Source organism: Macrosteles quadrilineatus, unplaced genomic scaffold, assembly GCF_028750875.1.
Source record: "Macrosteles quadrilineatus isolate MER2022 unplaced genomic scaffold, UCM_ALF_1.0 Scaffold_2__2_contigs__length_208266976, whole genome shotgun sequence".
NCBI classification, from domain to species: Eukaryota; Metazoa; Arthropoda; class Insecta; order Hemiptera; family Cicadellidae; genus Macrosteles; species Macrosteles quadrilineatus.
The window spans coordinates 198,302,777-198,424,672 of record NW_026542595.1 but is presented as its reverse complement, the minus strand read 5'-3'; the positions used below and the strand labels follow the sequence as shown (position 1 = coordinate 198,424,672).

General features: G+C 33.4%; 1 protein-coding gene across 3 annotated transcripts; it reads left to right on the top strand.

Annotated features, from left to right (window-relative positions):
* Positions 1 to 1,932: 1,932 nt before the first annotated feature.
* On the top strand, positions 1,933 to 65,449 carry LOC128985876 (leucine-rich PPR motif-containing protein, mitochondrial). 3 transcript variants are annotated; one of them, XM_054405830.1, is made up of 25 exons: positions 1,933 to 2,175; positions 12,668 to 12,810; positions 13,311 to 13,433; positions 13,943 to 14,089; positions 17,814 to 17,934; positions 18,902 to 19,133; positions 19,614 to 19,811; positions 32,451 to 32,664; positions 36,232 to 36,344; positions 37,052 to 37,157; positions 38,400 to 38,548; positions 42,142 to 42,246; positions 46,157 to 46,327; positions 47,645 to 47,785; positions 49,604 to 49,802; positions 52,825 to 53,044; positions 54,678 to 54,909; positions 56,249 to 56,408; positions 57,446 to 57,616; positions 58,578 to 58,695; positions 59,255 to 59,471; positions 60,525 to 60,726; positions 61,232 to 61,516; positions 63,201 to 63,358; positions 64,945 to 65,449. In XM_054405830.1, exons 1-25 carry the CDS (start codon positions 2,039 to 2,041, stop codon positions 65,014 to 65,016), a joined length of 4,134 nt encoding a protein of 1,377 aa, XP_054261805.1. In that variant the 5' UTR covers positions 1,933 to 2,038; the 3' UTR covers positions 65,017 to 65,449. The 3 variants fall into 3 exon arrangements, with proteins under 3 accessions (XP_054261805.1, XP_054261804.1, XP_054261806.1); XM_054405829.1 differs by having other exon boundaries at positions 58,575 to 58,695; XM_054405831.1 differs by lacking the exon at positions 64,945 to 65,449 and adding an exon at positions 64,015 to 64,101 and having other exon boundaries at positions 58,575 to 58,695.
* The last annotated feature ends 56,447 nt before the right edge of the window (positions 65,450 to 121,896 follow it).

Genomic DNA, 121,896 nt, shown 5'->3' with positions numbered 1-121,896 from the left:
CATTTTAATACAACACCAGACATTCCATCCCCATGTTATAAAAAGTTTGTCACTTCCCATATAGGGAATAAGCTATTACCACAGGTCTCATGGTAAGACACCGATCTAACTCTCGGTCTCAGGTCTCATGGCGGGACCGATTTACTTTTTCGTTTTAAGGTCCCAAGGGTCGCTGTCCAATGCGCCACCACGTCAAAAACACCATCCGTTCAAATTCATATAGGCCTATATACATATAAAATCCGATTTTAATGAAATTTGGTACAAATGTGTAAACTGCTCACCTTCTTACATTTATTTGAACGAGTTCGCAAACCAGCATAATCGGACTATGGGAACGGGGTTTTATGGGGTAAACATTGACCCCATTTTTGACCCATTTCCCATTTTCGCCCCAGTTTTGATCCTAAAAACAAAATTTTATAATTTAGAGAACTATTTTGTAGAGCTTAAAAAGGAAATAATTTTGTATATTGAAGCGTTGTTGTATGCCCAACGGTTACGGAGATAATTAAGAAAAAAAGTAAATTTAAAATTCCCACGTTATTCTTATGGAGAATATAGTTATTTGTGCAACTAGTGAGCAAAGGGAGCAATTGACTCACTCGAGAGGCGAGTGAGGAATAGTTTCTCGAGTGAAGCAATTGCACTTTGCACTCGAGTTGCACATTATATTTCTCCTACAGTTACCATAAAACAAATAAATTGGTAAACAAACGTGACATATTTTTACACAGAAGTGAACTTTTAATATTACATTTAATGATACAACAGTACAACAGCTGACCAGCTAATTTACAGCCAGTGCTGCCAACGTATTTCGCTCGCATACGACCTTTTCTGCATGTTACGCGCTCACTATTTCGTGCCTTCCCGTTGCAAATCTGGAGTGAGACAAAGTAATTAGAGTGAGACAATGTTAACATAGTCTCACCTAGCGAATTGGCCACTTTGCTTTCTCAAATCAGTGAGAGAACATGTACATTGTTAGATAACTGTAGGAAATAGATATTTGTGCAATTAGTGAGAAAAGTGAGGCAATTGCACTTTGCACTCGAGTTGCACATTATATTTTTCCTACAGTTACCATAAAACAAATAAATTAATAAAGAAACGTAACATATTTTTACACGGAAGTGAACTTTTAATATGACTTTTAATGTGAAGTGACAAATACAACAGTACAACAGCTGACCAGCTAATTTACAGCCAGTGCTGCCAACATATTTCGCGCGCATACGACCTTGTCTGCATGATACGCGCTTACTATTTCGTGCCTTCACATTGCAAATCTGGAGTGAGACAAAGTAATTAGAGTGAGATGTTAACATTGTCTCACTGATGAGCAAATTGGCCATTTTGCTTTCTCAAATCAGTGAGAGAACATGTACATTGTTAGGTAACTGTAAGAAAAATAAATTGTTCTACATTTCTATGAGATGGATTATAGGAGTTTGTTTGATTGTTAATATTAAAAGCTGTTTCTTAATATTACCAACAGCAGGAATTGCAGCTGATAACTTTATATTGGTGACCAATAGAGCTTTCTATATACCGTATTTCTATATCGTGCCAACATTAAGTTAACCTGTCAGGAATTATTCATCCCGCAAATTGTCAATCTTTAATACTTCGCCCCTTTTTTTAATTCCAGCATTTTCATGAATGCTCTTCCGCATTTGATAAATATTGTTGCGGATTTCTTAAAATCAAGAATTGTCACCCAATAGCCAATACAGTATCTATCTTTTAGTTTGAATCTATTTGTTCCGTAATTATTTAATCGATGCTCCACTTACATATAGACTCATTGCTCCAGCCTCGCTCCGCTGTCGTCTGCATTTCCTTATAACCTGTGGGTCTTAAAATCTGGAACATTTCGTTTCCGAACATTCCAGATTCGATCCCTAGAAAATAAAAGTTAACCTTATCCTTCAAGAACAAGAATCCGGCAGGGAAGTGCTCCGAGAATCAACCAACTCCAATTGTTTGCAAATATTTAATATCTGTTGAATGTTATAGAGCCAAATCATTGAAAATGTCCTATATTTTACGGTCCACAAAGTTTGTTCGGTATTTTTTTGGACTTGCAAGAAGTATTGTTACATCTAACCGGCAAGAAATTGATGGGGGCCTTCTGCAAAAGAACCACAATTTGGCAGCCCTATTTTCAAAGTAAGTTATTCTTTGCACTCTAAAACGAATATATTGTTCTCGCCCTGCTCATGGGTTATACTTATATTGACTTAGCTCTAGGCTAGTCTGAAGGGAGATGATAAGACATTCTTTAGAGAAAAGAACGACTCTGTCTTATGTAGGCCTAACTTAACAGTGAACTTACCACCCCTTACTAGGGATTTGCGATACTATCGATACCAGTAGGTATCGATACTTTTATTGCGATACTGCTGGTATCGCATCGATATCGGTTGTTCCGATATATACTTGGTATCGATACCAAGAGGCCAGTATAGTATCGTAAGTATTGGAAGGAAATATCTGACTCAAACGGTCCAGCTCATGCCTTCTGAGCGGTTATTTTTCAAGGCTGGAGCAATAGTGACAAAAAAAAACAGACTTTCACCCAAATATTTAGTAACTTTGTCTAGGCCTAGCTTAAGTTTATTTAGGCCTAAGTGTTATTTTCATTGCAACCCAACGTCAGCAATGTTGTGTTAAGCAAATAAAATGAAACCATGGACCAGGCCTATTCAACATCAAATCAAACTAATAAAGATGACGGTAGTTTTTTTATGTAAGCTAAGTTAGAGGACGCGTCTGGTAACCGTAGCCTACGTCGATTAGGCATCCGGCAGTTACTGTTATAAACTAACCAACTATCCAAACTTACCGATAATAAAAAAAAAATCGAATGAAGTATTAAATTCTGTTCATAGAGTAAAATTATAGGCCTAAATGCCCCAAATTTCAATAAAAGATGTACAGTTAAGAAGAATTGGCATTCTAAGCAAAATCTTTGACAAAAAGTTAATGTCACCGATGGGTTTTAATCTAAGTTAGATAACTTAAGTTACCTCTTGTACATCAGCCGATTGCTCTATATCCAATACACCACGAGCAACGATGGCTATACATCTATCGTTGTGGTAATGGTGTTCCGGGCCCCCACAACCCGGTGACCTCACTGCCGGATGCCTAATCCATGTTCGGTTACCGGACCCGTATCCTCTGCATTTTTTTAACTAAAATCTCTTTTTTTCAATTTTGGTTGATGGTAAACACAAATGATGAGTGTAGCCTATATGTTGGTAAATTTAATAAAATTTTCTTTTAAATCTATAAATTACCTATATAGGCCTAGAACATAAGGTAAGTTACTTAACTTACCGGTACTTGAACTTTTACCCGAAGGTAAAATTGAAAACAGGATGGTAGTGTTTGGTTAGTTGTTATCAACTTTATTACATAATTAGGTAGTTCTTAGCTGCTCGAATCCTATAGGGGGAGAGGGGGGTAGATGTGGACAGGGGCAGAAGTGGACAGTTTGAATTTCCGGCTAATTGAATGTTGGATTTAGTTGGCAATTTTGCCACAGGTAGGCAGTGGTGTAGTTCTTCCTCTCAGGAAGTTTGGAGCTCCTGCACCAACTTTGTGTCAGGTAAGTTTTTTTGTTTTATTTCTAACAGTAAAAAGTAAAATTTCAATGCTGATTTCAAAAGGACAACTCGTTTTGAGGTTTTGTTATTATCTTACAAAGGTATTTTTACCTGACTCTGCAGTAAATTGGCTACATTTTGATGTCTATATTGCATGCTTTGACATAACCTAAAACTGAAATTTGGAGGGAAATATAAAAAAAATGTCACCTGGGGTACTTGTGGACAGCAAAAATGGGGAACTTATGGACGTCCACATGTGCCCTGGCCTAACCTTTAAGCATGTTTCACTGATTATTTTGCCTTAAACATAGCCTGAAATATGTACTAGGTTGTCTTTTACTTAAAATAAGTAACTTATGCAAACTAAATTTAAAGTAGTAGGCCTTATTAAAGCAGGCCTTGGCCTAAAATATTAAAACCTATGTTTTTAATGGAACATTATTTGTATTTTTTGTAGGCTTACCTATTTTTGAAAATGGGCCACATTTAAGTTTCAATCTTTATCCAAACACATTATCCCTTACCGGTACTTATGCAATATTTTATATTATAGTCACAATGGTGAGAACCTACACACCCAAAACTGGACGAGCTACAATTTCTGAAAAAGCCATCCAACGAGCACTTCAGGACATTCTTAATGGATACTGTTCCATTAGAAAGGTAGCTGCTGACCATGGGTTGTCAAAGTCAATGCTTCACAAACGTTTCAAGAAATTGGGCCTGGAAAAAGATGTGGATGCCCCAATTTTAGATCTACCGCCAGCACCAGGTAGCATCAACCAGAAATTGTCTCTTGCAACATCTGACACCGACGAATCGCAAGAATCGATTGATTTTGATAAAGATGGGGGAATAAGCCCACTTATTTTGAGTGAGGAAAGCGAAAGGGAAGAGGAATGTGAAGAGAGATGGAGCAACATCAAAGTTAATGAGATTTTGTTTTGGCGAAGTTGGTTTGAAAAAAAAACTGTTTGGCATTTTGTTGCCCAAATAAGTGAAATACATGGTTTGACGAATTCACAGTCAATTTCTTATTTGCTTGGACCTCCTAAATTTGTAATTCCTGATGTATCGGATGAGAGTGTTTTGTACGTCACTGACGTAGTTATTAAACTTGGTCAGCCTAAAGTTGTAGGAGGGACTGAAAGAGCAGTCAGCATTTTCATCTTTAAGTTTAATTTTGATAACTTTCAAATGGGATAGGCCAATTCCTTGAAAATGTTTCACTAAAGATAGTCTATAAGAGGGGCTGAAAGAGTTTAACAATAATTGTTATCATTGTGACTATTAAAAGAAAGTTATATGAGAAGCGGTTGATAAGATTGTAAGCTAATATCATGTTTTTAGTGAAATTTTACTATTGAAAAGGCTTTAAAACTGGGGATGGACTTGTTAAAAACATCGTAAAATTTGTTTTTAAGACTAATAGATGTGCAAATAAACATAATTAGAAAAAATTTGGGTGTTTTGAGTACATTTTCCTTGTGTCCACATGTGCCCCATGTAATTTTTTCTTTGTCCACTTGTACCCTAGGCGATGTCACACGCACACAATAAATTTATTTATTAATTTATTGTGTGCGTGTGACATCGATGTCTTCGTTTTTGTAACCATGACGATGCCGTATTTACGGCGAAACATGTAGGTTGTTAACCTCAAACAACATTTGGATTACTTGACGAGGTATAGTTCCATTATTATAGTCGGGAGCGTTTCATAAATTCCAAATTTCACAAACTCCAACGCTTAAAATATTAAATGAACAGCGCGTTTCATAATGTCCAAATTTCATAAGCTCCAAAACTATAACATTCAAATAATCACTGTTTCACAATGTCCAAGTTTCACAAACTCCAACGTTTAAATATTAAATAAACAGAGCGGTTCATAACCTCCAAATTTCATAAGCTCCAAATCTATAACATTCAAATAATCACTGTTTCACAATGTCCAAGTTTCACAAACTCCAACGTTTAGATACCAAATAAACAGAGCGGTTCATAATATCCAAATTTCATAACCTCCAACGGTACAGTCTAGGCCAGAAGTCTCTCTAGGTAGTGGTTGCCACAGTCAGATAGCAGGCACCGTTCGTTAGCGCTCAACTACTGATTATACGTACATTTTAATGATTGAAGAACACTCAGCTGTGTGACTCAAATATGTGTTAGCACACAATGTGCAAAACAAATTTACATTTTAGCGAATTTCCCCCATAGGGAATAAGCTATTACCGTAGTACTCATGGTAAGACCTGGTCCCAGGACCGATTTACTTTTTTGTTTTGAGGTCCCTAGAGACCAAAAACACCATCAGTTCAAATTCATATATATATATCTATCTATATATATAAAAGGCAAAGCCCTCACTGACTCACTCACTCACTCACTCATCACTAATTCTCCCACTTCCCATTTACCTAGGAGGCTGAAATTTGGTACACTGATTCTTTAGGCATTAAATAGGAAAACTAAGTTGTTTTTATTCTGATCGGACTCTCGGGCTCCGCCCCAGTGGCTTTGGAGTTTCCCATGTTAATCTTATGAGTACTTATATTTAAATGGAATTTTATGAATCTTAACAGCTGTTTTAATTAAACAAGTTGGTTCTGTTCTATGATGTTCAATAGCGTTAAAGTTATAAGGATTACCAACAGGGTGCAGCACTATTATTTCTTTTACATGTAGGACAACAGCTAATTTGTAACCAAAAGGTGAGTGAGCGTAGCGAACAAACTTCAACCTGGAGGCGAGCGAGCGTAGCGAACGAGCTAACCTGAAGGCAAGTGAGCGCAGCGAACGAGCTCCAACCTAAAGATGAGTGAGCGTAGCGAACGAGCTCCAACCTAAAGGTGAGTGAGCGTAGCGAACAAACTTCAACCAGGACGTGATTGAGCCATGCGAACAAGATCATCTTGAAAATTAAGAAGTTAAACGGGGCAAAGCCCGCGGGTTACAGCTAGTCTTCTATATATATAAAAGGCAAAGCCCTCACTGACTCCCTCACTCATCACCAATTCTCCCAAGTCCCATTTACCTAGGAGGCTGAAATTTGGTACACCGATTCTTTAGGCATTAAATAGGAAAACTAAGTAGTTTTTATTCTGATCGGACTCTCGGGCTCCGCCCCAGTGGCTCTGGAGTTTCCCATGTTTAACCTTATGAGTTCTCATATTTAAATGGAACTAGTGGCTTGTAGGGACATAAGTCCCTAAAAAGCTCAAATGTAAAACCACTTTTTGCAATACCGGTATTTAAACAAACTCAGAATAACATTATCTATGTGTCAGAATAGGCATCCCTACACCATATCTTTTGTGTAAAAACCAGTTTGTTGTTCTTCTTTGTTTGCTTTTGTTGATGTCATTTTCAATAAATAATTTGAATCACTCCAGTGGTTTAACATGAAAAGGCAGCAAACATATCATTGTTTGTGAATAAATACTGGTTTACTAAGGTAGCTTTGGTCTTGTGGTTAATGAGGATAAATAAAAGCTTCCCTGTTTGGAATTTTAAAAATTCATTGGAGGTTCGCCTTCAGATGAATTGAAGACGCCTGCAATTTCATCTGCAGTAGGCTTATTATACCTACGACGATCCATATTTATCCTGTCTACACACCTAAGTTCTAATTCACTGTCACCTTATACAACCATTTCTTCCGAAGCTCTTTTGTAAATTTGTGCAAATGGATTTTCTAATAGAATTTCAGCTAGTTTTGACAATATTTCAGGTTTTAAGTCACTATTTTCTCGACGCCTTTGACGAATTTCTGTTGCTGTTGATGTGTCAATAATGTACAATTGGCCATACACGGGGTCTTCATCATGTTGAGGCAGCAAATCTGAGATTGAACGATAAATCTGTCCTTGAATTTTGAAACGGTATGGTCCTTTTCCTGGAATATCTTTCTTACTGGCTGAAAAATAAGCAAAAGCCATCGCACTGTTGCATTGTCGAATGAATTTATACAGTTGTGGGCTCTCTTCAAACAAACTTTTAAGTTCTACATTAGTTTTTGACTGAGGAAGGTTAATAAGTCCGTTATGGCAACATGTCATAAAATGATTATTCGTTAGTTCTTCTCTAAAATGAAGAGCACTACATTGAATGCACTCTTGGTCCAGTAATCCTGCATCATGGATCTTTACATTTCTCTCGTCTACCATGGGTCTTATAAAAAGGGGTTGTAACATATCTTGATTAAGTTCGTCATTATCTACTCTTGCTCTCCTACGCGCACTGTCATTCCTATGAACAGTTCCCCGCCTTTGTGGTATTCCCCTGGCGTTCATATTAATTACAGTACTTATAATGAAAAGAATATATATCCAGCAGCCTACATACCAAAACATCTTTAATCCCTGGTGATTTTATAAAAGTATGATCGAATATGATTACTCTACGTTGTATATTCACTGCACTAAAAAAATTTACTTACGAAGGAATGCAAATACACCATTTTAGAACCAATAACATTTATAGGTTATTTTAGTTGTATATATTTACACAACCTTAACCTTAAAATGTGTAGAAATATAAAGAAAACAACATCATTTAAAATAAACTTGAACATATGATTTAAAAATAAAAACAAAACAGAAGTTAGATTTAATTTCGACTATTTGATTATTTATACAGAATATTTATTCTATGTCGTTTATTCCTTTAACACGACAATAACGTAAAAGCATGAAAAAATGAAACTTGAGTACCGGTATATGATTTAAATATAAACAAAGAATTTTCCGACTAATCTTCAATATTTCAGTTTTATTATAGTATACATTTCATAGTTGACTGGCTAAAAGTAAACCAAATGCGTGTATTGATCACTGTTTTCAAATCTGTGGCACAGCTGTTTTAATTTCAAAAGATGTAAACAAATTAAACCCCATGTTGTTTTAATGGGAAAAGTTTTATTCTGTTGCGAATTTATGGTAAAAAAATAAGAAAAATGAATAGTTTTCCCTCAAAATTCACGTCAAGACCTTTAAAATAAGACCCCTCCCATCCTTCTACGGCCATCCAGTCACTCACAATTTCTTTACAAAAATTTGACTTACGGAATTATATATATAGATTAATGAATCTTAACAGCTGTTTCAATTAAACATGTTGGTTCTGTTCTATGATGTTCAATAGCATTAAAGTTACAAGGATTACCAACAGGGTGCAGCACTATTATTTCTTTTACATTTATGACAACAGCTAATTTGCAACCAAAAGGTGAGTGAGCGTAGCGAACGAACTTCAACTTAGAGGCGAGTTAGCGTAGTGAACGAGCTAACCTGAAGGCAAGTGAGCGCAGCGAACGAGCTCCAACCTAAAAGTGAGTGAGCGTAGCGAACGAACTTCAACCAGGACGTGATTTAGCCATGCGAACGAGCTCACTTATGTTTATGAAGTTAAACGGGGCAAAGCCCGCAGGTACAGCTAGTATATATATATATATTTATTTATATGTGTGTCCGTTAGCACGATAACTCGAGCAAAAATCATCCGATTTTGATGAGATTTGGTACAAACGTGTAAACCTACGTCTATTCGAACGAGTTCGCGAGCAAGCATGATCGGACTATGGGAACTTTTAAGAATGTATACTTAAATACTCTTAAGAAAGCAATTACGGAGCAACAATGATGCTTCGTGCTGCGCCGCTACAACAGTAGAACGTGTAGCGCCTACATACCGAACCATGGCAACCTTTGCAGCGACTTCTGGCAGAGACTGTACCGTTGGAGCTTATGAAACTTTATTTATTTGAGCTCTGTTTATTTGATATTTAAACGTTGGAGTTTGTGAAATTTGGACATTGTGAATCGGTGATTATTTGAAAGTTATAGTTTTGGAGTTTATGAAATTTGGAGGTTATGAAACGCACTGTTTATTTAATATATTAACGTTGGAGTTTGTGAAATTTGGACATTGTGAAACGGTGCTTATTTGAAAGTTATAGTTTTGGAGTTAATGAAATTTGGAGGTTATGAAAAGCACTGTTTATTTAATATTTTAGACGTTGGAGTTTGTGAAATTTGGACATTATTAACCTCACCCTTATAGTCATATAAAGTAATCCAGGGGCCATCAACATGGAATTTTTTGAGGTGTGGTTTTCGATGGTTTTAGTTATTTTAAATCGATTGGGACTAGTTTTAAGTGTATTAAACCACTCTATACAGAGTGTTTCGAAATATTATTACTTTTTACGATATGTAAACATTTATTCATAAAGTAATAAAATTAGTTACCTCCATGCTCTATATAAAAGGGGATTATTGAAAATAACTTTAATTCTTTACTATATAAGGAAAAAGGATCACAAGGAGTAAGAGAAAAAATGAAATACCCCCATCACAGCAAACCTGCAGACCTAGTGAATTTCCGTTTTACTTACTTGATTTTCAATTAAATCTAAAATAGCATTGCGTTTAACGATTACCTAGGTTTGCTGCTACAAGGAGGCTAATGAAGTGTGTTTATTGTAAAATATTAATAGCCTAGTATAAAACAAATAAATTTGACAAGTTTGATCAAGATATATCTATTAACAAACAAACAAAATCATTTTACACTATTCTACATAAGAATAACATGGGAATTTTAAAGTTTAGTATTTACAAGTTTAGTATTTTTATCCGTAACTAATAACCATTAAAAAACATGTTAATATACTAAATTATTTGTTTTTAAGCTATTTAAAATGTTCTAGAGAAAAATTGGGAAACTTTGTGTTTTTAGGGTAAAGTAAATGAGAAAACTCAATTTTTACCCCATAAATCTCGTTCCCATTGTTCAGGACAAAAATGCTTGTACCGACAATGCTGCTCTGATGTCTTAGTGCTGTCCTGGTCGTCAAATCATCAAAGACAACCGTACTTGTATTGATTGAAAATAATTTTGATGAACTTAAGATACAAGCTGCACACGTCAGTATGTATGAAAGGTGTTTTTGCACCACATTGTTCGTGCTTTTTAATATTGGTGTTGCCTGTTCTGCAATATGCAAGGTTTGTATAGGGGAATCCCGCTTGAACACCAACTTGGACAAAATCAGTAAAGATGGACAAGTTGCTAAGAAAAAAAAATTAATGAGTCGTCTGAGAATAATTATTGTGATGATGGAATTGTAAAGAGATATACTACGAAAATTGTAAAAAAATAGCTTTAGTTTAAGTAAATTTTTAGTTTAAGTCATTTTAATATGTAATGTAAGGTTTAATACAAATACAATTGTTTTAATTTTTAATTAATGTAAAAAAAAATAACCTAAATAACTACTTAAAGAAATACATATCAATTTGAAATTGGTCTTAATAGATTTGCATAAAAAACACACTGAAAGATTATTCACTCCCCCTTAAAAGTTGAAATTTTTGCGTAGTAACCTATGTTATTATGTTATAGTGTAAAACTTAATCTATACCCTTTTACCCACCATATACAGTAACCTACCCCCCCCCCCCCACCTTAAGGGGGATAACTTATCCCCCTTTAACTTCCCATATAGGAAATAAGCTATTACCGAAGGTCTTATGGTAAAACATAGACCCAAAACCGATTTACGTTTTCATTTCGATGCCCCCAGAAGCCTAAAGCACCATCCACTCAAAATATTATATATGTGTTTATATACATATATATAATATAATATATCCATGTTATATACGTGTCCGTAAACATGATAAATCGAGTAATTTTGGTTCAATTTTAACAAAACCGGCATAATTGGTCCATGGAACAGGGTTTTATGTGGTAAAAAATGGTAATCTTTGACCCTCAAAACACAAAGTTTCCCAATTTTTCTCTAGAGCATTTTAAATAGCTTAAAGAAAACAAATAATTTAGTATATTAACGTGTTTTGTAAGTGTATTAGTTACGAATTAAATTAAAAAATTTTGAATTAAAAAATTCCATGTTATTCTTAAGGAGAATAGTGTAAAATGATTTTGTTTGTTTGTTTATAGACATCTCTTAATAAAAATTGTCAAATGTATTTGTTTTATACTAGGATATTAATATTTTACTATAAAAACACACTTTATTAGCCTCCTTATAGCAGCAAACCTAAGTATTCATTAAACTCTATGCTATTTTAGATTTAATTGAATTGAAAATTCGCTTAGTCTGCAGGTTTGCTGTGACGGGGGTATTTAATATTTTCTCTTACTCCTTGTGATCCTTCCCTCTTATATAGTAAAGAATTAAAGTTATTTTCAATAATCCCCTTTTAAATAGAGCATGGCGGTAACTAATTTTATTACTTTATGAATAAATCTTTAAATATTGTAAAAAGTAGGCTATTTATATTTCGGAACACCCTGTATGGAGTGGTTTAATACACTTAAAACTAGTCCCAATCGATTCAAAATAACTAAAACCATCGAAAACCACCCCTCACTCGACCTTAAGCGTAAAAACAAAATTATTCAGGAACAATGGCCCTTCTGAACAAAAAGGCCCCAAAAAGGGCCTTAGGACGCCCAAAATTTTGGGGACTCATCGTATCTTCATTTCTCATATTATTATAAACTTACCTGTGAAATTTCATGAATGTACAAATTTTGTTGTTTATATGGAGTGTTTAAGTATTATTTTACCTGTACTATATGGGCTAACGGCCAAATAGTAGAATAAGATATCTAGTAGCCTATAAGTTAGTGACGAAAGTGGTTCTGAAAAGCTGGTATACCACAGAAATGCTTACCAGTAGTAAAGAAATTTCTATTTATTAATTTATATTAATTTATTTATAAGTTGATTTTAATTCTTAGGCGTATGTGTTTCTCAGTTACTGCATTTGAGTTCCTTTAACAATTTGTTTTCAAAACACAAAGCAAATACGGTAATATCGCAGAGGTGTCAGAAACACGTGTAAATTGTGAACCTAATAGGACTTTGGGTAGAGGTGAAATAAGGCCGGACTTAGTTCCTTCTGGGTTGAAACATGTATGTGCAATCTTAGATAGGTAGGTAAGTAGCTTAGTAGTTCTCTAGGGGAAGTATATTTTCAATTTATACAACCTTTGAACTTTTGTTCCAGAAACCTTTCATTGAGCCACTTGTCTTTACAAACACGATCTCATGTGGATGAGACCGTCAGACAGCTTGATGAAGACGCTAGAAGAACTGGAAGAGTGACTCTCTCTGAAATTGGAGAGGCTTTAAACACAATCAAAAATTCAAGTAAGCCTATGCTTCTACTCTAAGATTTATTAGGTCTAGATGGGCCACACTGATCTGCTATTTTTAATGTGAATAGGCCTAGTTATTTTTAGTTGAATAGTTTGGTATGAATTTTTGATATATATTTCTCAATTGAACTTATAATCTGAATGCCTGCAGTACACTACCAGGACTGGTAGACTGGAAACCTTTTTATTTAATTTTTATTGGAATTAGGCTACAAAATTACATTTTATTGGTATTTATAGTAAAGTTCACAATAAAATAGTTCAAGTTGTATAAAAAATATATTGTTGGCTATTAGGTTAAGCCTCTAAGTTTTGAAAAGTTTTTTGTTTGTTTTTACATCCTTAAATTATTTATTTAATTTATAGTTATTATACAGTCAATAAAGTTTCATGGGAATTGACAGTTCAGATGAATAAGGGGTTGTTTTCATAGTTTAGCACATTCAAATGCTAGACTTAGCTTACATTACTTACTTATAATTTTTTTCACAGGGCAAGCAACAGCGTCACAATCCCTGATGGTCATAAGATGCTGCGGGAACCTGGTCCCTGAAGAAACACCAGAACAGAGAACAAAACTTGTCGAAGAAATATGGAAGACATTTGAAAAAATAGGTATGCAGTGTAATTTGATTAGGTACTTGATTCAAAATGGTTTCAACTACCAAGAAAACTCTCATGTAAATTTGAGATCTAATGTTAGGTAATTTTTGTTTTCAAACCTCTTTCAATAGGAGTCTTTCTACGGTACTAATCTGAGTTATAGGCGAAGGTAGGTGTGTGCAGTTTTTTACCTTGTTTTCATTAGGTACCATAGTTTGAATAAATCTATTCCCTCATTCTTTATTTATTTATTTATTTTGGCAGCAAACACAATTTTTACAATAAATTTTATATTGTAATACATGCGACAAGATACATTTTTTACACGCTGTTAAATATTGTGTTAATATTCAGTGATACGTATGCAAAGATGAGTTTTCAATGGAAAAAGTTAACGTGCAGTTATAATAACAATGAAGAGTGATAGTTGGATTAACTAAGTAACAATAATAAATAACATGCAAGACGATAAATAGACTATAAACTAGGTAACAATAATAATTCTGGGTTTACCTCAACAGGAGTTCCTCTAGATATCAGCCATTACAATGCCTTACTCAAAGTCTATCTGGAGAACGAGCACAAGTTTTCTCCGACTGAATTTTTGGCAAGGCTGGATGAGAATGGAATTGAACCAAACAGAGTTACCTATCAACGGCTTATCGCAGGTTTGTTTACAATATACATCAAATATAGGTAACTTAATATTCATTTCCTAAAATAAAAGGAATACCTTTATTTAAACTTTTAATAAGTATTAACCCTTCCCGGCCTATAACATGTATAACTTACAGTCTTACTTACTGCTTACTGCTATGGCCACTTGTACTGAAGCTGGTACTTGGCCTGACCGCAGGAAGTGGGCGGTACTGAAACAACTGTTTTCTTGGGAAAGATTTGAGACCAGTGATTACGTGTCTAAATACAATGCTCTCCTAATTTTAAGTCAAATACTGTATAGAGTCCACTTTAATGAGATTTTGGGGACATCAGTTTAACCGGAAAAAACCGTTATCCGGACTGGCCTCGGTCCCGAGGAGTCCGGATAAGAGGGAGTCTACTGTATGATGTTTCCATTACTGAGCAGAGAAGAGGACTCTGCCTGGTGTCAGTCTTTTGACAAGGGTTGACTTACACACAGTAAACAAGACAGTAAATAACTTAGGCCCTTCAGACATCAAAATTACTTTAACAACTTTTTGTTTACATCTGTAATTTAAATATAATTTTGTAAGTAGTTGACCTATGCTTCACTTTAGTACAAAATGTAAAAAAATCCCTTTTTTCATAAGTAGGCCTACTAGTACATTGGTTAAAGATCTAAATTAATTGAACAAAAGAACAATTTTACGAAGATTAATGATGTTATAGACAATCAAATCAGCGGATATATCCGCCTACCGTCTGCTATGCACAAAATGCTAGCGGATATATCCGCCTATAGTCCTGGAAGGGTTAAGAGCATTCTTTGACTAATTTTAATGTGTTGAAAACATTTGTTATTAGCATAATGAATTCTATTCAATATTGCGAGACATTTGTGCCTTTATAAATAGTCATCAGCTAACAGCATGTGAGAGTAAGAAGTACAGTGAAATGTTGATATAATAGGCCTATTAAACACTCGGTCCTTATGATACTAATTGTCCTTGTTAGTGAAGCTTACTTATGTTTACTTCTAAATAAAAAAAATAACATTAAAATTAGGGGTGTGCGAATAGTGATTTTGAACCTCGAGCCGAGCCGAGCCGAGCTTTTTAAAAAATGTTCGAGCTCGAGCTTTTTCGAGCCGAGCTTTTCCTAGCGTAACCTTATCTTAATTATTAAACTTTTTTTCTTAAAAAAGTGCATAATAATAATAATGTTCAGTCAATTTTTAAACAAACACAATGTTATTTTAATATGTTTAAAAACATTGAGAATTGTCAAGACATAAAATAGTAGATAATCACGATAAGAACTGAACTGAACTAAATGAAGATGCAAGAAATAAAAGGATATCGATTAAAGGCCTGAAGAGATATGCAGTGCAGACTGAGACAAAGACAATCAGATTGTCTTTCAAAACAGAACAGCAACGCGACCTTGAATGACGACAAAACAACTAGCAAGTCGATTACATATGTATATTGTAACTAGGCTACTATGAATATTTAATTCTATTTTGTATAAATAAATACAAAATAAATTTAAAAACACGTGATTATTCTTGTTGTTTTCCATGCACAAAATATTTTTGTTTTATGAATCCTATTAATCAAAAAAGAACATGGTTGGTTTGGATCCAAAAAGGTGGAGAGACAAGTTTTACTTATATATTAAAAAATATATAATTGACATATAGAGGAAATAGACCAAAGCACTAGAATTAATAACCAAAGCACTAGAATTAATAGAATAACACACAAAGTAAACAAGAAATGAAATGCAGAACACGATGATTTAACACTGTCACTCAATTTTGTTATCTAGAAGGGTCGGCGAACTAATCAATAAATAGCCAAAACCAGTTTCCTCCCCTTCACACAGTCTCACCGCCCCCCTCCCCCCCAATCCGGGTGGCCCAACACTTTGTCCTTGAAACACCCTTGCGTCTGAAACAATAAACCCTTACACCCTCGTTGCTGTTTTGACAACAGGTTTATGAATGCGATCACTATTTTTCATTTCCAGAATTAACTATCAATTATTATTTATTTGCAAGATACAAATAGGAAACTACATCACATTATGGTATTCAATGACCCATGTACTATCAAAAATTAATAACTCATTACTTATTTTGATAATAAAAAGCATTCATTACAGCACGCGCCACTTATTGATATATATATATATATAATCCTCAAAGTAACTGTTACTTTATAAAAAATAAAATAGGTACAAAATTGTGTGGCCAGTCAAACTTTATAGGCCTAAACAAACATTTTATTCTATAAAATACAGATGGTAAATAGGGGTTGGTTTAAAGGAAATAAAATACAAAACATATTAATTAATTATTTTGATAAACATTAGAAAGGTTATGGGATTGATTGAACTAAAATAACCGCAGGGAAACTTATAAGTAGAAAAGTCGTCAAACACAATCTGTTTAATCAGTACATTGTTAGAGAGAGAGAGAAAAAGAGAGATAGCAGATAAGGAAGTTTGATGATAAGGAGTTTGATAAGGAATCTGAAAAAGTAAACAAACAAGGAACAACGACACGACGATTACAGCCTTATTGTCTCGCCCACTACATTTGCACACGTGACCACTTTTTGTTTCTTCCTTATCTTTCATCCGTCCCAAAATAGAATTCCTGAAATAGTTTGTTGGTATAATCTCCCCTCCCACACAAGGCGCAGTGCTCAGTGCGCACTGTAGGTTGCCACGGCAACCGTGTGTCGTCATAGCGACTTAGCCAATCACGCACTCGCACTGCGTTGCATATTACGATACGAATAGTTGTGTTAGAAAGACAACGCAATAGGTGGTAGTTTCCTCAAAATTAGGATCGATAATCATTGCGTCTTGACTGAGCTGAGGTTCGTGCTTATCAAGACACAATTATGAAACGGAGGAGAGTAAATTTAAATGAAAGTTAGTTCCTTATTTATTAATTTAATTTTTATTTGCTACAGTAGTTCAATAAGTATTCGGCTCGAACATTTCGAACTTTTTGAAAATCACGAGCCGAGCCGAATAGCGTCCTATTCGGCTCGAAAAAGCTCGATGTTCGAATACTCGCACACCCCTAATTAAAATCAGTAAGCATACAAATTCATAATGTTTACATCAGCTAGTTTAAAACAGCTTGTAGAAACACTGTAGCTGTACTTGTCTTCCATGAAAATGAACTGGATCTTTGACGGCCTGTGGAGCAGAGCAGGGGTTTTTTTTGACACTCTTTTTTTTTCCACCGTTCTTGGACGTTAAGCTTTAAATAAATCCTCAACAGCCATGCTATCTTTTTTCTAGCTCTTGATATTACATGGGGACCGATTGGCTTACAAAATTAAATATATATATTTAACTTAGCTTAGTTTCACTTAAGTAATATGTTTTTTTTATTGTAGGCTAACTCAACATAAATGCATGCCTTAAACTATAGTTAAACTATAGTAGGCCGACTATAGTTAGGCATTTTGATTCCATTGTTTCCATTGTAAACAATGGAAACGAAATGCCTAACTATATTCGGCCTACTGTAGTAAAAATTTGGTAGTAGCTTTAAATTTTCAAATTATTATAAACCCATCTCGATCACCTAAAATGCACAAAATTATTTAATCAAACAATTACTACAGCTTAGGGCCAAAGTGATTTTTTTACAGTTTTACGCTGATTGATAAGTTTATGTCACATTAGGAATGGGCTATTAACTAATAAGTATCATTTCTATTCAAGGGTTTTGCCAGCAAGGGGATATTGCAGGAGCAACGAAGATTTTGGAATTTATGAAAGATAAACAGCTACCAGTCAGCGAAGGAGTTTTCAATGCCCTGATTCTAGGCCATTCTAAAGCTGAGTAAGTAGCATTTAACCTCGCCTGTTTAATTCCACAGCCATCTGAAAAAATAAGTTGTGATCTAACATTTTTTCCATAACTTTCTAAATTATTTTAATGTAAGTTCCTGGTCACAACAGTTACGCCTAGGCCTGAAACCAACTTGTTCATTATGGTTTATGAGTTGAAGAATAGGTCTTGTGCACCTATTCTTAATCAGAATAGGTTTTACAAGAATAGGTTGTCTGCACTGTCTAGTGCACATTGTCTCAACACTTTCCATGCAACACTATGGGTGTTGTTCTTCTGTGTACAACAAAAGAACAACATAAGTAACTATAGTTCGGCAGCTTAGAAAGCGACCTCCTTCAGCATTGGTTTAGCATTAGCGCGTAGGTAGTTTTCTAAGCGGCCGAACTATAACATGTGTGTGAGTATTTTGTGCATCCCCACTTGAAAAAACTGGCCATGCTGCAGCGCAAGACTACGTTACAGTGGTGGATGGATAGTTATACTAAAATCTAACTGTTAAAATTTGAAAAACAGCCAGCTTATTTACCTAAAACATATGAGATATGGCAGTGAATCTATCCACAAGTGTAACGTCATCGAGAGGTCATCGATCCTGCAACATGGCCTGTTAGCGAATTTCCCATATAGGGAATAAGCTATTTTTCTAGTGGAGCATTGGCATAATACACTACAGAGAATAGCAGTCAAGTCATGCTATACAGTGCATATACTTGACCACTACTAACTGTACTGTAGTATTTTCCAACTTAAATTATTGGGCTTTTGGGTTAAGTTTTTTCACCTGAGGACTGGATCAGATTCCAGATCCCGAAACGTGTATTGTTTTTCACCACTGTGATGGAAAATGTCTGCATAAACCTTTGAACTACAGTACATACTCCTACCATCCTGCAAAAAATTATTACAGTTTACGTTTTGCAAAGCCATATTTTTTATGGCAATCCTACTGTTTTAGTGACATGGAGAGCGCTGAAGGTATTTTGAACGTGATGAAACAAGCCAACCTAGAGCCAAGTAATGAGACTTACGCAACTCTAATGGCTGGCTACGCGGCGCGAGGAGACATAGAGGCTATCCAGCGACTCTTGACTGACTGCAAAGTGAAAGACATTCTGTTGAGTGACAGAGAATTGCTGGACATTTCTTACGCTGCAGCAATAAACAACCATGATGGAATAGTTGATGAGGTTAGTTAACAAACTAGCGGGAAAGTGTCTGGAGTCAAATGTTGAATCCATCTGATCTGAAGAAAGGATTTGAATGCGAAACTTTATTGGATTTGACAATGTAGTGGTTTTCAGTTGGACAAGGTTGAAACAATTTAAGGATGATCACAATGTCATGTTTCAAAATTTTTTTATGTAGGCTAACTACTAAAAAATAAACTAGAGGTTTTAGAATTTATAAAAAAATAATAAAGATTGATTTTTGCTGTAGATTTCAAATTTATTAAATATTTTAGTTGGTATGCCACCAACTGTGCCTCTGACTCACCTTAATCCAGAATATAGGTCCGTCTAATATAAACCAGAAAAGGTTGCTTTTTAACCTGAGAATGTAAAAATATAAAAGTTGCCCTAATATAATCCTGATTTTGTCAAACACTACTTGAGAAATGTGCACAACGGTTATTTTTCTTTTTTAATCATTGTTTACTGTTGTATCAGCTATTGAAGAACATCAGACGCAGTCTAGGCTACAACCAGGATGCAGCCAATGTCATCATCAGACTAGTCACTGCGGGCAAGGATGAGTCTGCTTACAAAGTGTTCCTTAGCTTGAACCCCGTCACACGTCTACGAGATGACTCAGTCCCTAACATGAGTGGCCATATATTCATCAAACATCTAGTCAAGTGCAACAGGGTATGTTTCTGGTATTTTACAATTATATCCTGGCGTGGTTTTTTAGTTTTAAACATGGCTATAATGTACACAATCTTTTTTGTGCGATATTACTTAAATATTCAGTGTATGAGAATCCTTCTAACCAAATTCAAATAATCCGTATTATGGTCAGCGAAGTTTTAGCCTAGACAAAAAACTATTACAGTTTGAATTTTAAAATAATGAAACCCCCCCACCCCCCTAAAAAAACTTTTAAAAACATGTAGAAGCTAATCAGACACACTTTTTGGATGACTCACTGTAACAAGTGATATAATTTCAATTTGCTGATTGTAGAATCCCCAGTCTTTTACTCTGAGCAATGTTCTGATGTTGCCGTTGTTGTGTGCTGTTTTTGCATTTTTGGTTTTTCAACCTTAGGTAACCTAATTGTTTCTCATGAATGTGTCTCATATATGTTTCCTTTAAACTAAACATGTGACATAACATTTAGCTACCCCCACACTGCACTATACTTTAATGTAATGTGTATTGAAGGTCAATTACACTCATTTTCAAGTCTGAATCTAAGGCAATGGCTCGGCTTAGTCGGATAACTTTATTCAGCTTGAACGGACCAACGGAATGTTATTAACACTTTGGGCCAACTCTGGGCCTTAGGCCTACTTGTCCCGAAAATATCGGGGACCCGCAGATCCCTACTTATTATCCACTGAATCATCATAATAGTATTCTTTGTTTGAAGTTTATTGTAGTGAGTTAATGTTGTTCAAAGGGTTATTGCAGAAATTTTTCTATCAGGATTGTAAAAAACGGGTACGCGTCTAATTGGCACCGCGTCAGATTGGCACCGCGACAGATTGGCACCGCTCCTAGAGGTGCCAATCAGTCGTAACAGTACACGACAGATTGGAACCTGGAGAAAGGGGTGGTGCCAATCTGTCGTGGTGCCAAGCTGACGGCTGCCGCAGAGGTGCCAATCAGTCGTAACAGTACACGACAGATTGGAACCTCGAGAAATGAGTGGTGCCAATCTGTCGTGGTGACAAGCTGACCGTGGCCGCAGAGGTGCCAATCAGTCGTAACAGTATACGACAGATTGGCACCGCTGCCCTCAATAGGCCCACCTTTTCGTTTTACTTACTAGTCTGATGTTTGAAAACAGAAACGTGTCAATACTTCATGCAAGTCAATTAATGCATAGGCCTACACATTGATAATAACATTAACTTTAACAGCACAAACCGCTTCGTAAATGGTCCATCTAATCAAAGTCACAGTTCCTCAAGGCTTTTAATATTATGCCATTAAACTCAAGTTTATAATTTGGAACGTCTGATACCTACTAAAGTATTTGGCATAATTGAATGAAGCCTTGCAGTCATGTTTCGGAAGGGGGGTGTGCGTTAACCTGGTTAAAAAAGGTTTTTTTCATTCAGAAGTTACAGCTTGTCAAAGATATGACAATTAATCATTCAGTTAACTAATATTATTTCAATGAAATGATATTTTTTATGCATTATGGAGTGATAAATTATTATATATTTGAGATGCTGTAATTTATTACTTAATTTACCTTTTTGTAAACAAGATGCGGTTGTACGCAAGTAGGCTTGCCCTATAAAATAATTACCGTTACTTCCTTCGTGGACGAAAACTCAAAAATCAGGTAATGTGTAACTTGAGGTATGGTTACACTGAATTTGCAAATATTCTGAAATGGGGTTATTTCGGCGTGAAATTTACGTGGATTAAAATATATATAAAGCTATGGAAATTGAAAGTGGTCGCTATGATGGATTTTCTGCCTCATATCAGGACTTTGAGAGAAAATACTTTTAAACACTTTCTTAGTATGCATCTAGATATAGGCTACATGCCATGATGTCGTGTTAGTTAAGCAGTTTGTAACTCGAGACCGGCTGGATCTTTTTAATGATTTATGATTTGTTGGATTTGTCTTTAACCCGATTAACACATGTATCTTCAGTTCAGTATTTAAATTTAGGGCTAAGCACCACATATGTATGTTATGCGTATGAAGAAAAATATTATGGATTTTGACCATATGCATACATTAATTTAAATATTTTCGAAACAGCTGATTAAAAATTTGACAGGTAATGTAATTGAAAGTCATTTTCAGCTGTTTTATGTTGTCTGTGATTGTTTTGAAAAGGCTTATAAAGGTGGCCGGTTGATTTGGTTGTTTTTTACTTTTATGGAGTACAAAAATCGCCGGATCATCTAGTTTGTAATGTACAGTTAGCTCAATGTTTCTGTACACATACGAAACAATAAAATACGTTTTATATTCATTGTTTTTCGTGTTAACATTAACAATTCGCATGTGTTTTCCTAGTAGGCCTACGCTTTATTTAAGGAATCTTGTTCAACAGTAATAACAAAAACTAGTCGAAATCAAAATACTACTGAGCAAGGCTTGGTCCTAACAGTAGGCGTACTTTACAAATATTAGGATTGAGAAACAGATGGTGTGGTGTAGTTATCTGAACTGTCATTAATAACAAACGACCCCTAAATGCCTCAAGGGTCACAATTTTTATTTATGGCCTTGTCCTATTTAAAAAAAGGATCATCTTATAAAAGGTGCTTGAAAAAATATTCGAAACCCTCCCAGCGTGGAGTTTTCCGGCTTCCTCAAATTCTCTGTACGTCCGCTCGTTTTTCAATGTCAACGTTGCTGTTAAAGACCAAATTGACAGTTGAAATGCCACATAACTTGCAGACTCAAATATAGAAATACCCGTTATTTGAATAGCGTGAGGATGCCAGCAGTTCCTGGTGGTCGCCCGTAACAAAGACACTGTTGTTTGTCACAAGGGATTAGGATTGCCCGTCTACCTGTTATGGGGGGAGGACGCCCCGACTTTAAAGCCAGGTTATTGAACGGTGAGGGAAATAACAGCTAAGGTAAACCAGGCCAGATTTAAATTAAATGTGCCGCACACATTATATCAGTAGTGAATTGATATACGGGACTCGTATTAAGTGTACTTTACTGTCAATAAAGGGGTTTCAATGATTTTAATTAACTTTAATATTGAAATCATTTTTTTTTAAGTAACACACTGAGTTAATATGAGTAAATATGGTATGGTACATGTTATAATGACTTTTCTAACATTAAATTTGAACATGAGGTTAGGTTTCCCCAATACAGCATATGCAGACTCACGATAATCTGAGCCCCAATTGATCAAGCCTCCGTAGATAACCGAGCTCATCGTAAAAGTATAATAACAATTAAGCTATTAAAACCGCGGAAATTAACGTGAAAAGTGAAGTTTCTTTCTTTTAGTGCAATAGTAAGTAGCAGCCAGGTAGCAGCATTATTCTTACTAACAGTTGTTCACTCAAGCTGTTGATTACCACAAATAGTACGTTTGTCTTAAAATTAAAATTAAAATTACGCGAAAATTAAAGTAGTAATTGTTACATATTTTACTGTGGGCCCTGACTGTGATATTTTGTATATTCCACGAAGCACGAAATGAAAGAATCCTTATACACTAATGCCACATCTGATTCAAAGTACAATGCTTTATCAGTTAAAAAATCATTCTATAAACATGCTTTCTGGTAGCAAAAGCGTAATGAAAAAATCACTCTAAAAGGGCCATTACACATTCGGCGAGTTTCTTGCAGATGTTTGGCGGTTTTCGCACTCAAGAAGTAGTTGTGATTTCTTCCATACGAAAAGGGATTTGTTTGAATTTTTACGAGCAGGAAATATTTCTATAGTTAATCAGGAAAATAATTTATAAATAACAAACTTTTTTAAAACATAACGTTTTTAAACGCACTAAAAAGAAGAAAATAATTTATAAATATGTGGAGAGTATAAATACTTGTAAGATTTAAAACGAAAAACGTGGGGTGCATGCAAGAGATAATTTACAATTTCCTTCACCTATTGAACTAATGTATTATTATCAATTGCATGCACCCCACGTTTTTCGTTTTAAATCTTACAAGTACTTATTCTCTCCACATATTTATAAATTATTTTCTTCTTTTTAGTGCGTTTAAAAACGTTTTGTTTTAAAAAGGTTTTTTATTTATAAATTATTTTCTACTTTTTAGTGTTTAATGTGTGTGGATGTTAAATCTATTTCAAGCATCTATATCAGATTGAGACAAGAGGCATGTGGGAAATCTAAGGTTTATTTAAGTTTCTTTTCATATAACTAGGGTTGCTTTCAGAGAGGTGAAAGCCAGTTGAGCGGAACAAACGTGATTTGATATTTGTATAAGTAACTAAATGTAAAAAAGTCAATAGATGTACTAATGCTGGTTTTATTGATTAAAATTATAATAATTCAGATTTGTTTTTACTACATCTTGTTATTCAGATACCTCTTCCAAAAGTGCAATATGGTAGTTTAGACCAGGAAAATATTACAGTAGTTGGAATCTGGTATTAACATCCAAAAAGGGCATTAAAGTATAAAAAAGAGAAAGGAAATTTAACATTCAAATTCAACTGTAGCCTACAACAAAAACATTGGACTTCATTTTTCACCCTTACAATCGGTTAAAGTAGGCTATATTAGAGTATAAAAAAAAAAAAAAAAAAAAAAAAAACAGTAACTATTAAAAAAACGAGTATTAAAGTATTACAACAGGAGGGGACATTTGACATTTAAATTCAACTGTGCAACATAAACATTGGTCTTCATTTCAACCCTTGCAATCGGTTAAACTCAGCTTTATTTGCTAGAAATAATTTATGATTGTTAATACCAAGTATTCTTGATGGAGGATATGATTGTAATGTAACTGGAATGTAGGTCTTCTACCATTATTAGGACGATTTAGAGACGGCATTTTAATACTGTCCTTAATAATACCATTGGCCATTGGATACAGAAGATTTTGATTAAAAAGCTGGTTACAAATTTAACATGGGGATGGAATGTCTAGTTGTATTGATAGTCAAAGATAAAACATAGGCCTGCGAAAAATGTTGGGCTATTAAAACACCTAGAATAAATGTAAAGACTAAAATGAACTGAATTATCAATCATGTATTTCAATGTGTAAAAACTGCAAAAAGACTTACTTATTGAACAATAAAATGTAGGCCTAAAAATAAGTAATAAGTAAACATCGCAGATATCAGCTGATTTAAGTGAAAACAGAATAATAAAAATAAGGGAAGTCATGCCTTAAAAATAAAATGTAGATAATATAATTAGAAATTAGTAGCCTACTTCTGGACAGGCCTAGACGATTATCCATACCTTGGTTAAAAGTGTACTTCTTTAAGTACAGGTAATTAATTATTTACTTATTACGGTTGTAACTGGACGTATGTATAGTCCGTGGCTTGGCAATCAAATAACAGTATTTATATAGGATAGGCTACTGTTGTCAACATTTGAAATTACTGAATTGTTACCAAATTACTGTTTCACAAAACGCAAATTCCATTTTCAGCCGAGCCATTAAAATGAGGATTTGCCGAACAATTATTAATATTACAGAATAGTATTTAATGATATACAACTTTTCACACTTCATAAATTATATGTTAGTTTTGCTATGGTCAAAGGTCCAAATCCAAATGTTCTTTTCATTTGGTTTTTATGAAGTAATTTGCTAGAATTGTTGACTTCATATAAAGTCAATGCTAGAATACAGTAGATGGTTTGTTAAGACCATATGCAAACATTTTTGAAATCGTTTCCCCGTTTAACCAACTATTCCAAAAGATAAAAAATATGGTGCAACACAAATAAACAACTCGATCACCTACCTATAACCTACACTTTACCTCCCTAATCTAACCTTACTTCAAAACACTTAATGTAGTCACGAATACTCATAAACCCCGACCTACCTTCCCCACATGCCTAAATTAGATCAGTGGTCAATCTGCGTTTTATTAATAAGTGTAATAACTTACTGCACCGTCGATGTAATTCAACATAATATAACCTGTGATGTATTATCGGATTAAATATCGATTTCGATGCGGTTCGATATATCGCTTATTAAATCCTGATTTCTAACATTGGCTGTTTCTAATCAGCTGGCAACACAAATAGGTTCCAAAGAAAGTAGTCACTGGTCCGTATCCCTCCGCTCCTTGTTTATGCTCCGTGCATTGAGAATGTAGTTCCTTATATTTTCTCGATTTTCAGTAAATTCCGCGCCTTAAAAAACGTTTTAACGGCATTTTCTTGTTTATTAAAATCATAGGAATGGTTTAAAAAGGTTTAAAAGAAAAGTCTAGAAAGTTCAGAAATACCTTATATGATTCTCTTGTTTACATTTTTCTTGTAAACAAAAAACTGTCATATGGCTACTTTAGTCCCATAAGCCTAATGTTAACATTTGGAAATTTTAAGTTTGTTTTAAATTGCATTAGCATGATCTAATTGAAATTTGTTTGTTTATTAACCATCTCACTATTAGTCTAAGTAATCTTGTTAAGTTTAGCTGAAATGTGTTCTGCCGTTATTGAGTGATGTTGCTTTATTTGTTGCATTGAAGTTGATCCCAAAGAGCTACGCTCGCTTCGCTCGCTCCGCTCAATTATGTATTGTATTGAATGTATGGCCTGCCTACTAACTATAAATATATCAATCTATTTGACTTATTGTTTACTTTATAGAATACTAAAAAATAACAATTGACTTTATTAACAAACACCTTTATATCTTCAATCAGATTGTTTATCTTTATTTTGAAATGTTTGTTTGTACATAAAGAATCTCTTGGGAGCATAGCTGTACCTCTTAACCTCTGCTCTTCAAACTGTCAAATTTAAGTATTCACAGCTGACTAAAATAATTGATATATTTACGTTCTTTCAAAATGTAAACATGGAAAATTTGGAAGCCCGTGGGGCGTAGCCCAAGGGAAACATGAAAATTAAATTATATAATATTGCATTGTCATCCATTTGTGAGCTATGTTTCAAATTTCAAGTCTCTAGCTCATCGGAACTTCGTTTAAAATTGATATCAAAATTTGTAGGAAAGCGAGCTAATAAAAACAAGCCCATGGGGCGTAGCCCAAGGGATATATGAAAATTAAATGATATAATATTGCATTGTCATCCATTTGTGAGCTATGTTTCAAGTTTCGAGTCCTTAGCTCATCGGGAAGTATCAAAATTTGCAAGAAAGCAAGTTAATAAAAACAAGCCCTTCCTTTTGTGAGCTATGTTTCAAGTCTCAAGTCTCTAGCTCATCGGGAAGTTAGTATAAAATTGATTTCAACATTTGTACCGGACAAGAAAGCGAGCTAATAAAAACGTTTTAATTAATAATAAAATAGTTTTGCCACCTGTTTCAACTACACAAGTTGGTTCTATGATATTAAATATCATTAAAAAGATATAAGGTTTACCAACAGGGTGCAGTACTATTAATTGTTGAAATTGATGACAACAGCTAATTTTAACCAAGCAGCAACAAAAAGCTGTGATACAAAATGAGAACTGTCAAAGTAGGATTTTTTCCAGAGGTATTTTTAGGTTTTTTATTTAAGAAACCAATTTTGATATTGTGGGAATAAGGCGTTTTATTTTTTAAGTGCATCGTTCTTTAACCTTTGTAAGGTACCAAATTTAAAGGGGGGTAAAAACGTACTGCGAATAAATGAACACCAGAACTTACCCAATTTTTAACCACAATAGCCTACCCCTAGGCCTATGTGTTGGCCATAGCTTGGGCTATGGGCCAAAGAACGTAGGCCTATTTTTATTCACAGTGAAGTACACAAACACATCCACAACTACATATTTATTCATAATAGCACTTCGTTTCACCAAATAAAGTTAATCCGGCCGATTTTACAAGTATCTAACGCCGACGACGACATAACCCCAAACTGGTGTTTATTTGTTGACAGACGACAGACGAAACTAGACCAGCTCAACAAGTGAATTTGCGATCAGCTGTTGTCTAGTAGTACTTGAGTTCGCCGCTTGAGCGCGTAAGCCTCGAGCGGGCAGGAACGAAGGATTTTACTCAGACAGTCAGACAGGATTATTCGTTCGTACGCCAGCTTCGAAGTAACTTCGTCGTAACATTCACCTGTTATCAACGCTTGCACAGATCATCGATAATTTGTTTACCGAAGGTTAGCTATATTAGTTAATCACATTGCTACGATTTACGTTTAAATTTCCTTTTAACATTCGCATTCCCGTTTCCAAATTCGATATTTAATAACTTAAATTTCGCCGACTTGATTCTAGACCCGCCAGTTCCTGCTTGCCAGTGACTAGCGGTGATTATCGTTTGGTTTGATTTAAACCAATTAGTTTCAAATTACGATTTCTACGAATGATTATTACGTACGTTTATTCTAATTAATTCGCCATTTTAGTGCCCCGAGACTTGTCTGAGTTCTAAACCCCGTCTTTGGCGGGCGAGAGAACCTAGTCTTGGGAGTAGGCTGATTTGAACAATCAGCTACGTAAATTAATACTAAATTTATTTTAAATCATCTCACGTTAAATTATCCGTTCAGTTATTAAGCCCCGACGACTCTGTAGGAATTGCTTTTACACTATATTCGATTTTATATTATTTACCTAGACCTTTAGTTAAATATTTTAAAGTTCATTACGAGTATTTATATCACATTGGCTTAAGATTGGATACTCGTCGGCCCTACAGAGTCATTATAAAAGTTAGGCAAAATTCTCCAAAACACTTTTACGAAGGCTGGGTTGATATAACTCCAACTGAGCGTCTGCAGGATTTCCTGAGCGCTTCTAGAGCTCTGAGCCTTCGATAAAATTTAAATAAATTGATCAGTCAAAGCCGTGACAACTTCGTATCGACCCCTGGATTTTTCTCGGCTCCTTCTGAGCACTCCGGGGAAGAAATTTGAGTGTGGCCAGTTCTAGGGGTAGGCCTAGCCTGACTTAGGTGAATATTAGTTTATTCCCCCCCTAGAATTTTGCGTCACACCTTTTGACTTCATTTTTTCCTATTTGTTAAAAAAAAAAAAACTATTGTGTTTGTATGGTTTATTTCCCCAAAAATAATGTTTGGGAAACGGAGTATCCGGTTAATACTTTTCGGACCTCTAAAAGTTTATCTACATACGACAAATCTTTGCGAAGAACGGGTATGACTGCTAGTTAACCATAAAAGAATGTTAAATACGTTTTTTAATCGGGATTATTTAAATAAAATCAGTACAATTGTTTGTACAATTAACAAATATGATTATAGTACAGACAGTTGCTAATTGATGCATTTACTTCCTTTTGCCGCACTCCAGTATTCTAGTATTCCAACCAAACAGCACAAATTGTTTAAAAACAACATAAAAGAGTTTAGTTTTATTATGACGTAATACGCGTATTCTTGAAAATAAGTTGACAGCACTTAAATATACTACGACTACCATCAACTAACTGATATTGTCTTTCTAATTTCGTCCAACGCTTGGATTTAAGCTAACCTATTGTATGTATAGTGTTTAAATCACTAAGTATTTCTATGCTTTACAGTAACTGTAGGAAAAATATAATGTGTCACACTAGCCACACAATAGTATATTACGTTACTAGTCCTGAAAATAAGTGTTTACCGGACGAGTGTGGTCGTTCCCGTGCGAGACGAAGTCGAGTACGGGATTACTATACGAGTTCAGTAAACACATTTTGGACGAGTGACGTACGATAGTTTACGCCATACTACTAAATCTGTAAAAATTCTTTATATTACCACCAACTAAAAGACTAAAAATCATTAGTCACAACCTCTAAGAGAGGTTATGTTTTTGTTTATAACTACTCATTGCCAGTGCCACCCAAATACAGTATAATCAGCTGAGTCGGGGGCATCCGACTTGCGCATAATCCCGGGTCACCAGCCGGGGGTCGACAAATTAAAACGCACCCCAACGTCCGACTTGCGCATCGTCCAGTCAGGCAGACTAATTGGGTAATCAAGCGTTATTAACATGGTTTGTATGTATGGTTACCTAGGCTGCAGGTCTGTTGTAGGGGAGGTTTTGACAATATGAGAATCAAGGGACCATCAAAACAGTTGTGTTTGAAAAATATCCCTGCCCCTCACACGATATTCTTCAATTGGAAGTTTGGTTTTTAACAGAGTTGGCGTTAATTTGTACTCATATTATTGTAATTGTACATGAAACCCCTTTTAAAGGCTGTAAGATTTTATTTTAAATACAGTAGTTAGTTATAAAGATTATACTTCAGGAAAATTTTGAAAACAATTTTAAATATGTACAGTAATAAAATAAAACGTACTCACACATATGCATACGTATTCATTTTATCGAACTGTGTTTTTAGCCTATGGGGACTTTGAAACGAAAAGTTATAATGGCCATACGCCATCGTGTACTTTATCCTTATAGGAAATATGCTTAAGCCCTGGTCAAATTGCTAAATCTCTTATTAAAATTCTGAATATTTATGAAGGTTAATATAACAATTAATTGCCCTTACAAATAAATATGAGTAATTTGGCTGTAAGTTCCATTATCTTATCTTATCTTACTAATATTATAAATGTGAAAGTTTGTGTGTTTGTTTGAAGTTCAATCACGCATTAACTACTGGACGGATTGGGCTGAAATTTGGCATGATGATAGCTCACATTCCCGATTAACATATAGGCATATTCTTATCTCAAAATCCTTTCGGGCTCCGCTCCAGTGGCTCTGTAGTTCCACATGTTAACCTTATTAGTATTCATATTTAAAGGAAATTTGTTCAACGCTGTTTCAACTTAAAAAGTTGGTTCTATAACATGCAAAAGCATTAAAAAGTTATAAGTTTACCAACAGGGTGTAGCACTATATTTTTTTGCATTTATGAAAACAGCTAATTTGAACTAAGCAGCAACAAAAACTGCGATACGCAATGAGAACTATCGGTCAAAGTAGGATTGTTACAGTTATGTTTATGTTTTTAATTTCATGAATAATCTGTGATATTTTGCGATTTTTTGATAATTTATTTTTCTCTATGGTTTAGGTGAAGTGGTAGAACATTATGGCTATGGTAGATGTGTAATACTATAGAATACTGTAAATTTAAAGAAGCAAATTTTATTAAGCTGCGTCCTCCCCCATTTCAAACTTAAAGCTTGAGTATAACTGCAATGACCATTTTATACTTAGATGCCAACCCCGTACGAAGGATGGGTACTCGGCTAGTTGTTAATAAATTTGTGTTTTAGTATTTTCTAATTTAACCCAGTATTCAATATTGTGTGTGTGAGTATATTTAAAAGAGCCTTAAACGAGTATTACTCGACGAAAACGTAAATAAGATTTTTTTAGATTTTTTTACTTGTGATTAATTCCAGCAGTTCTAATTAAACAACAAATCGTAAATAATTATCGCTTAGTCAGAAAACAAAATATCTGGATTATATCTTGAAAACGGAACTTAGTTTTATATATATATTTACTCAATTCTAATTACGTCATCCTATTTGATTTGACCAAAGAACCTTCAGTGAAATTCCTGCTTCCATTTGAATTATTGATGATTAAGATTGGAAGTAAGTTACCCAAAGCACACGGACAAATCATTTTTAATAAATCATTTTCCTATAAATTGATACCATGCACTTCTTGGAAATACTCGAGGAACAGATGTAGTATTGACTTTAGGAAAGGATTGGATTAATATTCCAGTTCCACTCAATATTGCAAGCAGAAAACTGCGTTGTTGTATTTTTAGACCTCATTCAAGACAGGGGTGGTGCCAATCTGTCGTGGTGACAAGCTGACGGCGGCCGCAGAGGTGCCAATCAGTCGTAACAGTACACGACAGATTGGAACCTCGAGAAAGGGGTGGTGCCAATCTGTCGCGGTGCCAAGCTGACGGCGGCCGCAGAGGTGCCAATCAGTCGTAACAGTACACGACAGATTGGAACCTCTAGAAAAGGTTGGTGCCAATCTGTCGTGGTGCCAAGCTGACGTGGGGTGATATTTCATGGCCTCATGTCAACGAGGTTCCAATGTGACGCCGGGTGCTAAAACACCATGGTGCCAATCTGTCGTGGTGCCAATCTGACTGCGACTCTAAAAAACAATACACAACGTTTCGGTATCTGTAATCCGTTCCCGTCCTCAGGTGAAAAAACTTAACTAACACATTACAACTAACAATACAGAAACGCCCAACCTAAGTTGGAATACATTACACTGGAATGCAGTAAAACAAAATATGCACTGTGTAGCAGTGAAGTCATTATACAACATGCAAATAATAACCAATCACAAAACACTATAAACTATAAAAGGTGTAACGTAAAAAGCTCACACAATGAAACACTAATAGCACCATTCGCAATGACTCCACCAATGAGACTGAAGCAATGAGACTGATGATCTTGCGGCATCGTACATCGCTCCGCCATTTTGTTGGTTTTACTTTTCCAGGGACCGGAAGCCATTTCTGTTGTCTCCGTGTTTTCCGTATTGTGTATTGTGTATTGTTAGTTGTAATGTGTTAGTTCAGTTTTTTCACCTGAGGACGGGAACGGATTCCAGATCCCGAAATGTTGTGTATTGTTTTTTACAATCGTGATGGAAAATGTCCGCAATAAACCTTTGAACAACATAATGGTATAATAGAGAGAAGATCGGGTTTGTCAAACATTATTGTTTTTGCAGCCAGTAGACCAGATAATGTCGTGGTGTGAGAGACTCAGTCAGGACGGCCACACAGCTCAAGGTCTACACATTGCAGTAGACTCCAGTTTCTACCACAACAACACAGACTTGACCCTAGACCTACTGCGAGTGATGAAGCAAAGACAGGAACCAGTCAGAGCCCATTACTTCTGGCCCTCACTGGCAACGGCCGGCAAAGCTAAGGATTTTGATCGTAAGTATCACTATACAGGGTGATTGATATAAGTGTGCCAGCCGTTTTATTCGAAAACCATAAGAGATATCAAAAAAGTTAAATGGTAAGTGCCTTGGACTTTTTATTAAAAAAATTGTACTAAAGTCGGAAAAATTTTAGCCGCCATTTTTCCAATATGGCCGCAAACTTTGATTTTTCTTATGGAACACCCTGCATTTTATGATGTATTCTGGTAGAAAATGTAATTTTAAGACGATTTTATTCTTGTGATTTTTTTCATAAACCTAACAGTTTCAAAGATAATAATGGTTTAAGTTGTGAAATTTTGAATGGATTTAAACAATGCTAAACAACGTAAAAGGAGTATTAGCATTGTTTAAATGGAGAAAAGTGGTCATACATTACGAAAACAACACGTTTCTCTGTTATTATTTATCCAATCTTAACAAATAAGGTATCATTGAAAACTACATAAAATTTACAAACTTTTTTGTCTCCTGCAATTTTTTTGTAAAGTTAACGGTTTTTGTGAAATTTGGCATCAAATATTTTAAATGGCCGCCATTTTGAAACAGTTATTGATTTTTTGTATAATTTCTAACAATAATAGGTCTTAATAAGATTAACATTTTTACAAAATATCAAAGCTGTATCTCAAACCGTTTAGGATTTATTAATGCTTATGTAAAAAACACATAAATGCCGACAGTCGGTAAACTAGACACCACAGACCCATGTTCCTATGGTGAAATGTGTTTGTCTTGACCTAAGGAATAATGCTATGTACAAGTGTCCAGAGAGTTACGGGACACCATGTAGAATAGATTGTATTACTCTACCTTCTGTGTTCTGTTAATGGATCCATGTTGGCAGTGATACTTTTGTATGGTATCACTGTGTGGGTAGATGGTGTGTGCTGGCCCCTTTCTTGACCCCCGAGTTTAACTACTATTTATTCCTCCTGGTAATAAATAGAATAGTAATAATATTTGTTCTGCACACTATAGGCCTGTGACACATGCTCTCATCTGTGTAGGCCTACATCTACCTTTTATGCTAGCAGGGCCCTGTTTCATAAAGATACTAGTCTAGTAATTACTAGTCTAGTAAATACTAGTCCCGTATTTACCTGTCCTACTAATTTGTGTTTCATAAACGTTTTTATACCGCTAGTAAATACTAGTGAATTTTACTAGTCACGTGACCAACTTTGCAAGTGAACTCTCAAAACAAATTTCTAACCTCAATCACGGGTTTTCTGACGCTTCATAGGCTAAAGCGTTTTAGTTTTTTCTTTCATTTGATACTAAAAGTAAATAGTTGTAGAAACGCAGTGTTTTCTTTTAATTAATAACTATATAGACACATAGGTAAAACAATCACACATTATTTATCAAACCGCTATTATTTATGTTCATCAATGAGCCTGCCGGCGCGGCGCGGCGTCGCGTCGCTGCAGTCAACACGGTGATTGTAGTAGCCGGTTGTAGGCCTAGTTGCGGCGCTCAACAGTTGGGTGGAAGTTGATCTGTTGCTGCTGCATTCGCTGTGATTTGTATAGTTTTTGTTTTATTCTGACATATAAAATTAAGCTTGCTATGAGTAAAGAAACGAATGCTCGAATTTTGATGTAATTAAATCGTCTAAGGACATTTTGTTTGGAACGTTTTCAAGTACCCTAACCTATGTTTTTAAATATTCGCAAATATTCGCATTCAAATGCATAAGAATATTTGGGTTAAAAACCATTTGCTGATATTCTAATTTTGAGTCCACAAACCATGAATAATAAGCCTAAACGTTTATTGATGTAACAAATAATTGCAACGCCATTACAAGCAATGGAGAAGTAGGTTTTCAAGTATAGTAAAACATGGCAAAGGCCCTATTGTAGGGCGTAGCTCAGAGGTAGAGTTTTCGCCTCTCGTGTGGTGGGTCGCTGGTTCAAATTCGCACCACTCACTATACTTTTTGTTCCATTAATTAAACTTTTACATGTTTTTACATTAAAATAACAGCTCTAATCAACATCTAATTTTTTTATTACTTTAAATAACAAATTCAGAATACCAAAATGGATTAAAAGTAATGTTTTTATGATAAGCAGTTCAGTCCAACGCCCAAAAATCAAATATAGGCCTACAAAATTGTTAGTACATCACAGGGTTTTAGCTATTTAGGGAAGCAAATAATAAGCACCTCAAAAAATACAATGAAACTCCTCTTTAAAATTGTCTTACTATTATTTCACATTAAAATGTCTTTAAAAAACCGAGAGCCTTGGGTGTAAAATAATCTGATTAATGTTGCAATGTTGGATACATTTTTGTACATCTTTGTATGCAATACGGTATGCGGGTTTAATTTGGTTTCTTTCAAAGATTAAAAATATTTTATCTGTGATAACTAAATAGTTTATATAACCATGAAATTTAACTCAAGTAAATTTAGACTAAAGCTGGGTTTTCCTAGATGCGGAGTCGGCCAGCGGAGAGCGGACAACGGAGAGCGGAATTGAAATTAACATGGCATTCCGCTCCGCTGCTAGGAAAACAGTAACATTAAATTACCTAAGACAAGCTGAGTCCGCTCTCCGCGTTCCTCTCCCCGCTGGCCGACTACGCGCCTAGGAAAACCCGGCTTAATATTTCACAGAAATTGATAACATATAATTATAATTATTCTAATAGGGCGATTGTACATACATTATAAAATTCAATTTCACTCATTTCGTACTACGCCACATTTATTGATTGTAATTTACATCTAATAATTATCATTTTACTACTCACAGATCTATTTTTATCTTAAATTGCAAACTTGAGCCAATTCGCACTTGAAAAAAGAATTCAATAATTCATTTTTTTAATGATGTGAGTAATGAAATAACTCTTTTTCCAAAAATACTAGTCTACTTCAAATAATACGGGTGTAGAGAGGTTGTTAGAAAATGGCAAGTATTTACCAGTGTAATTTACAAGAGTAAAACTTTATGAAACACATTGCTATCTACACTAGTAAAAACCACTAGTAATACTAGTCCCTACACTAGTAACTAGTATTTTACACTAGTAGGTTTTTGAAACGTAGACTTGTAAAATACACTAGTATTACTAGTCCATGGACTAGTAAATACTAGACTAGTATTTTTATGAAACAGGGCCCAGGTGTGTTAAAAATTCTATTTTGAAAGTTTTAATGTATAAATTACACGATCGCACACTTTTAATATGTTTTATATGTTATCGGACCTTTTTAATCCTGTTAGGACAAATAATTAAAACTTTACAATCATATTTATCTATTATGTATCTTCCAATCGAGTGGGGTTGATCCATTTAATTAATAGGCCTACATTTATTCTTAAAGTCTTGTTTATAAGCAAATAGTTAAAATTGTTTTGTTTACTAGTAACTAATGTATAAATTTAATTTAAATCAGTCTGTTGTATCAATAATGCACAATGCAATTTAGAGGAAATTTTTAGAGCCGTTTAAAAAATCATTATTAGTAAAATAAGGTATAAAATTAGGCCTAGTGTACTATTTTTTAAAATTGAATTTAAAAATGTTTTATTCTCAACAGGTGTGTTGGAGATTGTAAGTCTGATGGACAGTGAGTTTGGTCTGACAATCAATTCGGAAACTCTCAAAGACTACATTATGCCATATGTCCCACCATCTAAAAGTGTAAATGAGGTAATGTTGATTCTAGATATTTATATTTTTCTGTCATAGTGACACAGCTTAAACAATAATATTTATTTATTGCAAACGGCGATACACCAATACAAAAGTATTACAAATATGATAGCGTTGAAAACAATGTCCAGTTTCACAGTTTGATTTATTTCTACAGAATTAATTGTCAACTTGAAAATAACTACATCCAACAAACAATCACATTTTCAAATATTGTAACAAGCAATATTGTAATTAATCTTACTTCTAAATTTAGTTCATTATCATTTAGTTAGTATTACGATAGCTCATATAGCTGAATACATTACCAGCCTAAACATTAATTGTAATAATCTCACTTCTACATTAAGACCATGAGCTATGTTTTGTGAATTTCCCATATAAGGAATAACTTACACCTCTAATCAAATTTTGCAAATTTGTTTATTTCATCCTAAGCTATTAACATTTCCCAAAAAAACTCACCTTATTACCACGCTTGTAGCAGCTAACCTAAGTAGTCGTTTTTCACCTTATGATATTTAATACTTAACAACAAGTGAATTTGCCATATTTAAGGAATTATCTAAGTGAAAATGCAACTATGAAAAAGGAACCATGTAAATTCTCTAAGCAAGTTTCAGCAGCGAGGGTATTTGGGTTTTACACTGCTAATGCATGTAAAATGTCCATGACAGTAACAAGGTTGACTTGAATCATTGCAGATCCTTGAGTCCTTGAGCAATGTTGGTGTCAAGAGAGGACAGGCAGTTGTAGGGATGGTCAGCTGCTTTGTGAATAAGAAGAAGCCAAAGGAAGCTGCTGATTTAGGTAAGTCACAAAACATTAAGTGCGGTAGACTTATTACATTTTGATCTTGCAGATTTTTAAAATAATAAAATTGTTTGAACCAAAACCAGCTGTTACCCAAAGATAAAGATAGGTTGAAAGAATCCTAAAATAAAAATTTGTATGTAAAAAATACAAAATGGTGGATCTGTTTAACGAAGCAATTTTGGAAAAAATTTTGTTCTTGAATTCCTCTTTATTTTGACCCATAGAACCATTTCCCGGAGTTTGGCTGTTTACTTACGGGCACTCTGTATATGGATACCAAAAGATTACAATAAAATGCTTGGATTTTACACTTTTGAACACGAACGAACACTTTTGAATTTCATCACCCACCCCTATTTGTGGGTGGGTGATGAAATTCTAAATCATGTTAAAAATTATGTGACATTATGGTCATGTGTACTAAAGGTTATTTGAAAATTTACAGCCATGAAAAAAATTCAAGTGATCGAATGTAAAGTTCCAGTTAAATTAATGTCTAACATTTCTTGCCATAACTTTTTGAAAATTTGCCGTATCAAAGTCGGATTTGTGGCATTTATCCTTTTTTAAAGTTCTTTAAATGATGTGCTACTTGATAGGGATTTTCATTTAAAACTTTTAAGTTAACCCCAGCAATCTCTATTTTGGGGCGGGGGTTCATTTCAAAATACCACCAAAAGTACTTTACATTACCCTAGTAACGTGAATTAAAGCTCGTTTGAATATATGCAGCCGTTCAAAAATTAACCAGGTGTGGAGTATTATGGTACACCTCACACCATAAAAAAACACGGGTCTAGTCCTATCCATAGTTAAATATATTACTTGGACTTTTCTAAACAGGGATACTAGTACAGTAGACTCCTTCTTATCCGGACACCTTTTAACCAGACATCGGTTTAACCGGACTACACTCGGTGGAAATGACATCTCTGAAACCGGACAATTTTTATCAGCACTTTGGTTTAACTGGACTAGATCGGCAGGAAGTGGGCAGTACTGAAAAGACTGTTCTCGTGGGAAAGATTTACACCAGTGTTCATGAGTTTAAATACTCTCCTAAACTTAAGTAAAATATCACAGTAAAAAGTCAGTTTTAACGAGTTTTTGGGGACGTTGGTTCGGACTGGCTTTGGTCCTGATAAGTCTGGATAAGAGGGAGTCTACTGTAAATGAATGTGCATTAACTGAATCTAAACATATTTGACCTATTTTAACTGAACTTCTTTTTTGTAGCAATGCAGTATCCAACCCTGAACTACAGTAACTATTTGACAAGTAAAAATCTGGTCGAACTCTTGCAGTCAACAGGTGATGCAGCTAGTGTTATCAGCCTGCTTCATGTTATGAGTCAGAACCCCTACCAAGCGTCCAGGGAAGATAAGGTAAATTGAGATATCAATTAGCTAAAAGCACAGATTAATCTTTCCCATCCTCATGAATCCAGCTGAACACAATTTCAACATACCCCCGTCGCAGCAAACCTGCATACTAAGCGAATTTCCATTTACCCGGGTTGATTTCTACTAAAATATTCCCTATAAATTTTCAGATTTATTTCCTATTTAAATACCGGTAACATTAATTTTACTGAGTAGTTAGGTTTGCTGCTACGGGGAAGATGTTGAGGTGTGTTTTTTTCAATTTAAATATTGATAGCTTAGTATGAAATGAACCAAATTGCCAAATTTGATTAAAATATATCCATAAACAAGCAAACTAGAACAGTTTATTTCTCCATAAGAATAACATGGGAATTTTAAATTTACAATTTTTTAAATTTTCTCCGTAGTCAATTACCATTCAAAAACACTTCAATATACTAAATTATTTGTTTTTTAAGCTCTTCAAAATGGTCTAGAGAGAAATTTAGAAATTTAAAGTTTTTAGGGTCAAAAATGAGAAAACCCCATTTTTACCCCATAAAACCCCCCATAAACCCCTGATCCCGTGGTCCGATTATGCTGCTTCGCGAACTCATTCGAATAAATGTAGGTTTACACGTTTGTACCAAATTTCATCAAAATCGGATCAATTTTGCTGGAGTTATCGCGCTAACGGACACATATATAAATAAATATATATAAAATATATATATATACAAATTTATATATATATATATATAAATATATATATATATACACACATAATATATATATATGAATTGAACAGATGGTGTTTTTGGCCTCTGGGTAGTGATGTGGGCCGGGTAAATACCCAGTGGGTAGGTAAATATAAATTGGGTATTTACCCGGGTATTTACCCCAGGCCTGGGTAAATACCCAAAAACTGGGTATTTATAATTTTTATTAAAGTTAGAGAAGATTGAGATGTTTTTTTGCAATTATTACCCTGTAAGGATAGTAAAATGATGATAAAATGTGTTAAACAAAATTTCATATGGTCACTACTAGCATTTTACTTCTGTGTATACTCGCCATAAATACCCGTCTGAGCATAAAGCATAATCGGCATAAATACCCTGGTCGCATGGTTGCACTGGTCCTGACTACTTATGATTTTTTAAGTCGGCGCGGCTCAAACTGCAAATATGATTGAAATTAAATATTGTGTGTGTATTTTGAAAATCAATAAATTGTAGCTGGATAACATAAATATATCAAAAACATACTGAACTGTTTTGTTGATATATTAAAGGGAATATTTTCTTGTATTTTATGTTTACTTCAGAATAAATGCATTATGAAAATAACACACACAAATGTTCTATATGAATAGGAAAATAATTTAGTTTGATATTATGATAGGGAAAAGAAGCTAGTTTAGTATTAAAACGTTACTTTTCCAAGTTAGAAAAATTTCAATGCGTTATAATCTTTTTAAAGATACACGTTAATACAACTATAAAGCCGATCTCTGATTACGGTAATAAAATAACACTTAACGCATAACTATGAAAAAGACATGCAGATTAACACCTTTAGTTATAGATAGTCACCTGCAATATGGACACCCTCTTTCAATTTTGTATAAAAAATCATCATAAAGCCGCGCCGACTTAAAATACGTGAGCTTGCCTAATACAAAGTTTACTTTATTGAAATTATTTCATTCTTTTTAGAGCGTTTGAAGTCGGTTGTATTTTTTTACAAAAAAAATTATATTGAAAATGAATAAAAAATGATTTTTAAAGTAATAATTATTATTTAGAAAGACAGGAAAATTTAACATAGTAGTGGCCTATGTGTAAACAACTTAAGAAAATAATTAAAATTCAATCTGTAGGATGGCAGAATTTAATAATATTTTTGTTCTAGATCTTTTGTTGGTATCAATGGTATCAAAATAAAAAAAACTAATTTCATAAACTTGTGATACAAAACATTTGAATCTATAGGCCCAGTAAATCTTTCAACAATTTCTGGATATTTATAAATTAAAATAATTATGTTTATGTTATTTAATTGGTTATAAATTTATAAAATGATAAAAATTGAAATAGCCACAGCCTTTTTTAATAGGCTATTTTTTAGTAAGTTAAATTTTAACTGATGTTACTTGATTTAAGACACGAAACCCCATGCTTATTTAGAAAATGTATGTATTCTTCAAAAAAAGGTGCTAAATCATTAAATAAAAGGTACTAGCAAAGCTTCAAGCTACTGTAGGCCTAAAAGGTGTTATAGACTATCCTAATTTATCATGTAATGATAATAATAACATATTTAGGGGTATATATAAATGAATTTCAATTGATTTCATAAATACCCAAAATACCCGGGTATTTATGGATTTTGGGTATTTACCCGGGTAAATACCCAGGGTATTTACCCCGAGTTTTAAATACCTGGGTATTTTACATCACTACCTCTGGGGACCTCAAAACAAAAAAGTAAATCGGTCCCGGGTCTAGGTCTTACCATGAGACCTACGGTAATAGCTTATTCCCTATAAGGGAAATTCGCTAATAGTCCTCTCTGGTGTTTGTGTGAGAGTAGTTTTGGTTTACAATTTCTTTGTTGTTAGGCCTATTTCAAAGCAGTTTTTAGTAAAAAACTATCTATTTATCAACAATAGCTTGCACTCTGGTTTTACTTCCAGTAGAGCACAGATGATATAATTAACCATAAAATAAGGGGAAAAAATTTTGTTTGATAATAGTGCTTAACGCTCCTCGAACATACATAAAAAACGAGCATAAATTTTACAGTGGTATGAGAGGTTTACTTGTGTTTGTTAATCTAAGTAGAAATTCTACTACTAGGCCTATTACCGAGGTTAGGGTGTATCAATTTGAAATAAAATTGACTCTAATAGCTCAATACACTTGGTAAACAAACTCTGTAGATTTGATGATTAAAGTACAATAATTAAATCACCTATACAGTTCTGGGATTTCATCCTGAATGGAGTCTTTAATCTTTTCAGTTGCATTGTTCAGTCTGATTCTGTATTCCTTTTAATGACCAGAAGGCCTAGTGATTATTAAGTTGAATAAGTAGCTTCATTTTATTATTTTTTAATTACTTAGCTTTTTTGGCTCATGTAACACAATCATGTAGGCCTGAATAAACTTTGTTATAGGTTAGGTATACCTTGAGGTATTAATGCCTACAAGATACAGTTGTATGCAAGAATTAATAACCAGAATTAATTAGTGTATTTTTTACTTATCGTTTGAATTAGACTAGTAAGGTTGATTTAATATGGGATGATTTAGAATTCTTTTGGCAATCAAGTGTTTTTGGTATTCAGAAACCCTTCCAATCAGGATAAGTCTCAAATTATCAACTTATGTAACAACATATGAAAGTTAATACTATGTATGTATATGTTAAGAAGTATATTTTACTTGTATTTCAGTTAATTAATGAATGACATTTAGAAACATTTTTCTTGTTTCTCTGGAATTTGGATAAAACTTAACCGTTCATAGGGTACGTATCCTTATTACAAAGTTTTAGTCGGTTGTACATTTTTATTCACTTATATTATGTTTTATTACTTTTTATCTTAGGATGAAGAGGATGAGAAGGAAAGTGCAGACGAATTGATTCATCGCTTTTTCATCAACTGCCTGAGCTCAACTTCCTGCCAGAATTTCTTGCCTGATATTCTTAAGGTGACTGGACAACTGTTGTTTTTTACTTAAAATTAACCTAATGTATATTTCTACTCCTATATTATTCATATTGTATTTTTTTTTTTTTATATTTACCCTTCTCAGGATTTCTTTCAACACATTGTAAAATTTATTTTGATCAATTACAGCTGAAGATGTATATATTTTGATTCTCGACTTGGGAAAACGTAATGGTTGTCAACAATAATCCAACCAACCTCTAAAATGTTGAATTGTGCCTAAAACTCTTGCAGTAGAATGTTACTTAAACATTACTCAATTGTTTGTGTTTGAGGTATTTGAGGTAGAATTAAAATAGAAACTCTGGAATTCAACTTAATTCTTAAGACCCTCAGAACAGGTGTAAACTCCACCACCTAACAAAACAATTTATACAGTATACCTTCAATAGTTCGACACTCGATAGTTCGACACTCATTGTAGTTCGAGACGGGCTGAGGCTACCCGTCTAAACATTAGCGATCGATTTTGTTTTTACGTATACGCCGGTCAATGACCGGGACCAGTTCTTTCCAGTTATCAGAGTGAAAAACAATCGAAGCTCACAAAATAGTTTATCAAGTGATATTTAATGGTTAGTATTGTGATGTAAGTTGACTTAGCTTTTTATATAAACGAGGTGTAAGCCCGTCCTTCGTACGGGAATTCAGTAGTCAGTTAAAACCGTGTACAATTCAGATCAGCTAGTTTACAATAAAACAGCAATTCTGCAATTTTTACGATGTGAAAAGCGTTGAAGTGAGATTTGCAGCCGATTCGCACAGACGCACACTGATACACTGATTCAGGGCTGAGCGAATAGTTCGAAAAACAAATCGAATCCGAATCTTTTTAGAGATTCGATTCGGATTCGAGAACGAATCTACTGTTTCTAACTGGATTCGGATTCGGAATGGATATTCAAATTTACTGGTAAGAGATCCGGGTTCGGATTCGATATTCGAATTTCTTGGAAATAGATCCGAGTTGGGATTCGATATTCAAATTTACTAGTTTCTGATTGAATATAATTTTTTAGACACTAAAAAACTACTTGTGCACTACGATTTGCTGTTGACTGGTTCATGTTAGGAACCTGACCAACTTGGTGTTAGGCTTTAGGCTCATTAGTCTAGGTCGCATTTGAACCCTATCTTGGCTATCAGTAAACTTAACCTCACAGTGTGAGTTGTTACTTGTAATAGTAATGCAGACATAGGCTTGGGTGGAGGATTAACACCGAGGTGTATAATAGGCTGGGCCTATGTTTTAGACTACACAAATTGGTAGTCCATCACTTTTAGTGAGTAACTTAGGCCTAGGTGGTAGGCCTAACTATGCCCAATTTTTTAGTTTCAAAACTTCAAATAGGTAGGCCTAAATTTTATAACTTTTTTATTTGGCCCATTTCAAGAATTTTTTTAAGCAATTCACTAAGTTAATTTAGCCCCAGAAAATGTGGTCTAAAAATGTGAAAATTGGTACTGCTGACTTTCCTCGGATTCGGATTCGACTCTGAACAGGTTTAAATATTCGGATTTTATAACAGCTTTAAATTTCAGATTCGGATTCGATCCGGGTTCGATAATGGCTGTAAATTTGAGATTCGGATTCGACCCAGATTCGACTCGGGAGTAATTAAAATATTCGGATTCGATCCGGATTCGATAAAATCTGTACAGCTATGATTCGGATTCGGATTCGAACCAAAATTTCTGGATTCGCACAGCCCTGCACTGATTATAAGTAGCCTACAGTAGAGAGAGTAATAGTCAATTGAGAAGTGTATAGACCTAGTCAACGATACCACCTTCCATCGTATACCTGCCTCTTCTATAATTATTATCACCACAATACAACTACTATACACAATTTCCAGTAGGTCTGAATAGAAACGACCTAAAATAAAACAATAATATCCAATAAAATTCACAGTACACATAATTTAACTTTGGTGTCCTAACATCAAAACTAATCGTCACACATATCCTTTATATAAATTTCACTGCATTAATTGCTAAATAAATAAGTGTAAATAAAGAAAAGTAAAAACAATAACAGTTTGTTTTGAAACAGCTGTTTGGTTCAAATAACATTCATTTGAAAAAAAGAACTGGTCACATGTAGCAGGAATATAAAAAGTAAACACGCTAGTAAAACTAATGACGTAATTGTCAATGTTTATTATCCAAACCGTTATCAGTTCTATCCTTGATAATTACCCACCCTCATTGAATAAATGTACATTGTAATTTCCCATATTAGTTAATTTAAACTACAATAGTTTAGTACATAGTTGAAATAAAAGTGATATTTTCACGTTTGGGGGCGCTGATATAGGCACCCCCAAACGTAACCACAACTGAACAAGATTCCATAAAAGGATGCGGTTTGTCTAATTGCAGTATCCTAGGTCAATGTTGACGTTGTGTTCAATCTATGTCATCCATCTGTTTATCTTTTTATAAAACCCGGCTGAGGTTGTGGTGGTAATTTAAAATCGTGATTCCTGATTATTCTTGATCTTCTTTTTATGACATCAATATTTCCGGGCCTAATCCAAACAAAGTTAAAAAAGCAGACAAACATTAATTGTAAACAAAAAGCTACCGTGAAGAATTAAAACATGTAAACATTGTTATTTTTCTATTCTTTCCTTGAAAAGTGGAGCAGTAAAATAGTTTGCATTTATCCTTTTTTATTAAGACTCGTGTACAGAGCCTCGATTTGTACTGTGGTTTAATTAATTTTGGTCCTAACTATTTTAAACTGTGGTCTAATTATCTCTACTAATCTTACTTATTTCCTATAATCAATGACAAAATAAGAGGAAATAAAATAATATCATAGTTCCATAGTTTATATTTAAGAGGGTTCCCTACCCCCGCCTAAAAACGTTAGAAAACCGCTTCGCGCGGTATCATATAGCGATTCTAGTTTTTAAAGTTCACTAACTTTGACAAGTCGTTGCCCTTGATTGCGTAAGCATAGACATTTTAGTGAACTTTAACTGTAAAGTTCACTAACTTTGACAAGTCGTTGCCCATGATTGCGTAAGCATAGACATTTTTTAAAAAGCAAACTTAGTAGAACCACTCTTTATGTACAAAATGGTGTTTGGTTCACAATTTAAATGTTAAAACTAGAATCGCTATATGATACCGCGCGAAGCGGTTTTCTGACGTTTTTCGGTGGAGGTAGGGAACCCTCTTAACCAGCTGTGAGTTAAAACAAATTATATTGCTCTAAAACAAATCGAAGATTACAAAGATTGCTGTAAAAAATAATTTGAACATCCTAGTATTTTACTATGTATATTTAATTAATCTGTCATCCTCATACAGAAGAATTGAACGTATCAATGATTAGCATTACACATAGTATAAATAAGTCAACCCTAAGTATGTATTTACATTTTTATCCAAATGCTGAATTTGTGACACAAAAGCTGAATGTTTACAGCTGTTATGTTAAGCAAATTATTTTATGCCTAAAGCTAGTTTAGAATTTTAGCGTCGGCTGCTAGACTTTTTAAAAATTAAAACTTAATTTCTAAAAAACTGGGACCCTAAACTAAAATTATGGCTTCGACATTCCCTAGTTCTCAAAATTAACTTTCTTTCAACACAAAAATCATGAAAATCCGTCGAGTGGTTGATTCAGAATCGTGAAATAAAAAAACACGGTTTCGTTTTAATATTATAGATTTGGGTGATTTCTATATAAAACTTGTATTTTTCCACAACCAGGACATCCTACGAGAAAAAAGACTGTGCAACTGAAAAATGAGCTAGTTGCTAGAAAATGTTATGTATTTATTTTTAAATGTTTATCTATTTTCATCAGTAAAGTAATTCTGCTGTTAAAGCTATCCACCACTAAATCCTTAAAAGTTGATATCTCTGTCCAGGAAATGTTGAACCACAATCTGCCCATCAACAACGCTTGCGCAGTTATGATCGAGAACAAACTTCAGGGAAAACAACTAACACCAGAGGTATCGGAACTGTTAGCCAAGCTGTCTTCTGGTCAAATCATATCTCAACCACTCAAGTCTTCAGGCAGCGGTACTGTTGTTAGGGTGAGTGGATTAGTATTGTTTATTCATCCACACCCACTGTAGTATCACTAATCGCTTAGCTTATACAGAGTTGTACTTAGTGAGCATATTTAAGGTGAATAAAAAGGCAGGGATTCTGTGTAGTTTTTTATTACTTAGCCATATATACTTAGATTAGCTGATTCTTTACCATTGATTAAAATGGCCATGGATGGCTGGGTCCAGTTTCTAACAATCAAAAAGCATTTTCAGGACTAAACTAGGAACTTTGATTTGTATTCAACCTTTACAACCATTCAGCTACTTAAAATTACAATACTTAATTAAAATACTTGTTCTTATATTTTGTCGCCAGGGACTGAAGCTGCTCTTTTTGACGCAAAGTTTAGTTATACTAGTGGTTTTAAATTGAAGTTAGCTTGAAAAAACTGTTTTGACCCGCCAGATGAATTATCTTTTTTTTTAAGCTACAATATTTTTGAACTTAACCTCCGGTGATAAAAAAAAAAATTTATTCTTTGTAAATCAAAATTAGTTCACTATATTATCTCTTTTTTGTATTATAAATAATTAAATAAACAGCCGTTGCCATTTCAAGAAAGTCAGATGCAACAGCTTTTAAGTTGCTAAAGGCAAGAAATTAAATTTAATTGTGTGAAACCTCGGTCTGACAGTCCCACGGGAATTTTCACAAACGCATTATGGCAACACTGTTTACTTGGGAGATTCCATTACCCCAATACCTTCCCCCCTTTTCCTCCCCTACCTATTGAAATACTGTTTCTTCATTTCGCATGGGTGCCGTGACCTTAACAGGATGTCTGTTCATAACATGCCCGTCTCAGACGCCCAGCGTTAGTGTATTTTTAAGCGGGGTCTCATAGGCCGAGGGTTTCGATTTGTTTGTTTCTAAGGGGGGTCCATAATTTTTCAAATGGGGTCTCATAGACTGGGGGTTTTGGTTAACGTCACCCTAGGTAGGGTTTCGGTATTAGTGTTAAGTTTTCTGACATATTTTTACATTTAAATTTAAATTAGTCTTAGTTCTTTTAGTATCAAATCAATTATATAGTGTTTAATACAATAGCATATGCAATGCAAAACTATGATAAACACAAATAAAATTGTGTAATGCTACTATATTTATTAATCAGTACTGTTTTTAGTACAGTACTCTGACAAAGTTTACCATAAGAAAAGTGTGTAGCTGATGTCCGTTTGGACAACTATATATAATTAATAATTAAGTCATTTTTATACATGTTAAAATGACATGTTCACATGGAATGTTGTGTCCTATCTGTATAAAAATTATTATATTTCATTGTATTTTTACAGACACCTGAATCATTATTGAGAGTCAAAGAAAAAATGAAAGCAAGCAACGAGCCAAATGAAAGGTTGATAGGTATTAACCGTTCTTTGTATCTAATGTACTGCCGTGCAGGAGATGTTGACAACGCTCTGGTAATAAAACAGGTAGGTTGCTTTAGTGAAGAAGGCCAGTTTTAATCTTGTCGTAATGAGATAGACTACATCTTGTGTGAATCCATTTGGTTCAGTATTTGGACGGTTTCAACTATTGTAGGTTACAATCACAAAGTTTTGGTTGGTTTAAGGGTAGGTTTCCTGGGTTCTCCTTAGAGATGGGCCGATTCCTGAATTGGTCGATTCCGATACCGATTCCGATTCTACAACTTTGGTTTCGATTCTCGATTCCGCACTCGATACCGATACCTGTTAAAAATTCATTTAATAACACATATAACTTATGAACTTATGATAAAGCCTAACTTTATTTAATCTTTAAATACAATAAGATAACTGCATTGAATTTATTAAGGTTACATAGATTAGGTTAGCCAAAAAGGAAAAAATAAGATATGGCTATTTCAAGAAGACATGAATTTTAACATATTTTATTAAATTAATAATTAATTGATGATAATAATTAATTGAGCACAATCACCAATTTAGGTACCGGTAGGCCTAAAATGTTCACAGAGTTTTTTTTTCATAAGAATTCATAATTCGTACATCTAGGCCTAGGCCTACAATGAATGTTCCATATTGCTTGAGTTATAAACTCAAAGTCATCTTCAATATTGTCATCATCAATATCACTTAAATTACTTAAAGAATCATATAAAAAAGTCATGGAGTTCGTCACATCACTAGAACGGAGTCGGAGATAATATCCATTTTGAACAACTCAAACTCACTATGCACGCACAGAAAACAAAACAAACAACAAAAAACCAAAACATAGGTTAAACAATTCATTTGCCATTTGCAAACTCGTGACGACGTGACAGCTGTTTCAGTTCAGTCATAGAGAAACAACATAAAAAAACCGATAAAAATACATCGCTAAATGGCTTTCTACAATAGTCACCATGAAGCCCTGAATTAGCTGAACAGTTCGTGGGGTCTCATATCTTATAATGTCATAGCTTATAATCGTGAATTTGTTCCATAGCTTATAATCAGTTATAAGCTATGCCACACTTTCACAAAAAATTATAAGCTATGCCACAATTTGGAGTTAGAAAATGTGAGTTAAACCATTGACTATATACACCTTATGTGTATTATATGTATATATTAAATGCTTGTACCATCTGGCAACATTGCCTTTGATCTGACAACATGGCGGCAACTAGAGTTCTGATAGGCCTAGTTGTCTTGTCACTGTTGTCAAATGAACACAGCTCGTCCTACCCATTGCTACTCGTTCTGAAATGCAATGGCAATCTATTTTGGATTATAAAACTATTACGAATGTGAGATAATGAACTTGTAATTATTTATATTAGCTGACTTCAGAGTATTTCAAATAAACTATGATGTGCCACTCTTTACAACCTTCAATGTCAGTTGAGTTTAGCATTATTAATTAACCTCACTTTTCAGAATCGGTATCGAGTACAATGAAGCAAAGTATCGAGTATCGGCGATTCTTCGATACCACTGGTATCGAAGGTATCGAGGTATCGAGAATCGGAATCGGCCCATCCCTAGTTCTCCTACAAATTTTTTTAGCCTAATGTATAAGTCAATTGATTAGTAGTTGGCTGTTGATTCAAAGTTAGGGTGAGGTGGAGGGGATAAAATCACTTTCCCTCAATCAGCGTAATTTTTGAATGGAGTATAGTGATGGTCGAAACTAGAAATTTCAAATCTCAAAACCAAGACCAAAACTTTAAAAAAATAAAATCCGGAATTTTCAATTTCAAACTGCTATTTTCTTTATAACAAGTACCCCTTTGCGATTTTATAACATTTGTTATTTCTCAGGAGTTAAATGAAGAATACAAAGAAGAAACTACTCCTGGTATGTGGGCAGCACTTCTTGAAGCTTATTGTTCCAAGAACGACCTGGAGGGAGCCAAAAGTTGCTTGAAGAATATTCAAGCCTTGAGCGAAACTTTCGAACTTGATGCTGATAAAATCTTAAAGCTGGCTAAGCTTTATGTAGAAAACAACCAAATAGATGGTAATCCTATACTATAATAAGAACTATGTCTGTTTGTCTATCTGCCTATAATATATATCTCAAAATCCAGCAGAAGGATTTTGACCAAATTTTGGATTTAGAGACTTATAGCCCTAAAAACGTGTTTAGTGACAGCCACTAACTCAGGAAAATTCTTATTTTGCAACACAACTTGTTTAAAAATTTTATATTGGCCTTATGGGTAGCCAAGTAACTCTGTTGGTTGAACAAAATAACAAATAAAAAGTAAACAAAAGACTTGAAACGTGTTTATAAAAAGCCATCCACCGTATACTAGCAAATTATAAAATACTGTATAAAATGATAAATATCAGTTAGTCGTAATTATTGAGCAATAGAGCAAGTCAGTGTTAAAAGTGATGAGTGTTTTGTGTTGGTGCCGTTTGAGTGCACTAAACTCAATGTTTCATTCTTATTTAAGGGTATATTTTAAAAACTTCATGCACTCTTTTAGCGAATTTCCCTATAGGGAAGTAGCTATTACCGTAGGTGGCACGGTAAGACCTAGACCCGGGACCGATTTACTTTTTCATTTTGATGTCCCCAGAGGCCAAAAACACCATATATATATACGTCCGTGAACGCGATAACTTGAGTAATTTTTGTCCGATTTTGATGAAATTTTGTTTAAAGGTGTAAAGCGAGATAAACTTGAATGAGTTAGCGAACCAGCACGATCGAACCATGGGAACGGGGCTTTACGGGGGGTTTTATGGGTTAAAAATTGGTTTTTCTCACTTTTGACCCTCAAAACACAAAATTTCCCGATTTCTCTTTAGACCTTTTTAAAGAGCTTAAAAAAACAAATAATTAAGTATATAAAAGAATTTTTGTTCGATTATTAGTAACGGAGAAAATTAAAAAAATTGTAAATTTAAAATTCCCATGTTATTCTTATGGAGAATATTGTCAAATGTTGTAGTTTGCTTGTTTATGGATATATTTTGATCAAACTTGGCAAATTTATTTATTTTGTACTAAAGGCCTTTTCACACCGGCGTACTGGACGTACTGTACGTTTGGTACGTTTTTCTTTCAACAAATCCCTGCCCATGTTATCATATGAGCTCGTTCACACCGCGCGTACAGAACGTACTGTACCTACAGTACGTACGCGATGGTTTTGTGTGAATCGCTCGGAGAGCGATTTTTCTAAAACGTACGTGGCGTACATGGGCTCGCTCATGCGCAGTGAACACTTCAAAACCACGTGCTCAGCCAGTGTTACTTGTCTGACTGCAAACGAACAAGTCTTCGTTTTGGAAGTTTCTGTGCGGTGTGAAAGGACGGCGTACAGTACGTACTGTACGTACTGTACGTATAGTACGCCCAGTACGCCGGTGTGAAAAGGCCTTAAGCTATCAATATTTTACTCAAAAACACACTTTATTAGTTTCCTTGTAGCAGCAAACCTAGGTACTCGGACTCGTTAAACCTAATGTTCTTAAAATCAATTCAGACAAATGGAAATTCGCTTAGTCGGCAGGTTTGCTGCGGCGGGGGTATTTATATTTTACATAGTTTGGACAGCTGTAGGGCCTATTAATAATAAGTTGAAATTCCACTGGAACTTAAATAACAAAAGCCAAAATTATTTGTAAAAACGTGAGTTTCCTTTATATTGCTTTTACAATCAAAATAAACTCTACCGAGCCATGGCTCCCCCACCTGGTACTTATATCTGATTAGTGATCCCTGCTAAGCCCCTGTTGTTGCAAATCAAAAGCTTGACTCGTTCATTAAATTACATTTTCCCATTTTTATTTTAACAAGACTCGGATCTGTTGTTACTGGTTTTGTGATGGAAACTATCAGCCTCGATGAACTACATTTAGAAAATTATAACAGAGTATAGAATCATCTTAACAGATACTTGTTAGTCCAATGATATTCAATGAGACATATAATATAGCATTCATATGTAGATTTTTAATTTAAACATGTGTATACTGTTTAGTGTGCTTGTTTAGCTAGTAACATCCTCTGCTGTCATCAATACATTATTATTGTCATTATAGATACACGGTAAAAGTGTGCGTAAGTGATAACAAAATATTTGACAGATATTTGGCAGCTGTGTGTATTATAAGCAGCTCTGTCTAAGGGCCCTTTCACACGAGGCCACTGGTGTCCTACTGGTGGTGGCGGTGTCCGCCACCAGTTACCGGCCGGGAAACTGCAGTGGATGGTACAGGCAACTTACAAGCCACTATACTACAGCCACTGTACTGTTAGTTGTGAAATGTGAAAATGCTGTCAAACAATGAACATCTCCTTCTTCTCGCGTTGATAATAAAGAAAATAAGGCAAAGACACAGGCGTACTATACCAAATAGCCGGTTACTTTTCAATTTCGCAAATTAGATCTTCAGTATCCACTTTGTTTTCTATTATTTTGTTTATTCTCTTCTTCTGTTGTTTTCCTTTGTCTTTTTCTTTTTCAGCAACGTCCTCTTTATTTTTCTTCTGATCACTCATTTTCACAAACAAACAATTCAACACGAAAACACTCAACAACTACAACCATAGTGCGTTTGTCTTTGCAGTCTGTACGTGAACTGATTCAAAATAGTAGCTGCGTGCTCATCCACGGTGGCGGCCACTGGTTGCTACGTGTGAAAGCTCCCATATAATTCAATGCTCCCCGACGAGTTGCCACTGCAGTTGCCGGCGGTGGCCGACTAGCAGTTGCGCGAGAAGACACTGCTCGGCCACTGTGTAGTGGCGGCCACCGGTGGCCTCGTGTGAAAGGGCCCTAAGTGTATCCACAGACATTGTTGGTGACTCAACTAAACTACCTGTTCTTAAAATGGCTGCAAATTAAACATGGATATGTCTAGTTGTATCTATTATCAAGAAGGTAGTCCCCAGGTAACTGAACTGAGGTGATTTTTAAGAGAAGTAAAACCTTTTGCCAATCTTACAATACGTTGACACCTCTGTTCTCATGGTACTACAGTGCTTGGCTAAGTTAACTGTTGATTGGTTTGGTTTTTTTCAGAGGCCACAGCACTGCTCAAATCAGTGAAACCAAGAGAAAGGGAAGCGAAGGAAGATGGATTTCAGTCTCGTATCAAGGCCTGGAATCTGCTCCAGGCTGTAGTGGATACCTACAAGGATCCTGCTGCTGTTAAGCAGATGTTGGAACTGCTAAAGGAGCAGAAATATATTGAAGTCAACAATATCATGTTGGGAGCAGTTGTAAAGGCGCATCTGGTTAGGTGAGCTTAGATACAATGTTTTTGGGTGCCTGACAAATATTTTCTTAGTCAAAGTTGTTTGTCACATTCGTTCCCCTTACTTATGATTTGTGAAAATCATATAACAAAATCAATGCCAATTGCATTTAGTGTTTTAACTTTAACATGTTTGTTTCATAAAAAAAAATTGGCTTACCAAAATAGAAAATATGTTTGAATTGGTAAAGAAACATGTAACAAATAATAATATTTGTGAGGAGGTAATTTTTTAAATGGGAAGTCAGTAAACTATCTTATAGGTTATTTAAAGCTCCTAAAATATTCTCAAAATTGTTATAGCTTTAAAAAAACCAATACGTATCTTTTATTTTTGAAAACACTTATGCATTTTTTAATCTCATCTAATCATTTAATCTATTTTGACACTGGACTAAGTTTATGACGTTTTACCCTACTCATTTTACCTGCATGAACTTTCAAACAATTTATAGAGTTAAGTCCATAGCACATTTGTAAATAAAAATTTTGTTGAGATTGATTTTTAATTTGTATTAAAAAACCCCAAACAGGATTATTGTACTGATTACTCAGCATTTAAGTGATTTTAGCGAATTTCCCATATAGGGAATAAGCTATTACCGTAGTACTCACGGTAAGACCTGGACCCGGGACCGATTTTTTTTTTCGTTTTGAGGTCCCTAGAGGTCAAAAACACCATCTGTTCAAATTCATATATATATATATGTGTGTGTCCGTTAGCGCGATAACTCAAGCAAAAATGATCCGATTTTGATGAAATTTGGCACAAACGTGTAAACCTACGTTTATTCGAACGAGTTCGCGAACCAGCATGATCGGACCATGGGAACGGGGGTTTATGGGGGCTTTTATGGGGTAAAAATGGGTTTTTCCCATTTTTGACCCAAAAAACATAAAATTTTGCAATTTCTTTCGAAACTATTTTGTAGAGCTTAAAAAAACAAATAATTTAGTATATTGAAGCGTTATAATGCGCCTAATGGTTCCGGAGAAAATTCAAAAAAATTGTAAATTTAAAATTCCCATGTTATTCTTATGGAGAATAAGTAAACTGTTGTAGTTTGCTTGTTTATAAACATATTTTGCCCAAATTTGGAAAATGTTTTTATTTCTTACTAACTAGGTATTAACATTTTACATAAAAAACAATTTTACCCTCCCTGTTGCAGCAAACCTAAGAATGTTTTAAACTGATTCTATTTAAATAGGGAATAAATGTGATATTTTTAAGGAGACATTTTAGTGTAAATTCGCTTAGTCTGCGGGTTTGCTGCGGCGGGGGTATTTAATATCTTGTAAATACAACAGCTCTTTATGAGTTAGGTAGAAATACCTAAAATAGCGTCCTGGAACCCACAGATTAATGAATAAAATGTTTTATTTAAATTAATAACAGAATTTATTGCGTCTCATATGTCCTTTATTCCTTATTGTAAGTTTTTTAAGAGTTAAATAGGCGTACTTGCAAGGAAGAACATAATAAAAACGTTTTAGATTCGCATACAGCTATGTATTGTGTATTGACATTTCATGTGTTTATTTTTTTTATTTTATGTGACAAATAAAGATTTGATTTAATATTTTGAAAGATTAAATAACCTTTGTTTTACTGCAGGGATGACCTTATGGGTGCCTTAAAAGAATTTGAGGAGTGTGTAAAGCTGCATCGGGCGACTCCGTACAAGAATGAACTGACCATAAAGTTTATTGAGAAGGAGGATGCGGCCAACCTACAGACTATTGTGGACTTGAGCACTCAGGTCCATGGAGAGATCAACAGCCTGTATGACCTGGTGCTAGCGTTCATAGAGTGCGGAAAGATCAGGCAGGCTCGCAAAATTCTGGAGGTATGATATGATCAAGCTTAGTCTGATAATCTAATAGTAATTATTGAAATTTAGTTTTTTGACTATCCCAGCAAGAGAATTGGGACAATTCAATTAAAATGCAAATATTAAGTATCTAATGAATCGTCTTTAGGCAACAGAAATTATAATGTAATTGCATAACTACTTGACCCAAATTTTTACTATTTCTACTTGGAACTACTAATTTTTATTTAGTTAAAACTACTTGACTTATCAAGAACTGATAATATAATAGCAATATAAAATTTTTGTCAACATCAGAGAAGTTAAATATGGAGTACCCCAAGGGCCAATACTTGGACAATTATTCTGCTACTTTAGCGACGACTAAAAGTTTTAATCGTTTACATATTATACATCTTAGAAATTACAATGTACAATGTTTGTTAATAATAATGTATTGCTTGTATTACAAACAAATATATCCACAGCTACAATAGGTACTAGGAATTCAATAAACTATAAAGCAATATGATCAAATCATATAGGTACTAGAATTGTTTAAGAGAAAAACATTGTCCAATGGTGTCAGAATCATAAACAACATACCAGATAACATAAGAAGCATGCAAGATGATTGAGGTTTAAAGTGAAATATGAATAGTATTTTTATCAAAGGCAATTAATTTAATTGATGACTTTAAAACATACAGTAGGCGAGATTTTAAAAATGTATAAAATAGCGTTAACATGAAGTACTGTAGTACGATTAGTAGTAGCCTACTGTTGTTGTACATTTTAAACAATCGTTTACATATTAACTTGTTTGACACTATCTATGTGAATATGTAAGCCGATGAACAGATGTGAATAAAGATTTTTTGATTTGATACTCTCAATAACCCTTACAAAATCTCACTTCCTAAGCTTGTATTGTGCTCCAATCTCTTTCCTATTGTTTGTACTTTGTTAATTTTTAATTTGGAAATATAGCCTCTGGACCATTATTGAACATGATTAAATCTAAGACTTACCTTACGATCCAATTTTATTATAGTGGAGGCCTAGGTTTCTACGTCAAAACGTTATCGTCAGTCCTTTGTCTCATAGTCTTGCTAAACCTTTTGTTTGCCATCTCTTACTTGAGACATTGTCGATATAGCATAATTTGTACAAACATTGAACATATATAAATATTTACAAAGACATATATTAAAACAACGTAGATGCATGGCCATCATCTTTATCAAACATAACCTCCCGAGGTAGAAACCTAGGTCTCCACTATAATAAAATTGGATCGTAAGGTAAGCCTTAGATTTAATCAAATTTTTAATTGTTATTAATATTAATTTATTTCCCTACGTGTTACCTACAGACTCCAGGCCTGGGGAGACGAAGCAACCGCATCTCGTTGGCATGTGAACGTTACAAGAAGGACGGGAAAGTCGAGTATTTAGAAGCCCTTGTTGAAGCCACCAAAGATGTGGCGCTCATTGACAGATCAGAAATATACAGCAAACTGCTAGACACATACTGTAAGTGCTCTAAAGTAGTGATGTGACGAGTTGAGTTGGCGAGTCGAGTTGACTTGAGTCAAGACCCGAGTCGAGTCAACTCGAGTCATCTCAATTACAACTCGAGTTGGTACGAACTCGTACGGAGATTGCCGAAGCTACACGAACTCGTAACGTAACGAGTCCGACTCGCAAAACGAAACCGAACTCATACGGAGAAAGCCTAACCTACACGAACTCGGAACGTTTCGAGTCAACTCGACTCGTAAAGCTGACACGCTATTGGCCGGTACCGAGTCGGCCGACTCGCAAAACTAACGAACTCGTACGGAGAATGCCGAACTCACACGAACTCGGAACGTCTCGAGTTGAGTCTGACTCGACTCGTAACTCGAGTTCACGGCAGTTGGCGAGTCGAGTCACTCGAGTCAGGAAAGTACCCGACTCGGCACATCACTACTCTAAAGTTTTGTTTAGTCTTTTAACAAAAAGTATTTGAAACAGGTTGTGAACAATTTTGGTAGCCTATGGCTTTAAGTAGAGATGCAAAGAATTTCCCCGTTGTCTGAGAGACCTGTCTTTTTTGTTTTCTAGGGGGGTAGACCTACTGCATAAGGTGGTTTTTGAACCACTGGGTCATTATCTGTTGAATGCGTGTTTCTCTTCTATGTTTTAGAGAGTGGAATAAAAAGAGAAACAGAGTAATAGAAAAAAAATACCGAGGTTATATGAGAAATAGTGAGTTACATTATTAAGATTTTTTTTCTGATTAGTGGAAGATTAAAAGTGTTTAGAAATATTGGAATCATTTTCAGGACGTAATTTAATAAAATTTCCAAAGAGTTTATTTCTTGCTTAAGTTTCTGCCACTGTGTTTGCTGCCACATCAATTAATGAAAAGTTAACATTAGTTCTGTGGTTCCCATTTGTTATTTTATTAAAACCTCAAAACTTGATAGGATAAAAAAGGGAAAACTTTATTTTGCTGTAATGTTTGAAACCAGCTATAAATTATCAGCAAACATTTAAATGAGGACTAATATTTGTGTCTCATGCAGGCGAATCTGATGAAGTGGAGAAGGCTTTAGGATTGTGGACAAAAATGCAGGACGAGGATGTCAATGCTTCTGATGAATTTCTAATCAAACTTGGAAACTTTTTAAAAGAAAAGGGTCAGAATGTTCCTTTCAAAATACCAGAACAACCAACATACACTATCAAGAGAAAAGGTAATGATTAGCAAAGACTCTTAAGATTAATTACTTGTTTCATTAGTGTTAGCGATGATCTGTTTGCCTAATTTTTCAGCTTGAGTGTAAAAAGTGACAAAAACAATAACAATAATGCCAAAAATGACAGCAGTTTCAAACCAGAACTGCTAAACCTTAGATTTCAAAACTTTTGAATCTCGAAACCGAACCCTTATCTACAGTTTGAATGGTTTTGAGATTTGAGATTCGGTTTTAACACATCACTAATTTTTATTAAGTTGTAGATTGTGCTTCTAAAAAAATCTTAATTAAGACTGATATTATAATGATTATTTAAACCAAAAAGTCATGTGCTTCTACATATTTAGCTGTCTCAAACAGGGAGAATTACAAAGTATTCTTATAGGTGTTTAATCAAATTTGGTTGTTCAAGGCTAGCCAGGTGTTTAATACTACTTTTGTAATTTAAAAAGCCATCATAATATACTTATGTGGAAATGATAAAGCTTACATTGTAGAAATACTTTTGTGGTCGGACTTTGGTGAATTGTACTATTTTGGACCTGTAATGGTAGGACGTTTTGGGGAAGAATATAAATTGGAAACAATACCACTGATGGTATTACCTAATTAAGCCACTAATGAGAGGTTAAGATCGTGATCAGCAATTTGTTGTACGACCTACTGAATACAAGAAGTAGCACAAAGCTGCTTACACTCAGCAGCTTGGTTATCATCTGTTTATGGTTATCAAGTGATTAGTAGTATGTATCAGCTTATCATAATTCATCATCATCATCATCCTAGTAATACGTCATCATTATCATCAAACTTATATTTAATGCACAATTTTTCCATTACACAATTCAAAATGTTTCCAGGGTATGACACTGCCATCTAATAAATCACATTTACCGATACCTGAAATTAGTATGTTTTCATTTATTTTTCTAATCATCATTTTCTCTACTTTTAGGAGAGGCAGCCAAGGCCAACGAGAAAGGTACTTCACCAAGACAAGAAAGAATAAATAATCCTCCTTTACTTCAAGCTATTCAAAACAAAAATGTCGATGAAGCTTTGAAAATCAAGGATGAGTAAGTATCACATAACTGTAAAATTGGCAATAACATAAGCCTATTTTGTGCATGAAGACGGCAGTTATGCTATTTTTTGTCCTAGGACGCTAGGCACGAGTCGATTGTTTTTCACATTACTTCAGGCTAGACCTAGGGGTTGCGGCATTATAAATTAGATATAATCCGTTAGCGACTTGGCGGGGATCGAACCCGGGACCTCAGGGACTGAAGTTCCGCGCTCTAACCATTACGCCAGCTCCCTCCCCCACTGCAGTTAGCAGTGTTTGTAGCAGATATGCTATTAACATTGACAACAACGCTACCATTAGCTTGGTGGAGACAAAAATTGAAGGACAGTCTCTTTACTTTTTAAATTAAAAAATTAGACTATGTTACTGCTGGCTTAGGACTGATCCAGAGAAACTTACTTCCTCCCTCCGGGTGTATACAGTACTACAATAGTACTGTCACCTTCCGATGCCAACATTTCAGGAAAACAAATTAACTAAATTTGCGCTTTAGTTCAATTATTTATTTTAACATTGCTGAAATCAACTAATTAAAACATTCTTTTTAGGCTGGATGTCAAAGGCCAACGGTTGACCCGTAGAGAAGCCGGTGAGTTGTTGGAGTTACTTGTGGCTCAGAGCAGACTGAGGGATGCTACGGCATTTGTAACCTCCCTGTCAGTAGAGCAGATGCCGATTGTGAGGACCCTCAACTTTCTGATCACCAGGCTGACTGCCAAGGGAGAAACCGACCTGTTACAACGAGTCGGAGATCATCTCTCAGAGGTATGTTCAACTGAGTGTCATCATTAAGTGGTTCCCACTTTGTATCTTGTGAGTTCCTGAAATTGTGACAGCTTAAAAATAGTAAAGGTATCTGCCTTGCTTGCAGTGTAATGATCGTTTGATAAGTCATCCAGTGAGGACTTTGGCTTGACCATGCTGTTTTGAGGGTCGTTGAAATGTTCCTCTGTTTCATTTGTAAACTATCATTATATTGTTCAATGAACTTTGCAAAAAGTTTACCCGCTACTTCAAATGTTTCAAACTGAACCCGATATTGTATTTTATACTCTTTCACTCTTTGTAATAGAGAATCTTTCTTACACCCCCATGTGAATGTTTACTCTTGTCGGCAGTGAGTGTAGCCACAGTCCCTGTTCCCCACCCAATCAGCTCTGACCATGACAGAGCTCTTTCAAAATTGCAGCAAGGCCCATGTACGGCTCTTCAACTGGCTCTAACACTTTCGTTGACTAATAAGGCAGCTAGGTCTGGATAAGATTACCTGGGCTTCTACAGAGGTCCCTAGAGGTTTGAAATTACAATGTAGAAAGTACAAGAAGAACAAGCTTAGCTATTACCATAGACAAAAAGAATTAAATATAGACTGTCGGCCGTGCTGCGGTTGGTTACCATGGTTACCATAGATTCTGACGCACACCGCTGGGAGCGTCGTGTAGTTTACGTAGCGCGTACGCCATAACTACATGGCGCTCTCAGCGGTGTGCGCCAGAACCTATGGTAACCGTAGCACAGCTGACAGTCTATATTTAATTCTTTTTGTCTATGCTATTACGTTCTCAGTAGGCCCTACTCATTATCTTATGGTGAGGATTGAACAAAAAGAGACATATAACACTTGCCTGGACTGTAACATTTCCAAACAAGACATGAAGGATAAGAACACGTCAAAAGAGCAGTTATGCCCACCTCCATTTTAGTTGCAAAAAGCTTTATACTGGAGTAACTTATAAGTAACACCTCATTAATTGTCCCTTAGCTTGTTACAGGTTGATTAAACATATTAAATTTCCTAATTGCTTGTCACTTTTACAGGATCTCAAGAAAAGAACTTCCTTCTCAAACAGACTCTTAACTTCAGCAGTGGCTAATGGTAAAGCCAAGGAACAGCTGGATAAGATGGAGAAGGAAATAGATGCAGCTTCCAGTGATGATGACTTTGACAAATTAACTGGCAAGTTCCCCCGTGGTGGTATAATGGCTGTTCTGGAAAATTGCCCCTCGGATCATGATCAAGGTGATTTATTACCAAATAAGAATAAGAGGCTAAAACCGATACCTGTTTTAAATGTCAAGTGATCCTAATTTCAGGTTATGCAACCACTTTTTTGAGCCCACAGGCTCATTTTACAGTAGAAACAAAGTTGTAAAGTAAATCCCTCTTCATTGCGGGATTGCAACGAATCGTCACAAAATTCATTTAAACACACGGACACAAAAACATCACACATTCAAACAAATTTTGCCAAACTGAAGCCTTATTGATGTATTTTAAGGCTCAAGAACCTTGGTTTTAAGGATCTTTCTTGGTATCTCATGTTTGCCTGAATAAATAAAAGTTCACTCCAGCACAAAATTGTAAATAAAAAAATAAAAAAAATTAAAACTACACAATGATTATAGTACTGGCAGAAATTGTTAACCTAGAATGGTTTTTAGATAGGAAGAAAGCCATTGTTTATTAACCTATTTAAAGTTTTTACCATGCACTTTGGAATATAAATCCAACAATTTTCTTTCAGTGGTGAGGATTGTAGAGAAGTTTTGCAGCAAAGGCTACACCAGTCCCGCAAACTGTCTGGCGATGCACTACTTGGCGACGGGAGACAAAGAGAAAGCCCAACAGGTGTTTGAGAAGCACAATTTGAAAAACAGTTCTCAGCTGATGTTCCGCTCTGTGTTGTCCAAAGCAAGGGTTGCCCAGGACCCTAAGATTGTGGAGGATTTGCTCAGTATGGTGAAAGATGCCCCAGCTGTTACGCCCGATGTTATGAGTGTTATATACAGCAACCTCATCAACATATATTGTGAGTGTTTTGTAAGAAGTATTGCGTCTAGCTATTGTGAAAAGTAGTTTAACTTGATTAATTTGCTGGGCGATTGAAAATGGATTTGATTCAAAATGGTCTGTAGTAAAAAAATGTTAAGGTCGACACAACTCGATACTACGGTACATTGTTTTGTACTTCGGATCTCAGTACAAAATCTGTACAGACGTAAGCTTGCAGTTGCCTCTGTCGGCTGCTAGGCTACCGTGTTTTGTGTTATCACTTACCTGCAAATTGATTGTGTTTCTGTCTCTTATTATATTTATATGTTTTCTTTATATTTTTGAAGATTTTTTAATTAACGGACAAACATAAATCACACTAAAGGAACAAGGGAATATTATTATAACATAAAATTCATGTTTTCCTTAAATAATTCATTTATACAACTCTTGCTAACATTGCATCTGCACGCCGTTCGTAACGTTATCAGGGAACAACGTAAACCTATTGTGCTATCTCGCTTGTTTAATCAGTCTTACTGTTTGATTTTTTAGATATTTTTGTAAAAAAAAATTAAGATGGTGTTAAGTCTCTAGGTTATATCTTTTATTACTGATATTGAGAATTTGTTATATAATTCAATGATTTTTTTGATAAATCACTTGTCAGTGTTGTAAAAAACATGGGTGGAAACAATCCATGGTGGTTACATTTCAGTTAGTGTTTATTACTATCCAGATTTTATTCCTAAAAACAAAAAAATTATTTTAATTAAATAACATCATGGTCTCTTGAATATTTCTTTCTTAATCTTACTTAACCCTTTCCAGGCGGCCTTTATAATGTCCATACAGACAGAAAAGTTATTTTATTTTTTAATTAAAAAAATATATTTTTTTTATCCCCATAATTTATAGAATGTTGTAAATAGTTGACCTATGCAACACTTAGCTCCAAATTTTTTTTTCATCTTTTTTCATAAAAAATAATGTTTATATTACATTTTTAATTATTATATAAAAACAAAAAATTTCCTAGTACCTACATCAGATAAAGATATAAGATATAATTGAATTAAAGATTGTTTTTACGAAGATTTATGATATTACACAATCAACTATAACAATAACTGTCATAATAATCGGCGGATATATCCGCCTACCGTTTGCGTAGCCCAAAAAGATTAGGGGAATATATCCGACTACCGGGCTATGCACAAAATGCTAGCGGATATGTATCCGCCTATAGTCCTGGAAGAGTAAAAAATGTCCTGTTTCATTTATAAAAAAATATCAAGTTTATATAAATTAGCTAGTTTTTTGGGTAAAAAACATTGAGGGATAAAAACTCCACTTAATTTCAGAATGGCCTATAAATTAATGCAAATATTGTGAAAAAAAAAAACAATTTGTTTCCAAGCTGCAAACTAACAAGATTGCTTGGTTTTAATGTAAATAATTGAATTCGAAAAATAACAGAGTAGATGTCCCCTATAATGAAATTAAAGCAATTGAAAAACAATTGAAAATCAGATGAAAGCAATTGAGTGAACAACAAGAGACAGCAAAAAGGCTTGATGAGATTCTTATTCTTATATTTCATTGTTTCGTGTTCATTTATTTAAAAAAAGATTTAGAGGTATACATTATTTTATTTGTGATATTATGTAAAACCCTTAATTTAGATGACAAGATGAACTAATTGTTTACTCATGCTTCAGCTACCCAAAACAATTTTGACACTGCTTTGGAAAAGCTCGAGGAAGGTTTGAAGAAAATACCATTGGAGATGTTCTACACCACAACTCTGCAGAGGCTAAAGGAAGGTCTAGAAGCCAACAACAAAACCTTCAAATACACCATTCCTCCTAGGGACAGGGTGGGTATTGTTTAGTTTAACTATATAGTTAGTTATTACAACTCTTTGTAGCTTAGGCTAAATACTTTTTTAATAAATAAAAAAATCAAGTCCTAGTAACATCAGAATATGCTGAGAAAAGCTGAATTGTTCTTTGCACTGAGTGTAATGTGTTTTCTTTCTCCAATAATTTAAAACTTTACAAAATCAGGATTTTTAGAATAAAGGAATAGCAGCTAGATAACCTTAGACAAGTTCAGATAGGTCGTAAGTGCAAGCAGAAAACACTCAATATTTTGTCTTGTGGGGTGACAATTCAAGGTAGCAACACTGGCAACGCTGCATAAGCAACCGTTTTGTTAAGCAATTTTTACTACACTTGACAAAGTCCCCAAGTGAACGAAAGATTGTGTGTTTCCTTAATGTACTGAGGCCTACCTGGAATTGTTTAAGGTGTGCTAGCTTCTATATCCCATTATTCTAAAAACCACAATTCTGGTCTAGAATTTTCCTTAAACAAAACTCTACAGAATCAATGGTTAATATTGACTGAGTATTATTTGTACACATGCCTATCTACTGCAACTAGCAAAGCATAATACGTCTTTTAGAGAATATGTTTAATTAAAACCATTCTTTTCTAGCATGTAATATTGAGTTATTTAATTTATTTCCAGAGAGCTGCTACTAACGTCTTCCTCCAATGACCTTCCTCTTCCTGTGGTTCCACCCAAGTACTTATTTGGCTTACAGTGTATGTCTAATTCACCTAAACATCCTTTATTTTATTGTTTACCAACAGAATTCTGGTTTTGAATTTCCTGTAATTTAGAATTTTGGTTAAACAAAAAAGTGACTGATAATGGTTTTTTTGAAGGGATATAGTTTAGCTAGGTTGTTTTCCTGACAAGTTACAGCCCAAAGACTAATTAATCGATACCCAATAAGAAACCCTTGTGATGACCACAAGTGCAAATTGTTTGTACTAACCTCCCTTTCTTTAAACCTTTACCAGCCTTAACCTTCACTTATAGCTATATTTTTAAAATATTCTCTGTAAATTGTCAGTGGTAATACAGAAAAGTTCTTTTCTTGTAAGTTTAAACTTTTTTTGTGGTGGCCTCAGTTAGCAATACTGAATATTACACCAGATTTGAATGTTTAATCTACCGTCTGAAGAAGTTCTCAAGACCAAACATCAGTGTAACGTCTTGTCAACGTTTACCGTGTTTGGCCCTGGTCTCAGATGAGCTCGCTGAACTGTGAACTCTCTTAAAATCCCGATACAGAATAAATATTTTGTGTTTGCCCAGAAATTTGTTTAATAACTTTTACCAGCCACTCTTAACTGGAGTTTGATTTACAACTTGAGGGATACCATTCAATTTTTTCATTTATGTTCTACACGTTCTTCTGATTTTAACAAATGCTTTCCAAGCATTTGGAAGTCACTTGCTTATAATTTTTTAATAACAATCTTGTTTTTAACTTTTTTTGTTTACACATTTTAGTTTGACTTACCGATCTCCCAACCTTAACTCTTCACAATGACTCGTTTGCTCAATGCCATAAACTGCTTTTAAATCTAAAGTTGTTTTGCGTTTCAGAGACAAAAAGAGTCTACGTCTTCATCATCGTCAAGTGAAACTGAACCAAAGAAATCTGTTGCTTCTAACTAACAAGGGAAGTGAATTTTAGCTTTAGTTACTAACGATGTTTTCTGCTAAAAAGTATTTTGTACCACAATCATCTTTTTTCATTGGCAAGCAATCATAAGCCATTGTTAAAATCAAAATAATATCCTTGACTTAAAATATTTGTTAAGATTCGTTCTGTTACTGTAACTTGAGTATTGAAATGATTAATTACCTTTGATATAAAACATTACTTATTAATAAAACATTTAATATTTTATTTTGTCAAACTTCTGACCAATCGAGCTGGAATAAAAACACTTAGTAGTAAAACAAGCTTAAAAAATTCATTCACAAATTTGTTTCACTTTGTCTTTGTACCTGTACATTTCAATGTACCGTTTTGTATGTATTAGTTAAACATAGTTATTATCATAGAGACTGTTTTGTTAAAATAAATATTGCAATTGTACATAAACTGAATTTTCCCCTTTTTTTACACCAACCTATATTCAATCAGCCATAGTTTTACTTGGGAAACTATGATTTCAACATAAAACTTGAAATGTTGTTTTGTTGAAGTTGAGTCATTTTGTGTATCAACAATGCCATAAATTGAAAATGTTTTATCGTCTCACAAAAGGCAGGAGAAACAAGATAGATCATGGGCCAAGTTTGCCACAAATATAGAATGGAGGTTTTGCCACCAAACTTAGATTAGTTTTGAACTGGTTGGCGTTAAGGATATAAAAAGTGGTTGTTTATCAGACAAAACTTAGACCATGCGACTGTGAATTATGGCTTGAGTTTCTTTTATTCGAATATAACTTAAGATTACATATTGATTACATACTAAAGTAGAAACAGTGAAATACTTTATGAAGTACACTTTTCCAATGTTGTACTAGGTAGATTTATTTCTCGTAGTTGAAGTAAAACCTTAAATACTGAAATAAATGAGGCTATTTCGGATAACATATTTGTAGGTTCGTCAGTCGTTGGAATTGAGAGTCTATTTCTCTTTAAAAATCTCTATAATAGTAGTTTTTACGGTTTTTAAATTACTAACAGCTTAAAATCTACAGCTGTATACACAAAATCAATTTACCTACAGTTACCTGACAAAGTGGCCTTCCTTGCACTGAATATAGTACGCCAAGTAGCTAATTGCTTCATTGTGGATATTTATAGGCATGCACTGTGGATGGGATACTCCCTGGTGTGGATTAACGTCCGCACTAGTGAGTACTACTACTATCCGCAGTACTATCCTGATAATTAGACCAATTCGTATATACCAAGGAAAAAATGTGGTTCGGATTCCACTATAAACTGTAGGTCCCTTAGTTGCCATTAGCTGTTTGGGCTATTAATTAACAGCTGTGTCTAAGGAATGTCGGCCTTAGTCACTAACAAGACTACAAGATCGCGCCACTCATCCTACACTCATCTCCATTCATACTTGGCTTAAAATACCTACATAGTATGGTCGCCATTTCATAAGAAAGTATAAAGTAAAGTATAAAAGTATAAGTTAAGTACTTATTTTTGCTGCACACCAGTATTCCAACCAAATAAGTTGGCAACACTTAAGATCAGCTGGTGCAGTGTTTCCCATTTTGTTTTTCAACACTTGGGTTTAACCCAATCTAAAACCGTGTTGTATAGGGTTTCTAAGACTAATTATTTATATGTTTGATAGTAACTGTAGGAAAAATAGAATAACGCTAGTGCAAAGTGCCTATGCTGAACTCGAGAAACTGTTCTCTCATGTGCAGTAAAGTGCCACTTCGCACACTAGTTATACAAATAACTATAGAACAATCAACAGTTGTTTTCTAGTTCTCTATCAGAGATCCTTGTCTTCGTTTGCTTCATTACATTCTGTTAACACCGCTGCCCCCGCCATCACTAATATAATTTGTTTTGTCCTCCACCACTTCCAAACCGGAGGAGGACATCATAGTTTAATATATTATTATTGGCAGAACGCAGGTTGTTGGTAATTTAAGTAGTACAGTTTATTATAAAAAGAAAGAGAAGAGATAGGTCTAGTCTGGATGAACTACAGAATGTAATTGAATATTTGTTTACTAAATATAAATAAACAATAAACAGCTGAACATATGATATTAAATATAAAACACAAAAGGAAAATTAATAGTTCAGAACTAAAGGTAAAGATTATGAGGAGTGGTGACATTCTTCCACCTCAGAGAACTATACATTTTCTTTTAGTTTACAAGTTTTTCTTGTTTTATTATTCCGCAGCCAGTCTTGACGTCAACTTTTCTCTTGTATTCTTTCCAGGATCAAATATTTGTAGTAATAACTTCAGTGCTTCTCTTTTTGTTAGTAGCTTCTCTTTGCTGTTTTGACTTATATCGATGCTTCTGTTGTTATCAATCTTGAGGTAATCATCATCTGGTTGCCATTTGATTCCCAGAACGTTGGCTTCTTTACCAGGTGTTGATTTGAGTTCTTCTGGAATGCCATTCAAACCTCTATTACTGTTGGTTACATATCCGCAGATAACAAAACCACCTTTGTCATGAACTTTTATTACTCCATCTACTAACTTCAGTGCCTCTACCTCTGATGGGCAGCTTCCAACATAATCGTCCATGCAGTGATCTCTCAATATAGTTTCACAAGCTTCTGGATAAGGATCTATCTCTTCTAGAGCATTCGTATTTTTAACTTTTTGCACACAAAGTTTTGCTTCTTCCGCAGTTCCTTCTGTGGCATTCCCTTTAGTAACATATTCCTCCATTATCTGTACACATTTTTCACCGAATTCCTTATCTTTATCCATTCTTCTTTCCAGATTACATAATCTTTTTTTAGCCAAAGAGTAATTGTTTGGTAAATTTTCTTTCCACAATAAACCTGTTTCCCATCGATCTCCTACCTTCTTTGTAGTTTTCTGAAATATATCTTCGGCTCTTCTATCCTCTTCAGACAGTAGTTCGTTGTCATTCACGTCATCTTGCCAATTTGCACCTAAGGATTTGCCAACTAAATTTCTGAGCTCTTTACAGCAGTCTCTTGGCTCTACCAATTCATCTTCTTCGATTAAATTTACATGATGGAATACATGTTCTTGTTGTGATGTTGTATTTTCTTTCCTATCAGAAACTATTCCATGAACAACCCAACCTAAAAGTGTCTTACTTACTGCTGGACCACGCCATGGACCATGTACAACATTCCTAGAGACAAGGAGAGGCCAATTGTCTTGGCCAATTAGAATGGTAGGCTTAGCATTTTTGAAAGAAGAGATTTTGATCTTATTTAAGTGTTTCCACTTAACTGAAAGATGTTCCATATTAATCGACTGAATAGGAAGTGACAAATCTTTTACTGTTCTTACATTATTCAAATAATACTTTTTAGCATTATCTTCAAGTCCCGAAATATTAAGAGATATTTTCATGGAACTTCCCTCAGATCTAGTCACATCGTTTGACCACTGCATAATCATCTCAGAAGCTGGACCCTCAATTCCCAATTTACCTGCAATTCCCTCTTCTACTAAAGTCAATGTTGAACCATCGTCTAAGAACGCATAAGTTTCCAGATCTCCCTTAGGTCCATGAAGTTTAACTGGAAGAATACGCAGCAAAACTTGATCTTTATTTGGTGAGTTTATTACATTACTAGTACCAGAATCAATCTTATTTGGGAGGTGTAGAAAAGTATTGTGGCGTTTCTTACATTTTTTACAACTCTCCTTACTCTTACAACTGGGTGCTGTATGACCTTTCTTTAAGGACCATTGTTAACACCGCTGCCCCCGCCATCACTAATATAATTTGTTTTGTCCTCCACCACTTCCAAACCGGAGGAGGACATCATAGTTTAATATATTATTATTGGCAGAACGCAGGTTGTTGGTAATTTAAGTAGTACAGTTTATTATAAAAAGAAAGAGAAGAGATTGGTCTAGTCAAATCAAATCAAATCAAATCAAATATATTTATTTCCATTCGGTACAATAAAGTACAATAGGATAGGTCAGATTGCATTTTACAAATTGTCATGAAGCAAATTAAAGTAGATGTAAATATAAAATTAAACTTAAATTATATAGTATATAGAACAAAACAATTAAACAAACAATTTCTCCTTCAAGCTGGCCTGGAACATCAATAACAGATAAAATAAAAAATAATTTCTGATAACATCATATCTTAATAAAAAAAAGAGAGTATTAGTTTTCAATAAAAGTTTTAATGTGAAGAATGATTTATGGAGACTATTAATTAATAGAGTGTGGGGATTTGTATTTAAGTGTATAGAACGATCTAGAAAGCAATTTGGCAAGAAAAAAACTCATTAAGTGAATAAAGTGGGTTTATTAATAACCAGTTATAAAACTTTCTCTTGAATTGTTTGACATCATATTTTGAGATAAGGCCAATGAGTTTATTGTAAACCTTTGGAGCTACAACAACATGGCTGTTTATAGATTTTGAGAGCCTGTGGTAGTCAATGGAAGTATGATTTTTATTTCTAGTATTATATCTGTGTTCATGGAATTTTAGTATTTGTGTGTTATTTATTACATATACAGTTAAATCAAAGATATACAGATTAATAATAGTAGGAATCTTCATTGAAACAAAAAGAGGTTTACAATGTTCATCAAGTTCAGTTTCAGCGATAACCCTAACGGCTCTTTTTTGGAGAATTAAGATTTCATCCACTCTACTGCAGTTACCCCAGAGAATTAATCCATATCTAATTATTGATTGAAAGTAGGCAAAATAGGCAGTTCTAACAGAATTTGTTTCCAAGCAATGAACCAGGCGTCTTAGGAGAAATATTGTTCTTGATAGTTTTGGTGTTATATAATCAATGTGAGATCCCCAGGTAAGAGTACTATCTATTTTTATGCCCAAAAATTTCACCGAATTAACTGCGATATTAATATCAGTCCCGCTATTAGGGAGGGGTCTTAGGCTGAAAACAACATTCTGTGTTTTACTTTCATTTAAGAGAAACCCATTTGCTTTGAACCAGTCAGATGATGTGGTGAGGGTATTTTTTGATAATAAATTTAGCTGTTCAAAATCATTATTACTGTGGAAAAAGGTTGTATCATCTGCATAAAGAATAGTTGAGGAATTAACTGAATTTGGGAGATCATTAATGCATATTAAAAACAAAAGTGGACCCAGGACCGAACCCTGGGGCACACCCACATTTATTGATATTTCTTGAGACCAGAGACCATCAGTGTAAACCCTTTGTCTTCGATTAGATAAGTAAGATTTTATGAGCTTTAGAGCAGAGCCTGTAATTCCATAGTAATTTAATTTTTTTATTAGGTCATTTGGATCAACACAATCAAATGCCTTGCTAAGATCACAGAAGGTGGCCTGGGCATATGACTTGGTCTCAAAGGAAGAAATAATTTCACGAACTAGTTTGTCTACAGCTTGGACTGTTGATTTGTCCCTTCGAAACCCGAATTGACAATGATTGAAAATTTTATTGTCTTCAAAAAAGGAATAGATTTGATCATGAACTATATTTTCATATATTTTAGAAATTACTGGAATTATTGAAATTGGGCGGTAGCTTAAAGGTTCGTTCCTTGGGCCCTTCTTATGAACTGGGCATATCCTGGATATTTTTAACTGATCTGGAAAGACTCCCTCAATCAATGAAAAATTTATGCAATATGCCAAGGGTACTGAAATACTAGGAATAATACTTTTTAGACAATTGTTACTCATATTATATACATCACAGCTGTCTGAATTACTAAGTCTTTTAGCAACCCGTATAATATCTTCAGGATTTACAAGTTTCCATTGGAAAAGATCTGGGGTTATAACTGTATTTCTTAGAAAATCACTGGAAGTAAATTTAGTGTTACCAATTTGTTTTTTAATATTTGCTACACTTTCTACAAAAAAGGTATTAAAGACATCAGGTGCAATGTGATGGTTGCTTGCTTTATGTAAACCACAACTATGAGTTTTAATTATGTTCCAGGCCGCTTTACATTTATTTTTACTTTCTTCGATATATTTGGCATTATACACCTTTTTAGCCTTATACAAAGATTGCCTGTACTTTTTTTTATAATCATTTAAATAATTCATAAGATTTAAAAGTGGCTGGCTGGAAGTTTTCAGCAGGCTCTTCAGAAACACAATTCTTTCCTTCATAGCTTTTAAGTCCTTGGTGAACCAACCAGATTTTTTGTTTACTTTACTTTTATGAAGTTTATTTTTTTTTACAGAAAATTGCAATAGGTTGTTAATTATTGTGTTAAAAAGCATATCAAAGGCTTGTTGTGAATCTGTGAAGCAGTTACCAAAGAACCTTTTTTCCCAATTATAAGACAAGAGGCTTAAGTTAATTTTTTCAAAAGCAGACTTAGGAACCACAAAATCTATACATTTACCTCTCTCATCATCGATTGGGTTGTCTCTAGTTTTTTGAGATGGGGGTTTATTTTTCCTAAACTCCATTCCTACTAAAATACCATCATGATCAGAAAAGGGAAACTTAAATATCCTGCAAAACTTAACCTGGCCTTGTGGGCAATTAGCAAAAAAATTATCCAAACAATTTTTTCCTCTGGTTGGGGTGAAATTATAACAATAAAAATTATATTGCTTTAAAAGGTTAAGAAAACATTTTGATGTTTTTTTGTCTTTAAGTACATCAAAATTCTCATTGAAATCACCTGTTACAACAGTCACATAGGTTTTCCACTGAGAGATTGAAAACAAAAACTTATCTAATATGTCAAGGAAAATTTTAGGGTTGCCAGCAGTTGAGTGATACAATGCAACAACAATTAATTTGAGCTCATCAATAATAACTGCTGTTATTTCAAAATTAAACTCATCATAAAAGTCTATCACATCAATAGGTCTACTTTGGAAGTTATTTCGGACAAATATCAAAGAACCACCTCGGATATGGTTGGTTCTACAACTTGCACCAGCACAGTAAAACCCCTTTGGTGACGAGAGATCAACAACATTAGCATCGAGCCAGTGCTCAGTTAGACAAATAAAACATGACAGTCTGGATGAACTACAGAATGTAATTGAATATTTGTTTACAAAATATAAATAAACAATAAACAGCTGAACATATGATATTAAATATAAAACACAAAAGGAAAATTAATAGTTCAGAACTAAAGGTAAAGATTATGAGTGGTGACACATTCTGTTGACCAAATCGTGCCACCCCCCATTAAATAGTTCTGTTAGTGTGTAGATAGTTCTGTTGCCTATCAAATATCCCAATTTTGAATTTTTATATTATAGAACCGGTTTAATGGAGTGATATTTACAATTAATTGTTGACACAAGGGTGTGAGTTGAAGGTGAAGATTTGTGGGTAGATTATCTGTATCGTTGTGAAATTTTTTTGTCCAATGACGCTAGGCACGAACCTGGGATTGTTTTTCACATTACTCCGGGCTAGACCTAGGAGTTGCAACATTATCACTTAGATATAATCCATTGGTGATTTGGCGGGATTTGAACTCGGGACCTCACAGACCGAAGTCCTGCGCTCTACTGCCAGACCAGCTCTCTCTCCATCATTGTAAACAGAATGCCTTGGTGTTTTTGCAATTCATGTTCTAAATGGATGCTGTGGGAAAATAAATTACATTAACATGATTGAAATCATTAAAAGAGGATAATACATTACTAAAATTTTGTTGTTGTTATATTCTATAAAGATTAGAATATTGCAAAACAAATTTAAAATAATGTTCTCATAAAATTCTATAAATCCTGCAAATGATAGGAAATAAAGATAATAAAATTCAGACAAATAGAAATGGGGTGGATATAGAGGATGTGGTATTGTATTGAATGCTGTTTATTCCACGGTATCTGATGTAGCAGCGGAAATGGGATTTGGTACAGTAACAATATATCACTAGATATATTGGTACAGAAATACATTTGAAACAAGAGAAATATTGTATTGTGCCTTATTAAATTCAAATATCATTTTGATATATTTTCAACAACTACATAAAATCCCAAATTTCATGATTTTTTTATTAAGTAATTCCAGAACACAAAAACAGTGAATGTGAGGTAGAGTTTGTTGTTAACAGTAACTGAAGGAGTTGTTATGCTGGATCCCGGGACAGTCATTAAAACTCCTCAGCAGGTTATACTGTTGGAGGTTTCACAATCTTTTTCTTGTAACTTGTAGAAGTAATGGTATTTATGTAGAAATTTTCAAATGCAGTACATCTTAACATAATGAGTACATTGCTTCCGTCAAATGTGTGATGTATATCTAAAAGATATTTGTGTTAATAATTTTTTCCTCGCTATTTTACAATGGTTTGGATTAAAAATAAAAGCTTGTAACATCCTGGTGTTTCCTTTGAGGCGACACAAAAAGGTCCTGTCCCATAATAAAGTTACTGTGAAAAACCCTAAAAATAATAAATTCCTGAATTCCTTTCTAATCTGGTGTCATGCTCTTATTTGAATGGCTAATAATTTTTCTTGTCCAAAAACACCCAGATGTCTGATGCATTTGGAAGTTGAAAAGGAGAAATCCATGATTTTTATTTATGTTGCAAGTTCTCTCATTGTGTTAGGTGAATAATCCTCTTCAATTAAGTGTACTAAGGAATTCGTTTTAGTAATTGGTGGGTAATTTATGAACCAGTAAATTGAGAGTGGAAAAACTTCTTAGTAAAATATGTTAAGGCGACAAAAAAATTATACATCTCTATACCTTAGCACTTTTTACTTACTTCCTAACATAAATTATTTTAAATAAAAAATGACATGATTAAAGTCCAACTTACAATATAAAGTAAGTCTAACATAATATCCCCAAACAATGTCTTTGAAGTTTACTAATTAAAACAAATACTTCATGTACACCTCATTCAACCATCATAAGCATTGTTCACATGTCCATTACCATTGAAGATCAAATTCCAATAGCATGAGTAATGATCACAGAACACAATATAGACTGCGCAGCTTCATAACTAGAACAATGCAAACTGCTCTTGGCTGTCAAACTCAGTGTTTATTGTCAGAAATCCATCCATAGATGATGACAATAGCATTACATTCACACACAGCCATGCAAGCCCCATTAGGGACTTTAAGCCCTATAGTCAGTGCTTTAAGCTGCATATGGGTGAAAACAATTATTTAGGACAGTTACAAAAATAATTTATACAACTTTTTTTACTATTATAATTTTTTTGCTTTTATGGAATTGTAATTGATGTAGAAAGAAGACTTAGTGTTAGTACATGATTAACTCTAAGCTATATAAGATTTATAGATATATTAAATTTATTGTTTGACCGGTGCCAATTACCATCACATCAGTTATAAAAGTAGCGCTGGTCACAATTACAGGAGCGTTCACAATTAGTAGCACCGTTCGCTTGTTTATTTGACCGGCGCTACGCCATGATGAAAAATTATTAGAGATACCTAACCTAAAAAACAGCATATCTATATATATAATTCTGGGTATTTACTCAGGGGAGGTATAGAAGAGGCTACGATGACAGCTGTGGGCTTCTTATTAGCTGAGGGAACGCCATTATCGAAACAAAACGACCAGTAGACGTCGGCCCCAGTGGTCTAATGGTTATCGTGACGGGCCTGTATGCTGAAGGCCCGGGTTCAAATCCCGCTGGTGACATTTACTTTTTGTCCAAAGATTTTTTTTATTATCAGCAAGTTTGGTTGGTTTGGTTCGGTTATGACAGTTTAATTTTATTATTAAGTCATTATAAAATTTTATTTGAGCAATTTCTAGTTTTATTTAATAAACAGAATAATTTTTTCTATTACTGTACTAAACTTTTGTTATATTATTTCATTATCAGCAAGTTTGGTTAGTTCGGTTAGGTTATGATAGTTTAATTTTATAATTAAAAAATAATAAAATTGAATTTGAGGCATTTATAATTTAATTTTATGAACAGAACTATTTTTGCGATTAGTAGGCCTAAACCTTCATTGCCAATGCACTCTCTACTACAGCGCTGTTCACGGAGGAATTTTGAACTAATGCCTCATTCGTACCTCCCCTAAGTCAGACCCATAATTCTGTAAGACCAAATTTTTACCAGAAAATTGTGAACGTCTGGTAAGTCGCAGAAAAGTGGAAGAGGTCTTAAATTAAAGGTCTTGACCCCAGGGACTCGGGAAAAATAGCAGAATTCCCATAAAATTACCAGAAAACGAGATATAACGTAAAATATCCACCATAAGAAATGCATGGGGACTGAAAAACGTCTGCATTCTATCAGCTGATACTTATTTATTTGCAATGTTTACATTTATTCCGAAAGTCAATGTTGGTAAATAATGTTTCAAAATGAATTGTGTTTAGTTTTTTTGTTTTCCGTTTTTATAAAGAGTGAAGTAACTAGAAAGGGTAGGGGAAGACCTGCAAGACGTGGAAGAGTACGTCCAGGAATTCAACAGACTTAAGAAATGCAAAAGAGAACGTCATGTAGGGCCTACCTGTGGAAGAAGTCCAGAAGCTGTTTTACAACCTGTCGTTAGAAGAACGCTGGAAAATGAGTTGAGTGTTGTTTCTCACAATCTAGGTCCTCTTAAAGCACTTGCATGCATTGTGGCGCATTTCACTTCGCAGAGGAGGCCACAAATGGACATTTCAACGCATGTTGTCACAATGGAGATGCCACAACCACAAGTAAATGACGAACTAAAAGAACCGTTTTTACATGATTCGAACTTCATAATAAACATAAGGCAATACAGCAGTGCAATGGCTTTTGCGTCGCTTTGCGCTACACAAAATGAGATTCCGGGAAGTGGGCCTTACTGTCTTAAAATTCAGGGACAAATTCATAGATATATTTCTGACTTACTACCGCGAAATGGGGAGTTGCCTTCATAATAATGAATACTAATTTTAACCTTTACATTTGGTTCTCAAAATGGAAACTATAACAGAATTCGCAAGTTTACAAAACAAATCTTCAATTTTAAACTAAAAAAGATGTGCAATGTTTGGCTGTATGATTTCAGCTCTGATTCGTCGTTCTCCGGGCTCAGGCGGGGCCTACGTAAACTGCTCAGGCCAAACCGTGTGCACGTTTCCATCTGTTAATATGTTGTGTTATTGATTTACTCATTACGGTATTTTACAATTGTATTTCATAGACACATCAGAAGCAACTAATATACGACTCCAACGGAAGGAAAACCAGGATATAAAACAAGAAACACTGTTAATTTTAAGTAACATAAAATTGATAATTTTAGAAACATATTTAAAATATTTGTCTTTTTATGTATGTTTTTTTTATTGTAGTCTAAATTAGGGGCTATGGTCCCTACAGGCCACTAGTTTTATAAAATGTTTCTATTTAATATTAAACAGATGATTTTAGTCAATGTGGTTATTTCATGTTTAACATTCCTTTGACACAACAATCAAGTTATGTTTATATAACCTAGAAATACAAAGAAATATAAACATAAACAAATTAAGTAAAATAATGTTGTAAACTTTGTGATCATAATTTTAAAATAAACCTAAAGCTGAAGTGTTTTAATCGGGACAGTTATACAAATTATATGACTTTTTTATCAAATTTTCTGTAAAAATTCTTGTGACTTTTTTATTTTTTCAGCCATTCTAAGTTTAGTTTCTTTGATTTGAGCCATCTCCCATGATTCTACACCGCTTATCATTCCCTTACTAATTTACCTAACAATACACAAATTTGTAAATTGCACAGTGAAATAATTGATTTCAAAATTCCAAAAAATTAAGAACAAGTTATAAGTTTTAATTATACCTACTATTATCCCTGGTTTTATAGAGTATACATTGCAGAATTGACTGGCAAATAAGTAATCCAAATGTTAATATTGCGTAGGACTGGATGAATTACGATCAGTTGTATTGAATATTGGTAAATATAATAGTGGTAAAAACAGTTCCAATATATTTATATGAAAATTATGTTTTTCCTCGAACCTAGAGTTTCCAATAAACTTATAAGCAGATACAAGATGTTTTCGCTTGAAAAACAAACTGCTGGAACATTATCTGAAATGACCGATATCTCGGCTTAAATCATCCAAACTTTACTTTGGTCGTTTTAACGTCCCATTAAGTTCACTCATCCTTAAAATGGTTCGGATTTGTATTCATTAAACCTCGTCCTTATCGGTTTATTGCTTACATTTTTCGATTCATGATTATAAGCACATATTATAGTTTTTCATTGAAAATCTTGCTCATTTTAAGCTTAATACTCATTGAAAAAATAAATAAAAAAACATGATTGTTTCATTGTGTAAATACTTTGCAAGGTTTTCATAAGGAGATTTTATACAGCGCAATTTTAATTAAAACCACAAAAATACACCACAAGCCATACCGGTTAGTTGTACTCGTTGAACAAGACTTCACAAAAGTGCTTGTATGATTGATAGCACAATGAAAAAAAAATTATTGATAAAAATAATAAATAAATAAATAAATAAATATCAATCCTTACGCAAAATGAACAGGTATGCAGCAAATGTATCACCAGTAAATACATTCATGTCAAAATTTCTTATTAAGGAAAAAACTACCCTTGTATCATAGATAAAACATACTCCTTGTGTTGGTTAGTATTTAACAGAAAAAGAAAAATTTGCGTTTATAAGGTGCAGTTTTTTTTAAATTTTGAAATAACGGAAATTTGGAGAGCATACAAATGAAAAATATTTCAATTTGCATTTAACTTCACTGGTTCATCGAATTGTTTTTGTCTGATTAGATACAGTACACTATACAATAGGGACGTGGAAGTTGATGTTTAAAAAAATCCATACCGGTAGCGTAACAACCTTAAAAAGCTGATTCTAGAAGCCGCTCGAATAACTACCCTAAGATGTGAAGGAGTAAAAGTGTATTCATTAATGGGTCAAATACACTTTTCATAAGAACTTTATTTTTCTACAATAAAAAACAATCTTCTCACAATTTTATATTTTCCAGATGGATATAGCTTAAAATAGGTTTTGAATCATTAAGAAATATTTTATCACATTGTTAAAAATCTTATTTGGTATTTTGTCTCGACTAGCATCAAGGATAGAGTGCGAGCTATAACAATAGATTACTCAAGTCTCACGAATATGTTTGTAATACCATAGAATAAATAAACCCCATTATATAGTGTTGCATAATTTATATACTTCATCTATGGTAATACTATGCCTTTTAAAACGTAAGTACTGTTTTTAAGGAAATTTGTGAATTCTTAGGGTTGTAAAAGAGTTATTTAAAGTCGCTGCTACACCATGGCATTTAAAAATCTGGTTCAAGATCTGTGATGATGATTACTAGGGACAAATAAGTTTAATTATTACTTGGGGAAGTAGAGTTGCTTATCTGATCAAAGTTTTGACGAAGTTTGGCGAACCGTTGCGTTGTGAGGCCATCCGTCAAATCAGATCATTTGGATCAATTTATATATTGGACTAAATAAAAATAGTTAAATCTACTAGAAACCATTAAATGTTAGAATGTGAATGTACCTAAGATTTATTTTATATTAGTAGTACCGTACTTCAACCAAAACCAAAAAGATATATATTTATATTTTGTTGCTATTTTGGAGCTATCAAATATATTTAAGTACTAGCAGAGTACCCGTCCTTTGTACGGGTTTGGCGTATGAGTATAACATGCTTATTACAGTAATACTCGTGCTTTGCGTTTGCAATGGGAGAGGACACGGTTTAAGAAAATTCAGTTCTTTTAATTTACGGTATGCTATAGTATAGCACATCTACCACAGTCATAATGTTCTACCATTGCACCTAAATAATAAAAAAGTTAAAATCTCATTTTTCACAGCTTTTTGCCAATACTGTAGTAGGTTCAAATTAGCTGTTGCCATAAATGCAAAAAATAATAGTGTTGCACCCTGTTGGTGAACCTTATAACTTTTTAATGCTATTTAATATCTTAGAACCAACTTGTGTGGTTGAAACAGCTAACAATAGTATATTTCATCACTAGGGCCTAAAGTGAATTTTTTGATCCGATGTCGGAAAGTGATTGAAGATTAAAAAGTCACCTTTTGACCGTGTTCCGTGTGGTGAACTATATTTTCGTCATATAGAATCATTAATTAACAAACAAAGCTAGAAAACGAAATAATTTTTTCACCACACTATGATGTTTTTAGCTGCTTTACATACGTTAATTGGTGGCTGAAAGGTACGTTTTGCTGGACATGCCAGCTGTCATCGTCATTTGGGGACCGAACAGGTTTTTACATCCCTAGGGCCGCAAAATCACCCCCGCTTACTTTATGAATGCATATTAAATACACAATCAGTATCCATAGCATTGCAATAGAATTGGTTTATTGTCACCGCTGCCTAGCAACTATTTATTATTATTTTTGCTGAATCCTCAAATAATTATTTCTTCACATAACCTTAACGATGTAGTTGTGTTGATTATCAGTGTGCATTATTATTGTGATGAATAGTAGTAATAGGGTGTATAGTGTGGTGAAAAATAGCGTTCGTACCACGGACCGAAATGGTTTTGCAGTTCTCGATCGTCACTCATTTTCGGCCCTAGGTACGTAATATACTATTTTTAAGGATTTATAGCAATGCTATTATGTAAACATAACCTCTCAAAACGACTTCCAGCTTGTTTTCAATTCTGCTAATGCAAATAAGCAACTGTTTAGTAAGTGATTCAATCATTATGTCTATAACGATTCTATTACAGTTTTTTTTTTTTAATATAATAAAACTTTATTTATACATTTCAAACAATTCAACATATGACTATGATTTTCAATCAAATATAAATGTTTAAAAAAATAAAATGAAAGCTCAATAGAGCAATGGGGGAATTGCGGCACCATCTTCAAATTGAATGCTTTGAATTTTTCGTCTAGTTCCCCGTAGCCTTAGCGAAACTGCTCGAATGATGGAAAGCTGGCTTTGGATCCTCAACCATCCGATAATTTGGGAGTATGGTTTTCTCCATTTTACAGCCAGGGCTTCGCTTGTTCTCCTCTGAAACGCTTCATATTCTTTGTGGGGGACTCCTTCTGTGGAACATATTAATGGTGTGAAGCTTCCTCTGATGTCTTCGGCTGCTTTGTCATATTTATTGTGTTTCTGAACGGCATGGTTTCGAGATATTGTTCCCCATTCTTGGTTGGCGTAAGAGGGAGCGTCAGCATTAACAATGCGATTATCAAAAAACGCTACTCTCTCAGCCTCCCAAATACCATTAACTTTAAAATCAGCTTTTAAAGCAGGCACATTGTTCGCAGGGTCAGCTTCTCTCATAATAGGCTCGACTTCAACCCCTTTCCAGGCCATATTTGCTATCGCAGCACAGTGGTCTCGATGTTGATCATGCCCATGTTTGATCAATCCTCCTTTTTTACAATTTAATGCATGTGTTAGATTCATAGGTTGATCACAACCATCACATCGTACTGGTAAATTTCTTAGTGTACGGCCATAGCGAATTGACAAAGCATCTCTGAATTGATCCGGGGACAAATCCGTATGATCAGATGCACATGGTGTCACAGTTAACCATTGGCTAGTATTCCCTGCTACAATTCTAATTATTGGCTTCTTTTGACTTTCAGGAAGTAATTCCATAATTCGTTCATTATTTTCTTTAGCCAACATGTCTTTTTCTAGTTTTCTCTTCTTTATTACATCTTGTAGTGTTGATACATGATCATTAATCTTTAATGGTTGTCCATTTTTAATGGCTAATATTAATTCTATTACAGTACATTATACCATCGATGTGTCGAAAAATCTACACCAATAGGCTAAAACCTTACTTAAAAAATCAATCGATAAATAATTTCGATCGATACGATTGCAACAATCTAAATTTACAACTGTTAAAAACAGCCGATTATTACTCCCCAGAGAGTAAAAATGCTACTTAAGTCCCGCAACGCATGCATAAAAATTGCTGTTTTTGATGCAGTATGAAAAAAATATTTTATTCCTTTTACATATGAATACTCATAAAAGTTAACATGTGAAACTCCAAGCCACTTGGGCGGAGCCCGAAAGGATTTTTTTTATATAATGCGTCTTATGTTAATCAGGAATGTGAGCTATCATCACGCCAAATTTCTGCCCTGAATCCGACTCCAGTATTTTTCGCGTTTACTTGTCACAAACATCCATCAATACATCCAAACTTCCCACTTATAATATTAGTAGGATACTTCAAAATACTAATATAATTTTAGCTAATCATTACGATTTCAACATATTTAAGTCCTAAAATTTATAATTTAATCATCATGAGTAACATAATAAAGCTTTAATTTTCAGGATGCGAGTATAACTTAACCAGAAATGTTGACACCTACCACTGACAAAACATGTGCGGCAACTCCCAAAAACATATTTAAACCTACTATGATTAAGCATTGACGTGTATCTTACAGAGCTTTTTCAAGGGAAGAACGTGAATGTGAGCATAATTGTTTGATTCTTGGTTGAAACATTCAGGGCTTAAGTAATCTCAATCCTTGAACTAATAGTACATATTTTTAAGATATCGAATATGGTGTTACATTATTATTAGTGTACTAAATTAATTTACTACCTCAAAGAAATCAGAATTGAATAAAGGAGTTGTAAGTACAAATAGCATGACGTACGTCGTAAGAGCTTCAATCGGTGTAGAAGACAATGACGATGAACTGCTGTTAGATAGTGCAACTTTGTATACGAGTTGTCGTGGTCAGACAGGCCAGTAAACCCAACCAATCTAACTTTCTGGTCCTGAACACAGGCTTTATAGTCTGAATGTTTGACTACAGCAAGGGAAATATAGTAAAGAGCTGTCAAACTACAAACTATGTAAAAAAAGTCTATCTGACAGCTTATCGCTAGTCTCTAATCTGACTTTATTTCGTAAAAGCCTTTTACTCTTGTGTAAAATTTGGAATAGTTATTTAACAATATTACCAATATATTACTATAATAATTAATATATAAAAATTGATTCGTCTGTGCTTCTCAAGGGGACAAAGACGCTTATGATAAATGTGCGATTCATTGAATCTTCTGTGGAATAAATTACACACTATCCATTAATTCAGATTCACCAAAAACTTCCTCCAACTCAATTACCTTTGCAGCAGAATCGATTCCAATTTTAGTTGAAGAACATTTTCGGAAGAGTTTAATAAAGGCAGTAGTCAAAAAGTCTTTCTTCGAACCTTGAATTGATTTACCTGATCGAAGTTCAAATGATTGACCCTTATCAAAATCTAAACGAAATTGGCTGTAAACTTTGTGTATCAACTTTTAGTGACTATTGACAAATCAATATTTGATTCCATAAGCTTCACCTCTAAACATGGGATTTTCACATTGTGTAAGCTCAAGAGAGATTTAAGTCATGAAGGTGTTAGTTAGGTTTTAGCGAATTTCCCATATAGGGAATAAGTTATTACCGTAGTACTCATGGTAAGACCTAGACCCAACACCAATTTACTTTTTCGTTTTGAGGTCCCCAGAGACCAAAAACACACTCCGTTCAAATTCGTATGTATATATATATATATATATATATATATATATATATATATATATATATATATGTTCCGTTAACGCGGTAAGTTGAGGAAAAATTATCTGATTTGGATGAAATTTGGTACAAACATGTAAACCTACGTTTATTCGAAGGAGTTCGCGAACAAGCATGATCGGACTATGGGAACGGGGGTTTATGGGAGGAAAAATGTATTTTTTATTATTTATTATGGAAAAATAGTGTTTTCGCATTTTTTACCCAAAAAACACAAAATTTCACAATTTCTTTCCTAATAGTTTTGTAGAGCCTACAAAAATAAATAATTTTGTATATTTAAGCGTTTTTGTAAGCCTAACGGATAGGGAGATAATAACAAAAATGTAAATTTAAAATTCCCATTTTATTCTAATGGAGAATAAATAAACTGTTGTAAATTGCTCGTTTATATATATATTTCAACCAAATTTAAAAATTTGGTTTATTTCACACTAAGCTATCAACATTGCAATAAAAAAAAACACCTCAATATCTTCCCTGTAGCAGCAAACATAAGTACTTACTTCAATTATTGTTATTTTAATGGGAAATAAATCTGACAATTTTTAGGGAATATTTCAGTAGAAATCCAGCCAGGTAAATGGAAATTCGCTTAGTCTGCAGGTTTGCTGCGGCGGTAGTATTTTGTATTACGCTAGGACGCTAAGCACCAGACCAGTACCGTACACATTAGCTAATCTAGGCTTAGTAGGAAATGTCTGTGGAGTAAATTTTGTGTAGCTAGTTTGATTTGATATTTTAGTAAGTTTATTAGCACAATTAAGTGAGTAGTGAAAAAAAACAAAAAAATATAACAATCTGCTATCTTTAAAGTCTACAATAGGTAAAAAGTTTTACTACAAGTGGAAAAGTATTCATCTTTCAAAGTTACTACAAAAGAGTTTTCTTTTCGTTGCAGTCGCTTCAGTAATTCCCTGAGATCGTATATCGCTTCAACAGAGAGCAACATATCACAAAGAAATCCATAGAGAGAGATTTAATAGCGGAACATTTGAAAGCATTATTGGGAACCGTAATCGAGAATTGCCCTTTGAGTTATCTTTTATCCCAGAAACAATTTATTTTTCGTTCGATCATTTCATTTATATGAATGTAAATTTCCATCAAACCTTTCTTAACCCAATCAACTGAACGTTGGAATAATTAAGGAAATACAAATATTTGAAATTAGTAAATAATTTATAACCCTTCACAAGTACCCAGTCGAATCGCTTAAAACTTTGTCAGTGTTATGGTGTTAAGTAGTAGTTTAATCTTACACTTAAACTAAAAACTTGAAAAAGTGTTTATAATTGACCTTTGTTATATTAATCGAAAACTGGTTACAGCCTCAAGGTATGGGTTTTTGGATGAGCCCACTGTAGAAAAATAATGATAATGCAACCATCGTGACGGTGGTAAAGGCTACCGTACGGTTTATTTCATTCGGAGTAAGTATTAGAATTATTTGCAATACGTGTAATAACCTTTCAATAATCTTTTAAAAGCTAAGCATGAGCTTTTTAAATGAAGATACAGATTAAGCAATAGCCACGCAGTTTGGAACTGCATAAAATAAAACATTAAATAATTAATATTAGTAAAACTAGTATTATTTAAACCTAAAGGTTATTTATGTAATTGTAAAAGAACGAAATAGTAGTTTACGCAACGATTGCGTTAAGTGAGTCTTTACGACACGAGTAGAAAATTTAAGGCACGAGCCTTGGTGAGTGCCTTAAAAACTTCTACGAGTGTCGTAAAGACTATTAACGCGAGTTGCGTACACTACTTTACCTACGACCGTTTTTTAATTACTATCAATCTGGATTTAATTACTAACAATCACTACTGATAACTTTTTAGAGAGGTTATGTTTTCGTGTATTGTCATTGCCACTGAAAGTGATGCAACGACTTGTTGTATAATCAGCTGATTTCCTGTAATTACGTGTTTGTTAAACTTCGTTAAATAATACATTGCTAGCAGCATTCTTACCATAAATAATATTGTATCAGGTACAATTCGGCAAATATTTCATTTATTTTTGGACTTCCACCAACTTAATTAAGAATACGCGAGTATCAACATGAACAAGTCGGATAAACAATTAAATTGGTCAACTGATCAGCTGATCAGCTGATAAGTTGACGTTCGAAGCATTACAATTTTAATTCTTTTCTCTCAATACTTGAACCTCATTGGTCGGTTACCTGTGTGGATATGAGAAAACTATGCGGATATGAAATGAAACTATGCGGATATGAAAGTAAACAGCTGTAAAGTGAAACTTTTCAATTCTAAGGACTGGACTGAAATGGCTACTTTAAAAAACGGTCGTAAGTAAACAGATTTTTCCTGACCATTAAATGAGCTATTTACCTCCACTCATGTTATATTGATTGATATATAATGTAAATACAACAATTATTAATTCTATACCTACAGTATGTAGTGCATGCAAATGTTGGCTGGATACTAACCAAAAACCTTTCCTAAACAGCTGATCAGCAAATCTACTCGTATGACGCGCTAGTAGCTAGTTTCTCATTAGTTCATTGTTGTCTTGTTCGTTTCGTTGAACGGTACAATATTATTTTCATGTTACTACGCGTTAAGTTGTGGTCGTGTGTTCGTGTAGTGTTAAGTCATTCGTGATTTGTCGAGTTGTGTTCGCGAGTGTGTTTTGGTAGACATTTACTTACTGTTAGTTTTAAGTGCCTTATTTGGTGGTATTTCCCAGCTGATTTTCCTGAAACAACATGCATCTTTGAGGATTCACTGTAGTATTCTGGTTAGTATCTTCATCAACTACGGTTTGTTGTTATTTACGAAGCTTTTTATTTTTGCAAAAACCATACGATGCTCTAAATGTATCCGATAATATACTACAGGGTGTACCACGATGAAGACTAGATGAGGTTTGATTTTATAGTTTATTTTCGTGTCAATTTATGCACCGGCAGCTTTGACAGAACAATTAGTAAAGAAGCCTTAAGCGTTATAGATTTATTGATAACATAAATACATTGATGCCACTCAAATAAAGATACTTCGTGAGTACATTCTGAAGGAAATCATGTACATAATAATATTTTATCGCCTATTTGTAGGTAGATGCTCTGTTCAATAATTTATGTTATATTGGAAAAATATGAAACCATAAGGTTAAAAAAAGACAAATTTACTTTTGGCTAGGTGGAAATCTACAAACAAACTTTACGTTATTTCCATGCATATTGTTGCAAATCTAAAGATGGAATTGCGAACAGGCATTAACTTTTGTAGTCGTACATCTTGTTGCAATTTGTTGCAGAAATATTATTTTGTGAAGTAATTTTAATAATTTGAATACTGAAGGGAAAATACCTCATTTTGGGTCTATAATATTTGCCATGTTAATGTAAGACCACCTGTTAGTGTGGAACTTTTATAGCTTTTTGATTCAAAACGCATGAATAATAAAAACAATTTTGTTTGCAGGTTAGTGGTTGCAGTCGTACCAAAGGTAAGCTTTTTTGTGTATGTGCATGCCTTGTAGATTTGGACCTTTGCGCCGCCTGGAAAGGAAGAAGATTGGCGTACAAATTCAACCTAGATGACAGGGTTTAGTTAGGAATTTTAGGACAATTAATTATTTGTTAGGTGTCAGAATTTAGCAATCGTCAGTACAATTTCCACAATTTTTTATTCCACTCATTACGATAACCATCCGAAGTGGCTTCGCCAACGATCACAAAATTTAGGCCTAATTATCATTATTCATTGCGTCATGCATGTTAAAAGAAAGAGATTCTACAGCGAATTAATTACAATCGAACTAAATGAAAACCATTTGATTAATCTCCAACTAATACATCTTGTAACATAAAAATTATCTTAAAACTGAAAATTACGCGAATCTTCAGCTTCTTTCAAAAGTATAGTTCTTCCATAGCTCTTCTAATACAGGTATATACACTTTTCCACCAGAGCAACACATTCCAGCAGGTTTATCTTTCCATTTTAATGCCCTGCAGTGTGTACACAACATACTCTGCAGTGTATGGGCTGTGTATGCTCTGTCCATTCGATATATTTTTAATAATTTGTATTGTCTATAGTCTATTGTTGTGTGGTGTTCCATTGTATCATTAACAAACACACACCAAGTATCGAAGTATCTCTGTTCAATGCTTGTCGCCAAAAATATAAATAAAAACATAAACATAACTGTAAACAATGTTACTATGACAGTTCTCATTGTATGTTACAGCTTTTTGTTGCAGCTCGTTCAAATTATCGGTTGTCATAAATGAAAAAATAATAATAGTGCTGAACCCCGTTTGTAAACTTTTTAATGCTATTTTGAATATCATATAACCAACTCATATAGTTTAACAGCTGTCGGAATTCTTTAATACATTTACATATGAATACTCATAAGATTAACCTGGGAAATTCCAGAGCCACTGGGGAGGAGCCCGAAAGTTTTTTTGAGATAAGGATAGGTTTATATAATAATCGGGCGTATGAACTGTCAAAATCCAAATTTCAGCCCAATCCAACCAATAGATAATGCGTGATTGAACTTCAACAAAATAACCAAACAAACACACAAACTCACACATTTATAATATTAGTATGAAAAGTAATATTTGTTTCTGTAAGTCTACAAGAATGGATAATAACAGAGAGATGTGTTCTTTTCGTAGTGCATGACCACTTTTCTTTATTTCAACTTATTAGTACTCCTTGTACATTGTTTAAATATATTTACAATCATCTGTTATACGTCAATCAGGAGTAAAAAAAATTACAGCTGCTTGAATAATTTGTTTTTGTTATTTATAAAAGTATTGTTGTCTGAACATTACTGCAAGGCTTTACTAGTTGTTTACAATTCTTACAACCCTATTGTTAAAGTAATTAATAGAAATTTATTGTGCTTTTACGATATTAATTTGTTGGTTTAGTACTGAATGTGAGCAAAAAAGAACACATTATTCTGTTATTGTTTATCCCTTAACAACAAGGTTATCATTGGCAACTACAAAAAATTTACAAACTTGTTGTCTCTTGCAATTTTTTGTAAAGTTAACGGTTTTCGTGAAATTTATCATCAAATATTCTAACCGTTTAGAAGTTATTATTTTTTTGTAAAAAACAAATAAATACGGCAGAGTGAAAACTAGGCACCACAGACCCATGTTCCTATGGTAAAATGTGTTTGTCTTGACATAAGCAATAACGCATACATGTCCAGAGAGTTACGGGACGCCCTAATAATTAAGTACGATCTTGAAGTGTTTTTTTAATACATTCGCATACTAATTTTGTATTTAGGTCGAAGGAAAGATGCGTAGTACATAATATGATTGTTTATTAAGGAAGCTATAGAATAATGGGTCTTCGTGAACTACCGCTGGTGGGAATCTTCGTAGCGTCGTCTCTTTTAATATGGCGGTTTCGCTTCTTATAAGGTTCTGTATTCATTGCCGTTACACTATAAGGACTCTCTGGACAGGAATAAAACGGGAGTAAAAATAATAAATTTTAAGATAAATAGAGTGAAATACAATTTTAATATTTGATCTATTATTCCACTTAAGTTTCATAGTCTATAAATTTAAATCAAGTAAAAAACTATCACACTATATTTTAAATACATCACATACTTGATAGTCATATCACAGACAATATAATGGTTTCTGGAACGAGCCATTCTATCTAGCCGGCTCGTTTCAATTTTGCACCCATTTCCTCGACCACAGAATTATTATGCATATTCTCCATTCATGGCCCCATTAGAGCTATGAAAATAAATTGGATATTACGTTTAATGTTAAAGATGTAAAATGATGTGAGATTTCAAAACAACTGTTGATTAAAACGCAGCATTTTGCTTTTTGGAGCTATCCACCCGTACCCTACTTTTAAATTACTCCAAATAAATATTAATATATTACTATAATAAACTATATTAAATATTAAACTTTTACCATATTAAATATTTATTTTAATATTAATCATAATAAAACACGTTGGTGCCCATCAACCTAACACCAACCTGAGATTTTGTTAAGTTTTTAAAGAAAGATACTTTATACAATTTTGCATTTATTAAGTTGGGATTTTATTTTAATCCCTCGCATTAGTTTGAGCTAATATAGAATACAATCTTGATCAAAACAAAATTACCATCTTATTGAAAGTGTAGTCCAGCCAACAACTTCGTCTCAACTACTTTTGCAATAACATTTTATTTTCTTCTACATTCCACAAAACAAAGTTTTCTGAAAAATGTTTTCATTACAATGGACAAAAATTATTTAACAAATTACCAATTAATATTCAAAACTTAAAATTAAATTTAAAAAAAATTAAACAATCCTTACTGAAGATCTGATCCATTCTATGGAAGACTTCTAAGAAAAATGCATCAAAATTTAAAAATAAAATTATAAAGAAATTAAATTAGTACTAAACCTAAGTTAAAAATCAATCAATTGTAAAGCCAATACAATGTATATTTTCTAGACAATAAAGTATTATTATTGCGGGACTTCGACCTTGAGGTCCCGGGTTCAATAATTAAACTATTGAATTATTCCTTAAAAATATCACTAATGGATTTTACCTAAGTGATAAAGCCGAAACTCCTTAGCTAAGCCTGAGTAATGTGAAAAACGATCCGGGGCTAGAACCTAGTGTCTTAGGACAAAGAAAATATTGTACGACGTCATATTTATTTAAATGTCACTTATTGTATTGGCAGATTTATCACTCAACATAAACAAACATATCGCTTATACAAAACAATAACTATTGAAACAAAACATTCGTTTCTCGAAACACATGTTTGTTCTTTTCAATAACAGAAGCCAAGTAATGGAATTTGCCAAGAGTGCCAAGAGCAGCATATGGTTGATGTATGATGGAACTTTACATAATAGCGACCTTCTCTGTGCTCTGTTCTCTGAATATGGTTCTAACGTTTTTAGCTTCTAAAAAATAATAAATTTACTTTTTCTGTAATTTCTTCATTGTTTTGTCCTCACACATAACAATTATTCAAGCAATTAACATGGTAAATATTTTATAAGTTAAAATTTCTTTTTGATGAGACTACCTTCATGTTTGTTTTTAATGTTAAATGACGGATGACGACTTTTTTACTCGCTCGTGACTCAATTTAATTTCACAGCCCGTTTACTGAGCCAAGCCATTAGGATCGTATCGTATCGTCGCACCATTTCACTGGTAAAAGGCAATCTCCATTAGAACACCATTCTCTTTTGTGTAGTACAAATATTTGATACAGTTTGAAAATTATTTTATGTAAAGAATGTATTAAGTTTATTAAATGGTTGTCTCGTACCACTGCTTTATTTTCTTAATGAAAAGAAATCTCCGAACACCATATTTCTGTGTATACAACTACACATTAACACGGTTAGTTAATTGGTTCAACTTTTTAATAATACTGTACGTTCCTTATATTTAAAAGAAATACTGTATAGGCCCTACTCATTCGTTAATTTTTTCTCCTACTTCCATATACCTACATATAAAACATGTGGAATACCGGTGTAATTTTAGAATAAATATTATCGTTACAGCTTAAGCATCAGTCATGTTTCATAAATCTAATTTATCCATATATTTTGCTCACAAAGGAAACAGTGTATATTGCAGACAGAAATTACATACCTATATTGTAAATTATAATATATATTGGTAATATATTGGTATATTGGTAAATTATAAAAACAAGAGGCCGTCACGTGGTCGAAAGCTTGACAAAAATATATAATGTCTAGACTTCTCTATTTTCACCCCACGCTGTAAATAAAACTTATCGATGATTGGAATTCCTTCCATTTGTTTAGATTTTCTGTTCATATTTCGTTGTTATCGTCACCATGGTAACCCTTAAAGGCTCATGTAAATTTTTTTCAAATTTTAAATTCATTGGTTGTGTTTATTTTTTGCCTATTTGAGTTTTTAAACGGAATCTGCACATCTACAGGAAAATACCTTTCTAACCTGCGATGCACACGAGCTGAGAAAAAGGGTTTTCGAGAAACATGCTTGCCTAATTAATATATGGGAGTTCGTACACACAGAGTATCGGGCATTTTAAAACTGTATTTTCTGTTTATTGAAGTGAAAGAGGAGACTTTAACTGGATCATCAAAGATAAATTTAACATAACCTGTAATTATTTGAGAAACAATCTTTTGACTGTTTTAATTTACAAAAAATAACATTTTATAATATGTTAAAAAACGTATAATTTATTTTATACACCTGTTATATTCAAGATAATTTGAGCCTAACACATTAATGAAAATAGGTAGCTTAACTAAATTACGTTACCTAACGGGAAAAAAAATACCTCTTGATTTAAAAAAATATAAAATACAATTTCATTTGAAATATCGAGGAGGCAGTTAAAACTTTTCGTTTCACTCTCTTCCACGTTCCACCAAGACAAGTGATAAGTATCTGTTAGGTCCTGAGAGTTTAATAGGTTTGCGGAGAAGTCGCTTATCTGATCAAACTTGTGACAAGTTTGGTCGAGTCATTTTGATCGTATTGATGGATACCACGTAGATCGAAGTTACTTGGTGGTTTTAATTAATTTTTAGTAAATTTCAATAAACTTGCAAATGAGCTTTCCTAAGTAATAAACCCTTCATAAGATTTTTGGTGTTTCTGTATTTACTTGCTACATACTAAGCGTTGAGCACTCCGTTTTTGCTCGAGTAAGTTTGTAAATGTAGATATTAAAAGTAAAAGAGTTATATGAAGTTCTATTTATATCTAAAATGGCTAGTAAAGTGGATCTAAAGTGGATAGTATTATAACTCTAATTATTCTATCCTAATGATTTTGAAAGGGTCATTAACAATTATTCGTTTTATGTTCTTGAAATTAAAAAGTCGAAATATTGAAACGACTTTGTGCTTAATTAACGTTAAAGTACCATCCCAAAAATGTAAACAATTAAATCATAAAAATAAAATGAAGGTTTTCTCATAGCAAGTATTAGAAGATCTATTTAGTCATTGAAGTTTCTACAAATAACCCAACAAGGTAGCAAGAGTAATATTTTTTTTTATAATCTGATGTTCGATTGAACTCCATGTACCATGTTGAGCTGTAATGGAGTTTTATAATTTCTTTCACTTCAATAGTGAATAATTCGTTTAGATTTTTGATGGCTTATAGTAAAAAGAAAATATGACTAAAAGTGTTCGAGTAATACATTTTAACTAAGATATCTAGCGTTTTGGTAAACCCATAATACTTAAATAAGACGATTAAATCTAAAGTTACATTGATTTCGATCAAAATATTTGAGCTTATTCCCTTGAGTTATGGTACAGTTTTAGACCCTATTGTATAAGGTGAATTCAACGGTAGTCGTAATGTATTGGAATCTAATTCCGGAACTGTTTTCAACCCATATTTCTATGCGAACGGTTTGACTCAATATATTTCTTGCCATGTTAATGTTTTCCTGGAATATTTCACCAGAAGGGTCAATTCCATTTGGAATTTTGCTTTTTCATGCTTTAGTGCAGGAAACTAGTAAACATTTGCCATGGCAGAACCATCGTATAAGTATTTGACCAAGTTTTAGGCTACGTTTTTATGATTACAAACATTGTTTCGTACTTATAGTACTCAAACTATAAATCATGTGTATACAGTTCAAATTAACGAACTATCTCTAACTTAGTAGTAAGTATTCTACTACTGTGTTTTTACAATATAATAACGTGTAACTTTGTTATACTGAATGAAGCAAAGCGAATTGAGAAATTTGACTTATTAAACTTTTATTTTTTTGCTTTTTCTTTTAGGGAACCTACAATTTGAACTTAATCAAAAACTTAATTACTACCTATGTGGCCATTTCAATGTCATAAACTTCATCTCAATTAGTTTATCTATAAATATATTTTCAAGACTAAATAAATAACAAAATGAGTTATTACTAACTAAAATATTATATGCTATGAAGTATTATTTATTTTTAAATCAAAACTCATTTCATTCCTGTATTATACAATAAATCACTACAAATAGTGAAAATATAAATCGTTAACGTATTGTGAAACCAATGATTAAACGATAGATTTATCTTCTGACGGTATTTACAGTTTAGTGTCAAGAACAAAACATTTACTTATTAAACACACGTTAGTTCTTTTCAATAAAGTAATGCTTATTGAAGCCAAATACCCTAATGTTCTTTGCCATGAGTGTCAAGAACAGCATATGGTTGATGTATGATGGAAACTTTTACATAATTGCTACCTTCTCTGTATTCTGCATGTTGCTCTAGCCTATTTAGATTGTACAAAATAAATAAATAATCTTTCTCTGATGATTTATAACAGTTACGCACATATAAGCATTTATCGTAGTAATAGCTTTATTTGGCGTGATTATTTGTAAAAGCATAAATTGTAGTGGTTTTACTGTAAATGACGAATGATAATTTTCAATTTGCTGGTGACTCAATTTAATTTCACAGACCGTTTACCAATCCAAGCCATTAGGATCGTCTCGTATCGTCGCACCATTTCACTGTTAAAAGGAGAAGTCCATTAGAATTTCTGTAAAATCACTTTAACGGTTGGTTAATTGGTGAAGAAAACAAAAAATGAACAACTGTATATTTAATATATTTACCTAAGACCGTTTTTTGAAGAGTTCAGCTCTTAGAATTGAAAGGTTTCACATAACAGCATTGTGTACTTACATTACTTACATAACAGAATAGTTTTACTTAACGACACTGGTAGCGGACCAATGACATTCTAAGATTTAGAGAGAAGAAGTAAAATTGTAACGCTTTGAGGTTCAAATAATCAGCTGTTTACCAATTGAATTTTTAATGATTGGTGCATTTAGTGATTGGTACAATGAGTCGTTGCATCTCTGTCAGTGGCAATGAGAGGTTATAAACGAAAACATAACCTCTCTTGGAAATTATGAGTAGTGATTATTAGTAATTTAATAAAAAGTCGTAGGTAAAGTAGTGTACGAAACTCGCGTAAATAGTCTTAACGACACTCGTAGAATTTTTAAGGCACTCGCGAAGGCTCTTACGTTACATTTTCTACTCGTGTCGTTAACACTATCTTTACGCAATCGTTGCGTAAACTACTATTACCTACGATCGTTTTTTAAAGTAGCCGTTTCAGTTCAGTTCTTAGAATTGAGAAGTTTCACATAACAGTATTGTTTACTTACATAACAGCATAGTTTTACTTAACGACACTGGTAGCGGACCAATGGCATTCTACGATTAAGAGAGAAGAAGTAAAATTGTAATGCTTTGAGCTTCAACTAATCAGCTGTTTACCAATTTAGTTTTTTTGGTGCATTAGTCTTAACGACACTCGTAGCAGTTTTTAAGGCACTCACCAAGGTTCGTACGTTAAATTTTCTACTCGTGTCGTTACCACTATCTTTACGCAATTGTTGAGTAAACTACCATTACAGTAAATTATTTTTTATTTTGATACTCCCTTTACTTTTTAAATACGGTAGGTATACTATTTTGAACACTACTATAGTTTTGTAATTTTATTCATCGCGATTGCATGAGTATCTGTAATTTTTCAGAAAACATATTTATTAATGATTTTTTTATGCAAAATATCAGTGAAGATAAAATAAGAAGTGAACTAGTGCCTAACAGAACAATGCACATCTATATTACGTTATATCGGCGATTCCGTAGAAACGTCGTAAGGGTTTATGATTAACGTTATTTTAATTAATGATTATATAATTTAATTATTTAAAAAGGACTATTTATGATTATTTAAACCTTTAATCTAGGATTTCAGGCAGAACATACATACGTATTTAATGCACATTATTGCTATCGTTAAATTTTCTGTTTCTTTTGAAGTAATAGTGGTGACTACAACTGGTATCACAAAAGCTAAATTTAATAAAACTTAAAGCAATGTTTTCTTAGAAAACGTTAGTTAACGATGCTTTAATTTATAAAACAATAAAGTAAAAGTTGAAAATAAATGCAACACCAATTATTTTGTAAGTGAATATATTTCATCGGGAAACTCAGATTAAAATAGTTAGTTCAACCAATTACATTTACTAAAAAAAATAATTAATCCATTTTAACTTTAAAATGTTACTTCACGTTTCATTTAAAATTTCAAGGAAATAATTAAAACTTAACGTTTAAATCCTTCTCTGGACAGCCAAGACAAGCCAGAAGTATCCGATAGGTTCTTGGAGTTAAATATATTTCCGAAGAAGAACTGTTGTGAAAAAAGTTAGGTTAAGTCACTTGGATTGCATGATAAGTCTGTGGCGATGGATGATATCATAGACTGAGGCTACTTGGTGGTGTTGGTTTGCTTTTCGTAAATTTTAAGTAAGTCATAATTCAGTCTCATTCTTCAATATTTTAAAAAAGTTTTTTTTAGATTTTAGGCATTTTGGTAGTTATATTTCCAATTTACTAACACATTGATTACTAATTTTTGCTCAAGTAAGTTTGTAGGTATATAAATTAAATGTCAACTATGCATGGCGTGTTTTATTCAGTTCAAATCTAGTGCATACACTACGTGCATTTTTTAAATGGGAAATCAATAATTATCTTAAATGCACAATCGTTTGGTGATTTTATTGTTTATGAAATTTAAAAAGTTGTTTGTCCTCCTGAATTGGTTAAAACTTTGCAAACGCCACAACAAACCTTTTTTACAAACTTTGCCAGTAGGTATAAAGTGGTTGTGAAAGTAAATAAGACTACTTTGTAAGTACAAGTTGACAGGTTAATGTTGAAATATAAGTTGAAATTCCATTAAACTTCGATGTTGAGCTATTTTATAACTTAAATGCAAATCTTCTATTTCTACAATAATTAATTAAATCGTAGTTCTGAAAATTTATAAATACATTCTTACAAAGAAAAATAATGTGTAAGAGAGAAAATAAAATTATAATATTTTCAAACACAGTTGAATTAAGGTAAGATTTAAGACCCTTCGAATAGGATGTTTTTTGATTCAACGTAAGTCGTCCTGAATGGATATCTATTTCAGAGACTGTTTCCAGCCCATATTTCTATGAGAGTCGTTGAATCGACATATATTTGTTGTTGTGTCCTGAAATGTATCACTAGAAGTTTCAATCCCATTCGGAATTTTTCTGCTCAATCTTTACTGTGGGACACCCATAAATATTTTACTTGCCTTGGAGAGAATGTACTATCATATGTTACTTTAGCACGCTTCCAGATCTTCTAATCTGTAAGCTAGTTAATAACGTGTAACTATGTTATATAATCTAATACCAGGAAAACGAAATACACTCAATAATCAATGTAGGTCTTATAACCAAATAATCAAATTAAACTGGAAATGGATTTGATGATACGTTTGGCCGCTTAGAAAGCGACCTCCTCCAGCATTGGTTTAGCATTAGCGCGCAGGTCGTTTTTCTAAGCGGCCGAACTAGAATCTCTTAATACTAGTAGTTTTAATTCTTTAATTTTGTCTACACGGGTTGTAAAAGAAAAATTCCACAATTTCTGTTAATCTATGATGAGGGAGGTTATGTCGTCAAAATGAAACCGGTAGGAAAAAATATTAATTCCTCACGATTTAACTTGTGCAGAAATGCTGCTGCTTTAATGGTTAGAATGCAAAAATCTTGTCAAGAAAGCTTAATTTTAGATCATGCCAATAACAAATGAGTTCCTAAGAAACTAAGCTTTTTTGTATACAAGATAATGCATCGACGGGTTGGTTCAAAGATCACCATAAGCTGTCGTAAAGGACCCTTTTTAAAGTAAAATAATAACCATTTACCTGAGGAGGGATTTATTAAAAAAAGGAAAATAAATAGCTTATTCCAACAAGAGCGCTATCATAAATTTATATGATGTACACAACATTATCCATGGAATTTATTTTAAAACATACTTCAAACAACTTCATCAATCAACACAAATATATTTTTTTACTAAAAAAAGAAGCAAATCAACCATAAGAGAAACAACTAATTAGCCAATATATTTTTTTTTAGATTATACTTTTATATATTTTTTATTTTACTTATTAACTACTTGCTTCCTTTTAAGAGTTTGGATATGTTACTAAAGTGAAGGTAGGAATAAACAAAGTTTAGTAAACATAAATATATTTGTCTTTCCCTATTTGTGCTGCATGTGGGCTATATTAATTCAATGTATTAAGGGTTTTCAAGCTAAGAAGTAGTATATGTTATTTGTGATTAGTTTTGATTATAAACCAACTATTGTTAAAAAATAAAAATATACGAGGTAGTCGATTAATGACTATGCTATGTTCATGACGTGATATTTTAATGAGAAGTTTCTTGCTAGAAAATCATTTTTCCCTCACCGAAACACATTTTCAGTATCTGACAGTAACCTCTTTGTAACGAGAGCAACATTTCAAATCTATTCGTTAGTTTTTTTCTAGAGTCTTTAAAACTGAGATGAAGTCAGAAAACTCCATTTTAATGATATATTAAAATTAATAACTGTTAGAACCCATTTTAATATTATTATAGTGTATAGATAAGATATTCGTATTTAAAACCTTTTAACTCATAATACTTGTATCAATAAGAAACAAAAATACTTTTTTTCTTTAATTTTAATTTGTTATTTTAGATTGATAAGGTTTCAACGCACACCCAGATCCACGGTTTTATTAATATAATCAAAGCTATTTTTATAGTGTGTAGCAACAGTTCCCCAAAGACACTTGTAAGGCCATTTTAAATTTTCATAACATATTTACGTTAGGTAAAAGAAAATCTATTGGAAAATACGTTTTAGGAAATTTTTGGTTTACTGCAAAGTGAAACAAGAGAACACGAAGTGAAAATGAGCAAGAGTCAACACGTTAACAACAACTGAGCCATGAGTTATCTTGGGTCCCCTAACAGCCATTATAAACTCCTCCGCAGGCAATAATCTTAATGGTACCAGGTTAGCTTTTGTATTTTTTTTATCTCCAGCTATTGGGGTATAAAGTTAGTCTGAGTTCACGTATAAAGTCGAACACACAGATAAGCGTGTAGTAGTAGTATATAGCTTTTAAGTTGTATATAAAATGTCATTTAGGTTATATATGCTTTTAGCGAATTTCCCATATAGGGAATAAGCTATTACCGTAGTACTCATGGTAAGACCTGGACCCAGGACCGATTTAACTTTCCGTTTTGAGGTCCCTAGAGGCCAAAAACACCATCCGTTTAAATTCATATATAGTCCGTTAGCGCGATACTACGAGCAAAAATCTTCCGATTTTGATGAAATTTGGGGTTTTATAGGGTAAATAGGGTTTTCCCATTTTTGACCCTAAAAACACAAAATTTCACAATTTATTTTCAAACCATTTTGTAGAGCTTAAAAAACAAATAATTTAGTATATTGAAGCATTATTGTGCGCCTAATGGTTACGGAGAAAATTCCAAAAAGTTTTAAATTTAAAATTCCATGTTATTCTAATGGAAAATAAGTCAACTGTTGTAATTTGCTTGTTTATGAACATATTTTGATCGAATTTGTAAAATGCTTTCATTTCTTACTAAACTATTAACATTTTAAAATAAAAACACCTTTTTACCCTCCCTGTTGCAGCAAACCTAAGTACTCGTTTAACTAATTCTATTTAAATAGAGAATAAATGTGATATTTTTAAGGATGCATTTTAGTGTAAATCCAATCAGGCAAATGGAAATTCGCTTAGTCTTCAGGTTTGCTGCAACGGGGGTATTTTAGGTTATGTTATTGCTTACCGGTTGTTAACGTCCGCGACGAAGAAACGCCAACAGTGAAATCATCTGGCTGGCGAGCGGGAAAGATCCATTCTCGCTCTAGAGCGTAAAAAGCTGTTGAGTACTGTTTATAGATGTGGCAATGTGATCATTTCCATGCAGTTGTGGGAAAAATAACTGCATTACCTTCAGTGTAAACAACGAAATGGTATTAGTACTACTACTATCCATTATACGGAATCTTGAAAGGTGAGCTAGACATTGTTAACTGTTAACAGTAACTGGATAAGTTATAAAGGTAGGCATATAAAAACTCCTTAGTTGGTAATCATCTAAGCCGTATCATCCCGTTTTCACGTATTATTTTTTTGTGAAGACAGTACGGGGCTGTCTAAAAAAATAATCTAATTAATATTGTCTGCATTACACAAATCACTTTCTTAAATCCTTGACGCACAAACTACGTCTTAAAGTTATACATATTACAAATTTGTTTCGCCATTTTTAAACTCCTGACTTAACTCCTAGCTTTAATTACCCGGGATTTTGTTAGGGTCAGAATACAAAATCGAATGTTTCTTAAAAAGGTTAGTGTATACTACTTTGGAACAACAACGGTCTTGGTCAAAGCTGGTCAAACTATTAACTACCTATTTGCTATGGTCGTATAGTAAAGTAATAAAGTAAGTAAAGTATTGTTGATTGTGTAAAGTTATAAATCAGTTAAGTGGCTTATGCGACATGGGAAACCAGAAACATCTCTCTTACGTTTAACAATACCAATTGGTTCACGGAGGATAAGGTTTATCAAACTTGGGGAAAACATATTTTTTGGAAATATAGTTTTCCAAGTCCATAATAAATATATTTGAAGTGTTAATGGAAACGCCTAAATTGTTAAAATATTTTGTTTAGTTTCTTAGTAATTAGTCCAGTCAATGAATGATCCAAAAGAAGGTGTAGAGTGCGTGAGCAGGTAACTAAGCGATTCCTTCAGAAACTTGTTCAGGGGGCTTAGGGTGTTAACATACCAAAAGTCCTGACTCCTAGGTGGTGAGCCAGGGGGTGGAGGGGGGGAAAAGGGGGGGAAAAAGGTACGCATTTTGGGTTTTTTGATTATATCTCGAAAACTATCAACTTTTTGTATACTATAATAAATTATAAAATTGAAGAAGATTAAATTTTCTACAAGAAAAGTATATAATGTGTTTATTTTGGTTCAACAGATTACGAGTTATAACTTATTTAATTGATATCTTATTAAAATCTCCTTCCATAAGAAATACATGTAAATTAGTATGCGAAATGGGGCGAATTCTATCCGCCCAAAGGAAATATAACTGATATTCTGGAAATCTTGACAAAATTTCCAGTAATTTGACGCTTTAATCATGAAATTTTGTCAAAAATTAAAGCGAGGGTGATCGTTTAAAAATGGGATGATTTAAGGTTTTTTTTATATTTCCAATAAAAAACACCAAAACTCGACATTTTGTTACCTCGCCCTCGCCTTAATTTTGGATCAATTTTAATGATTAAAGTGTCAAATTACTGGAAATTTTGTCAAGATTTCCAGAAGATCATTTATATTTCCTTTGGGCGGATAAGATTCGCCCCATTTCGCATACTAATTTACATGTATTTCTTATGGAAGGAGATTTTAATAAGATATCAATTAAATAAGTTATAACTCGTAATCTGTTGAACCAAAATAAACACATTATATACTTTTCTTGTAGAAAATTTAATTTTCTTCAATTTTATAATTTACTATAGTATACAAAAAGTTGATAGTTTTCGAGATATAATCAAAAAACCCAAAATGCGTACCTTTCTCCCCCCCCTTTTCCCCCCCTCCACCCCCTGGCTCACCACCTAGGAGTCAGGACTTTTGGTATGTTAACACCCTAAGCCCCCTGAACAAGTTTCTGAAGGAATCGCTTAGTTACCTGCTCACGCACTCTACACCTCATTCCTTGACTGGACTAAATATGATTTTAATCATACAGGCTTATACAAAAATTATGTCATAGGTATTCTGTTAAAGCAATAGAAAACCCCTTCATCCACATGTCTAATTTAAACAGAACCTATGTTTTTTTTATTGATGTCACAAGTCCCCTCATGGTATTGAATGTAACATTCTAGTAGGTTTACACCGAGCATATTTTGTTACAAATAGTGAGTAGTTTATGGGCCAAGCTTAGGTAAATAATGCGTTTTAGCCCACGAAAACCCAATGTAATGTTCACAACAGTGGTATACTAATTATTATATTTTAATAAACTTTAAATAATTTTTAAAGTGTGCGTTACGATGCATATCTGACGAATTACTTATTGGTTAGTTTTCTGTGAAACGATGTGCTATTTACAACGAAGTGCTATTAGCTAAAACAAAGTTACTAAAAACATTGTTTATGATAGTAAAACAATAACTTAGATACAATATGACACTTGTGCTACATAAATATTTTTAATGTATACAAAGGGTATCTTCTTGTTAAAAACATACCAATGTTTGATTATAATTTACTAGTTGATATTTTAAAAAGCCAAAATTACCCATGAACTTTTGAGAAAACTACAAGTCACGCCCCCATAAACAATATACTTAAAATGTTCGTCATGACTAGAAACCTTGCGCAAAACTATCCATTATTTCATAAATTGCCCTTTAAGGTCGTAATTCCTTTCTAAAGGGAACTTTTCATATACGTAATGTTAAAAATACCTCAGCTGTACTTATTTGTTTGTTATTCTTTCAATTTATTACCTCATTAATATCAGGTGTGATTATTTGTTTCTTTTACTGTATTTTGTTTATTTCAGGTCAACTTAACCAATAGTTTTATCAATACTTATGATGTCAAACGGGTAAACGCTGGGTTAAATAAACATTTTTTTGCTGAAATAAATTAAAGCACATCTCATTTACATAAAAAAATGATAAAACAATATTTGTACTGACACAAACTTAAAAATAAAATAGTACGTAAGTTTTTCCCACAATAACCCATTTGTCATTATTCTCGTGCTAGATCAAATTCCAATAGCATGATTAATGATCACAGAACACAATATGGACTGCGCAGCTTCATAACTAGAACAATGCAAACTGCTCTTGGCTGTCAAACTCAGTGTTTATTGTCAGAAATCCGTCCATAGATGATGACAAAAGCATTACATACAGATAACGATGCAAGCCACATTAGTGACATAAAAATGCATTCTATTCTTGTAAGTTACTCATTTTAGGCATATATGAGTAACTTGTGGGGCAACCTGTGGGGAATAGTTGTTTCGATTTGTCTTTTAATGAATTATGTAAAACTGGATGAATTTTTAGTAAAACCTTCTAGCGAAAATTCACCACCCTACCTTGAGGTAAAATAATACGGCTGAAAAAATTTAAAACGTACAAGATTAATATTATGCTTCATTGATTAATAAATTACATCACTTATTGTACATTTGTATACTGTATATGCTTTTTTATCTTTGTGAATATAATAATTATTTGAGTTGCATCAAAACTATTTCTTTTGATACAAGATAATATTATAGAAATGGCAAATTAAATTGAATTCGATTAAAATTATATGTTTGTTTAATATTTTATACTATAATAGTTGTATCTCGTATGTTATATAGATACCGGCAACGAAGATATTTATTGTCAATTGTATAATGGTAAACTGACTTCACAATCTACACTGATAAGCGAAATTCACATATAAATTTATCAAAATAGTATGACTAGTATTGTGGAAATTGACTTCTGTTAAGTTGGAAAATGTTCATCAATAATATAGTCATCCATTAATAAGCCATTATTAATAATCCATTAATAGCCATGTTTGGCATCTACATCGGAGTTCTTTAAGAAACTTGTAAACAATTCAAGATGTTTTAGCCTATACTTGTTATGAAAAACTCGTATCTCAGCTTAAATCATCTAAACTTAACTTCGGTCGTTTTTAACACCTTATGAAGTCCCACCCTTAAAATGGCAAGGATTTGTATTCATTAGATATTGACCTTGTCGTTTTATTAGTTGTGTATTTTTTAATTTTCGATATTTTTTTAACATTAAATATTTATTGCTATTAAAACGTTATTAAAAAAAAATGATTTTCTTAAAAGGGGTTGTACGAGAGATATTTTGAATCCAACTAAAAACAAATTTTTGGACTGACAAGTTAAATTACTTCGGGAAGTAGAGTTGCTTATCTGATGAAAGTTTTGACTGATTTGGTTGGACTGTCGTGAGGATCCGTCGAACCAGACTATTTGGATCAAATTATTTTTTTTGGACATAATACAAATGGTTTTATTTATCTATTAATAAGCATACACTGGGCTTTTCCTATATCTTTTTTCATGATGAGGAGATATTCCCTTCTAAATAGTTATTATACTTGTATAACCAAAGCGGTGGCCAGCTTTTGTCAACAAAAACGGTAAAAACTAACAGAACTCAAATATTTTTTTTTGTGTAAGTCATTTTGAACAAATGCATTTCTTAAGACACATATTTGAATTTCCAAAATTTGCGTATAACTATTGAGGTGTGCTTCTAGTGTTTTATTTCTGTATAGCGTTATCACTATTTAATTGGTATACAGTATATTGGAATAAAATACATTAACTTTCTGATACGATAAAGGAACACCCAATTTACCCAAGTATAGTATTAAATAACTTACAGCGTCATGAAATAGTTTAACTTTAGTGGCACTTGGAGATAGTTTTAGTGTAAGCTGGATTGACTTAGATTGCCCTAGCAAATATCCACTTTGAGATAACTACAGACATTAACGGCTACATTGTAGTTTGTGAAGACCACATTATGGGCTTACATGAGATTAAACTAACTGAACGGACAAAACCTACGACGATAAATATTGTTATATAAACAAATTCTAAAAAAAATATTATAACTCTATGTAACTATGAGTAAAAAAAACGTTAGTATCACTCTTTAAAACGTATTACAAGATATTGTTTGAGTTGGAGCCGTTTTAGTAATTCCCTGATATCGTATATCTTTTAGTTTGCTTCAGCAGAGAGCAACATATAACAAATAAATCTATAGCAAGACATGTAATAGCGGAACATTTGAAAGCAATATTGGAAACTGAAGTCGACAATTGCCCGTTTAGATATCTTTTATCCTTGAAACAATTCTTTTTTCGTTCATTTATAACTTTCAATTGCACTTTTCACAAAACACTTTGTTGCCACTCCACCTAACAAGCGGTTGTTAAGTAACATACAAATTTGGTGATACTAGAGGTATATGTCATTCACATCAACGAAATATTTTAATGTTGAAACTGTATACAACTGAGTAAACTATCATTAAAAACAGGTCGCAGTTTCAAGCAATTGTAGTTTTTCATACTTGCTTAGTAATATTTATCATTCGATTGCTAACACAATTTTACTTGGATGGATAATATAATTATTTGCAATACATTACCAATAATACTGTGTACATATTCATCAATTGCAACATAGTTATTCCATAAAGGACAAGTGTTAGTATGTATTTAAGATACACAGTTCAAAATAGGTTTTGTTTTTAAATAATACCACGGCATATCATGCGTTAACATAGAAAAATAATGATTATGATGTAATTCGTGTTATAATTTAATCCAACGTAATGTTAAACTACAGAACAAAAAATAATCATAAATATTGAAAGTAGCTTTAAAGAAGCAAAACTCACTAGAACAATAAAGCTAAGGGTGGAGGGAAGGTCTGCTTTATGTAGATTTTCATTGTCAGCCAGAAAATTCCACAGTAGTATAGACACTTGGGAAAGCGAGTTGGTCCAGTGGTAAAACGGGAAGTTTCGGGTCCCAAAGTAGCTAAGACCTAGCCTAGATTACAGGACTAGCCCAATATGTATGAAGTTAATAGAGGTAGGCCAGGCGCATGTATCTAGCGGCGAGGCGGCCGCGGCCGGGACCGCAGTGACGTCATCACGCGCAGTCCGCTCAGTCTGACCCACCTGTTTTCCTCCATACATCTTGGGAATAGCCTGAAGATTGAGTTACAGATTCAAGCTAGAGCCTAGCGTCCTAGGATGTGAAGGAGGAACATATAAAAAATATACAGGTGTCCCGGAACTGTCTACCAATATTTTAGGGCATTGCTCCTGGGTAAGAAACATACCTAAATATCATATTTAAATTGTCCGGAAGTCCTTAGTTACTCACACAGCCGCCATTTTGTTTTTTTTTCAGTTATTATTTTTTTCTAAAGTATGGTTAAACATAAGAAATGGAAACTTTGCACAAACATTTATGACAACTAGACAAAGTCACCAAAAAAGTTTGAAGATTTTTCAAATTCATAAAACAAAATGGCGGCCATTTACAACTTTGATTCCTAAAAAACTCGAAAACCGTTGATTTTACCAAAATGTTACAAGAATAACTGTTTAAGGCAATGTTATTACAAATCGATTGACACCTTATTCTTTAAGATCGGACGAGTATTAACTGAGATATGGAAGTTTTAGTGATACGTGACCGCTTTCAGCATGCGCTGCAACTAACCTCTGGCGGTCACGTATCACTAAAACTACCATATCTCAGTTAATACTCGTCCGATCTTAAAGAATAAGGTGTCAATCGATTTGTAATAACATTGCCTTAAACAGTTATTCATGTAACATTTTGGTAAAATCAACGGTTTTCGAGTTTTTTAGGAATCAAAGTTGTAAATGGCCGCCATTTTGTTTTATGAATTTGAAAAATCTTCAAACTTTTTTGGTGACTTTGTCTAGTTGTCATAAATTGCAAAGTTTCCATTTCTTATGTTTAACCATACTTTAGAAAAAAATAATAACTGAAAAAAAAACAAAATGGCGGCTGTGTGAGTAACTAAGGACTTCCGGACAATTTAAATATGATATTTAGGTATGTTTCTTACCCAGGAGCAATGCCCTAAAATATTGGTAGACAGTTCCGGGACACCCTGTATAAATACTTAAAATTATTCTAAAACAAAACATTTGTTTGTTTCACTTAAAGTAATAGATATAAGTCGTATACATATGTGGGATGTTTCACACAACGTAACCAAACCAGTAATTGATTTACGAATTCGTATATGTATTCAAAACTAGTTCTTAGATTACGTAGCTTTCACACTTATTGTTAAAATCATATTAAAATCAATTAAAGTATGCCATAATTTACAGAGGAAACAATTATACTTATGTTTCATTGCATTCATTGAAACACGCCAGCCATTCTATCAGTTAAATTCAATTTTGCATCCAGTTCCCCAACCACGACATTACTATGCATTATTCTCCAACTCATGGCGCCATTTCAGCCATAAAAACAAATTGGATATTACGTTTGGAATTGAATATCATGCAAGATTTCAAGATGTAATTTCACTCTGCAAAAATCAATGTTTGCTGTCGAGAACCACCCAATCATATTTTTTAGTTATTTCAAATGGATATAATCCGTATACAAGTAAATATAAATGTGTATAATTTTATATAATAAATAAAACCGTCTTTAGATTATGAGGTGCCCGATTTTATTACATTTTTATATCTCACTAGCTGTAACCCGGGGCTTTGCCCCGTTTAACTTCTTAATTTTCAAGATGATCTCGTTCGCATGGCTCAATCACGTCCTGGTTGAAGTTCGTTCGCTACGCTCACTCACCTTTAGGTTGGAGCTCGTTCGCTACGCTCACTCACCTTTAGGTTGATAAATGGTAATTTTTAATTCGCTCATGACTCAATTTAATTTCACAGTCCGTTTACCAAGCCAAGCCATTAGGATCGTCTCGTATCGTCGCACCATTTCACTGGTAAAAGGCAATCTCCATTAGAACACCAGCTTAAAAAAGTAATTCGAAATGATGTGTCACAACACCCCCTTCATATTTAAAATCATTTATCACATTTCAAAATGGCGGATCCAAGATGGCAGCCGAAAAAATTACATCCGTCTTAACCAATAGTGACAATGACTGGTGGTGTAATAAATATCTTTATCTTGCACTATTTTGAGATTATGGTCTTAGTTTTTTAATGCAAAATGTTGAAATGGGCTAAAAATAAAGTTTTAAAGAGCCCTCATAACTTTGTAATGAGTCAAGATTTTTTTTATGGTCTGTGGCATTGTAATCAGAGGTTTAGTTCGAAATAATGGGTCACAACCCCACCTTTACATTTGAAGAAAATATTTTGCATCCAATATGGCGAATCCAGATGGTGGCCGGAAATAACCACCTTGTTAAAATGAAGTACTTACTACCAAACAATGTTTAGAAGTGGTCTGGGATTGATATTTGAAAAATTGTAGACAAGTCCTGGGGGGAAGGGACTTTATAGCCACCCTGTATGTATTTTTTCAATTTTAGTAGTATAATGATGTTTGGAAATTGATGTTTAAAGTAATAAACGACCAAGCATAAACGTTGCATGATAATATCATTTATAATTTGCTATTTGATCAATTCCTGTTGAGCAATAAGTGAACGTAATTGGATAAGTAAAATAAGACCATAAGTGTTAAAATACTACATTTATCAAGAGGCGCGGCATGTTAGCGAACAAAGATTATTGTTTAAAATTTTATTAAGTAAGAAAAGGTCATTGATATTATATTATCTTGAATTTCCTGACACAGCTTTAGGAAAACTCTTGTTCGTGAATAGGATATTGCTTGAACATAAGTCGTCCAGTACGAGACACTATTTCCGAGATTGTTACAACCCATATATCTGTGCGAACTGTTTGACTAGATGTATTTCTTGTCGTGTTATTGTTTTCCTGAAACATATCACTGTTTGTTTCAACTCTGTCTACACATATTTTTTCACATATTTCACCGTGAACCCAATAAATATTGAAACTTGTCTAAGAAAGGCAAGACAAATCATTTTAGTTTCTGGCTTTACCCGAACCATAAATTGTGTCTGAAAAATGTTTAAGGACGTTTATTTTTCGAGTTACTTTACCAGTTTAAAGTAAACTTGTAAATTGATCCGATTTTTAGGGTGGAAACAAGTCTTTCGCTGGAACACTGTTATTTGAAATGTATCTACAATATCTCGGATTTAAATAAATAATAAATCATTCAAACTTTCCCTAAGTCGTTTTAACGTCCCATTAAGTTCACTTATTCTAAAAATTGTACGGACTTGTATTCCTTATGCCTCGTCATTATATTTTTGCTTACATTTTTTAATGTAAACCAATTATATGTTTTCACCCAAAATTTACAAAATCTAAACGCCTCGATCAAAACAGAAAGAGAAAAAAATAACAGTACGAAAAATATGAAAACACAAACAAAACAAACTATATCACAGAGTAGTTAATCCTGTTATACATAATATTATTAACAAAATGAGATATAACAAACATATTAATCCTTTAAAAAACACTTTAAGAAAAAAGGAAATGTCGTTATTGATGTGTTTAATTTGTAGCTAAACATAAGATACGATTAATAGTCAGGATTGAATACGATGAGATTAAAATAGCAACTTACATTCTACCTCACTGTTATTTTCTTCGAATAGTAGGTTTTTGTCTTCTCAGAAACGCTGGCCAATTCTCATAAGCGTAAGGCCCAATTCGCACAGAACGGACGTCAGGCAGAAACGTGGCACGGACGGACACGGACGTGGCAAAGACGTGGCATGTACAATGCACACAGAACGGGCGGTACAGTGGCGAGAAAACTTGTATTTAGATTATACACTAGTAGATATAATATACGGGTTTAAAGTCACTTGGGGCACGTTTTCCCATAAGAAATAACATGGGATCATTTTTTGGCCACTAAAACCAAAAATCCTGATCTTTTGCCTAAATATCCCTATAAAATTGTCAAACCTTATTTCTTACTTATTCCCCATAAATATATTCGATATTAAGCTAAAAAAGCTATTTCTTATATTTATTGACCCTTACAAGTGTAAATGTAGAGTAGGGGCAATATAGGGGTTTAACATCACTTTAGGCACGTTTTCCCCATAAGAATAACATGGTGAGCTTTTTTTGACCACTTTTTTAAAAATCCAGCTCTCGGCCTATACAAGCCTATATAAATGTTCAATACCATTGTACAACACTATTACTATTTCAAATCCATATCCATTCACATGTATATTCTCAAAATCATCAACTTGACAGTGCGAGGTTTGTACGCGAACTCGGGCGCGCTCCCGGCTCATGGCGCGCTCCTGACCTATGGTCAGGCTTCTTGCTCCTGACTCATGGTCAGTCTTCTTGTCTCTAGTGGCAAATACTGATTAAGTCTTGAGTGAGTGACCTCCCGTTGAAGTAATTTCTAATTAAAAATTTTGAAATTTATGTAAAAACTTCTTAATTTTTAGTTAAAAAATTTGAAAATTTCACAATTCCTGGTTAAAAATTTTTGAAAATTTCACAATTTTTGGTTAAAATTTTTGAAATTTTCGGAAAATCTATAAATAGAGGTGACATCAGCCCAAGTCCTCATTCCTAAACATGAAGCCGTCATGTCAACACTGCTCCGTGTCGCTCTCCACCAAAAGTAACCTGATTCGCCACTACAAGGTAATTCATCAAATGAATGTGAAACTGTGCAAGGTTTGTGATTTAATCTGTGATAATAATGTGGCTTTAAAATCACATATATTACAAAGTCACAAGACTTGTAATTTTTGTAAGAAAAATGTTGTTGGCCATTTTAGAAGACATATCAATTCTTGCAACAATTGTCCATACACAATGATAAAATTTGTTGGTGAATCAATTAGAGCTGAACTTGAAAATGCTCTCAAGTCTTGTCCTCTGCCAATAAAATGGACTTTAGTTAGGAGAATTAAATTTATAAAATATTCAATGGATAAAAATGGAAAATTAGTTAATGAAAAAGAATGTATAGCGGATTTTAGAAGTCTTACTACCTTAATTATTGAGAAAAGAGATTTAAAGCCTCAAATTAAAAATGCACTTTTAAAGATTGATGCATCCATTCACAAATATCAAGCCCAAGGCAGTGGTTGGATATATGACCATACTAAGTATTGGCAGCTGCATGTTTACAAGTATAAACCCCTAACTCCAAAGTCATATATCCCCACACCAGAGAGTATTCAATCAAAACATGCAGTTCTAAATATAAGAAATTTTGACAATAAATGTTTCCTTTGGTCGATATTAGCAGCTTTATATCCAAGGAATTGTATCAATGAAAATGCTAATAGAGTCTCTAATTATGTACCCTATGAAAGTCAGTTAAATATGACAAATATAAAATATCCCGTAAAAATATCTGATATTGATAAATTTGAAACACAAAATAATATAAGTGTTAATGTATTTGGAGTTGAAGACCAGAAATGTGTATATCCATTAAGAACAACCAAACTGAATAGTAATACCCATGTAGATTTATTATTATTACAAGAAGGTCGTAAATCACATTATTGTTTAATTCGTGATTTTGATAAGTTAATGTTCCATTGTACAAAAGATAACAATAAGAAGCATTTTTGCAAGCTGTGTTTGCAACATTTTTACACCAATGATAAATTAGAACGTCATATAACATATTGTAAGAATTTTGATGCGCAAAGAGTGGAAATGTCTAAACAAGATATATTACAATTTAAAAATTATAAATATCAAATTAAAGCTCCATATGTAATTTATGCTGATTTTGAATGCTTTATAAACTCCAATATACATATTCCATCGGGTTTTGCATTTGTCGTAGTAAAAGATTCAAAAATTATTTCTGAAGAGTTGTACAGTGGTATAAATGTTATGGATGTGTTTTTCGAAAGGCTATTTGAGACTTATGATTATATTAAAAATCAAATGGCAATATACATTCCCCTAGTAATGACTCCTGAGCAAGAGGTATCTTTCCAAAACTCAACACACTGTCACATTTGTGAAAAGCCCCTATATTTTGATAGGGTGAGAGATCATTGCCATTCCTCTGGGCAATACCGTGGAGCTGCCCACAATGATTGTAATTTAAACTATAAAGTAACAAAGAAAATCCCAATATTCTTCCATAACTTGAAAAATTACGATGGACATTTAATAATGCAACACTTGGGAAAGTTTAATAAACATAAATTAAATTGTATAGCTAAAGATATGGAAAAATATATATCATTCTCTGTTGATGATTTGATATTTTTAGATTCCTATAACTTTCTGTCCCTTCCATTATACAAATTAGCTTCCAATTTAAATACATTTAGATTCATAGACAATCCACTACTACAACGTAAAGGCGTATTTCCATATGAATATATGACGGGACCAGATAAGTTCGCAGAGTCTCTACCTCCAATTGAAAAATTTTACAGTACTTTAACTAAAGAACATATCTCTTCCAACGAATACGAACATGCTAAAAATGTCTGGACCCATTTTAATATAAATAATTTACAAGAATATCATGATTTATATCTTAAAACAGATGTATTGCTACTGGCTGATGTGTTTGAGACATTTAGAGACCTGTGTTTAAAGGATTACAAACTGGACCCCGTACATATGTATTCACTTCCTGGATTAACATGGGAGGCCTGTCTTAGAATGACTGGTATAAAATTACAACTATTTCAAGATATTGACATGAATTTGTTCATAGAAAGTGCGATTAGAGGAGGAGTCAGTATGATTTCCACACGTTACGCTAAAGCCAATAATAGATATATGGGTGAACACTATGACCCCAATCAAGAGAGTGTGTATTTAATATATTTAGACTGTAACTCGCTATACTCTACAGCAATGTGTGAGCCACTGCCCGTGGATGGATTTCGTTGGACAAATGAGATAGACTACAAATATAATCAAAATGATGAGTTTGGATACATTTTAGAAGTTGATTTAAAATATGATAAAAGCTTACATGATTTACATAATGACTATCCATTAGCACCAGAGAAAATGAATGGCAAATTAATACCTAATTTAAATGACAAAACTAAATATATTTTACATTACAAAGCATTACAAAAATATGAGGAATTGGGTTTGATTGTTACAAAATACCACAGAATTTTAAAATTTAGACAGTCTAAATGGCTTGCGCCCTATATTAATTTTAATATTGAAAAACGAAAATGGGCTAAAAATGATTTCGAAAAAGACTTTTACAAATTGTTAAATAATAGTCTCTTTGGTCGAACAATTATGAATCAACGAAAGTTTCGTGACATTTATCTCAAGGATGAGTCACTATTAACAAAATATGTCACTAATCCAAGGTTTGACTGTAGCAAAAAGTTCGATAACAATTTACATGCTATACATTTAAATAAATTAGTTGTAAAGTTTAATAAACCTATATATTTAGGAATGACAATTTTGGATATAAGTAAAGTAATAATGTATGATTTCCACTATAGTTATATGTCAAAATTTAAGAACAAAAGATTTCTTATGACAGATACAGATTCTTTAATGTATTCTATAGTTACTCAGGACTTTTACAAGGAAATAGAATGTGACTTGCACTTTTTTGATACCTCTGGATTTAGTAAAGACCATTTCTTATACTCTGATAAAAATAAAAAAGTCACTGGCAAGTTTAAAGACGAATTAGATGGTCATATTATGTATGAATATTGTGGTTTAAGACCAAAGTTATATTCTTATATTCCTCTAAAATGGTTATATGAAGAAGACAAGCAAGCTTTAGAGGTGAAGAAAGCTAAAGGAGCTGATGGTGCTACAGTTAAACATCTCCTTAGACATCAACATTATTTGAACTGTCTTGCAACTGGGCAAGATTACTATGAGAATGTGACAAGAATTAAATCTACAAATCATCATCTTCAAACCTTGACCATGAACAAGAAAGTACTATCCTTTGACGATGACAAGAGGTTTATTCTTGAAGATGGCATTAATACTCTTGCGCTTGGTCATTATAAATTGATCAAACATGAATTGTATGTGTAGATATATTCAATGCTGCAAAATAAATGCAAATGTTAAAAAAAACTCCAGTCTTTTATTTATTTACCCTTACCATCCTCTTGATAGAATTGGTCAAACATAAATCTATATTTACCATTATTCTTTGACCTTTCTTTGTCTATTACGAAAAAGCCATATTTAGTTTTATCCCAACATTGATGACAGAGATTTTTAAATTGGTCAAATGAAAAGTCATTACCAACATGATTGTGATATACATGTTTTAAATTTAAATCATCTTGTTTGAATAATATTAGGAAATTTACATTATCACGTAAATGTTTGTGTACTTTGCTGTAAGATTGACACAAGTAAAAACAGTTAATATTTTTATGTCGACCCATTGAGAAAAATTGTGTAATATTTGGACTATTTATGTCATCAAATACAACAACTGACTGTGATTTTACATCATTTGGTGTGATTTCACAGTCAGTAAACGTGTGTAGTTTCACTTCATCACACAAACTAAATATGTCAATTATTTTTTTATATTTTTCTTGTTCTAAAGATTTAGATATTAAATATAAGTTTGTAAATTTTAATCCTTCCTTTCTTATAATTAAGTTATAAATTACAACCGTCTTCCCACTTCCACTTGGACCACAAATAACACATCGAATATTGGTAGGAAATAGACCCAACCTCTTTGGTATATTTTCCTTAGTATGTACTATTTTAAATTTGTGTTTTTGTTGAATAAAAGACATTTTTTATATAATAAAAATGGTAAAAAATGTCAATAAGAAAACATGTAAAAAGGGCAAAGGTTTATTCCTAAAGCCATACAGGGGTCGAGGGTTATTGAATACTCTTATAAATAACCTTCCATTCCCACTTCACATACCATCATATCGGTACTGTGGACCTGGAACGAATATACGTGAGAATCTAGCTAAAAATGTACCTCCAAAAAATAAACTAGACTCTTATTGTAAAGAGCATGACATATTCTACATGAATAATCCCGATACCGCTTCTCGGAACAAAGCAGACATGAGATTAGCAGACTTAGCTTGGACTAGAGTTACGGCCAATGATGCAAATCTCGCTGAAAAAGCTGCTGCTTATGCCGTAACAAATTTGATGAAGGCAAAAGCAAAAATGGGAATGGGATTAAAATTTAATAAAAAAGATGGACAACTACCAGCTGTTAGAGGCCGCAAAAGACGTGCCTCACTTCAGGGGGGTGTACCTAAAAAACGAGCTAAAAAATCTAAAACCAAGAGTAAAAGAGTGCGGAATAGTTAATTTAGACAGTTCATCTGGCACACATTGGACAGCATATCGTAAAAATAAAGATATTGTAATTTATTTTGACCCATTTGGAATCCAACCTCCAAAAGAAGTAATTAAATATTTTGAGGGATATAAAATATTCTATACAACTGATCAAATACAAGATTTAAATAGTTCTATTTGTGGAATTTTATGTTTATCATTCATAAAAAATTTTTGTTTATAAAAATGGATTCATTTACTATAACATTTTCGGGTACAGAGTCAGAGCTAAAGTCAGTGTTCTTTCCTCCCATAGAATTAAATGATGATTATGTAATTGGATTAGTAGATTTTCAAAGTTATAATTCTATATTTAATGTTAAAAAACCTCTAAATACTTTAACATATTACAAAGTAGAGAAAATGACATTACCAAAAGGAGAGATCTCTGTCGATGATTTAAACCAGTTATTAAATGGTAAACTTAAAGTTATAATAGATAAAAATGGAGAAGCATTAATTAATACCAAATCCAAACTTTTGTTTAAAGGGCTTATTCCAAAATTAAATCAACTTAAGGGCAACAAATTAACCATTAGAGAAGGTGATGATGTTTTCTATTATGACCACAATGCTCCAGTTACAATAGAAATTTCTGAAGGAACATATGAGGTGGTTGAGCTTGCAAAGGAAATTCAAAAGCAAATCCCAGACTTTTTCCTTACAGCTAATAATAAAACTATGAAAGCGACACTACTTTCTAGCCACGTGTTTGATTTTACAAAAACATGTTTAGGGTCTGTTTTATTGGGATTTAAAGGTGTATCTACTCCTGGTGTTCAGTTTGAATCTACAAATAAAATAAACATTAATAATGTAAATGTGATTAGAGTAAAATGTAATATTGCAAACGGGTCCTATTTAAACGGAAACAAATCACACACCATACATAGCTTTTATCCAGAAGCTCCTCCTGGCTACAAAATTATCGAAGTTCCAAGAAATATTATATATTTTCCTGTAAATAAGAGAAGTTTAGATGTTGTCAGTATTACATTTGCCGATCAACACGACAAGGCAATTGACTTTAACGGAGAAGAAACTACAATTACTTGTCATATAAAAAAGATATGAGAATTTATAAGAATTTATCTATAAGTGTACAAAATGCTAGGTTCCTAAAATCAATAGGACTAAAGTTAAAATTTTCTATTAATAAAAATGGAAGATTTTCTAGACGTTACAGGGAAATCCCAATTCGACGATAGTGTGGTTAAAATTACAAATCACTCCTATGTTCCCCACAATACTTTAGCAATAAATAATTCTGATGAAATTCGAATATGTATTAATAATCAAGATTTGCTAACTCTACCATGTAGGAGTTATCTGTATATTAAGGGAGAAATTGAAAATCATGATAAAGGTCATTTTATAAATAATGCATTTGCGTTCTTATTTGATGAAATTAGATACGAAGTTGCAGGTAAAGAAATAGACATTGTAAGAAACCCAGGAATTTCTAGTCTTATGAAAATATTGAGCTCTTACAATAAAACTACTAAATTGTCAAATGTAGCATTTGATTCTGACACGAATTTAAAAGAGTTCCATAAAGGTGGCAAGTTTAGTACTTGTTTGCCATTAGAGATGTTAATGGGTGTATTTGAGGATTTTAATAAGGTATTAGTAAATGTCAAACAAGAATTGGTGTTGAAAAGATCCAAAAATGATTTGAATTGTATATTAACAACCACTAGTGCTCCAGCCAGTGGCACTGCTGATACGATTCCCAAAATTACACTTAACTCAATTCAATGGGTAATGCCACACGTGATACCATCAGATGGAGAGAAGTTACAATTACAAAAGATGTTATTGCAAAATACAAATTTGCAAATTGCATTTAGAAGTTTAGAGCTGCATGAACTTCCATCATATCCCAATACCACAAGACATACATGGTCAGTAAAGACATCTTCAAGTTTAGAGAAGCCTAGGTATATTATATTTGGTTTCCAAACAGCTAGGGATAATAGTGCACGAAAAAGAACTGATGAATTTGATCACTGTAAATTAAAAAATCTCAAAGTATTTCTAAACTCTGAATATTATCCTTATAGTGATTTAAATCTCGACTTTGAAAATGGAGATGTCTCTAAAGCTTATGAGATGTTTATGAGGTTTAGAGAGACTTACTATAATACTATCCCAGATCCTATGATTAGTAGGGCTGAGTTTATGAAGAAATATCCACTAATTGTAATAGACTGTTCTAGACAGAACGAAACAGTGAAGGAAGGAATTGTTGATATTAAATTAGAGATTGAAACTGCAGAAAATGTGCCAGCAAATACATCTGCATATTGTTTGATAATACATGATAAAGTGTTTGAGTACAATCCTTTGTCAAATGAGATAAATAAAATGTAAATAAAAGATGAAAAACATTCAACAAGAATTAGTTGACTCTGCAAATCAAATACGAGAGAAATATAGAGCTTTAAAACGTGGCAAGTTTCTAGAGGCTGAAGAGAGGTTCCAAACATTCCAACCTTTAATAGAGCCATTACAAGAATTAAAGAAAATCACATCTATTGGCAAAACAGAGAGTCCTCGAATGGAGATACTCCCAATGACTCCATCTAGAATATCAATGATAGCAAGATTACAACCATTACAACCATTACAGCAATCCACCCCACAGAAATTAGATTTTGGTCTTTTAGCATCAGACTATTTAGGAAATTACCTCAGTAAAAGTAGTATGACAGACACTACATATGGTATTAGACGAGAAGCAAATAAATTTTTTATTGGAAATAAGGAAGTTGATATTGCTAATGATGATGTTACAGTTGCAAATAAAACCTACAAGGGAACAAAAGGTTTGTGGGAATTGTTAACTTTAAAAGAACCTGAGAACTATACTCAGGTTGATTTACAAAATTATAAAGAGATTTTGGAAGCTACAAATGGACATTTAAAGAGTTACAAAGATGGTGCACCAATTTCAAGTAATAGACATACTAAATATCTTAATATAATTAAACCTCTATTTAGATCTGTTGGTGAAGGTTTGAGACAAGTGACTGGTAATAAAATAGACTATATTTATTGGGATGATCCTAATGAGCTTGTAGATAGGTTAAGACTTCTTTGGCTAAGTCGCCAAGCCGGTAACTCAGGAGTGGATAATGAAATAGATTCCATTATTGAGGAATTGAGAGAAAGTGGAATTATTTATTAAATAAAAATATGTTTATATATAAATTTTATCGTTTATATAATCCATATAATAAGCCTGCAGAACCCAGGGCTAGTAATGAACCTACTTTAAATTTACAAGACGATAGTTGGAATTGTTTAAACCGTAAAATTGGTAATGTTAAAGATGGGGAGTTTGTAGATGATGTATCAACTTTGGGTCAGACATTAACTAGAAAAGGTGATGTATTTTTACAAGGTAAAACTAAATATGAGTTTTTAGAATCTAAGAATAAAAATTGGAATGCTAAAAAACAGAAAATTACTAATGTGGAAAAGGGTGAAAGTTTAGATGATGTGCCCACTTTACAACAGACTTTAATACGTAAAGAAGGTGGTACATTTGTACAAGACAATAATAATTTTGAATTTTTAGAATCAGAAAATGGTGTTTGGAATGCTAAGAAACGGAAAATTACTAATGTGGAAAAGGGTGAAAGTTTAGATGATGTGCCCACTTTACAACAGACTTTAATACGAAAAGAAGATGGTAAATTTGTACAAGACGATAATAATTATGAATTTTTAGAATCAGAGAATGGTGTTTGGAATGCTAAGAAACAGAAACTTAGCAATTTGATAGAAGGTACAGATAGTAAGGATGCTGTGAATGTTTCACAAGTTCCAAAAATGGAAGCAGGCTATTGGGATTTTAATAATAAAAGGTTAGTACGTGTTAAACCTGCCGTTGATGACACTGACTGTGTTACAAAAGAACAGACTATAACTTTTGATAAAAAAGAAAAATGTTGGGATGCCAAAAAACAATATATAAGAAATCTGCCAATGGGAGAATATTTAGATGATATTTGTTTAATGTCACAAGCTATGTATTATGATGGATCAAAATTTGTATATGGAGGAAGAAAATTTAATTTGATGGAATACAATCCTGATTTATTAGTTGCCGACCCCACATCTTTGAGTGGATTTAAGTATATAGATAATAGACCATATATACCAGAAAACTATGTATTTAAAAGAATGGAAGATAATCTATTGATTGGGGCTAATGGTAATATATTTACAGTACAAGGAAAGAGTGATGTTATAAAAAATGAATGAAATTGCATACGAACTTCATAAGCCTGCAAGAAAGAATTTCATTAGAAGGTCTTTTAAAGTATTAGGTATAAACGAAACTGTACAAATAGATTTAATTGATATGCAAAACTATGCTAGAGAGAATTCTGGCAATAAATATATTTTAACTTTAATAGATACATTTTCTAAAAAAGCTTATGCTGCTCCACTAAAGAATAAGACAGGGTTAGTGGTTACAGAAGCCATTAAAACCATTCTACCAAAGGGGGTTAAAAACATTCAATCTGACAATGGAAAAGAATTTTTTAATCAATATTTTAGCAAACTAATGAAACAATTAAATATTAATCACTATCACACATTTTCTACAACTAAGGCTGCAATTGTGGAGAGGTTTCAGAGAACTTTAAAGAATTGGTTATATAGGGAATTTAGTGCTCAGGGGAATTATAAATGGTTGGATTTACTTCCAAAGTTAATTCAAAAATATAATAATAAGGTGCATAGATCTATAGGAATGAAGCCTAACCAAGTGAATATTAAGAACAGTAAATATGTGCATGAGAGGTTGACTTCTAAAGTAGTGCAAGTTAAAAAGCCAAGATATAAGGTAGGTGATAGTGTGAGAATTTCCAAGTATAAACATGTTTTTAGTAAAGGATATACCCCGAATTGGACAGGGGAGCTATTTACAATAGCAGAAGTAAAGAATACAAAGCCTGTGACTTATATCTTGAAAGATGAAAATGGTAATATAATCAGGGGAGGCTTCTATACAGAGGAATTGTTAAAGACCAAATATAAAGACATGTATTTGATAGAAAAGGTTATTAGGAGAAAAGGTGATTTATTATATGTCAAATGGCTTGGGTTCCCAAGTAGCCAGAATTCATGGATTTCCACTAAGGATGTCCAAGGGAGCGCGCCATGAGCCGGGAGCGCGCCCGAGTTCGCGTACAAACCTCGCACTGTCAAGTTGATGATTTTGAGAATATACATGTGAATGGATATGGATTTGAAATAGTAATAGTGTTGTACAATGGTATTGAACATTTATATAGGCTTGTATAGGCCGAGAGCTGGATTTTTAAAAAAGTGGTCAAAAAAAGCTCACCATGTTATTCTTATGGGGAAAACGTGCCTAAAGTGATGTTAAACCCCTATATTGCCTCTACTCTACATTTACACTTGTAAGGGTCAATAAATATAAGAAATAGCTTTTTTAGCTTAATATCGAATATATTTATGGGAAATAAGTAAGAAATAAGGTTTGACAATTTTATAGGGATATTTAGGCAAAAGATCAGGATTTTTGGTTTTAGTGGCCAAAAAATGATCCCATGTTATTTCTTATGGGAAAACGTGCCCCAAGTGACTTTAAACCCGTATATTATATCTACTTACACTTTGGTTTTTAGCGAATTTTCCTATAGGGAAGTAGCTATTACCGTAGGTGGTACGGCAAGACCTAGGTTCGGGACCGATTTACTTTTTCATTATGATGTCCTCAAGCCAAAAACACCATTCGTTGACATTTTTATTAATGTCTGTTAAATATATACAAAATGTAATGTATATTGTATATAGGGTTATACATGTGTCCGTAAATGCGATAACTTAAGTAATTTGTGCCCGATTTTGATGCAATTTGATTTTAAGGTGTAAGGTGGGATACACTTGGATGAGTTAACAAATAATAACTACCAGCAAGAATCGGTGTATGGAAATTGACGTATACAAATATATGTATATCATATTATAGACAACTTTAAGGAGCTGATTATACAGTAGAAACTAAGGATTGGGGTAGCGGATTTTTATCCCCCTGGAATTTTACCCCCTGGGCAAACGTGACGTCACAAACCAGGGGGTAAAATTCCGGCCGCGAACTTTTGAGTTTCGCGACATCAGCTCGATGGATTAAACGCGGAATTAAACATTTATTTTCACGGTTGTGAATTTAATCAGAACACATCAAATTATCAAAACCTAAAATGTACGGCCCGGATTTTTACCCCCCGGAATTTTACCCCCTAGTTAGATGTATAAATTAGTGAGAATGATTAATTATCTTCATTCAGTTGTAATTTAATAGTAAACATTTTATTATTAAGTAGCCTTTTAATTTATTTGTAACATTAACAAATCGAACATGTTAATAATTTTAATTTTGAGATTCGAGTATCAGGATTCGATCTTGCTGGACTGTTGGTTAATACGATCAAAATAAAACAGCGAATTCTGTTTACTTAGTTGAGATTACAAAATAAATAAATAAAGATAGGCTACTAAATAATGAACTGTTTACAATTAATTAAAAACCGAAATAAGGAAATCAATCATTCCATTTCTAAAATCGGCCAGGGGGTAAAATTCCGGGGGGTAAAATTCCGGGGGTAAAATTCCGGGGGGTAAAAATCCGGGGGTAAAATTCCGGGGGGTAAAATGCCGGGGGTAAAATTCCGGTTAATATGGCTAATCTAATTAATCACGCTCTGACTACTTTCATTAGACTTCTAAACCGCGGGGGTAAAATTCCGGCCGCGAACAAACTTTTGGCCACTCAGGTTACTACGTCATAGTGACGTCAGCTTTGCCCAGGGGGTAAAATTCCAGGGGGATAAAATTCCGGCGACCCTAAGGATTGACTTAGGATACAAAACGCTAGGAAGATTTTACATCGAGAACAGTAAAAATAGGAAAACATTATTACTACTACTAGTATTTACTGTCCATAAAATTCTGATTCTAAACTTTCTGACAACAATTCTGTTCGTGCAACTTTTTTCGAAGGGTACTCCTTAACACTGACGAATGGGGATTTCACTTGCTTGACCTATAATTTATTTGTTGTATAGTTCATTATACTAGTTATGTGTTACTTTCCATATCGTGTATAAATCCGTCTTAAGAACTGTAACGTCAATCGCGAGGACAAATAAGTTTAATTACTTCTCGGGGAAGTAGAGTTGCTTATCTGATTAAAGTTGTGACGAAGTTTGGTCAACTGTTGTGGGGCTATCTGTTTTGGGCATCTTGGTTTGCCATATCATTTGGATCAAATTATATAATTGGACTAAATACAAGTACTTTTAATTTAGAGATTAATCTATATTTTGAAAATATTTTTGTTTCAAAGCTTTATTTTGGAGCTGTTATTGTTATCGTATACTTTGAAATACTAATTTGAACTTGCCCTTGAAATTGTAATTTTTTATCCCATCTACTTACAAGCCACTTTATACTCTAGTCCTGAAGTACTTTACCATTATGAGTAACAAAATACGAATTTCACACACGGGACAATCAAAGTTTAACGCCTAACATTTGCTGCAGCACAGCAAACTAATATAGAGTTATCACGACAGGACATTGGTGCTTGCCTTAGGAAAATTGCTGAAAACATAATTTACAACGAAATGAAATCTATTTAACAAATAAAAGCAAAATGTACGTAATTTTATGGTGATGTTTTATTAAAGTATTTATATTGTTACAACACAAATGGAGTCACTGATGTTTTATGAAATGTTTGTCAATTAGTAATTAAAAGTTACACTCATTGGCAGCTCAACCGTTGTAACAGCTTTGGTACTTTCCTGTTAAAGGGAACATTCATTACTATCGATGATTTCTTTTCGATATATCGATATTTATGTTTTACTTAACGATCTTTATTCCATCTCTTTTAACATCTTCAAACGCATTTAAATTTCAAATTAAGAACTAACCTAGTTTAGGCAAAAAATATTGGATTAGGAAATGAAACTATTCTAAACTAACCTAACATTACTAACTAAACTTGCTGCAGGCTAAGTTACCGTTTCAAAGTTCCGTTTGATAACAGAAAAGGCATATGGGGAATACGCTATGAAACGGAATTTTGAAATTTTAAAGCAAGTTTGGTTGGTTAGGTTAGTTTAGAACAGTTTCATTTCAATAATTGTGTTTTTTTAATTGTTTGTTGTTTCTGAAGAATATTTATTT

What these genes read in the sequence shown, in the direction of transcription:
- LOC128985876 (XM_054405829.1), top strand. Translation starts at nt 2,039, where the DNA reads ATGTCCTATATTTTACGGTCCACAAAGTTTGTTCGGTATTTTTTTGGA. An exon ending in AGGCTCGCAAAATTCTGGAG is followed by an intron (nt 54,910 to 56,248) that starts GTATGATATGAT and finishes TGTTACCTACAG; the next exon opens with ACTCCAGGCCTGGGGAGACG. An exon ending in ATACACTATCAAGAGAAAAG is followed by an intron (nt 57,617 to 58,574) that starts GTAATGATTAGC and finishes CTCTACTTTTAG; the next exon opens with GAGAGGCAGCCAAGGCCAAC.